Source organism: Callionymus lyra, chromosome 2 (assembly GCF_982586985.1).
Source record: "Callionymus lyra chromosome 2, fCalLyr1.hap1.1, whole genome shotgun sequence".
NCBI classification, from domain to species: domain Eukaryota; kingdom Metazoa; phylum Chordata; class Actinopteri; order Syngnathiformes; family Callionymidae; genus Callionymus; species Callionymus lyra.
This window is the reverse complement of record NC_141819.1, coordinates 32134825-32279003: the sequence shown is the minus strand read 5'-3', so window position 1 is coordinate 32279003 and position 144179 is coordinate 32134825. Positions and strand designations below refer to the sequence as shown.

The window sequence follows — 144179 nt, the reverse complement described above, 5'->3', positions numbered from 1 at the left end:
ATTGTGGCTCACATGGAGGACGTTAAAGCAGAAATCGGTGCGACGGCTATAAACTTCCTGCTGCTTCCATGTGAGAGGATCAAAGTGTGTTTCAGGTGACTCCTCAGGTAAAGTCATCACTCCTCCTCCTTTATCTGTGAAGACATCACTCGTTCTGCTCGTGGACAACAGAACCATTTACCGGAGAAACCGTGGGGAACTTCCGACGTAAAGGCATCATGAGAGATGAAGGGGGGACGTCATGTGAATAAAACAATTATCACTTTGATTTCAGCAGCAACGGATTGAATCATCCTTTTATAACAGCAACTTTGAGATTTAAAATCAGAATAGCAATAAAACGATAATTATTTTTTATATTTTAAGAAAATGAGTACATTGTTTCAAACTGGTTTTTACAATCAGATTTTTAAATGTATGTATTTAACAATAATAAGTTGCAGGAAATCGAATCATTCCATGTAAATAAATAATTGTAAATTGCAGATGCAACCACCTACTGTCAGATAAACACAATTACGTACTTACTTACTTACAACAGAGGACATTTTTATTGCAAGTCTGGTTTGGAAAACGTCAAGAGTTTCACTGCAGGATCTTTGTTGACGCTAGCATTAGCATTGGTGCTAGCATTGTTGTTCTGTGGTGGAGGGCCAGATTACTGAAACAACTTGACAAAACCTAGAAATCTTGTATTAATCGTGCCGTTCAACAAATAATATCTGACAACACACAACACACATCACACAGAGCTATTACACATCACACGGAGCTAGCTATTTATCCGTGCTGTGCTAGCATAACTATTTTAGCGTCATGAAAAGACTATTTCTTTGCATTAGGAAAATAATGAAAGATTTGTTTCATTTAATACAATTTATGCTGACCTACTCATGTATAATCCAAACCTTTAGAAAGACTTTCTTTTATTGTATTTTATAGTAACATAAATAAATAAAAATAATGTTGTCATCATCAACAGCAATGAAGGACATATTACATGTGTTAAATCAACGCATTTTTATTTACACATTTAAAATACATTTTTGGTTATGTGACATGTTACAATATTAATGATATGTAATATTTCAATGTCATTTCAATAATTATACTATAGACTAAATCATGCTAAAGATCAAATAATTCCTTTGGTCATTTTGTTCTCCAACTCTTCATCTCAGGTCGCGATCAGATAACGTCGGTTCTGATTCTGCTGAAAGTCGACTTCCGAGCCTCAGACGTGAATACGAATGAAGGAAACGAGATTGTAAAAGTAAACACAGCTGAAGTGCCAATGTCAGGCAGTCAGGTGATAATGTGATGCTAATGCTAGCCGCGGCCCCCGCAGTGAGACTAATGTCTTTACAACACACACACACTCACACACACACTCACACACACAACAATAATAACTCTCCGTGATCAACCTCAGCGTTTACGCACGTCACCAATTCTTCATTATCCACGGATTGAAGGAATTCTTTGAGCTCATCGACGTCACGTGACGAGGTATCTTAGTGTTTCATTCATTGTTGATACAGTTGAACACTTGCTGGAGAGCTTTCTGAGCTTTTATCTTGAAAACCTCGACGATTATTATTGTTACTTTTATTGACCATTCAAAATAGATGTTTAGGGGAGGTTTTAAATACCGCTAACCATTAATAAATAATAATAATTTTAATTTATTAATTGTATTGTTGCTTGTTTTATTACATTCCTTTGATAAAAAGCTTTATTCATAGAATTTGAGAATCTTTGTCGGTAACTTTGTTCTTCACTCATTGTGGCTCACATGGAGGACGTTAAAGCAGAAATCGGTGTGACGGCTATAAACTTCCTGCTGCTTCCATGTGAGAGGATCAAAGTGTGTTTCAGGTGACTCCTCAGGTAAAGTCGTCACTCCTCCTCCTTTATCTGTGAAGACATCACTCGTTCTGCTCGTGGACAACAAACCCATTTACCGGAGAAACCGTGGGGAACTTCCGACGTAAAGGCATCATGAGAGATGAAGGGGGGACGTCATGTGAATAAAACAATTATCACTTTGATTCCAGCAGCAACGATTGAATCATCCTTTAATAACAGCAACTTTGAGATTTAAAATCAGAATAGCAATAAAACGATAATCTTTTTTTATTTTAAGAAAATTAGTGCTTGTTTCAAACTGTAAAAACAGTTTGATACAATGTAATAATTAATAATAGCAAATTTGACTTTGTTTTTTAAAATATGCGATATACATTTTTCTTATTCTTATTAATACCATTTATATATATATATATATATATATATATATATATTTTAATTTATAGGATTTTTGTAGGATTTTATAGGATTTTTGTAACTTCAGCGTTTGAAAATCAACAACAACACTAAAAGATAACATGAAGAACAAAAGTAAGAGAAGCAAGAAGTGTTTATTCCAGCAGTTTGATAGTTTTGACTATTGTACTAAACCCAGTGTTCAGGTTTGCAACAACCTCTTCTGTTGCTTCTTCTTCATGCACATGAAACGGTCCGGGCAGGTCTACCTCTGTCATTTGTGGTCTCTGTGTTTTTTTGCGGGGGTTGGAGGGAGAAGGGGGGTGTGATCGCGTGGCAGGAGTCACATGTAGTGGTTGGATCCCGCCACAATAAAAGCCTGATGTGTAGCCTTTCATCACGGCTGCTGCTGAGTCACGGTTAGACTCGTCGCACCTCGACGGTTGGTGAGTAACTCTGGAGGAGACCCTCCTCTTCTGCGCCGCCTCCCCCTCTCCTCGGCTGCAGAGACGGTTAGGAAACGATGAGGTGGAAACTCTTGCCTCAACGTTCAACCCTCACAACAAGAAAACCAGTGACTTGATGATTTTCAAATGATTTTTAAAGACAGATGATGCATTTAAAAATAAACAATTTATAGTTGTAGCTAGCTGCGAATTTGAGCATGCTAACCAGATTTATTTTAAAATTGCTAATATCTATTATTAATTAACCAATATTAGGCTGTGTTCGGCTAAAAAACGAATCTTATAGTGTGTTGACTTTTATTAACTTGTTTCCACGATCACTTAATTTAATAAGAAATAAAGTCGTAAACCAAACAGTAGCTGATCAACTCAGATAATAGATCTGAGTCACCTTTTCTGAGATTATACTTCAGATTGAGGCACAATTAAATTGAACGTTGGAGCAAATATGGGCCCAAAATTAAGATTTTCCGCCACGACTTGAGCTAAATGCTAATTGTAGGGAGTTTCGTCTTTCATAGTTCAGCAGCTGTTTGGTGTAGCTCCTCCATACTGGCTGACATTGAGCTCCTTCTCTGACATGTGGAGCGTCTGCTGCTGCAGAGTTGTTTGTGCAGATGTTTTTCTGGAGCCGAGAGAGAGTCGACGTGTGCGTGATCAGTCTCAGACCAGAGCAGGAGACGCTCCTCAAACACAGCAAGATTCCTGTTGTGTCTGAGTCTGGTTTTCCCCGTCATGACTCACCATTGTTCCTGAGATCCCAGTTTTTTTCTCTCTCAGGAAATTACTATTAGAGTGTAGTTCTACATCTTCGAGCCAGGCTGGCCAACAAAACAATACTTTATGTGAAAAGGAAAAAAAAAAAATTATTGCACAAAAAGCTAAACATAATCAAGAAAAAAGTGTATTCTTGAACACACTTTGAGATTAACCTAGTAAGAAAAACAAACAAAATAAGAAATAAATAAATGATTGTAAATCTAACAAAAATATTAGAAAAACATTAGGTTAACAAATGATTGTGTGCAAAAGTAATTTGCAAAGTTGAAATTACAAACGAAAATTTGCAGGGAAACGTTAAAAGAAAATAAATTTAAACAAAGCAGTAAAACTTCGTCTTAAACACCCCTAACTGCTAATGAAACGCTGTGTGAGCTATGTGAGCTCACGTAATGAGATAATCTCTGTGACGTTCAGGGCCCGTTCGTACTTTCCAGATTCCTTTCAATAATCCTGCTGACGATAAGACGAAAGTTGCATTTTGTCATTTGCCTGAAATGACCTTGATTCATGATTGACGGACACACACACACGCCTGTGCGCACACACACACAAACACATATTTATACAAACACTTTCACAAGAAAATAATCTTTTGATGCCAAATAATTTATTCAACGTCCAAACAGGGAAAACCTGATCAAAGTGAAACTGGGTTAATTAACTAAACCAGGTTAAACCTCAAACAAGAATTCTTCTGGTAAAAGCGATTAACTTCATAATTATCGAATATCGCATGTTAATTAATGTTGCGGCACTAAAATACTTTTGATGTATTTAATTCTGTTCAGAAACATCATTAAAAGCTCTGTTTTTCAGTGGTTGGTGTTTTGTTTTGTGTACCAAAAGTGTGTTCTTTTGTTTGTTATCTTGCATCAAAACATCATCTTTGATGGTGGAACGAGCCACAACAACGAGCCGGTCTTATCAGCAGATGACAGTGAAAGCAGCAGAGATGTTGCAGCTCCAGCAGCTTCAGATTCACTAGATGTCTCCTCTTCATGCAAACCACATGAAAATGTCATGCAAATGAGTGCTAGCTGCAGGTCATGAGATCCATTGACTGGAGTCGCACGAGTCTCAACCTGCTGTGGTCAAGTCCAGCTCTGCAGGTGAGTCCAGACATGCTGGAGATGAACCTGAGAACAACGTCAGGCGTTTGTTGTTATGAAGAAAATACATGTCATTTTTTACCAAGCTTTAAAATAAATGTTTTCGTGATAATAATAGTTAAAGAACGTCTTAAAAAGAAGACATTTTGAATAGATTTAATGGTTTCATTTGATCTAAAATATATAAAATGCAAATATGTTGTGTATTAGGAGACTTTTTTGTTTGTGTTAAATTGTAAATCATGATCAAACTTTTCAAAAATTTGTGCGACCGAGTTTTGAGTCTGCATCAGTTTTGAGTCTGCATCAGTTGTGAGTCTGCTTCAGTTGAGAGTCTGGATCAGTTGTGAGTCTGGATCAGTTGTGAGTCTGGATCAGTTGTGAGTCTGCATCAGTTGTGAGTCTGGATCAGTTGTGAGTCTGGATCAGTTGTGGGTCTGCATCAGTTGTGAGTCTGGATCAGTTGTGAGTCTGGATCAGTTGTGGGTCTGCATCAGTTGTGAGTCTGCATCAGTTGTGAGTCTGGATCAGTTGTGAGTCTGCATCAGTTGTGAGTCTGCATCAGTTGTGAGTCTGGATCAGTTGTGGGTCTGCATCAGTTGTGAGTCTGCATCAGTTGTGAGTCTGGATCAGTTGTGAGTCTGGATCAGTTGTGGGTCTGCATCAGTTGTGGGTCTGCATCAGTTGTGAGTCTGCATCAGTTGTGAGTCTGCATCAGTTGTGAGTCTGGATCAGTTGTGGGTCTGCATCAGTTGTGGGTCTGCATCAGTTGTGAGTCGTGATTAGTTGTAGGTCTGCATCAGTTGTGGGTCTGCATCAGTTGTGGGTCTGCATCAGTTGTGGGTCTGCATCAGTTGTGAGTCTTGATTAGTTGTAGGTCTGCATGAGTTGTGGGTCTGGATCAGTTGTGAGTCTGCATTAGTTGTGAGTCTGGATCAGTTGTGAGTCTGCATCAGTTGTGAGTCTGCATCAGTTGTGAGTCTGGATCAGTTGTGAGTCTGCATCAGTTGTGGGTCTGGATCAGTTGTGGGTCTGCATCAGTTGCGAGTCTGCATCAGTTGTGAGTCTGCATCATTTGTGAGTCTGGATCAGTTGTGAGTCTGCATGAATTGTGGGTCTGCATCAGTTGTGAGTCTTGATTAGTCGTAGGTCTGCATCAGTTGTGAGTCTAGATCAGTTGTGGGTCTGGATCAGTTGTGGGTCTGCATCAGTTGTGAGTCTGGATCAGTTGTGAGTCTGCATCAGTTGTGGGTCTGCATCAGTTGTGGGTCTGCATCATTTGTGAGTCTGGATCAGTTGTGAGTCTGCATGAATTGTGGGTCTGCATCAGTTGTGAGTCTTGATTAGTCGTAGGTCTGCATCAGTTGTGAGTCTAGATCAGTTGTGGGTCTGGATCAGTTGTGGGTCTGCATCAGTTGTGAGTCTGGATCAGTTGTGAGTCTGCATCAGTTGTGGGTCTGCATCAGTTGTGGGTCTGGATCAGTTGTGGGTCTGGATCAGTTGTGAGTCTGGATCAGTTGTGAGTCTGGATCAGTTGTGAGTATGCATCAGTTGTGAGTCTGGATCAGTTGTGAGTCTGGATCAGTTGTGAGTCTAGATCAGTTGTGAGTATGCATCAGTTGTGAGTCTGGATCAGTTGTGAGTCTGGATCAGTTGTGAGTCTGCATCAGTTGTGGGTCTGGATCAGTTGTGAGTCTGGATCAGTTGTGTGGCCACAGATGAAGGTTCTCAGACGGAGGTTCTCCAGACTGTGGACTCTGGCTGCAGACGTGTGGTCACCAAGCCTCCTCAGCAGCAGTGAAGGACCACACAGACGAGCGGCTCCTCCTGCACATGTGCAGACAATGACTCAAGTCTCAGATCAGTGACTCGTCTCTTCTGGCCTTAAAAGGTTTTTCCTCCAGATTTGGAGTCAGAGCTGCAGGACGAGCAGAGCCACTGCATGCCTGTCAGGGTGTTCCTGCATTCCTTCCTGCTGAGCACCCAGAGAGGAATGTGAGGAATGTTGGCATGTGACAACACACACACACACACACACACACGCTCAGCGGCTTCACTGTATCAGTCACATGACATGAACTAATCTTCCAGAGAAAAACAGATTCCTGTCAGTGAGTGAACTTGTCCGTTATGTCAGGTCACATGACCATGAAGGTTTGGACAGACTCACTCCGGCTCCAGAAACCCCCTCCGCCCCCATACCTCCAGTCTCAGGACCTTCAAGTCGACAGATAACTGCAGCTTCAGATCTCGTGTCTGGAGCCCTCTGGACTAGAACACATCCAGACCTTGACCCTTCCATTGACACACTCCTGCAGCCCCAGGACCCTCATGTCTTCGACCTTCTAGTCTTCAACTCCTCTAGTCCCAGACCTTCTAGACTTTGAGACACTGGTCTCAAACTCTCGAGTCTCCGGCCTTCTAGTCTTGGGCTCCTCCAGTCTTAGACCATCTAGTGTCTGGCCTTCTTGTCTTCAACCCCTTTTAGTCTCGGTCTCTCTAGTCCCGGATCTTCCAGTCTCACATCTTCCAGTCTCAGACTCTCTAGTCTCCGTCCTTCTACTTTAAGACCTTCAAGTCTCAGACCCTCGAGTCTCAGACCTTCCGGTCTTGTCTCCTCTACTTTTAGACTTTTCTTGTTTCAGGCTCTCTAGTTTCAGACCTTCAAGTCTCAGACCCTCGAGTTGAAGACCCTGTAGTTTTAGACCCTTCTGGACTCACACCCTCTATTCTTAGACCTTAAAATCTTGAACTCCTCTAGTTTTAGACCTGTCTAATCTCAGAGACTCTAGTCTCAGACCTTCAAGTGTCCGATCCTCTAGTCTAAGCCCCTAGTCACGCAAACTTATCTCAGACCTTCTAGTCTTGAAACCCTCTAGTTTTTATACCTCCTAGTCCTTGACCCTTTAGTATCTGACTTACTTAAACCCTCTAGTGCATTTGTAATTCAGGGGTGACTCTTGACTTGCACATCTCTCTGCTCTTGGAGGACCTGATCTGCTCCTCTGTTGCAGAACCTGTAGGTCTTTAAGGGACAGTTGAAGTGCCCTCATCAGTCTCCGCACTTTCACACCTCAGCGTTGCAGATTCCCGAGGGCAGGAGTGCAGAAGGTGTCGCCTTAGCTGCAGTTGTTGACCCACTCGGGTCGGGGGTCACAGGGGGTCACCGGGTTATTCCGCAGACTTCCACTAATGACTTATTTCTTGGAACATGAGAGAAGATGCAGCTTCAGACATGAGATCAGGTGGACAGACGAGTCCGCAGGAGGTTCATCGTAGATCACAGAAATACTTGAGAAATACTCGAGAAATATTTGAGAAATATTCGAGAAGTATTTGAGAATATTTGAGAAATATTTGAGAAATATTTGAGAAATATTTAGAGAAATATTTGAGAAATACTTGAGAATGTGGGTTTGAGGTCATCTTTGACGCTCTCTGAAGCGACTCTCCATGTGTTTAACAACAACAGGTGTCTGCTCAGCTAGTCGGGGTCGAGGGGGAGGGAGGATCCGGGGGTCTCGACCCTGCCGTACCCTCGTGGCTGTTTCACACCTCGGCTAACTGACGACAGGTGCTAGTCCGGGAATCGGCGCTGACCCAGTTCAACTCAATAAACCGTGGAATGTATAGTAATGGAGAGAGAGACGCTGCGACCCCTCGGTACCATCAGGCAAGGCATCATGGGAAGTGGAGTCCCTTGAGTTAAAGAAGCAGATTTAAACAACTAAAAACAAATTGCATAAGTTTAAATAAAAGAAGAAACAAAGGTGAATCCTTAATATCAATGACCTCACCTCTAAGGTGGTTGCTTATGTGACTGAAATCAATGGAAGGTAAAAGTTCATCCCGGGTGAACTTCCTCCGCCCTGACATTAACACGCTCCTCATCCACCGCAGCTCTGACTATTAATGCAACACGAGTGTCGACTCCATGATGGCGGTTCCACTCTCAAGAGGTGTGTGACCCACGGTTCAGTGGAGGACATGCTAGCTGCAGGTCATGAGATCCACGACGACTTTCACACGTTCAAGCACAATTCATCTTTTTTTGTTGACCTTATTATGTATTCATTTATTTTTACTTACAGCGATTCCATGATGAAAAAAATACTGGCAATGTAAATTATTGATAGAAATATAATCTATTTTTTTTTGGTTTAAAAATGAATTAAGGTAAGGCAAGGTAAGGTAGAACTTTTTTGATCCCTTTATCCAATAGCCACAGCAAATACAGCAATTTTTCACAAAAAATAAATCAAAATAAAATAAGAACAAGAGAATAAAGAGATTAAGAGATTAGTGATAATATAATATAATATATATATATATATATATATATGTATAATATTATATATAATTATAAGAAAGTCATTACGACAAATGAATGTCACAACATAATATAATTTGCATAAATAAAATATTTAAAAGTTAATAAAAAGCTTAGAAGTAAATAGTATAACTAATGTCTGCAGCTTTATTATGCATTTAAATAACCTTTATTGAGTCTGAATCAAAGGTTTTGATCAGAATTATAATCAACTCTTGACCAACTATAGTCTTAGTTAAAGCTGGAACCAAAGTGACTGATCAGGCTTCTAATTTTAAAAAGAGCACGTCGAGGGGTTTTGCTCGACACTTGTCGAGGTAACGACAGACGAGTTGATCACATGTCCAGATGCATGATGGGAAACGTTCAACTATGTACTTCTGTATTTCGGGCTGTATTTCGTGACCCGACCTCATCTCCCTGATGTCACCGAAACTGAATGTGAGTCATGAGTACGACCCGACACCCCGAGACATTCTCTCAAGGCGGGCCCAGGCGGTTCTGGTCGGTCTGAGTCAGCAGACGTCGGTCCGCCTGTCTGTGTGCGTCTGTGTGCGGCTGCAGGGCGATGCCTTGTCTTGTGTGCGACGCTGCAGCAGAGACCCGGGTGTGAGTCAGTGTGTGCGTATTGTTCGTCAGGGGACATATTTTATGTTCCTCACACCGGTCGCACATGTTTCCGCCTTCCACGCCTTTGGCTTTGTAGTGTGATCCGGCGCGAACAAAACACACACACAAACACGCACACACACACCTTGCCGTGCATCATGGATATGTTGCAAAATTCATAAAGGAGCTGCTGCAATTTTCGAGGCGGAGGATTGTTTGGAATGTTCTCACTTCTGTCTGACAGACGATCCAACGTGTTCGGGATTCACACCCACAACCCTGCCCATAACCAGAGCTCTTACACAACCCTTTAACACAACCTGGGCAGGAAGTCTGTCCCAGCTACACAGGGCAGGAGGCAGCCATGCAGAGGGTCTCACACACACACACACAACCACAAGGGAATTCTGCTGATTTGTTCTTTTTTAAATGTCAGGAATAGACAATAATAGACCCCCGACAACCGCCGAGGACCCCTCCCATTCCAGCACACACCCTCCGGCCCACCACCAAACCACACCACAGGCCCCCACCCTGCTCACAAGACTCCAAATAGAATATAATCACACACTCTGTGATCAATGGAAGTTATCAGGAGTTCTGCATGTTAATATAACGTTACAAAAAAACTCAGTCTACTCTTTTAAATATAATAAAACAGGACAAATAACTGTTTTTTTTAAAATCTGGAAACTGCAAGAAAAAGTCTGCAAAAAGTCACACAAGAAAAGTGAGAAAATATAGTCATCACTAATATTGAAGTCTCCAGAACTGTATTCGATTGCACAGAAAAATATTTTGATTGATCATTCAAAAGCCACGAAAAACTAAACAAAATAATGATTTCTAGAGGTTGACTTACTGAGAAAAATAAGGTCTAAGGTAGAAAAAAGAGACAAAGATGATGCAATGATGACAACAAAAGTTTTAAAATCGTGGGGGAAAAAAGACTTGAGACAAAGTAACCTTTAAAAAGTCAAACTTTTTCAGAATCACAAAAAGTAAAAAGTTCTCAGGGAAAGTTTTTTTTTCATTAAACCCAAGATGAAATTCTAATGAAGAAAATTGGCAATAATATGAAGGTTAAAGCTATTTAAATAAAAAGGATAACGTCTTGAAAATCATGACACATAAATAAAGACATAAAGAAAACGCAGATTCAGACCAAGAAATATGTTTTAGGAGAAGAATGCAACACAAAAAAAAATGTGTGGTTGAAAAAAATGTGTCAGAATCCAATAAATACAACTAGATTAAGAACAGTTTTTAGGTTTAAACTTGGGAGCAGGAGTGCTTTAACAAACATGAGTCACTCTTTCTCTGTCGGCTTATTAAAGACATTCAAATATATAAATAAAGAAGAGACGTGTGAGTCATGTTACACACACAGACACACAGAAGTTAAAGTTTAAATTAGTCAGCATAAAGTCAAATCTCATTTGAGATGAACAGGTGTGTGCATGTGTGTGTGTGTGTGTGTGTGTGTGTGTGTGTGTGTGTGTGTGTGTGTGTGTGTGTGTGTGTGTGAGCACCGGTGAGTCAATGTGGATGTTCGCTCTGCTAATGTGACTCTGTAAATATTGATGGTTCTGAAAGGCACACACACACAGAAATATCACGACACAAGCGCGAGGAAGCTGTCTCACCCTTGACCCCTGAGTCTGAAGCTCTTCAGGACAGGAAGCAGCCGAGGTCACATGACTAAACAATGCAGCGGGGAAGCGGGTCTCGGGTGTGTCACATAAAGGTTTGGAGTTCAAAGATCAGGAAGGAGGTTCTCGCTCATTTGCTGGACTAATAAGCAAACACAACAAACACACACACAAATACACCAACACAGCTAGTTCAAAACTGCAGAAAACTGAACACAAACTGTTTCCTTCAACTGAGAAAAATCTCTAAACTTAGGAAAATGATGTCACAACACGACCTGGAGCTTGTAATCCATGTGTTTGTTTCTTCTCGCCTGGACTATTGCAACAGTTTGTTTTCATGTCTAAACAAGAAGGTTCTGTGTCGTCTGCAGTTACAAAACTCTGCAGCGAGAATTCTGACCTGCTCTAGTAGAAGAACTTACATTTCTCCGATCCTTAAAACTCTTCACTGGCCGCCAGTTTCTTTCAGGATCAACTTCACATTTCTGGTTCTTACTTTCAGAGGTATTCCAGAAAGATGCTTTAGAAATAACCTTTACTTACTTACAGCTGTTGCTTGAATGAACATCTTCACCTCCTCCATCACCATCTGGTACTCTACTGCAACTGAGCGATAAAACATACCGTGGGTCATCCTGTATATGTACTAAAAATTGATATATTTTTCAGAAAACTAACATGAAAAGTATTTAGAAATGTCATATAAAGGATAATAAATGTTCACTTATGAGAGGCGACAAGACAAGATAAGGTTTATGTGTTGGCAGTAGAAAGAAACAGGAAGTAACGTCAAAGCAACAGGAAGGAAAATGTTGAACTTTATACAAATGAACTGAGCAGTTGAAATGCATTAGCTCTGTTAGCATATTAGCTTGTACGTCACCGACGCACTTTGGTCGTTATTGCAACCGTCCTTAATATGGACTACAATTATGACTAAAATTATGACTAGTATTAGTTCTGTTGTCATGGTAACATGTAGTGGTGTTCCTCTAAAATGAACATTTCATTACAAAACAGCTTAAGACATAGATAGTTGATAACAGTAGCTAAATGCAGAGCCTACAAACTAGCATCACTTTTACAAACGTGTACATCAGAAAAGACAGTGGGGTTATAATGCACCAACGTGCCTTTGAGCCTGACGACCGTTAGCTAGCGTGTCTGAGTGTTAAATGAAATAAACAAGATAGTTTCATCTTTAAATATATATCAGTGGAACAAAAGCGCGGGTCAATGACCGCTAATGAATAAATGAAGCTATATTAAGTAACTCTTAGGTGCGTGTCTATCGTAAAGCCTGTGTGTGCTCAGGGAGGAGGCTAATGCTAGCCTGTGCACACACACACACCTCCTGTAATAAAAAAAACACACACTAAGGAACAAAACCTCTCCCAGCATTAGCATGTAAGCTAAGCCTCCGGGGGGCGGCGTCTCTTACTCACCGACGTACAAACACACGGCGTTGACGTTCAAAGCTGAGAATGATGACTATTGTTCTATTTTTACCTTCATCGCGCACCGCGTCGAACCGGTTGAGTTAACTAGAGGTTATCTTTAGGTGTTTACAAATGTAGCACCGAGACGCTACTTGGAATTCCACAATAGTGTGTGAATCTATTGTAGCGACGCTCGGGTTCTACTGGAGGAAAGTTCACGATGTTGAAGATCAGTCGTTGCTTTCAGTCGGTTTATTTTTAGCTGGAATGACAACAAATGTGGTCGATGCAGTTTTCTTTATTATTATCTTATTATTATGTTCCAGACTTCTTTTTTTTCACCGTTTTGTGGAGGTTTTTTGATAATGTTAAGATCATTATATGGAAGTATATTACTGCCAAAAACCATTGAATTCTATTTCAATGTTGTTTAATGATGAAACCTTTTGTTATTGAAATGTTTTAAAGCATTTTCTTTTATTTAAATAAATAAATAAAATAATTTCTATATTGAAAGGTTACATTTGTTTTGTTTTTTGAAACTTAATTTCAATATTTTTTAATGCATAGCCTTTTAAATTCAATATAAAAATGTAGTTATAATAGTGTAATAATTGAATTTAAAAGGCTTAGGCTATAAATAATTAATTTAAAATGTTACGTTGTGATGGCGCAGATGTACACTTCTATGGTTCAAATAAAGTCAATAGAGTGAACGGACTAAGAAAGATCTCTTTTGGGTGATTGTTGTGTTGCATGAGTGCGAACGAACACAAGAGACGGAATGTTGTTGACGTAACAAACCTATAATAAAGTTAAGCATCATATTGTTGCGTTCACACCGCATGTCATATTTCAGGCGTGCCCATGTGACTCACGGTCTTTCATTTTTCACCACATCACGTCAAGGTGTTAATAACAAAGTGGCTCTGGAACATTTACCAAGGGTTCTTGCTCGTGTGAGGGATTGATCTCCGCAACACTGGAGTTGTCAAGGAAACGGCAGATACAGAGAAACTATAGTGACAGTGAATTTTGGAGTGAGGATGGGGATCAGCACCTCTCACTTTGAGAGATGGAATGTTCTTATCATTGAAAATGTTCGACCAAGAGTCACCCAAAAGTTGGAATATAATACTATTTTGAATATTTTATTTAAATTAAAAATAATGTAATTGAAAAAAAAGCAATTATTTTGGAAAATATTCAATGAAAATACATTTTTTTAAATTCAATAAAACAATAACATATATGGAACATTTCAATTTAAAAATATTTGAAAACAAAAAAACATATATATATATATACTGTGTATATATATATATATATATATATATATATATATATATATATATATATATATATATATATATATATACTGTATATATATATATATATATGTGTTTTTATTATTAAATTATTTATTGAATAATTGATTGTTTATTTTAACTTTATATATATATATAAAATTTAAAATAAAAGATTTTGATGGTTATGATAAACTTCCATTCGCTGCATCTGAGAACAACAGAAGAACCTCAAACATCTATTCATGAGGACCACGAGCTTCGTACACATTTTTTAAAGGTTGTTTCTACAGAAGCTCAGTTTCTAAAAATTTCACCATTAGCAAAGAATATTCATGTTATTAAAATTATCATGTTTTTTTTTTAGTTGCAGCTCATTTAAAACATACATATGACAAACATGTCAAGGTTCCCATCACTGACTTCCACACACATCATGCTGCAGATCCTTGTCTGCCTCCACCCTTCCACTCCAGCCTTCTTCAGGAATGTTCCCCTGCAGGATCAGGGCTGGTGCACCATGGAAGTGTCGGCTGGTGGAGCAGCAGAGAGGAGGGTAGACCAGGACGCCTGTTTTCGCAGGTTTCGCGGGTCACTCGAGGTCTCCTGTCTGCTGCATCGCTACGGCAACAAGGATGTGACCTAAATAATTCCTACATACAACACTGATGGCTTTCATGTATCCAAGCGTGGAAAACGTTCGCTCACATCCGAGGATACAAGTGAGGACGGGAGGAGGCGAGGTAACAGCAGAGCCTGCTCTGAACTCAAAACAAATCAAAAAGTTGAAAAAAACCCTCTAATATTAACTTCTCAAAAAATTGAAAAGAATGAACACAAAGAAATGTTACCAAGATTTTGAAAATGATTTTGAAAATTCAGAAAAAAAAAAAAATTTAATCAGAAAAGTTGAATAAATGGAATTTTTCAAAAGTGATTTTCTGAAGCCTCAAAATACCTTATTTTCTTGCCTGACGAAAAAGTTGGAAAAAAGCAAAAAAAAAAAAAAAGTAAGTGTCTACAAGTGTAAAAAAACAAAACAAGTTCAGCAAAACCAAAGTTCAGGTTTCTAAAAGGTTGAAAGGAATTTTAAAAAAATAACGTCTCTAAAAATAAAATAAAGAGAATGAATAATCCAAAAATGTCACTGTAACTTGATTTTCTGAAGCCTGAAAATACCTCCGAAAAACAGTTGTTTTTTTAAAGGGAAAAGTTGGAAAAAAGCTTAAAAAAAAAGTACGTCTCTAAAAATAAAAAACAACAAAAAATATAGCAAAACATTCAGGTTTGGGCAAACCAAAAATAAACGTTTCCAGAATAAATAAAAAAAAAAACGTTATTGCAACATAAAAAATGTTGTAATAAATGCTCAAAAATAACTTTATTAAAATAAAATAAAAATGCAGCAAATGATGTGATTTTCTAAAATCTCAAAGATCCCAAAAATGACATCTATATTTCAACCTTAAAAGTAAGAAAAAATGAAAAGAAAGATTGCAGCCTAACCAAAGCAGATAAACAACAACACATGACACACATGCAGGTGACCTCAGACACCTGGTCATGTGACGACAACAAACCTGCTGCTCGATGCCAGCATTAGTCTCTGAGCTGCGGTCAGTAAACAGCTGGTTTGGGGTCAGATACCTGGAGGCACGGTTTCTTAGAAAGTCCACTTGAACACACAGAGCAGCGAGGCAGCCTTACATGGTCAGCATGTGTGTGTGTGTGTTTGTGTGTGTTTGTGTTATGCAACACACTTGCTGCTCTGCACAGACTTGCTGGAGAATCGTCTCCTCTTTCAGAACGTTGTGGTCTGGAGATGAATATAGAGTGTGATGACCTCTTAAGTCCTGTGACTTCTATGTTTCCATCTGTCCTTCTGTCTCCTCTCCTTCATGCAAAACAAGGTTTTGCAACAAATGTTGCACAAAGTTCAGACCAGGTTTGTTTGTTGTTTTGAATCTTAATTTTACCTTCAGACTCATGTGCAGAAAATCTGATCAAGATCCTCCACTGACCCCCGGAACCTTTAGTTTTCACACTTTGTGTGCAAATTAGGTTGTATTGCAGAGCGGTTTTGCATTGTGTTGTGTGGCATAGTAATATGTTGCATAGCATCTTTTTGCATTTTGTTGTCTTGGATAGCAATGTGTTCTTTGTGTTGTGTTGCAATGCGTTGTGTTCTATAGGTTTGCATTACTTGGTATTTTCTGTCGCCTAGTTTTTTGTACTATGTTGCATAGCATTTTGTTGCATTGTGTTGTCTTGGATAGCAATGTGTTGCATGTTATGTTATGTTACATTGCGCTGAGTTGCATTGCGTTGTGTTGCATTGAGTTATGTTGCAATGTGTTGTGTTGTCTAGGGTCGCATTACTTTCTGTTTTCTGTTGCCTATCTTTTTTTTGCTTTTAGTTGTGCTGTAGTGTTGTGTTGCATAGCATTGTGCTGCATAGTGTTGTGTTGCAAAGTTTTGTGTTGCACAGCATTGTGTTGCATTTTGTTTTGTTTCACAGCATTATTTTGCAAGTGTTGTACTGCATAGTGTTTCGTTGCATACTGTTTTTGTGTTGGTTGTGTTGTCTTGTTGTAATGAATTTGAACTAATGATGCGCTGGGTGTGTTAATGTTTTGTTTGCATTTCCTTTGTGTCTGCATTTCATTGTGTTGTGTTGCCTTGAATTGTACTTGTGTTGCATTTGCACTTATCGGTTATTTTGCACTTTGTTCAGGACGTCGAGCAGCATGCTAGCAATTTATAACTGATGCAAAGGATCATGGGATTGATGATAAAAACATTTCTGACACACAACATGAAAAACTTCACGTCATCTGCTCAGTTTAGAATTTAGAGAATCTTTGGACTCAAAGATTCTCTAAATTCTTGGGTAAGTCATATAAGATAGAGCTGGAGACACAGCAAATTTGCAAAGCATTGTGGGAATTGTTGGGGATTAAATACATTTAAAATGTTGTTCGCAAGCGAAGAAAATACATCAAATATTTTGTTGACGTGTTCGAGTCCAGCTGCAGAGAGCAGATCCCGGTCAGCCGGGATCACGTGCAGCCGGAGTAAGTGGATGTTACACAAGTGAAGCAGAGAAGTCGCTCTAGCGCCCCCTATGGAAAACCCAAGATGGAGTCGTTGCAGGGGAACGTGTACAACACGGCTCCAGCATGAGCATCTTGAGATTGCACAAGCTGTTACAAGACGAGTGTGTTATGACGAGCGCGAGGACAGATTTCATAAAGTCATAATTGCTCTCTGAAGCTCTTCGCTCTCAACAAGACAAACACAGATGTTGTGCAACGGAGATGCAAGAGTGGAAACACATGTTCACACACCTGTGGTTACAGCACAGACGTGGTCGAGGGTCGAAGCCCAACTGTGGCGTTGAGTAAGAGACGGACAGAGACCTTGTGATGTGATGTTTAACTGTGAGGACAGTGAGTTTAACCATTTTTCAACTATAGTTTAACATCTTTTTTATAATCGATGAAATCTATCTATAACGATATTTATTATTGTGCAGGTGTTCGCAGTAGCTTTGTGTTTGTGTTTGTGTTTGTGTTTGTGTTTGTGTTTGTGTTTGTGTTGCTCTGTGCTCACATTATAGGTTTTCTTTCCCTTTTTCTTGAGTGAATTTAATTTTTTAATCTTTTAATCAATGATTTTTATTATTTTTATTTAACACTTTTAGATTGTGTGCACAGCGTTGTGTTGCATAGTGTTGTGTTGAATTGCTTTGTGTTACATAGTGTTGCACAGCGTTGTGTTGCATAGTGTTGTGTTGAATTGCTTTGTGTTACATAGTGTTGCACAGCGTTGTGTTGCATAGTGTTGTGTTGCATAGTGTTGTGTTGCATAGTGTTGTGTTGAATTGCTTTGTGTTACATAGTGTTGCACAGCGTTGTGTTGCATAGTGTTGTGTTGAATTGCTTTGTGTTACATAGTGTTGCACAGCGTTGTGTTGCATAGTGTTGTGTTGCATAGTGTTGTGTTGCATAGTGTTGTGTTGAATTGCTTTGTGTTACATAGTGTTGCACAGCGTTGTGTTGCATAGTGTTGTGTTGCATAGTGTTATGTTGCATAGTGTTGTGTTGCACAGCGTTGTGTTGCATAGTGTTGTGTTGAATTGCTTTGTGTTACATAGTGTTGCACAGCGTTGTGTTGCATAGTGTTGTGTTGCATAGTGTTGTGTTGCATAGTGTTGTGTTGAATTGCTTTGTGTTACATAGTGCTGCACAGCGTTGTGTTGCATAGTGTTGTGTTGCATAGTGTTGTGTTGCATAGTGTTGTGTTGCATTGCTTTGTGTTGCATACCGTTGTGTTGAATTGCTTTGTGTTACATAGTGTTGCACAGCGTTGTGTTGCATAGTGTTGTGTTGAATTGCTTTGTGTTACATAGTGTTGCACAGCGTTGTGTTGCATAGTGTTGTGTTGCACAGCGTTGTGTTGCATAGTGTTGTGTTGAATTGCTTTGTGTTACATAGTGTTGCACAGCGTTGTGTTGCATAGTGTTGTGTTGCATAGTGTTGTGTTGCATAGTGTTGTGTTGCATTGCTTTGTGTTGCATACCGTTGTGTTGAATTGCTTTGTGTTACATAGTGTTGCACAGCGTTGTGTTGCATAGTGTTGTGTTGCATTGCTTTTTGTTGCATACCATTGTGTTGAATTGCTTTGTGTTACATAGTGTTGCACAGCGTAGTGTTGCATAGTGTTGTGTTGCATTGCTTTGTGTTGCATACCGTTGTGTTGAATTGCTTTGTGTTACATAGTGTTGCACAGTGTTGTGTTGCATAGTGTTGTGTTGAATTGCTTTGTGTTACATAGTGTTGCACAGTGTTGTGTTGCATAGTGTTGTGTTGCATTGCTTTGTGTTACATAGTGTTGCACAGCGTAGTGTTGCATAGTGTTGTGTTGCATTGCTTTGTGTTGCATACCGTTGTGTTGAATTGCTTTGTGTTACATAGTGTTGCACAGCGTAGTGTTGCATAGTGTTGTGTTGCATTGCTTTGTGTTGCATACCGTTGTGTTGAATTGCTTTGTGTTACATAGTGTTGCACAGTGTTGTGTTGCATAGTGTTGTGTTGCATTGCTTTGTGTTACATAGTGTTGCACAGCGTAGTGTTGCATAGTGTTGTGTTGCATTGCTTTGTGTTGCATACCGTTGTGTTGCATTGGTTTGTGTTGCATAGTGTTGCACAGCGTAGTGTTGCATAGTGTTGTGTTGCATTGCTTTGTGTTGCATACCGTTGTGTTGCATTGCTTTGTGTTACATAGTGTTGCACAGCGTTGTGTTGCATAGTGTTGTGTTGAATTGCTTTGTGTTACATAGTGTTGCACAGCGTTGTGTTGCATAGTGTTGTGTTGCATAGTGTTGTGTTGCATAGTGTTGTGTTGCATTGCTTTGTGTTGCATACCATTGTGTTGAATTGCTTTGTGTTACATAGTGTTGCACAGCATAGTGTTGCATAGTGTTGTGTTGCATTGCTTTGTGTTGCATAGTGTTGTGTTGCATTGCTTTGTGTTGCATACCATTGTGTTGAATTGCTTTGTGTTACATAGTGTTGCACAGTGTTGTGTTGCATAGTGTTGTGTTGCATTGCTTTGTGTTACATAGTGTTGCACAGCGTAGTGTTGCATAGTGTTGTGTTGCATTGCTTTGTGTTGCATACCGTTGTGTTTCATTGCTTTGTGTTACATAGTGTTGCACAGCGTAGTGTTGCATAGTGTTGTGTTGCATTGCTTTGTGTTGCATACCGTTGTGTTGAATTGCTTTGTGTTGCATAGTGTTGCACAGCGTTGTGTGCATAGCATTGTGTTGCACAGCGTTGTGTGCATAGCGTTGTGTTGCACAGCGTTGTGTGCATAGCTTTGTGACGCATAGTTTTGTGCATTGCTTTGTGTTGCATAGCGTTGTGTTGCATAGCAGCATGTTGCATAAAGTTGTGTTGGATAAAGTTGTGTTGGATAAAGTTGTGTTGCATAATGTTGTGTTGGATAAAGTTGTGTTGCATAGTGTTGTGTTGCATAATTTTGTGTTACATAGCAGCATGTTGCATAAAGTTTTGTTGGATAAAGTTGTATTGCATAATGTTGTGTTGGATAAAGTTGTGTTGCATAATACTGTATTGCATAGTGTTGTCTTACATAGCAGCATGTTGCATAAAGTTGTGTTGCATAATGTTTTGTTGGATAAAGTTGCGTTGCATAGTGCTGTGTTACATAGCAGCATGTTGCATAAAGTTGTGTTGGATAAAGTTGCGTTGCATAGTGCTGTGTTACATAGCAGCATGTTGCATAAAGTTGTGTTGGATAAAGTTGCGTTGCATAGTGCTGTGTTACATAGCAGCATGTTGCATAAAGTTGTGTTGGATAAAGTTGCGTTGCATAGTGCTGTGTTGCATACTGTTGTGTTGCATAGCAGCATGTTGCATAAAGTTGTGTTGCATAATGTTGTGTTGCATAGTGTTGTGTAGCAGTTGTAGTCATTTTTAAATCTCCAGATATTTTCTCACATGTATTTCTTCTATCACTTCCTGACAGTCAACTCCAAAGAGCAGACATTTTTATTTATTCTCTCTTTCTCTTCTTTGTCTGCAGCACTTTCCAGGAAGTGTTCCCCAGACAAAGAGTATTGTCCCCCCACCACCTTCTGGACGTTCACATCATTCACGACGAGTCTCCCGACGCTCCAGAGTCTCACCCGAGGCGGAGGCAGGTGAGTCTGAGCACGCTCAGTCGGCGTCAGGACAAAGACAGGAAGTTCTGTCACCAACGTCCTCCACACATCTGGACCTCAACTTCTAACAGAGACATGCATGAACATACCTGGAACAATGCTTGTGTCAAGGGTACTTATGAAAGATAAATCAATGTTTTACATGCACACAACACAACTTCAAGCTTTGTGTAGCAGCCAGACTGATGCCAGTGATATAAAGAAACAGACTTTATCTGTAGAACCCTTTGAAGCGAAGCTGAGGTGGTGTCAGTTCACACCAAAGAAACTCGACCATTTGAGGATCTGCAGACAAAGACTCCTCTGTAGGTCTTTTAATCCTGTTTAAAAATAGTCTGCAGCCTAGACTTTTCTCAGCAGCCACTGAGTCTATGGGCTCCATAGGAGGAGGTGAATCCGGGACAACTTCCTCTCTCATCTCACCAACCGCCGGCCCCGTTCCTCCCCCCTCGACTCACCTCCTCCCCCTCCTGCAGACGAAACAGACTCACCCTGAGTGGAGTCAGATGTGACTCGAGGTGAAGCAGGAGAGTCGGAACAACACACTTGTGTTGCTTCTTCTCGTGATAACAAAGTCAGACTTCCTCTCACACGCTTTACATGCAGCCTCCTCTTCAAGCTCTCGTGACATTTTACACAATCTTGTCTCTGCAGTCACGCTGAAGTCTGCAGCTGGAGTGTCCTTAAATCTTCACTACTGTCCTCGCTCAACTCCTTAATACTGTCCTCGTTCAACTCCTCACCGCTGTCCTCGCTTACCTCCTACTTACTGTCCTCATTCAGCTCCTAACTACTGTCCTCAACTCCTCACTACTGTCCTTGTTCACCTCCTAACTACTGTCCTCAACTCCTCACTACTGTCCTCATTCACCTCCTCACTACTGTCCTCATTCACCTCCTAACTACTGTCCTCAACTCCTCACTACTGTCCTTGTTCAACTCCTCACTACTGTCTTCATTCACCTCCTAACTACTGTCCTCAACTCCTCACTACTGTCCTCATTCACCTCCTCACTACTGTCCTCATTCACCTCCTAACTACTGTCCTCATTCACCTCCTCACTACTGTCCTCAACTCCTCACTACTGTCCTTGTTCAACTCCTCACTACTGTCTTCATTCACCTCCTAACTACTGTCCTCAACTCCTCACTACTGTCCTCATTCACCTCCTCACTACTGTCCTCATTCACCTCCTAACTACTGTCCTCATTCACCTCCTCACTACTGTCCTCATTCACCTCCTAACTACTGTCCTCATTCACCTCCTAACTACTGTCCTCATTCACCTCCTAACTACTGTCCTCAACTCCTCACTACTGTCCTCATTCACCTCCTAACTACTGTCCTCAACTCCTCACTACTGACCTCATTCACCTCCTCACTACTGTCCTCATTCACCTCCTCACTACTGTCCTCATTCACCTCCTAACTACTGTCCTCAACTCTTAACTACTGTCCTCATTCACCTCCTAACTACTGTCCTCAACTCCTCACTACTGACCACATTCACCTCCTCACTACTGTCCTCATTCACCTCCTAACTACTGTCCTCATTCACCTCCTAACTACTGTCCTCATTCACCTCCTAACTACTGTCCTCAACTCCTCGCTACTGTCCTCATTCACCTCCTAACTACTGTCCTCAACTCCTCACTACTGTCCTCATTCACCTCCTAACTACTGTCCTCAACTCCTCACTACTGACCTCATTCACCTCCTCACTACTGTCCTCATTCACCTCCTCACTACTGTCCTCATTCACCTCCTCACTACTGTCCTCATTCACCTCCTAACTACTGTCCTCAACTCCTCACTACTGTCCTCATTCACCTCCTAACTACTGTCCTCAACTCCTCACTACTGACCTCATTCACCTCCTCACTACTGTCCTCATTCACCTCCTCACTACTGTCCTCATTCACCTCCTCACTACTGTCCTCATTCACCTCCTAACTACTGTCCTCAACTCTTAACTACTGTCCTCATTCACCTCCTAACTACTGTCCTCAACTCCTCACTACTGACCACATTCACCTCCTCACTACTGTCCTCATTCACCTCCTAACTACTGTCCTCATTCACCTCCTAACTACTGTCCTCATTCACCTCCTAACTACTGTCCTCAACTCCTCGCTACTGTCCTCATTCACCTCCTAACTACTGTCCTCAACTCCTCACTACTGACCTCATTCACCTCCTCACTACTGTCCTCATTCACCTCCTCACTACTGTCCTCATTCACCTCCTCACTACTGTCCTCATTCACCTCCTAACTACTGTCCTCAACTCCTAACTACTGTCCTCATTCACCTCCTAACTACTGTCCTCAACTCCTAACTACTGTCCTCATTCACCTCCTCACTACTGTCCTCATTCACCTCCTCACTACTGTCCTCATTCACCTCCTCACTACTGTCCTCATTCACCTCCTCACTACTGTCCTCATTCACCTCCTAACTACTGTCCTCAACTCTTAACTACTGTCCTCATTCACCTCCTAACTACTGTCCTCAACTCCTCACTACTGACCACATTCACCTCCTCACTACTGTCCTCATTCACCTCCTAACTACTGTCCTCATTCACCTCCTAACTACTGTCCTCATTCACCTCCTAACTACTGTCCTCAACTCCTCGCTACTGTCCTCATTCACCTCCTAACTACTGTCCTCAACTCCTCACTACTGACCTCATTCACCTCCTCACTACTGTCCTCATTCACCTCCTCACTACTGTCCTCATTCACCTCCTCACTACTGTCCTCATTCACCTCCTAACTACTGTTCTCAACTCCTAACTACTGTCCTCATTCACCTCCTAACTACTGTCCTCAACTCCTAACTACTGTCCTCATTCACCTCCTAACTACTGTCCTCAACTCCTCACTACTGACCTCATTCACCTCCTCACTACTGTCCTCATTCACCTCCTCACTACTGTCCTCATTCACCTCCTCACTACTGTCCTCATTCACCTCCTCACTACTGTCCTCATTCACCTCCTCACTACTGTCATCATTCACCTCCTCACTACTGTCATCATTCACCTCCTCACTACTGTCCTCAACTCCTCACTACTGTCCTCATTCACCTCCTCACTACTGTCCTCATTCACCTCCTCACTACTGTCCTCATTCACCTCCTCACTACTGTCCTCATTCACCTCCTCACTACTGTCCTCATTCACCTCCTCACTACTGTCATCATTCACCTCCTCACTACTGTCATCATTCACCTCCTCACTACTGTCCTCAACTCCTCACTACTGTCCTCATTCACCTCCTCACTACTGTCATCATTCACCTCCTCACTACTGTTATCATTCACCTCCTCACTCCTGTCATAGTTCGACACCTTACTTCTTTCCTTGTTCACTTCGTCACTCACACTCTTTCAATTTTATTTCTTTTAATTTTGGTGCAGAAGATTGTATTTATGTCTTCCCCGTCCTCCTCTGTCATGACCTTGGTCTTTTGCTGACTTATGTGCTTCTTTCTTCCTCCTTTCTTCACTTCATCTCGTCCTCAGTTACATCTGTGTTGTGTATTTTTTTTAAGTTCTTGACAACTCGATCTCTTTTCCTTCATTTCTTTTTAAAAATGAACCTTTTTCCAAATATAACAGTTTTCTGACCCTGAAATATTTCAGTTCATCAATCTCTTCTGAGTGCACTTTCTTGACTTCCCTCCTTCTCTGCGGCAGCGTCTAACCACACACCTTCTCTCTGTCCGTCCATCACGTCTCTATTGTCCACTCGTGATGTCACCGGTGCGCTCTGATGAGGCTTCATTAAGGAGACAATTGACCTCTAATTGGGGTCTTTTTGTCCCTCCTCACCCCCCTTACACTCCCCTTGCAAGCTTGGTCTCATCGGACCAGCTGCTGCGTGTCTGGGATTCGCACCGACACACAGATGGAAGATGCCGGACACGACAGCAGGACGTTTTCCCCAGAGAGCCGGCACTGTCGCTGCTGGTCACCTTTCCTCTTAGCTTCTCAATTATGTGGACAAATAATCACGAAGTACCTGAGAACGCTTTGGGTCATTTGTCTCAGAGCTTTAGCATCTGTTCGCTCATCCATAGCATCGCTAACTAAGTAGTTAACAGGCAATTAGCTTGTTAGCTATTGGGATGGTGGCTACTTGTTAATTGATCTGATCTCCCTTCTTTAGAAAGTACTAAAAAAAAGATTTAAACTAATAATGACACGTTAATATGTTTTTGTATATTTAAATGTAAAAGTTTAGTATGTTACATTACTTATTTATTGTTCCATTTAGGTTGACTTTTAAAAACAGCGTTATAAGTTTGTGGTTAATTTTATTAATTTAATTTTTTAACATATTGGGTATTATCTTTAGCAAATAAATGGAGGTGGATAAATACATTTTTTTTTTAAAAATCAATTTTTATTTATGAGCTACAGGGAGCTATTAATCAACGAAATTGGAAAATGACAAGATGTAAAGTTATTTAAATAAAAATAGATTCAAACAATAAAAAGTAAAAAAAAAGAGCTTAAATCAAGTTACTTTAAAAAAAAGAAGTTATTTGTGACAAGAAGTCTAACATATGTGCAAAAACTAAACAAATACATTTATATATACGTATGTATATATATATATATATATATATATATATATATATATACTAGTGGGTTGGATTACTGAAAATTTAAATGGAATTCATGAAATGAGATAAAAACAGCGTTAAAATGTATGTAAACAAAACAAAAAGACAATAAAACAAATCATTTTTATATATGAATCATGAGATACTAATCATTGAAAGAACAGTTTTACTTGTGTATTGTCTACACAGTAAATAAAGCGTGTTTGTAGAGTAGCATAAGTACTGCTAGATAAAGTCTGAATTGATCCTCCAGTGCGGCCGTCGTGACGTGACATTTAATCAGTAGAAAGATAAACGTCTCCTCATCTATTTGTCTTTTTCTGGTCGTCCTTTGTTTCTTGTTGTTAATTTTCACTGCCCACTGTTTGAGTAAATAATCTTTTTAAGCTGCTGCTGAAGAAAAATGTTTGTTTCAGTTCGCAAACACAATTAAAGCTTAAATATTTGAATATTAGATTTAACGCAGATATTTCAGTTTAAGCTACATGTCTGACGTTTGCTGCCCCCGGCCTTATTGACGACTTGAGAAAGCTGTCATTAACCGGTTTATAACTGTATATATGTCTCCCAGATGTATTGAGGTAATAATGACACTTAAAAATGTGTTTATTACCTAAAATATTATGAGCTTATACTTAAACACGTTTAACTTACAGTTATCATATGCATTACTACTTCATTTGGTTTGCAGTTGTTTGAATAGTTAAACAACTGTAGTTTATTTTTATTTAGATTTTGTTTAATTTGATTTAAATGCAGACATACTGACTAAAACCTTTTTCAAAACAAATATTTTTTACATGGTGTTTTGCATTCTCTGTCGCTGCTTAATGTTATGGACTTTTTTCTTAGCTCAACATTTTTTTTGTTGATTATTGATTAAAATTCTTATTAATAAACCAAGAAAATTGCATTAATATATATAAAAACAATGAATAATTGGAATGTTATTCTTTCTTTACTCTTTATTGGCTTGCACTAATCTGAAGCGTCATAACCTCTACCTGTTCCACCCTGTCTGCACTCTCTTCTTCACCTGTGTCCATCATTCTTGATGGACTATTATTATGAATTTATCTATTGCATATTCTGAATTTCTTTTTTCTGACACCAGCATATTTATTTGACAGAAAGACTTAACTTGTGATTAGAAATTTTGCTTCGGGTTTAAATTGAATTAATTAATATTTAATTCAAAGCATAATTACATGAGATTTAAGTTCTACATATGATATTGTTGTTGGCTCAGGATTTTATGAAAATCGATCAAACAAATAATACAATTAAAATTAAAATCCGAAAACATGCATAAATCTGTAAAAGTCTGATTACAAACTCTGTGAGCAATTTTTTATGGTTTTCTTGAATTTAAAACCAATACGGCTCATATTATAAAGAGGAAGGATCAGGATTGTGATTTAATAATGAAAACAAACAGTCTTTAAAAAATGTCTCGTAATATCAGGGCTTTAGAAATGTGATTTAATTTTAGTAATAAATGCATTTTGAGTGAATAAAAGCTGATAGGTTGAAATTCTTATGTATTTACAAGCAGCAATAATAATCCCTCCTTGTGACCACCTGAGGTCAAAGGTGAGAGATGCCTAGCTGCTGCCGACCGTTGCATCAAGCCAGTTTCAACCGCCCGACATTCTTCACCTCCATCATGGCGTCCAACTCTCTCCTGGTATTTTCCAGCCGGTACGAGGAAATGCTCTGAGCCCTGCAGCAGTGAGATATGAGCACAGAGCCTCCTGTGAGGGTCCAGAGGTTCACTCTGAGGAGGTCCCCGGGGACATAAAGGGGCCCAACAGAACCGGCCACAAGCGTTCGACCTCAGGTCAAAGTGACTTGAGCTGACATCAGAGCTCTTTTGTCAAGAGATAAGATGCTCTGCAGGTTGATGCCGACGACACAGGAATTAATTTGCCATAAATATGAGTTCAAGAACTGATCTCTGTTTTATTTGAAAATGTAGCCAAATTTATTTAAAAAAAACCGTTAATATATTAGTAAATAAGAAATTATAAATAAAGAAGAATATTTGAATATAGAAAAATATATATCTTCTAAAAATCTACTTTTAATAGTATAAAACTAAAAATAATATGTTAAAATTACACTTTTTAGAATCCTAACACTTGTGTTATCTTAGGGTCAATGTGACCCGAAGGCCCTGGAGACAGCACAAGGGATACCAAAATCACATTAGGGTCACCTTGACCTTGAGATTAAAAAAAAAGTTCTTTAGATGTGAATAAATTCACCTTAGAATTACTATAATGATTATTATTATTATTTGATGTGGGTAAAATCTGGAAAAGTTATATATAGTTACAATTACGATGAAGTTACATTAGTTTGAAAAAGGTTTAGAAAAAGTAATAATTATGGTGAATGATGTAAGATCAACTCAAAAAAAAGGGGATGAAAATTATGAATCTAATCTTTGATATAAAAGGTGAAAAGTGTATTGTTACTGAAAAGCAGTGGGTAAAATGAAAGCTAGTGTTGAGAGATCAAACACTTAAAGTGTAAAATTGAAGTCAACCGATTTAAAGATTTCATGAAAAGATTTTGAGATAAGAAGTCAGAATTATGAGTGAAAGTGTTTCATGGAGTTAAGTCGCTGCGTTCAAGTTGTGACTGAAGGATCTTCACAAACATGCAGCTACAGATACAATCATTTATCCTCGACACCAGCGATCCAGGCTGAAAGTGTGAGATAGAAAAACCTTTATTTCTTGGAGTGACTCTTTTGGATATCACTTTATCCTGGCTGACAGTTTGTCAGTTAGCCGGAACAGTGTGTCCTTGACGGGGGGGTCGACGACACACACAGTTGACTTCAGTTTGATGTTATCACAGCGAGAGGTGACGTGATGTTCTGGCTGCAGGACGCACTGATGATGATGAACAACTAAAACAAACAAGCGTTACGTTTTGATTTCTGATAAAACTCTCTTCTCTGAGTTTGTCTCTAGAATAAAATATAATGTTCTGTACTTCGCTCACACTCTTTACAGATGAAATCATGTTAAAGCTCAGACTCCTGTCAAATGAACAGTAGTTGGTGACCTTTTGACCTTCACACAAGCCTCTCTGGTGACTTTGACATGGTTGGAGGGCATATTTGAACACATCATGCTTGTTTAACAGAGCGACACGTTCAAAGTCAAGTCAAGGAAGGACAGACGGGCGGATGGGTGGACAGACACACTAATAGAGGGACAGACAGATTGATGAAAAGACAGATACACCGACAGATTGAAAGAGAGACAAATGGACAGACACACCCATAGACAGTCAGACACTTGACAGTTGGATGGACATGAAGTCAGACAGTAAGACTGATTGACGGACAGACAGACGGGCAAACGGATGGACAGACAGACGGACGGACGGACAGACAGACAGAAGGACACGCGGACATACAGACAGACGGACAGACGGACAGACAGACAGACAGAAAAACAGACAGACAGAGAGACAGACAGACAGACGGACAGAAAAACAGACAGACAGACAGACAGACAGACAGACAGACAGACAGACAGACAGACAGACAGACAGACATAAAGACAGACAGACAGACAAACAGACAGACAGACAGACAGACAGACAGACAGACAGACAGACAGACAGACAGACAGACAGACGGACAGACAGACAGACAGACAGACAGGCGGACAGACGGTCAGACGGACAGACAGACAGACAGGCGGACAGACAGACAGATGGATGAACTGACAGACAGACAGGTGGACAGACCGACAGATGGACAGACGGACAGACGGTCAGACAGACAGACAGACAGACAGACAGACAGACAGACAGACAGACAGACAGACGGGCAGATGGACAGACGGACAGACAGACAGACAGACAGACAGACAGACAGACAGACAGACAGACAGACAGACAGACAGACAGACAAACAGACAGACAGACAGACAGACAGACAGACAGAGGTTGTGGAAGTGGAATTCCAAATATCCAGTTGTATGATAACACTGAGAAAGTTTGACTCTGAAAGTCGTGACATTAAAAGTCAAACACGGGAGTTCTGGACCTGATGAGTTGATGAACTACTTCTCAGTCCAACTCACAGAGTTCTAGGCAGTCCAGAGGACATAGCGCCCCCTAGTTGGGCTCAGAAGGGTCTGTGGTCACGTCATGGATGGAAACTCGTCAGCAGGGCCGGGAGTGGATCCTTCATTCCTCTCATTCCCGGCGAGCCTGACCTCCTCGGCCGACTCCCTTTGTCTCCGACTCCCTCCGGTCCGCAGCCTTCCAGTCACGCCGGCTGCCGGGGAAGTGGAACGTCGGCGAGCCAAAGCTACGCAGCCTTATTTGGAGAGATCAACACTTCCTGAGCGAAAGTCCAGGAATTCTTTTCATGTTCCTGATTGGAAGACAACGTCAGTCGGAAAGCATCTACACAGGCATGTTTACCGTGGAAACACCAGGAATGTTGGAAGAGTTGCTCAATATTTCCTCCGAGCTGTTGAAAAATGATGATAAGATGATAACACTTGCATCACTGGCTGCTGGAACATTTGAGCTTTTAGCAAATAAATATCAATGATTTCAAATAATGCAAGCAAAGAAATGGAGAATAATTGACCAACAAAAAATGTAATAGGAGGAAAAACATAAATAAAACATACAATATTTTCAAACAAATGTTGGTATTTAATTGAAGAAAATGCAGATAGTTAAGGATTAAATAAAAAATTATAAATGAAAGAAATACACACAAATTGAAATCATGAAGAAAAAAAAAATACAAATAAAGTTAAACTTAAAAATGAAAGTAAGTAAGTACATGTTATCCATATAAATTGGATTAAAATAAATAAATGGACAATAATGAGCGGGCAGATTTTAATTTACAGATAAATAAATAAATTAATCATAATTAACTTCATAGTTAATAGTCAAATATGTGACACAGTAGTAGCGGAGCTTTTTAAGCATTTGAAATGAAAAGATTTACAATTGATGTTAAGGATTCATTAAGCTTTTGAAACCCTCAGCCTGCATTATAAAGTGAGACAGAGTCGCACATTTAAAAGAAAAGCTTCAACCGTTTCTGGCGGTTTGTTCCTAATCTGGAGTTTTCTGAGTCGGAAAAGTTATTTATAGTCCGGCGAGTCACGTCTGGTGTGATTCCTATTCCTGCATCCAGTTTATGTCATTGAAACGACAGCCCAGAATGATTCCCGTCTGGTTCCGACCCGCAGAAGCACGAGACACAGGAGTGCGTCCACGGTCTGAGACGTTTCCGCGGCAACGCTCCGTCGTTTGGGAATCCCCTTTTGGCCTCCTCGGATGGAAGGAGGTCGTCACGTCGGGGAGACCCACAACTGTAAAAGCTTTAAGAAGGTCTTTCCACACACGTGGCCCCGTCACTGAACCAACCGCCCCCGGAACTCCTGCAAACGTTTCTCGTAAAGTCAGTCGTGTGGCTGACACACTTCCTGGAATGAAGGTCCTGACTTGGTCAAACTAGCACTCACCGCTGGGCCAATACATTATGACCACCTGGCTGACACCACAACAGTAAACATGGCAACATGGATTCTCTAATGTAGCCATCAGCACATCAATTATTATTACCTGAAATGCTCGTTAAACAGAAACATGAGCTCTTGTGAACCAGGATTAGTGTCATATTGACACAGTAATGTGATGATCATCACATTAAATTAATTGTTGACGGTCTCGTGCAGACGAACATGAGAAACTAGTTTCTTAGAAATAAAAGTCAAATGTTTGTGACAAATACAGGAAACATATGATACCAATATAAAGTTACTATTAAAAGTTGTATTTAATTTGTTCCAATTTAGAAATGTTGCATTGTGTTAAATCTTCGCACCATAGACCTGAGACAATAATGTTCATATTCAAATATATAACTAATAATATTTAAAACAACTATTTTCTTCTGCGTCTCCCTGGACTCGCCCGTGAGGTTGATCCTCTTGAATAAATGTAATTATAGCTCACACTGTGCAATTGTTTGTTTGACGAGTCGGCGAATCCTCGTTTAAATATGTGAGGAGTTTGTGTTCTTAGAGTCTGGATTGGACAGGAATCTAGAACAGTGACTAATTCAATTTGTTATGTTGTTGACCAGATGTACCTGGTAAGGCTTCGGGGGCCACCATTGGCTCCAAGGCTTTCTGTTAGAGACCCCTGCTCCAAACTGAAGTGGAGATAGAATTAATGCAATAAAACACAAACTGTCTGTTTGTTGGTGCCAAAGATGACATGGTGTGTTGTGTGTAGTGGGTCGGACATTTGTCTTAATTATTAATCTAAAAAAAAAGTAGCTTGAATCAATGTACGTATTTATATATATATATATACTATTAGTTTTACAGAATTTTTAATTGAAATGAAAACGTTTGAAGTTGCTGGCTTTTATAGATTCTTCTGGCATTTTCAAGTAATTTTTTCTTCATTGAAGAAAGTAAAGTTTTGAAATCGTCAGTTTTTTATTGAGTTGAAAAAAATATTAGAAAAAATAATATATTTTTGATTGATTGATTGAATAATATAGAAATAAATCCACCTACAAACTCTTTTGTTTGTTTTATTGAAGTGAACAATGCATTTCCTTCGTTTCTTTTCCATTTTTAAAATTTAAATGAAAGTTGATTGACGTTGATTCTTTCTTTACAAAACAACAAGAAGTTTTGAAGTCGTTGGTTTAAAATATATATATATATATATTTAAGATTGGGTGCGACTTTATTTCCAGGGTGTCCCGCGCCTCGAGCCCGATAAAAATGGTACAGGTTCCAGCCCCGGCGACCTTCATAGGGGAACAAATGGCATCTAAAACAAATGAATGAATCAATCAATCAAATTATATGAAATTAAATATGTTTGTTTTCATTGAAGTGGACATCATTTTTTTCTTTTAATTTATATGAAAATGATTTGAAGATGTTTCTTTCTTTATCGAAGGAACAGTTTTTTAGTTTTTTATTGAATTTAACGGACCTTATTGGTGAACAACCTCCATTTTATTTTTTGTCATGGCAACTTATTTGATTGAATCATTAGATAATAAAGAAATGGACATAATCCTGAAATGAAGACAGTGAAAAGTCACCGTCTGCTGGTCTGTCTGCTGGTTCTGGTGTCACGACAGTGAAGCGTCCTCATGCTCGCTAATCCTTTTTTTTTCCAGGAGAAGAAGCCGAGCCAGCAGATGTCCGAGCGGATTAACTCTCCCAGCGACGCTGACAGACCCTGGTTAAGACCCTGGTTATCAGTCTGCAATTAACAGAGAGTGACGACCAGGAATTAGGATCAATTTAACGAGACGCCTCCATCGAACTTTCTGTTTTCTCTGACCGACAAATGTCTCCACCAGTCGTGACGCCTCCTAAGAAACTTTACTTGAGCTTTGCTCATTATTTATCAGCATTATTTAACAACTACAATATTGACGGTGATCAATAAAAATACTAAATTAACACCATATTGAAATTAAAACGTTAATTCTATTATTGATATAAGAATTCAATGATTTGTATATAAAAGGTTTGAATTGTTTTTGTTTACAATTCAATTTAAAATATTTATTTTCGAATGAACGAAATTACCACATAGAGTTTGATGTTGTAATTCCAATAAGTCCAAAACAAGTCAACATTTTTTTTTTAATTCACAGCCTTTAAAATTCAATATAAAAATGTTGTTATAATAGTACCAGACCAATACAATCGAGCACAGAGCTGCTCAGCCCAACTTTAAAGTTTATATAAAGCTGTAAAACTTTAAGATTTACTTTTACATAAACCATTATTTGCAAATAACTAAAAATCTTACTATTACCTCTTTAGAATCTGCCATGATGTAAAAACACTCAAGCACTTCTATGTCATCATGTGATCTTCTGCACGTCGCACGATTGGCTAAAAGTTCAATCAAGTAGCTCGGTACTCTTTTGGTATTGTCTGGTGGCACTATTATACCTACATTTTTATATTGAATATAAAAGGCTACAAATAAAAAAATATTTAATTTAGTACAATTATTTTTAAATTATATATAAATATCAATCTGTAAAATAAAGACAATAATTTCTTATATATATTTAATTATATAAAAAATATAATTTCAACATTTAAAAATACAATTTAACGAATACCGCAAAAACATATCAACAATACAATTCAAAGTTAATACATTTGAAATGTTAAAATAATCGAATTGTAAGTTCAAAGTTCAAATTCAAGTATTGGAAAAGGTATATCAACCTTTGTGTTTAAAATATGTTTTATTCTTTTGGAGTATTTTCATTAAATTATTTTAAAAAAAAGAAGAAAATAATCCCAAATTCCATCTTTTAATATATAAATGATTGAAGAAAAATAAAAAAAAATTGAAATATTTAATTAAACCAATCAATACTCTGATGAAACTGATATACTTCCATAGATCATGTGAATGAAAGTAAAGTAAAAAAAGAAAAATGATCGCAAACTACTTCAAACCCTGTCATTTTAACTGTGTATTGTTTGTGATTGTTAAAGCGCTTTGTGACCCTGGTCTTGAAAGGCTTTAGAAGTAACCACTACTTACTTACTATAAATAGAGCGTCAGAATGCAGGATCACAAACACGGGTTATTCGAAGACACCTCAGGACTAACTGTTGACCGTTTGTGTCCAGCATCGTTCTAACTCTGGATCAACAGCCCTGAGGCAGGTCCTAGATTTGAACCCATGCCAGACGGCTGCAGGCCACAAACTGCTCATCAGCTCTTACAGCCTTTTGTCTGCTCGCACCCTCGCTCACAAAGACCCGCATTGACCCTGCAGCATGTGATGCTGTGACTAACCAATCACACGTGTTGCATAACGCCGGCGTCACCTCGACGGTCCACAGAGCAGGCTCTGACCCTCCGATCGTCTGAACCTTCAACAGAAGTGGGATTCATCCCCGACCATCTCATGACACTTTCTGATCTCTTCTCCTGACTTAACTGGTTTGCATGCAGGGCTCATTTTAGAGGGTCAAAGGTCAATATGGGGGTTGTTGTTGTTGTCCATCTTGTCTGATCTGAAGTTGTGGTCAATGCTAGGCTAGCTCTGCGGAGAGACTGTGAAGAGTCATAGAGAACAGAGTTTAGTATATCAGTGCCATCAGGATATTAATAGATGTAAATTCACATTTTGAATGTTTACATTTTTTATTTAAATGTTTATTTTTAAGCTTTTTAAAAAAAAAAACCTTTTCATAATTTTATTTATTTTTTATTGTGTTTGATATTCTAATTCCATTCATTCAAAAAATACATTTTTAAAATTAATTTTATTTTTTAGCCTTTGAAAAATTCAATATACAAATATTGGTATAATGGCAAAAATCCTTTGAATATTTTAATTCAGGTATTAAACAAAAACAAGTTCAACCTTTAACTACAGAAATTATTTAATTCAAATACTCAAAATAAAATATACAATGCTTACAAAAACATTTTAATTGAAAAAAAGGTTTTTACATTTCAAATTTTAAAGTCAATCATTCAATAATCTATGTTGAAAATGCAAACTCACTTTTCTCTACAAAATGACTTTTAGCTTCCCATCCAACAGCCTCATTCAATGACTAGGTTAGATTTGGCCCCCGGGGTCCTTATTTTGAGACTTTAACAAGGGGTGTTTCACGGCAACAATACGATACGTATCACTATTCAGGGGCAACGATACGATATATTGCAATACTTTAGGAGCAAGGATATATTTGAAGTATTGTCCGAGTACTTTGCAGAATTTACAGACCCCACGATTCTTGACAAGTCTTTAACTGCCCTTTTTATTTTTGAAACCAAAATATTTACAAACATCAACTTTAAAAGCTGATGAGGTCCACTGTATCCTCTTGTCCTCAGTCATCACTGGGATCTCGTGGGATTTCATTGTTCCTTTAGCTACGAAGGATGTTATAACTGGGGAAGTTTAATTGCAACAGAAAAATTAACATACTCAGTGAATATTTGCATGTTCATTTGTTATTGAGAAAAATTAATAAAATAATTATTGCATTTTAAATACACTTTATGACATGTAAACTACAACAGAACTTAACAAAATAAGAAAAAAAATATATATAAAAAAAATAATCCATCAGCGCTATCGAATATTAAAACAGTCTTGTGTTAAAAAATACTGCCATATATCACCACTGATGATAAGTAAATTCACTCAGCAGCGCCACCTAGCTCTACTGACCTCTGGGCAGGACATGAAGAGCCTTGAATTCTCCACTTCTGATTTGATTTAACATTACATTACAGAGAGAGAGTAAATATTATTTAAAAATGCAAATATAAACAGGGATAGTGCATGCCGAAAATCAAAACAAATTCAACATGAAAATTCAGTGAAACAAAAACGTTTTTTTAGTTAATTACATATAACTTGAAAAACATATTGCATGTTTAACTTAAGTTGCTCATGCTTGGTCTTTGTGTCATGTGGACCAGGGTCAGTTTGAGACCCCTACATGTCCAACACTAGTGGTTAAAAGAGCTGAATCACACTGACAAGTAAGTGAGTGATCAAAAAGAGAAGTGCAGCCAAAAAACAAGTGAGTCAGACCCTGAAGAAAAATAGATGATCCATCAGCAAAAACAGGCCCGGGGTCACGAGTGGACACGCTAACCTGGTTACAGTAACACTGAGTGTCATGTGTGCTTGACATCACATGACCGCTCCGACCGTGTTGTCGTGCCCGACAGTCGGCCAGTGTTCGACCCCCTCAATAAAGCACTTGAGTGTGACAGCCCGCCACACGATCCCCTCGGCGGCGACAATGCGTCCTCTATCCTGCCGCCGAGCCCATGAGCCAGGCCTGCAGGCGCTGACGCTCGGCCCGCCGCTGCCTTTACAACTGCTCCCAGGTCAGCGGTAATGAGATCCAGCTCGGAGGTGTTTCCCTGCACAAACAAACACACGGTGACCGGGGAGATCCGGGGCAGGGAGTCCCGTCGCCTAGCAACAGCAACACAAGGTCGATGCGCTCTGATATTTCAGACCATCATCAATAATACACCAGCTTTGCCGGGAATCCACGTTAGAGGCCCGGGGGTCACATGCACACACTCTGCCGGTACTTTTGTGGCCCTCAGTGAAACTGATGATGCAATGAAATGCAATGTTTGTATGTGAAACCTTTTACCTAAGCTACCGTTTTTTTTTACAACTGTTGTGTGCATATACATCCATATATTTAAATAAGATAGAAAGTAAAGATCTACACATATTTATCTGAAATCAAAAGTATATCAAATAACATAAATATAAGATTTTTAAGCTTCAATTCATAACGTGGCAACATTGAACTTCTGTTCAAATCTGTTTCTTCATGTTAAGAGGTACAATAGGAGCCTACTGTATAGAAGTAGATCTTTTTAATTCAAATGTTTTTGTAAGCATGGAATTATTTCTGTGAAATATTGAATTAAATAATGTTTATAGTGACAGGTTGCTTTTGTTTGTTCTTTTAATAATTTAATAAAACTAATTTCAAAATTTTCAAAACTGTATTTTTACACATTGAGTTCAGTATTTTAATACCAATTATTAAAAATGAAATGTTTTGAATTCATTTTTTTTATACCATAAACTTTTAGATTCAATATGTAAATATAAACCAGACAATACCATAATAGCACCGAGCTGCTTGATCAAGGTTTCGGCCAATCATATCCAACTCGCAGACGGTCATGTGACGACATAAAACATTTATGGAAAACGTATCTACAGTATACTTTGCAATTAACGTTATTTGGGTTCGATCGCAAATCTTGGTTCTAGTGCGTCCTGAAGTAGTACTTTCACAGAACTATGTTCTCTCACAAACAAAACCAATCTGTTATTCTTATCAGTCAAACATACAACAAGAAAAGTCTTTCTTGCTGGGTCTCACGTCGTGCACTTCTTTCAGTGCACTTCTTTGCAGTAAACTGTAAGACAGTGCGCTTACTTGCGCAGTGCTCAAATTTGGACAGGGTAGTACTGTCTCAAATCCAACACAGTTGCTACACAAAAAACAACCTGTCCGGAGTCACTTTGCAAAGCACAGTAGAGGCTTCAAAATATCTAGAAACAACAACGTTTAGGGTTTATTTCTTTACTTTTATTTACTTTTATATTTCGGCTAATCGGGGCCATTTTTGTTTGGCTGTAAATCGTACTGGATGCTTTCTGACTCATATTTTAGGGATTCTAGATGTTCATAAGATCTTAGCTTTTAGCAGCGGAATCTTCCAAGTAGGACTGTAGGTCCTCACTTTTGGTCTTATTGTTGTCAGAAACCTGTCCATTAGCTCAGAAGCTATAGCTACAAGCTACATTGTAAGGGGCGCAAACATGCATGTTGACACATAAGAGCTTGAGAATCCAAAGATTTATGTTCACGGCAAATGTTTCAAATGTATTTTACATTATATTCAATTATATTATTCCCTTCGCTGGAATTTTCTAAGGCCCCCCTGGCAGCCCCCACCTGCAGAACCACTGGTTCAAACCCCAGCGATACTCTGACATCATACACTGCTTGTTAGTACGTAACCTAGTAAAAACAACCGCGGTGTCGTGCCTCAATAAAAGTCGTAAAAACCCGAAAACAGGTCACATTCTGGATCACCTTCACTCCTGATTCCAGATGTTCCAGATGATGTCATCGTTGCAGGGCTTTCTCCAAACTGAGTCATCGCACAAACACACTCCATTGTTAGGTTGTGTAACACAACACTGCAGCAGTCATCACAACATGTTGCCAAAATATATCGAGGTGACGTCTAACACGACTTTAGTGGTAATAAAAGTTGACCGGGAGTCAAATACTACAGGGTCAACAGGGGGGGGCTCATATGTGGGTCAAAGAAGAATTACCAAAAAAAGAAAAGCATTGGAGAGAACCTGGGGGGGACACAGGAAATTACAAAATATCTTCGCAGCTGTGACGGCGTGACATGATCACAGCTTGGTTATCGACGACTCTTCCCATGATAGTTCTAAACCAAGACTGACTCAGGTGACTCGTCTCATATTTCAACCATCGTTTGAGTATTTGCTGAGATGTTTTTACTGCGGTGAAAAGTTATAGCTGCAACATTCTTGTCATGTCTTCCATGTAGGAGCGTATGCAGGTGCAGATCCAAGAGAAGTGTGTCAAAAGAAAGACCATCAAACGGGGGTCAGTCTACCACTGTGCCCAGGTCTGGCCTCGGGTGTCAGTTGAGAGTCAATAGCGTCATCAGTACCGCGGGTGTTTTCTCAATGTCCCGTAGGAGCCGGTTTAATAGTGTAGGGTCGATGGGATGTTGCACATTCACAGGATTCCGACGTGCCAACCATTTCGATGCGTAGCCTTCAAAGAACAAACCATCAGTTTCGGAGAGGACGTCTGGATCAGTTGGTCCGGCACGAACAGGAATTCTGCACAAGTATCAAAGCAAGCCTTCAACCGAGGGAACGCTGCGCTCACATTTTCACACGAGCGCCAGGAATGCTGGTGAACAAGCTGTGATTTGACCTGGAATTTCCTTCGACCGTACCTCCAGGAGGGAAGTGAGGAGTGGGTCGATGCGAGCGAGGACGGCGACGAAACTTACGGACTTGTCTCTGTGTCACTGAACTGTATCACTGAACTTGTTTTGCACGTCTTCGTGTCGTCTGATGGGATCTAAGCGAGCCCAGACCAGACGGTTTGGATTTCAGGAGAAAAGACGTCAATAGAATGATGAAAGTGCTGCAGAGAAGACGATTTCACAATCAGCTGCAATGTCGTGTCGGTCTCCGAGAAGCTGCAGGACTTTTCCTAGTATTCCCCTGAAAGAAATACACAAACCTGCACACACACACACACACACACACACACACCCCTCCTCCTGCAGCATGAACAGAGCTGAATGCCTGCACTTTGTCCTGCATCAGCTGGCCCACCCAGGATCCAGAACTTCTAGGAATTTCACCTGAACTCTGACTCCTTAGGTGTGTGTTTGTGTGTCGAAGTTGTGAAGCGCTTCGTGTCTTGTGTTTGAATACTTCACTCTAGAGTCCATGGACGTGTCCAAGGTATGGAAGTGTGTTCGGCGTCAGAAGACAGTGAGCAGTGGACAAACAAAAGACTCTTCTTGACTCGGACCAAGATGTTCTGCTCAAGGGAACATCAACACACGGGAGGATCAGTCCTGACACTGAAGGATTGTTCAGAGAAAACAAACATACAAGAAGCACAGAGACTCATGCTGACGTCACAGAGTTGAACCAACAACTGTTTTCACCCAAATCTTCTTTTATTGTTTCTGGTTTTTGATACAGACGTCACTCTTCATGTATTCCTCCACACATTACTTCATCCATCCGTTCATCCATCCATTCCTCCAAATTAATCATGCCAGCATTCATCCGTCTATAGTATAGCATCCAACCAAGATATTTTCTGATGCATTCATTAATCTATCATCCGTTCATCTATCATTCTGTGTCTTATTATTCTATCCATTCCTCCTGTTTTCTACCCTTTCATCTGTCTTCTGTGATTACATAATGCATCTGTCCACCAATCCATTAGTCCATCAATTCCTGCATTCATCCATTCATCAATTCATCCATTCCTCAGTGCTTCAATCCATCCATCCATTCAACCATTCATTCATCACACATCAGTTCATCCATCCATTCCTTATTCCTTCTATCAGTTGATCAATCTATCCATCATTCATAAGTACATCCGTCCATTCAACAATCAATTCATCATACATCAATTCATCCATCCATTCCTCGTTCCTTCTATCCATTCATCCATCCATTCAACCATCAATCCATCATACATCAGTTCATCCATCCATTCCTCATTCCTTCTATCAGTTGATCAATCCATCCACAATTCAAAAGTAAATCCATCAATTCCTCCATCAATCTTTCTATCCATCCGATCCTCATCATCTATCCATCCATCATCAATCCATCTATCTTTAATCAGTTAATCCATTCCTCAACAGATCCTGCATCCATCAGTCAACCCATCAATGGATAATACATCAGTTTATCCATCCATCCATCCATTCCTCCATTCATCATCCATCCATCCATTTATCAGTCCATCCATCCATCCATCCGTCTGTTAGTCCATCAATCCATCCATATGTTCCTTCTTTCATCCATTTCACAACATCCAGCCATGCATTTTTTCAGTCACTCATCCTCATCTCTGTACTTCCTAAAAATTGATCCCCCCCATTTACCCGTCTCTCTTTCTACGGATGCATCCACTCATCCATCCAGTACTCATCCAGGTAGATCTAAAGTCAAGCGTCGTATGAAGACTTTCTTGCACAAATCATTCGTAAAGTCTTGATTCAAGAGATTGTTGGAGCACCTTGACTGAACCCATGTCTGCCACACCCCACCTTCCATGGTGGGCCGAGACCAAAGTTTTCTCCACACCGAGGGCTGAAGCTAAAAGTGGCTCTTGCTAAGATAACACACACACACACAGACACACACACACACACACACAGTCGTTCAGCTGTGTGCTACTGTTCAAAAATAGAGGCGGGGCATCACAGGAAAAAGGTTGGCGCCACAAATTAGGGTCTTGATCTCTTGAGAAAAGCTGCGGTCGGATTTTCCTCGAAGATAATTGAGGTGTTCAAACCCCCCTGGTGACACACACACTCTATAGGTTCTTAAAAACACTTCCCCACCCCGACCCACTCGCACAACACACACTGTCAGCTGACGTTACAGAAGTGACAACTGTTTCTTTCACCCTCACATGGCTGTCACGCAGATTCCATCGCCTTCCTGTGTGTGTGTGTGTGTGTGTCTGAGGGGGAGGGGAGGTCTTAGCAGCTGACTGAGGGGTCAGAGGTCAGTGCTGCTTCCTTGGATTGCAGAAGAAGAAGTGTTGCATTCAAAGTCACAGGGTAGAGTAGGAACTGACTGTAGTGTCAGTGTTGCATGTGAGACTCTGTGGTGCAGCTTCAGTCGCTGACACACAAACTTAAACACACAACCATCAGTTCACTCACGTCTGCTTTCATCTCAAGCTAGTCCTGATTCTTACGACACATCGATAACATCCGTCACATCTGGCCTGAGTTTTATTACCCAGCAATCCTTGCTGCACATTAATGTTGGCATTCAAATATCATTTATTCACTTACAACACAACATCCATCCTTGAAATACTCATATTCCTCCATTTATCCATTTATCTATCCATCTAAGGTAAGGTAAGGTAAGGTAAAACGTTATTGATCCCTCAGGAGGTCTCCTTCAGGAAATTGTTTTTTTCCAATAGCCAGCAATTTTTCATAAACAATAAAAAATAATAAATAAATAAAATAAATAAGAAGAAGAACATAAAGAGAAAGAACAAGATGACACAATCTAAGTCTAAAGATAAAGACAAAGAACATAGGTCAAAGAAAAACAACACAGACAAAGGATACAAAGACTAACATAGAACAGAACATCCTGATACTTTCACTCCACTCCTGCCCCCGAACTCAGAATTGAACAATTTAATAGCCCGAGGGATGAATGAGTCCCTGAGTCTATTTGTTTTGCACCTGGGTAGGAGCATTCATGCTCCATCTGCTCTCTGCTCACTGATGACAGTGTTCAGAGGATGACTGTCATCATCCATGATGGACAGTAGTTTGTTCAATGATCTCCTCTCAGCAACTGTCACCAGTGAGTCCAGCTTCATTCCAACCACAGAGCCAGCCCTCCTGATCAACCTGTCCAACCTGTTGACACTCCTCTTGGACACATTTCCACCCCAACACACCACAGCATAAAACATGACACTGGCCACCACAGACTGGTAGAACATGCAGAGGAGCTTCCTGCAGATGTTAAATGATCGAAGCCTCCTCAGAAAGTACAGTCTACTCTGAACCTTCTTATATACATGGTCTGTGTTGCAGGACCAGTTTACTGTCCAGCCACACACCGAGGTACTTATAGTTATGAACTATCTCCACCTCGTCGCCTCTGATGGACACTGGATGTGGCTTTGTCCTGGACCTCCCGAAGTCCAAGACCAGCTCCTTGGTCTTTGAGGTGTTCAGCTGCAAGTGGTTCCTCTCACTCCAGTCCACAAAGTCACGTATCAGACTCCTATACTCATCTTCGCTGTTGTCCCTGATGCATCCAACAATGGCAGTGTCGTCAGCATACTTCTGGACGAGACTCAGCTCTGAGTTGTAGCAGAAGTCTGAAGTGTAGATGGGGAAGAGGAGAGGGGCCAGTACTGTCCCCTGAGGTGCTCCTGTACTGCACACCACAGTGTCAGACTTGATATCCTTCAGCCTGACATACTGTGGTCGATCAGTAAGATAGTCCGTAATCCAGGGGACCAGACCAGGGTCCACATGCATTTTAGTCAGTTTGTCCTGCAGCAGAGTGGGTTGGATAGTGTTGAAGGCACTAGAAAAGTCCAGGAACAGGATTCTCACTGAACCGCTTCCTTTATCGAAGTGGGAGTAGGTCCGATGCAGGAGGTGAAGGATGGCATCTTCCACACCAACTGCTGGCTGGTAGGCAAACTGCAGGGGGCCTTGCGCGTGCTGGACTTGTGGCCTGAGATGTTTGAGGACCAGCCGCTCCAGTGTCTTCATCAGCTGCAAAGTCAGTGCCACCGGTCTGTAATCGTTCAGCACACTCGGTCCATCCATCCATCCATCCATCCATCCATCCATCCATCCATCCATCCATCCATCCATCCATCCATCCATCCATCCATCCATCCATCCATCCATCCATCCATCCATCCATCCATCCATCCATCCATCCATCCATCCATCCATCCATCCATCCATCCATCCATCCATCCATCCATCCATCCATCCATCCATCCATCCATCCATTCATCCATCCATCCATCCATCTATCCATCCATCCATCCATTAATCCATCCATTCATCAATCCATCCATCATCCATCCACCCATCGATCTATTCATTTAATATAGCCATTTATGCATCCATCCATCCAAAATATTATAACAAAATATATATTAAAAAATGCTTCATTGTTGTTGTGTCAATGTAAAAGAGCACATTACCCATAAACCTCTACTTCTTCTGAACACACAGTTGAGCATAATTTGAACAGGGTGTACATTAGTGGTAACACATTTATGACTTCAGTATTTGGGATGTAACTTCCTCTTTTTCAATGAAAACACCATTAAACAATCATTTGTTGACACGATTGTTAGATTCAAGCAGCACCTTTTAGCTCACAGCACTATTGTAAGAAACTATTGTGAAAACAATGTTCTGTTCCTCAACCCTGCTGGTTTGTTGTAGTTGCTAAAGCGACCACCACCACACCCGGCTGCTGAACAAGTGCTTCTTGTCGCTTACAGAAGTAAAAAAAAAAAACAGAGAGCTGAATCCAACGCCTGTTTCCCCGGGAACCTGAAGGCACCACCGGCCTCCACTCACAGTTTCCTGGCCGATGACGTCCACTCTCCCAACCATGTGAGCCAGGTCAGCGAGAGGCAACGTGTCCCCCCTCTCACCCACATTTCCCACCCCACACACACACTCATACGCACACTTACACACACTTGCACACACACTGTCCCATAGAAGGAGCATTCTCCCTCTCGCCTGAATCCGTTCCATTTCCTGACTCACTGCCGACATCATCATGAGCTCCAGCAAACAGAAGGCCAAGGCTGCTGTTGTTCTGCGGGGAATCTCCCCCTCCTCTTACTCACGGTGACTGCTGCCCTTGTGTTCCACTGCCGCTCGGCCCATATAAGGAGAGAGTGACGGCTCATTTACATGATTTCCAGTGTAAGTTATTTTTAGCTGCACACACACACAAACACAGTCCCGTGTGCAGTCATGGAGAACCTGGAATACTGTCAGACAGTAACTTCATTTTGCTACTACAACAAGTACTACTTTTAACCACAACAATGCTGCAGCCCCAAATACTACTGAATCAGTTGTAGTACAACTACTCACACTTACTCAAAGGACTACCATTGCTACTGCTGCTCCTACTACAACTCATACTATTAGTACTGCAGCCAGAGCTCAAACTACTGATACTACTGCTGTAAGTGGCAGTATTACTACTAGTTCTTTTAATACCACTGCTACTACTGCTAATAATACAGCTTCTTCAATTACTAATACGACAACTAATAGTACTACCACTACGACAACTACTACTTCTACTACTAGTACTAGTACAAATTATAATATTATTGTTACTACTACTAATTATGCTACTAATAATACTACACCTATAACTTCTACTACTAATTCTAAAATATTACTGCAGTAGTATTACTAACTAATATATTATAATACAATTACTTATAACACTACTTCCACTAAAACTACTACTTGAAACGATTTCTTCTTATACTTCTCATACACTTATATGTGTAGTACAACTACTATTACTGCTTGTGTTACTTAAATAATAAGTAATTCTAATTCTTTTTTACCACTACTACTACTAAGACTACTACTTCTTGTACTTCTTCTAATACTACAACTACTACTACCACCATTTCTTATATTATTTTACTACTACTATTACTTCATATTACTACTTCTTATTGTTCAATCACCTCTTTTGATAGTTCTATTACTACTGTACCACAGCAGGTACTGCAGTACTGGTACTAGAGTGAAGCTGCAGCATCAAGTTCAAGTGGTGACTAATGTGCTGTGATTGTTTTCAGCGAGAGGTGAAAGTGGCATCATGTGATGTTCCTCTCACTCCATCCTCAGCCTCGCCCTCTGATTGGTGGCTCGCTCACTCCCCACTCCTTGACTCACCCAATCTTGGTCATGAGCGAGGGGAGGCGCTGATGTCACCGGCTGCTGACTCACCAATCACATGAGATCAGCTCCGCCGGCTTCCCGTAAACACATCAGCTGATGCAGATGGAGGTCGTGTGTGCGTGCATGACATCATGCTGCCGTGAGCTTATGTCAGACTACATTACGGCAGGATGACATCATAGCGCACACCTGAGCATCCACCTGCAGCACCGACGTGCACAAGAACGTGTCAGGACACTGCAGCAACTGTGGAGTGATGTCATTACAGCATCTACGTGATAAACTAGCACGTATGAAGCAGACTTGGTAGACAAGAAGGTCTAAAATACACATGGTTAACTAGGAAATCTGAAATATACATGGTTAACTAGGAAGTCTGAAATATACATGGTTAACTAGGAAGTCTGAAATATACTTGGTTAACTAAGAAGTCTGAATTAGACTAGGTTAACTAGAAAGCCTGAAATAGACTTGGCTAACAAGGAAGTCTGAAATAGACTTGGCTAACAAGGAAGTCTGAAATAGACTTGGCTAACAAGGAAGTCTGAAATATACTTGGTTAACTAAGAAGTCTGAATTAGACTAGGTTAACTAGAAAGCCTGAAATAGACTTGGCTAACAAGGAAGTCTGAAATAGACTTGGCTAACAAGGAAGTCTGAAATAGACTTGGCTAACAAGGAAGTCTGAAATATACTTGGTTAACTAAGAAGTCTGAATTAGACTAGGTTAACTAGAAAGCCTGAAATAGACTTGGCTAACAAGGAAGTCTGATATAGACTTGGCTAACAAGGAAGTCTGAAATAGACTTGGCTAACAAGGAAGTCTGAAATATACTTGGTTAACTAAGAAGTCTGAATTAGACTAGGTTAACTAGAAAGCCTGAAATAGACTTGGCTAACAAGGAAGTCTGAAATAGACTTGGCTAACAAGGAAGTCTGAAATAGACTTGGCTAACTAAGAAGTCTGAATTAGACTAGGTTAACTAAGAAGCCTGAAATAGACTTGGAAACTAGGAAGTCTGAAATACACTTGGCTAACAAGGAAGTCTGAAATAGACTAGGTTAACTAAGAAGTCTGAAATTGACTTGGTTAACTAGGAAGTGAAGTTTTAGTTCTAAAGGAGACTTGATAGGCTAGGAAGATTAAAAAGGTTACATGAACTAGAAAGTTGGACACTGACTTGGAAAAACAGACTTTCTTAAATAGAACTACTGCTATAGACTGTGAACTAGGAAGTCTTTATCAGACCTGTAAACTAGTAAGTTTTAAAGACACTTTGTAAACTAGGAAGTTGGAAAAACAGTCTTTATTAACAAGCTATTGTGATCATCTCTAGTTGTTCAAGTCAAGCTCTAGCAAAATGCTGACTCTGCAGGGCAAGTCTCACCTGAGTGGTTTGTTGTGGAGGAGCTGCTGAGCCAGAGCACAACAAACGGATCAGCGTGTTGACATCATCACACGGAAGGTACACATGCAGCTGTTCCCAGGAGGAGCTGCTGGTGTACAGTTGCTGCTCCCATCGATCCAGCATGAGCACTTCACTTCTTCATCATCATCATCTTCATTTTCATCATCTTAATCATTATCTTCAACCTAATCTTAAATATTATTATCATCTTTATCTCCTTCATTATCCTCATCATCTTCATCTTCATCATCATTATCTTCAACCCAATCTTAAATATTATTATCATCTTTATCTCCTTTATTATCCTCATCATCTTCATCTTCATCATCATTATCTTCAACCTAATCTTAAATATTAGTATCATCTTTATCTCCTTCATTATCCTCATCATCTTCATCTTCATCATCATCTTCATCATTATCTTTAACATAATCTTAAATATTAGTATCATCTTTTTCTCCTTCATTATCCTCATACTCATCATCTTCATCTTCATCATCATTATCTTCAACATAATCTTAAATATTAGTATCATCTTTATCTCCTTCATTATCCTCATACTCATCATCTTCATCATCATCATCTTCATCATTAGCTTCAACATAATCTTAAATATTAGTATCATCTTTATCTCCTTCATTATCCTCATACTCATCATCTTCATCATCTTCATCATAATCTTCACAATAATCTTAAATTTTCCTATCATCTTCATCTTCATCTTCATCTTCATCTTCATCTTCATCTTCGTCTTCGTCTTCGTCTTCATCTTCATCTTCATCTTCATCTTCATCTTTATCTTCATAATCTTTATCTTCTTAATCATCATCTTCATTTTATTCATATGCACATCTTCCTGTTCACCATCTTCATCTTCATCTTCATCTTCATCTTCATCTTCATCTTCATCTTCATCTTCATCTTCATCTTCATCTTCATCTTCATCTTTATCTTCATCTTCATCTTCAACTTCATCATGTCTGTTCGTCAATGATCATAATTCCTCGATGACTGACTGTCATAGAAATGTGTTTCTACTAATTCGTCCTGCTTGTAAATATTTCACTGACGCTCCTATTTCCCCTCAACGGCCGACTCTAGCCTTCTCATCATATTGCGGTTGTTTTGTTGTGGGCGTCAGGTTTCAGCAGTAATTCTGCTCACAGACTCGACGTGTGACTTATTTACGACTCAGGGAGTTTCTGCTCCTGGTTCCCAGACCTCTCTCTCCCCCTCTTCTCCATCAGCCTCGCTCGCCCGGCCTCTCACTTTCCCCGGCGTTCTTTCTCATAGCTTCTTCGTCATGTGATACTGGGCATCCTGCCGACTCCCACACACACACACACACACACACACACCCACACACACACACACACACACTGTTTGCTTTTCCCAGTCAGTGTTGGGTTTCCTGCCACAGCGGCTTTGTGATTGTTGCTGGGAAAGTCTTCACGCTGAGAGCAGGAGTTCTCGTCGGAGCTCAGCAGATGTGAGATACCTGGCTGAGATTGAAGCCCCCGCAGGCGTCAAGAAAACCTGCAGCGCACAAGATCTTATCAGGGGCACCACAAACAAAAGAAGTGATATTGTAACTGTCAGATCCTGCAGAAGATTCCTGAGCTCCACCTGAGTCTGCAACATCTGATTTCCATGTGTGTCACACTCAGGGTTTCTGAGCCTAATCTGATCCATTAAGTTACTATAATACTAACATTTTTATATTGAAGTAAAAAAGGCTATGAATAATTTAATATTGAATTTAAAAACATTTAAAAAATTGTCAGTATTCTGATGGCACTGATGTACTGCCATAGAGTCGGCTATTTGTATTTACTGTATTATCTTTCTGTATACTTTATACATTATCCTTATCTATGACCATTTTTGTCCAGATTATGTAATTCCAGTTTAATTTTTGAGTCATTAAAAAATTCCCACTTTTACTTTAATAATGTTTATTCAAATTCTATTTCCACTGTTTTTTCACAATTTTTTTAAAATCCTGATATCTCACTTTTATTTTTATTTAGAAAATTTCCTTTCCTTTTTTCTTCATGCCGTTACGATTAAGTGATGTGCCGTTTTTTTCTACGTTAAGAATCATTTTCTTATTCAATTGAAAATATATTTTGATTTATTTAAGACTGAGCTGATGCTGAGAATTAGTTTTATTTAACAATACAGGTTATTTTTTACATTTTTAAGCGTCTAGTTATTTGTTTGTAACACTTTGTTTGACTGAATTAAACAAACTATTGATTTAGCATCAAGAGCTCCATTCTCTGCCACTGAATAGAACAATATGAATCTTGAGCTGCATGGTTTGTAGTCTGAGCTTGATATTCAAGTCCAGATGTGTCTCACAGTCGCTCCGGGTCAGAACCAACGTCTCACACATTGAGTCATTATCCTGTGAGTCACTTCATGTTGAAGGTTTGAGTGACTCACTTCATGAGCAGCATCTTCTTGTGCAGACGGAACTTTAGTCTACTTGTGCTGAAGATAAGAGGATGGGAGGTGAAAGATGGAGGGTTGAGGTGTGGAGGGTCAGGAGGAGAGAGTCAGAGCCGAGGCCTCAGGCTGTAACAGACTCTTCAAGGTTAGCATCAGTACAGAAAGCCGAGTAAGGATTTATTCCATATCCTTGTTATCGCAGGTCAAAAACACACATTCGTTAACTAGTGGGTTGCAAAACCTCTGACATCTAAAGAAGTAAAAAATGAATAAAGCTCAATAGTGAACTAGATGTAATGTTTTACTTTACTAGTTTGCTAGTGAAAAAGTAAAAAAAAAAAAATCTGTACTCGTGAACTAGTTTTAGTCTCTTTAGCCTTACCAGTGATTTAGCTGGTCCCAACATTTTGACTAGTGACAGTAAGGCAGTAACTATGTTCACTAGTAATACCATTTTTTGTTGAACTAGTCAACTAGATAACTAGTAATAAATGACCGATCTACAGTTTTATTTGTACTTGGTGTTCTGACCTCACTAGTTAACAACACGTGTACAGTAAATACTCTCAAGTTAATATATTGCATTTTATGAGTCAACTAGTTCACTAGTCATCCTCGGTTAATACTCTTCCAATGTGTTTTGAATTGGTATGTAGTGAACTAGTGACAGTAAGACATTTACTAGTTCACTAGTGATCACATTTTTAGTTGAAGTAGTCAACTAAATAGTCAACTAGTAATAGATGACCGATTTACATGTTTGAGTGTACTTGAGTGTTCTGATCTCACTAGTTAACACTTGGTTTGTTTTCTTTACTTAATATATATTCCTTTTTTTGAGTAAACGTGTTAACTAGTAATCCTGCGTTCATGCTCCTCCAATGTGTTTTGAATTTGTAACTAGTGAATTTGTGGTCATTATGCTTAGTTAACTAGTGAAGTGAACACCACTAACCAACTAGTTTACCAATGCTGCTGCAAATGGGTTTATGACTGACTAGGGAAGTTTAAATATTGAATTAGTTGACTAGTAATGGCAAAAGGAGATTGAACTAGTTACTAGTGAGCATTCTGGACTTTGCTAGTTAACTGAGTGTTTTACCCATCACTAGTGAACTAGTCGTTTTTTGGGGGTTTTTTGCACTTTTTCACTAGTTAGCTTGATTCAGATTGAACTAGTTTACCGGAGGTGAGGCTGCAGCCGTATAGCAAGCAGGTTGCAGATTTGGATCCCGGTTCTGTTCCACTGCAGGGACCCTCCTAGTGGTAAGAATACACACCGAGTGCTGAGTTGTTGCATCAACAAATCAACACGCATTGAAAGATTAGTAAAATGATGATCAATAACATGTCATTTAAATAAAGTAAAATATCTTTCATTGTCAAAAAGTGCATCATTGTTTTAGCAAACATAGACAGCATTGAGAGGTTGTTGTAGCTCAAACAATGCTGCAGATGTTGTAATTAGAGTGTGAGTGACTCTATCAGCGCCAGCTTCACTTCCTTCTCGTCATGTCGTCTCTGTAAATGCAAAACAGCGACCTGTATGCAAATCCTGCGATCTTCCCTCAGGACTCTCTGGCTCATGAGCACAAAGGTCAGATTTGCATGTGGAGTTCTCTGACTTCTCTGTTGGGATAGAAGGAGGGGTGCTGGAAAATCTTACCGATCGGACGTGATCCTCACGTTGCGTTGGTTGAACGTGAACTTTGTGGATCCGTGATCTTAGTTTGAAGTCGGTAGAGAATAAATACACCTATGGAGTGACTCACGTTTGCACAACCGATCGTGAACTTTAAGGTTTGGACTGAGTCACTCGATCAACAGGTCTGACCTTCAGTGGCTCTACTGGTCAGAGCGACTGAGGTTAGACATGTTCAACTTATTTCAACGTATTAACTTACTTTATTGTTAGTCCACCCACACCACTGTATTCATGGAAGTCAGGGAGGTCGTTCACCTTGACCCAGAGACAACACAAGGGATACCACAAAAGCGTTTGCTTTCAGGCCTCCGTGTCACCTTGACCCAGAGATAAGACTAGGGCCAAATACATTTTCTATTTAGACGTTCATCTTGTCTAGTCACATGACCACATCCACACGCTTTGATCGGATATATGTTGAAAAAAATGATGAATTTTTTAAAAGTTTATTTAATTTGATTTTTGTTAACTTTACGTGCCGTAACTTACATCATGTGCGTGTGTGAGTGTGTAGGTGTATGTGTTGTTGACCACATCTTCAAAGACGTCACTTGATTCCCAACATTCCGTCTATTTTGGGAAAAGTTCGGCTCTTGTAGTCAATGGGCCACATGACCACCCGAGGTCACATGACCAGACAGAACTGAGCTTTGTCTCCTGTGAGATAAAGAAATAGCTAAAGTACCGCAGTCTTGATGTGGGTCACAAAAGAGTTTGGTGACGCCCCTGAGTAGCATGTACCGCGTGTTTGTGCTTTTAAATGCTGACTATACCGTTCACTGTTTTGTCTTTATAACGGTGTAAGAAGTCGCCATGTTTGTATTAAAGACACACATGTCAGTTGAATCATATAAGATATGTTTGGAGCTTTTGCTTGAATTAGCTAAATGCTAGTTTTGTTAAATGTTAGCTGATGCTAATCTCTCTTACTGTTGCACACAAGCGTCACACAGGTCTGTTTTATTTGAGACATCTTTAATAGAATGAAATAATAGAATAAAATGTTGCATTTGTACTGGAGTCCTGTGTTTCAACTGCTGGGTCTTTTTTTTAGTTAAAATAGATGCAAGCTAACAATTAGCATGTTTTCAATGACATGCTAATCTACAGAAGCTAATAAACATGATTTAATATTAGATACTAGTGACAAACTAGTACTTTACCAGGACAGAGTATTGTGTTTAAAGAATAGAAAACAAGCTAGCTTGAATAAACCTGAAATAAAACTGGTCTATTTATTGTGATCTTGAATGTCGCAGGGTCTATGTGAGGTGAGTTCAGGTGAAGAGAGACGACATGTTTACAAATCATCAGCAGGAAGATGAACTAAAAATATCAACTCACTCTCTAACTTGTGTGGAACTAATGTGTTGGTAGTTATGAGAAACACTTTGGGCTCATCAAGGAAATAAGGTCACATTTATTGTGCATGTATTTGTGTTTTAGGTGTGAGACATTGACCCACATTTCATCTTTTAACCTGCTTTCTTGGATCATCAGTAAAAAATAGATTTGACCCCCTCAGTCCAAACCAAAAACCCTGTTCATATGATGATCCTTGTAGCCAACAGAAACACTTGTTTTATGTTTTCATGCATAACAATTTTATGCAATTTATGAAATATATTAGACATTTCTTCTATTTTTAAATGACTCTTAATTTTTTTTTAGTCATGATGTATTTCCCCTTCTCTCTCTCAAATATTGTGTGACCATATATGGACGTGGAACAAGGAAGTGGGGATTTTGCTGCACAGTCACATGACTTCCAGTTAAAGTGATGCTTTCAGTGAACACACACACACACACCCACACACACAAACACAAACAGGTTCAGTATGTACTATTCACTGCAGCTGAACCGAGAGTAACTCTAGCAGCTGTGCTGCCATGCAGCCAAAACATTATGACTAGTGTTCAGGTCTCTGATGATCAGCTGTTCAGCAGAGAGTCGCTCCAGGTCATGGTGGTCTTGGAAGTCCTGGTGAAACAGTCTTCATTGAGTCGTGAGAGAAAACCAAACGATTGTTGACCTCTCCTCTTCACAGCTGATGATCCTTCAGTCTGTGTCTACGTCTGACCTCATGAGGATGTTGACCTCTGAACTCTGTCTGATCCACCAGGTTCTCACAGTCCGAGGTGTCAAGTCCTCACACCTGCCTTATATCAGTCGGGCCCGGGACCCAAACCCCCACAGTCCTGCACTGAAGACCTCACTTTTGTTTGCATAAGCATCTCTTATGAAACTGCTCCAGTTTTAATTTTCATCTGATCATTTGTTTGTGGTCGTGTGTGTGTGTGCATGCATGTGTGTTTGTGTGCACGTGTGTGCATGCATTTGTGTTCATGTGTGTGTGTGCATGTATGTGTGTTTCTGTTAATGTGTATGCATGTGTGTTCATTTTGTGTGCACGTGTGTGCATGCATGTGTGTTTCTGTTAATGTGTGTGTGTGTGTGCATGCGTGTGCATTTTGTTTGCACATGTGTGAATGCATTTGTGTTCATGTGTGTGTGCATGCATGTGTGTTTCTGTTAATGTGTGTGCATGCATGTGTGTTTATGTGCACATGTGTGCATGCATTTGTGTTCATGTGTGTGTGTTTGCATGTATGTGTGTTTCTGTTAATGTCTGTTTGTGTGTGTGTGTGTGTGTATATGCATGTGCTTTGTGTTCAGATGCGTGTGTGCACACGTTTGTCTTTATGTTCATGTATGTGTGTGCATGCAAGTGTGTATGTGTTCATGTAAGTGTATATGCATGTATGTGTGTTTGTTTTGATGTGAGTGCGTGTGTGCATGCATGTGTGTCAAATAATATTCATTTTAAAACGAATATATGAATGAAATTCTAAACTTCTTTTTGATGTAGCTATTCTTCTCCTTCCTTATAAAAAAAAGTTGGTTAATCTATTTGAACTTGTATAAATATGTATGTATTTGAACTTTTCACTCTGGGAAGAGACATTTAATTGGAGGCGTGTCCAGCCTGCCTCTTCTGAAGTGCTAATGTATCAGGTAAGATCATTTACACATGTAGCAACATGCTAATGAAGCCAATTGAACCCTCAAATACACATGCACACACACACACCTATATACACACACACACACACACACACAATTGAATGTTCAAGTAAACCTACTTGGACTGTGGGTGCTAAGAGGAGCAGTGTTTCCCGCTAGCACAGCTGGATTTCAACCAAGGACCTTCTCAGAACAGCGTCCACGCTCTCGGACTCTCGGGCAGGGCCAGACTTGTGTGAGAGACGAGACCTTTCAGGACAAGTCTGTGGTTCTGCAGCTCCACAGTTGTGGTTCTGTCAGGGAGGAGAACCAAGACAGGTTTCCCAGAAGACTCATCAAGGCCGGGGAGAGCCGGCGGCAACTTTCTTCTGAGTCTGAGCGGACGGCGGATAATTAAAGAGAAGCTGGAGAGAGTAAACCCACTGACCCAGAGAGGAGGAAGAAAGAGACAAATCAATGAATCTCTCTGCAGAATGTGTATTTTTTGTGACTCTCTGGCATCGATGGTGCTCATGTGTGTTGCTTTAGATGTGTGTACTTTTGACTGCATGTGTGTTGTCATTTAAAGTGCATATCGCATGAGCATATATATTATTTGTATGTATGAATGTGTGTTTGTCTTGTAATAATCTCTGCATCCTCGATCCAAAATGCTCTGCTACTTTTTTATGGTTGTGTGTTTTTCAGTGTGCGTGCATTTATAAATTTGAATACTTTTGTTAACATGTATTGGTATGAAAGTGTGCAGCTCTAAATTAATCTATTTTTTTTTTTACTTGTGGGTGTGTTTTCATATACTTGTGTGTATGTCTATACGTGTTTAGGCTTTTGTGTGGTTCTGCCTGTGTGTTTGAAAAAAAGGGGTATATGAAGTCAGTGTGCGTGTGTGTTTGTGTGTACAATATGTCTATACGTGTGTCCATGAATGTGTGTGTACTTTATTGTGTGTAAGTGTGTTAGTGCATGCATGTGCGCCTGTGTGTGTGAGGTGTACTTTCATGTGTATGAGAGCGCATATGTGCATGCACGTGTGTGTGCTTTCATATGTGTGTAGTTGCACGTGTGTGTGTCTTAGTGTATTTTTGTGGATGTGTGTGTGTATGTGCATGCGTGCATGCAGGTGTGTGTGTGTTTGTGTTTAGGGCTGGTTTCCCAGGCTCCCCTCCCCATGGAGGTCGGGTCACTGAGGGGGGTGAGTCTGGGAGAGACTTTAACACCTGAGCAGCTGAAAGTGCAGAACCTTTCAGTCACATAATCATCGACATCTTCTTCTTCATCATCATCGTCATCATCATCCTCATTGTTTTCTTCTTCAGCATCATCAGAATCTTCTTATGAATCATCATAATCATCATAATCATCATTTATTTTCTTTGTCATCCTCGTTTTTTTTTTCTTTATTGTCATCATCATCATCATCATCATCATCATAATCATCATCATCATCATTTTCTTCTTCATCTTCATCTCATAACATCCTCCTGCAGCAGACAGAGTTGAGACGAAGATCTTCTCCTCAGGCTGATGAGAGTGTCAGACACAGCAGCTGCTTGTTTGTTGTTCCATAAAAGTCAGCGACTTGTAGAGTTCTCAGGACTTCTTGTGATTTATGGACAGAGATCATGTTGTTTTAATCTACCGAGGAGTTGCTGCGCCGTTAATCAAACATGCATGATTGTCAGCGGTTACACTGATGCAGGAGCTGCAGCTCTAGAGTCACAGTTGATAGTAGAAGTGGAATCAGCTGTTGATAAAAAGGAGATCATCATAACAGGAGTGATATGGATGTTGATTAGAACGAGTAGCACTTGTTGTATTAGTGCTAGTGTGTGGGTGTGTGTGCATGTGTGAGTGTTGGAGACTGTGTGTATTTGGCTAAACGAGGTTCACAATCAAAACGATCTTGTGTAACTTCTGACCCCTCGACTGATGAGGAGCAAGCCGAGCATGAAGTTCTCACACTGTCCCCCTGCAGATTCACACCTCTCACACACACACACACCTCACACACACACTAGCACGGTGCTAAATCTCGCGGCCGTGTTCAGCACCTGAACCCCCGGTGACGGGCGAAATTCACACGTCTTGGAGGAGTCGACCTCCTGCAGGACTCCTGACCGTCCCCGCCCTTGTTAAGAGTTTACTCGGGGTACTCCCACATCCTGCAAATCTGCTCCCCGATGATAATCCCTCGACAACAAACAAACTAAATACCATTAGCCGCTAATCAAGGGGTGTCACAGGAGCGACCCACACCCTTTTGCATCTCAACACACATGCCTTTGTTGAGACACAAACACACAGATACACACGGTTACACACACATTTACGTGTGGATATTTGTGGGTGGATTTAGAGTGTGTTTCTGAGATATGTGCGCTAGCATATGGATGGTAGACGTGTCTGTTGGTATAAAAATAATTATCCATTTACAGTTTGTATGTTTGTGTATTTCTGTCGGAGCTTATATAATAAGCATGTGTGTGCATGATTGTGTGTTTGTTACTGTGTATGGGCGTGCATGTGTTTGTGCCTGCATGATCAGGTTGTCGCCTACTTTGCAAAGGTTGTATGGTTTTTTTGTCAGTGTGTTCATTTGTAAATGTCAATATTTGTGTGTGTGTGTGTGTGTGTGAGTGTGTGTGCTGCAGAGAAATGTCACTCCTGACTAACAGTAATTCTCGTCTCTCTTTTCAGAGGTGGTGCTATTATGGGATGTTGGATAATCGTCCAAAATAAGAACGATCTCTCATTTCTCAGAAGGCTGTTGAGAAGTGTGAGAGTCCTCTGACAGGAAGCGACTCAGCAGATGTGAATTCAGGGTATTTTGTCCTTCTATTCACAATAAAAATGAATTCAGAGAAATAACCTAAAGTATGTTTTAGCATTTAACAGCTTTTCCTGTTACTTAACTAGCTGGTTAGCTCTTGCAAACACATAGAAACACAGATGAGGCAAAGAGTGAAAAACACACTTATTTGTTCCAGTTTACTGTGATGGACTTCATGTTCCGTCCACCAGTTCTCAGGAAATGTTTGTGTTGTGGGACCTGAGAGAGCGAAATGTTTACTCTGGAAGACTTCTGTGCTCGTGCTGGACTGATCTGCCAGCAGTTGTGATGTCACTTCCTGATCATGTCGCTCACTCGCTCGTCGCCCCCTCGGAGGACTCGCCGCAGACGTGTAATCTGACGCAGGAAAGTGACGCCAGCCCAGACCGGCATGACGTGGGGACCTTTGAATTCATGGGCACATCAATCTCACACTTATTTATATATTTACTTGTATCTGAGATGTTTTTGGATGTCGATGACACAGTTTTATAATGCTATAGCTAACTAGCTAACACTTGTGGACTCTGTTGAGAGACACAATAGTTACTTAGTCGTCTCACATAATGGAACTAGTTAACTGCAACATGGGGAGGAGTCAAAGAGGGGTAAGAACAGGGGTGTCAACTTGAAAAAAAACAGTTATCTTTTTAAACAACCAGACTTTTATAGATATTAGAACTTAACTATTATAACAAATGTAAAAAACAACACCCAATAGACTTGGAAGTTCTGCTACTCAAATAATTTCTGAAACAATATTTTGCAAAAAACTAAAAAATAAATCATTTCAACAGTATAAAGGGATTACTGTATGTTAACAAAAAAAATCTAACAGCATATATGAAAAATAAACAGGAAGAATGAGGCAGAATTCGAGAAAAGGAATGGAGGGAGAGCTGGAAGTTTTCATGGAAGTGACCAACAAGATTCTTCATTACTCCTAAAGAAAAAAGTTATTTTAAAAGGGGGAATAAAGACTATGGAATAATAATTCAACACTTATTATGAGTAATGAGTAGAATAATAGAAAGAAAACCAATACAAAACACTGGATGAAACACACCAGACAGAAGAATGAATCGTAATAATCAATAGTATATTTTAAATGTAAAAAATAAGATTTTCATCTCAATTATAATATTTTGGAAAATTTGGAAAAAAGTAAAAAGTTCATTATAGCAATCGCTCTTAATCTGTAAAGATTTTATTTTATTATTTTATTTATTTTTTAATATTTTAATTTTCTATTATTTTGTGGGTAGAAATGTTTTTTGTGTGATTCATTGTCAAATAAGGAAATGAAAAATATGTGTTCAGTATTTTAAACAGAAGAAAAAAGAAGAATTTAAATTTGTCAAATTGGAACACGTATATAAACAACATATTATATTTCATGTCTTAAACTTTTGAAAGAAAATCTGAAACTGAAGTAGAGGATAAAAAAGGAAGATAAAAATAATTGTCAGGTGAAAATTAAAATATATTTATAAGATAAGATACAATGTTAGGGTTCAGATTAAAGGTAAACATGGATTGATTGGGTGAACATTAAAATTAAGCAGCAACATAGGTTTCATGTAGCAATAAAATACCTCAATATATTTTTAATTGGTGAAAGATAAAAGCTGCTGGTTTCATAAACAAAGAGCTAATGGTACAGAATGGAGCACAGTTGGAATATAAGCTAGCAGGGATAAACATAAAACTCTTATTCAGTTGGACTCTGTCAGGTGAAGGTAAAGACCTTCTCATCTCAGTTGATAGTTCACTTCTCAGCATCTTTCTGCCGTGCAAACCAGGAAGCTCTGGGGAAAGAGGAAGTGTAGCTCAGGTGTGGGAGGTGTCGAGAACATTCCTCTGCTGCTGCCTCAGGTGACCTTCCTCTCTGTGTTGTAGATCTGGTTTCTCTGGGTCAGAAGTGTTTTTCGCACGAGAAGAATGTCATTTGCATCTAAGAAGAGAATTGTGGAGCCACTTTGAGTTATTAAGGCAACAGAGGAATGTTTGTCTGGAGTCACTCGTCTGATGTGTGGCACCAATGAAGTAGCACAACGATGTAGAACATCAGAGAGCATTGCTTGCATGGACCTACTTTTAAAATCCAGTTTTTGGATCAAGTTTGCATGTTACATTACATTATCAACTCTTTTGATTAAACCAACGATTAACTAAAAGCAGATGAGTAGATTTGGCTCCAAAAAGCTTGACTTAGTTCAGTAATAATTTGGTCGTTCTTACAATAAAATTTGATTTATGTGTAGTGTGTCGTGCTGTTGCGCTAAACCAGGGCAAGTTTCAAGAGTGAGATTTAAGTGTCATATAATGAAATAGTAGTCTAGAAGAGATCTATTGAAGTCATTGATTTTAACTCGGGGAAAAGTATTGATTTATTGTATCTTAAACCATTCATTTTTAATTAACTGAAACCTAATAACGGGGGAAAAGTCTAAATAATATTTAAGCGATCAATAGATATGCCACTTTATAATATACCGTACAATAAGCAAACTGTAATAATGAAAGATTACATGGCAAACAGAACGTTGTGCTAATGCACTGCTCTTCATCTAAGAGACGGAAGTTTATTCCCTCCTTTTGAATGACATTTGGGGATTTTTTTACCATGAAGTTGAGCAAGAAGATCTACATATTTCTCCAAACAGCGTCAGCTGTGTTGCTAACCAGGATTACCTGTGTTGCTAACTAACATTAGCTGTGTTGCTAACTAGCATTAGCTGTTTTGCTAACCAGGATTAGCTGTGTTGCCAACCAGGATTAGCTGCGTTGATAACCAGGATTAGCTGTGTTGCTAACCAGGATTAGCTGAGTTGCTAACTAGCATTAGCTGCGTTGCTTACCAGGATTAGCTGTGTTGCTAACTAGCATTAGCTGCGTTGCTAACCAGGATTAGCTGTGTTGCCAACCAACTAAAATGTAACAATGTATATATATATATATATATATATATAAATATATATATAATATAAACAATATAGCAATATAAAAGTGAGGATTTATTGTGAGTTACTCATTGTTCTATGAAACAACAAACACTGAATCTTCCAGATATGACAAGAATAATGAATCAAACACGTATTTACAGCAATGAAAACAACAATCAACAAGATGAACTTATACCCAAAGTCATCTAAACAAGTGGGAAGATAGGGCGGGATATGTTAGATCTTCTCTTAGTGTTGACAAAAGATTTATATTTTACTAAAATGTGCCTTTTCTTCAGACTACCCTGGTGTTAAAGGAAGGTCTTGAATCCTCTTGAAAAGATCACAACAATGTCCAGGTGCAGATCTTGCAGGACATGACTGGGATGGATTTCATTCCTATTCCTCCTCCTCAGTGGTTTTCACCTCCAACACTGCACCTTTCCCGCCCATCCGGCCTCTAAGTTGGTCTCCAAATAGATACTCAGAGCATCCTTATATAAAACTGAAGGTGGGTTCTCTGCAGGTTCTGGATCCGGTCCAACCTCCCCTCATTCCCTCCTTCCTCTCTGCTGCCGGTTATTTCAGTCAGACTTGGAAACACATTCCAGTGGAGTGACGGCGTCCTCTGGCTCGCAGCTTCAGACTCCTCAAGTGACGGTCCAGACCAGGAAACCACCGCGACGTTTACTTGCATGACCCAGTTACACCGCGGCCCGGCAGGAACGTGTCGTCCCGGCAGCAGGAGGAGGAGGAGAAAGAGGAGGAGGAGGAGGTCTGGGACGAAAACAGGAAGCTGCTGAATATTCCTCTAAATAGTCTTCTTGCAAAAGTGTTTGTTCTCAAGATGTTATCAACATGTTATTGTAGGCAGGATCCTTTTATTTTGATAATTATTTTCATGCTCCGAAATCCAATTTGTTTTGGAAAGATTTTTTCTATTTTTTCTAAAACTTTTCCTGACAGCTCAGTTGTTTTCCAACCTGTTGTTTTTGGTCCTTTTGTTGGTTGTTCTTTTTGAAGGCAATGTGTGTTTTTTGTTTTTTTTTGCGTAGTTTTGACAAGTATTTTAAATAAATTTCTCCTGTATTCTTAATGCATTTCAGTTTTTTCCCCAGAATTTTCTGTGAAGTCCTTTTGCTCTTTCTTTAATGATATAACAAGCCTTTTTTCTTAATGTCTTTGTTTTAATTGTTCAAGTTGTTTCCTGGTCTTTTTTGATTTGTGATTCCTGAAAGCTTTTAGTTCCTTCTATTTTCTTTTTTTCTGCTGATTCTGTTTGTGGTTTTTTTTCCGTCCACTTTTATCTTTTTACTGTTTTAACTTTGTTTTGCTCCACAGTCACATGACAATTTTAATTTTAATTTTCCAGGAAAACATTTTTTTTATTTTTTTTATTTTTTATTTCCGTGACACTGTCATTGTGTCACTGTCAATTTGATTTTTCATTTTTTTTACTTGTACATGCATCTTTATTTTGATTTAACATCAAATTAATGATCAATTACCTTTTTTCCTACCTATTTGTTTTCCTTTCACGTTTATGTTTTCATTTTTTATGTCAAAGTTTCTTTCATTTTTTGATTATCAGATGGAGTTTTCCCGCCACAAAGGCAGCTTTAACTTGCGTGTCTATTTTCAACATTTGTGAAGAAACATTTTGTTCCAGAACACAGATGGAGGAAATGAATGGACAATTATTTCTCAGGAAGGCTGGTGTCATTATTGGTCATCAGATGTATTTACATGTGTCATTAACTTCTGATAAGGAAGTGGATCACTGATAAAGCAAGGTTTATCTAAGTAAACATTATTCCAATTTTTTTATCCGGTCCTGCAACATGGTTCGAGCTGCGCTTCATTTTCACTTGATTCCATAAACCTACCTAAGGCGGGGCACATGCCGGCGCCACCGGATCAGAGTCCGACCTCAATTAACTCCATTAAAGTGGTGATTATTAAAAGGAACAAAGGGATCAAGGTCACGTTCTGACCCGGGACGACCTGCCGAAACAAACACACCTGACGTGACATAACACTCCAGTACCAAGTTTGGTTATTTGGGAAGAGACTGTGTCTCCAAAGCCAACTACATAAACTATTAGGATTCAGCTGTTTTTAAGGAAGAATAGGTATATTTTATAATTTATTTTAAGTGCATTTTAGAAACAAAACTAAGATAATGATTATTTTGATAAACTACGTCAGTCTCCTTTTAAAGAATTTGTGCAGTGTTAGATTTCAACACATTCATTTTTTTATTTAAAAGACAAACACTGAGGCAGGAATAAACCCTGGTCCACTGCTTCTCTTTCTCTAAAGCCTCTTATGAAAGTGTTTTTGTGTAACTGACATCTTTAGTATTTGGCACAAGGTTTAGACTATGGGAGCCAATTTCATTACGTCTTCAGAAAGTTTTATTTTTTAGAGGTTAGTCTTTACTTTTACATTTGAAGTACTTATTGTGAAATGTTAAGAGCATTTACTTTATTTATATTTTTAACGCAGTACCCATTTTTTGAGGGAACTTTGATGAGTTTCGTGTGAACCTTCTGTCTGCACATTTACTTTCACTTTTCGATGAGAGGTAAACGCAACTGGAACCAGTTCTAAGATGTTCCTGTTTTTGCTCTAAATATAACAAATATAAAACATCTGGGGAAACTTAAGATGACAATAAAAAAGTTTCACAAATGTCTTTTTTTAAATTATTTTAAGTGTATTTCTAATGAAACAAAACCTATTTAACGAAATAAAAAAGTATACCTTCAGTCCTTTGAAAACAAGAATACAAATTTGACTGGAGAATAAATAAAATAATAACAGTTCATCATGACTGGGTTCCTCCTACTTTGTCGGTCGGTGTGTAAACAAGCAGGTATTTTGAAAAAAAAGCCTCTATGTTGAGCGTTTGTTGCACGTCTTCTGTTCTGTTCTCAGAGAAGACGAAGGTGTTTGTGTGTCACCGTGTAGGAGTCGCTCTCTCATTCAGTCAAGAATGGATCTCTGCGGAGGAGGTGTGTGAGTGTGTGTGTGTGTGTGTGTGTGTGTGTGTGTGTGGGAGTGTTAAAGCAGTGAGGAGTAGGATCTGCTGAAAACACAACCACCATGTTGTCATCCTCTGACTCCTGCCACTGAGCCTGAGATATCCTCCTCCACTGACCCACCACAATGGTTCCCACACCAGATCGTGTTTTTTTTTAAATCCCACATGAACATGGAGTCTTAGCCATGGGACCAATAACGCTCTGGTGCAAGGATCCGCCATAACATTATGACCAAACTTATGTGATGTCATTTCAAGGTACATGTGTGGTGCCACACCCTTTCCACTGCAAGATATGCATTCCTGTACTGAGGGAAACTTAATTCTTCGTTTTTACCAGCTTTGTATTCCACATAGATATAGACGTGCTGATGCTAATCGTATCCACACCACTATGTCATCTGCAAATAGTAGAGATGAGACCCTGAGCCGACCACAATAACGAACACAATCGAAGCATCATCATGTGAAACATTTGCAGATTAGACAAGGGGCCACTTGAACTAGTTCATAAAGGGATTCCATCGCAACAGTCCAAGATGTTTACGTCTTATCTGCGTAGGAACTCAGCCCGTGACGGCACGAGAATAATTTCTTCATATTTTCTGCAGGACTTTGTGTGTTCGCTCTGTCATGTGTCTCCACAGCTTGTTTGTTATTCAAACGTCACACACACGATTGTGTCTCTTGGTGAGCCTTGAAGAACTGTAGAACAGTTGACTGTGTGTGCAGCGATCGTCTGAGGAAATGGGTCAGGGGCCCCAGCTCTTCATTTGCCCCCGGGATCATCTGTTAGGGCCTGCAGCAGTAGAGACGGGAACCATGGTGGTACTGGTTCTGACGTAAAGGGGACGGAGCTGATTAAACAGCAGTGCATGAGTTTAATACTCAATTTTGTCTTGATGAAATGTGTACTGAAGATCTGGAGACCCGGAGTAGAGTGGATGCCGATATAACTACCGGATAAATGGAAGAAGACAACCTTTCAAATGATCCAGAGTGGTGCTTCTAAACAGCAGCAGCGGACAGGGGTCTGCTCTGTTTGCACCTTCTATAACTAGGGATTGGTATTGGTTCGGTTTTATCCGGTAGTGGTGCAAAACGTGTAATCTTGACATTGTGCGAGGTCTAACGGTTAATGCCAGATATTGTGCGTGGAATAAAAAACACGCAAATATTGTCCAGTGATTTGCTGAACATTGACTGCTGTACAATTCTACTGTATTTTGTGTTTTCAGGATCGTCAAACAAAATAAAACACCAAGTACTATTTCAGTATTCTTAATATCTTTCATGTCAGAACTATCCTTCCCTATCTAACACCCATCACCTCGTCTTCATGTCGCCTCAACATCCTTGGAGTCTTCGGAAGTATCCATGTAATCATTGTGCCATTGGAGTGTCAGGAAGGTTTTCATCCTTTCTTCACGCAACAGAAAGATCTAGAAACCACAAGGACAACAATATGAATTGCTGCAGTGTCTGCCTCACTCTCACCTTGAATACATAGCATCAATGTGTACAATTGTTTTTGTGTAGCAACTGTCTCTCGCTGTGGGTTCAATCTTTCATCGGCTGTGTCGCTTGTTTGGTGTTTCTTACCCGTTTGTCTCGTTTCCATTTGCTCAAATTGGTGTTTGTGTCTTTCACTGTTGAGAAGGAAGATAAATAGTCACATTGTTTTACTGCTTCTAATCTCCCAGAAGAATATGTTTAAGAAATACAGAGTTCAGCCATATATATATATATATATATAGTATGTGTATGTATGATATATTGTGCATGTAGCATCAAAGTAACACTGATGAAACAAAAAGCAGAGGAAGTCATTTAGAATCGTAAAGAAAGAAATATACTTTTTAAATAGACAACGCTTTGGGCAAAGTGAATCCATCAGTGTCGGTTAAAACCTATAAGATAAACATTCCTACAAAGCTGCAGTGTCACTGCAGGAAGATTGAGATCCATCTGGGTTCAACTCCCCTGGGTTTGCAGTGAACCTGGGCCCCTTCCGTGTGGAGGTTGTTTGTTCTCTCTTGCTTGTGTAGGTCAAACTCTTTGGCTGGAGTGTCTCTTCTCCAGCATAACATTTCCCAGGAACAACTTGTTTTCAGCAGCAGACCCAGGGTGGAGTTCTTCTGCTTTCTCTTGAAATCAGAGATGAGTAGCTGCAGGGAAACTATCTGAAACTATTTGTTCTCCTTTTCTCCGTCAGCGGAGACTCCCAGGAGCTTGACTTTCTCTCACCCCTCCCTCGCGGTGGAGGTGAAACTGGGAAGTCCTCCAGCTGCAACGAAACATCGCTGACCATCATGGCTGCCGCACATGATAAGGATGAGAGTATTTAGATGATGATGATAAAACACACTGTGCTGGAGGGACTGCACCCTCGACTCCTCGAAAGTCGGGTCTGAATCTGCAACAGGTTTTTTTGAATCAAAGTTTCTCTGAGAAAATTCCAGAGGCAGCCGAGGACGATAACAAACCATCCGGTCTTACATCACTGCACACCAGAGCAAAACAAGAGGAGTGAAAGACGGGAAATGAAGATGTGCTGGACCAGATAAAACAATAGAATCATAGTCTTATTGCTTCAGGCTAATCATGTTTTAGCAGGTCCTTAAAAAAACAAACCATTTCTGTTACAAGTAAAATATTGTTTGAAGAAAACTCAAGAGCTTGGAAGCATAACAGATAAGGAATCACAGCTTCCAAGTCAACATATAAGTTTTGGGATCTGGGAGGAAACCAGAGTACCAAGAGGAGACCCATGCAAGTACAGCACATGAAGAAAACTTTGGTGTTTTTTAGAACTGACTGAAAAGATTTCAATTTTTGTGGATTTATTCTTTTCATTTTCTCCAAACCAGTTCTGGCTCCTCTCCTCTTCACCATCTACACTTCAGACTTCTGCTTCAACCCAGAGTCTCGTCCAGAAGTATGATGACGACACTGCCATTGTTGGATGCATCAGGGACAACAGCGAAGACGAGTACAGGAGTCTGATACGTGACTTTGTGGACTGGAGTGAGAGGAACCACTTGCAGCTGAACACCTCAAAGACCAAGGAGCTGATCTTGGACTTCGGGAGGTCCAGGACAAAGGCACGTCCAGTGTCCATCAGAGGCGACGAGGTGGAGATAGTTGACAACTATAAGTACCTCGGTGTGTGGCTGGACAGTAAACTGGTCCTGCAACACAGACCATGTGCATAAGAAAGTTCAGAGTAGACTGTACTTTCTGAGGAGGCTTCGATCATTTAACATCTGCAGGAAGATCCTCTGCATGTTCTACCAGTCTGTGGTGGCCAGTGTCCTGTTCTATGCTGTGAGAGTCAACAGGTTGGACAGGTTGATCAGGAGGGCTGGTTCTGTGGTTGGAATGAAGCTGGACTCACTGGTGACAGTTGCTGAGAGGAGATCATTGAACAAACTACTGTCCATCATGGATGATGACAGTCATCCTCTCAGCCCTTCATCAGTGAGCAGAGAAGCAGAATGAGTGCACGAATGCTCCTACCCAGGTGCAAAACAAATAGAATCAGGGACTCATTCATTCCTCGGGCTATTAAATTGTACAATTCTGAGTTCGGGGGCAGGAGTGGAGTGAGAGTATCTGGATGTTCTGTTCTATGTTAGTCTTTGTATCCTTTGTCTTTGTTATCTTTCTTTGATCTGTGTTCTTCATCTTTATCTTTAGTCTTAGATTGTATCATCTTCTTCTTTCTCTTTATTTCTCTTTGTTCTTGTTCTTATTTTATTTTGATGAAAAATTGCTGTATTTGCTGTGGATAATTTGGAAAAAACAAAACAATTTCCCGAAGGAGACCTCCTGAGGGATCAATAAAGTTCTACCTAACCTAACCTAAATTATCTTTTTTCATTATTGTTTTCTAAAATATGTTGATGTAATTTTACTGAATATATGTTTCTTTTGGGGCTTCTTATTTGAATACATGTCACTGGTAACTACATATTTTGTTGAGGCTTGAGAGGAGACTTAATCTGTTATTGGTCTGAAAACATATTGAAAAGTGTTGTGGTATATATGTGTGTGTGTGTGCATGTGTGCGGGTACATCCTGGTCATCTCTGCAACAAAAAATTCATTTTTGTTAAACTACAAAGCTCATTTTTCTTGAGTCAAACCTTGTTTTCTTCCAAACTTCCTGACCGACTGGAAATTTTTTCTCACATCTTGAAAAACAAACTGGGAACACTGGGAAGCCTGAATCAGTTTCACGTAAATCCCAGCAGGTTTTTCTGTCAGTCACAGCTCTGGACCAGCTGACATCAGCACTCCAACACACACACACACACACACACACACACACACACACACACACACACACACACACACACACACACGGTCGGAGAAGCTGCTGAGACCAAGAAACGGGAGAACAAAGAGATGACAACAGGCAGAAAAAATCTTGTGCAAGTGCAGAAATGATGAGACGATAAAAGCCCCGAAGATAAACATTTGTGATACAAGATGTGTTCCAGTAACAGGAGCATGCGGATCAGCATGACTCAGCACGCACACTCGCTTGTTTTCTCTCCTGCAGAATTGAATAACATCCACTGCTCAACACTTCTTAAAACGCTCCCTCACTTCTTCAACAGCTTCTTGTTTTTGGCTACTGATGCTAGCTTTTAGCAAATAACCTCACCTTGATTTTAAATGATTTAAGCTCTTTTTTAAATTTATTTTTGCTTGTTTTTGTTGTTCTTTTGAGCTAGTGGCAAACAAATACAATGTAAAATTACTGTTAAAAAACAAACATAAAACATTAAAAATTAAAGTCTGTGTCATGCTACTCGGCTGTGTTTCAAAGAGATGCTATCTATAAACAATCTTTATTGTTGTAATTGTTTTGTTTTTTTTAGGGGGAAAGAAAAAGAAAAAAAGATTATGTATCATAGAAAACTATTTCATGAACAAAAACTCCTTATCTGTTATGTATTTAAAAAATAATAACCAAAGAGCAACAACAGTCAATAAAACACTAAAAAAGTTACATTTATTGAAAGTTTTAAAAGTAGAATGATGAAATTAGTAGAGTAGATGAATGAAATGCTGAACAAAGAAAACAAATGATAGTCATTTAAAGAAGAAGAAAACAATCAGACAACAATGCTTGAACATTGTGATACACCCAGAACATACTGTGTTTTCCAGTCATTGAAAGACAAACAACAAATATACATTTGTTCTAAATTCTCAGGGAAAAAATCAGAGTGTCCTGTGTGTCTGTTTGTGGTGAAGGAGGACAACATATTTTTGGAACTCGATACCTAATGATTAGATAAATCAAATTGAATTGCTCTTAATTTATACTCACTAAAAATAAAAAAGTTCCAGATGTTTCCTACTATTTATATGATTGTGATTTTAATTCTAGTTTTCTCCTCCAACTCTTGATATTTGTTTGTGTTTGCACGTGTTCTGATGATTCCTGCAAAAGCAAATGTTGCTGAAGTGAATAAAACATTTTTAGTTTCGCACAGCTGCTGTTTAACTGTGTCTCTGAGCAAACGAGAGACTACTGCTCAGTCCAAGTTCATTTCTTTTCTAAAGTTCTCCCAGTCATCTGTGTGATCAAGTCGCTGAGCGTTGGCTTGGAAAGTGAAATTTACAGACGGTGAGAAGGTCAGTGAAGTAGACGTGACACTTGTGGTCTGTCTGTCTGTCTTTCTCCTTGTCTGTCTGCACAACTGACTCACCGTCTCTTTTGAGGCTTTGAGTCACGCTGCTGTCTGTCTGACTTTCTTCACAACAACGTCTGCCGAAACAGCGTATTTGTGATGTTACAGCGCCCTCTGCCGGTGGGTAGCATCACAGCGTCATCATAAATAAGTGACTTTATAAAACAGGTTATGAAATAGAAATTCTTGAACTTTTCTCAAACCAATATCTTTAACTTATTAAATATTGCATTTTTTATTGTTTTTGACGCTGTACAAACAAAACAGGACAAATAAAACAAAGGAAACAAACATGATGAAGAGGATCATAGAAGAAAAGGGAAGTTATGTCTAGTGAAATGTTAACTTGCACTGAGACTTTAAAGTAGTTGTAGCAGTATTCCAGAGTAAGTGGTATGAGAAGTGTCTATAGAACAAGTAGTAGTGGAACAGAAAAAAAATGTAAGCAGCTGTAGTATAAAAATGTTGCTATACTCGTACATTGGAAATTTAAAAAGTCTAAGCATTAGTGTCTAGAATGTAGCAGCTGTTTAGTGGCTAGTTTAGTAAAGCCATTGATGCTTATTTTATAACACTCAATAATTACTAATATACAAAAGCGGGTTTTGAAAGTTGTATTCACTGGTAAGCTGTACAGCTGCTCAGAACTAATAACACTTGACTTTATGAAACAGAGAATGCCACAAAGTCATTCAAATTATGTATTATTTATGTGAGTTTTTATAAAATGTCTTGAAAGAATCTTGACCACCATTACAGAAAGATGACATACATGCTGTTTTAAATCATGTGACACCTCGACCTTGACCTTCGATGCATTCAGGTACATGTTTTACTGCAGTCTTTATCGGACACAATAGAAAAAACGCTGGTCACGACTCCCACACACACACAATCCTCACACCTATTTCCGGGAAGCTGGGACACCGGGAAGGAAAGGGGGAGAGGAATCTCATCACTTCCCGGCAGTCAGGCACATCAGGAGATGCAGCGAGATGCTGAGGAGAGTCGTGATTGGCTGATGCCGAGCTAGAGTCTGGCCAATGAGAGAGCGGATGAGCAGAGCATCGACCATGGACACAGAAGAAGAGAAAGGTTTCCCGTTACTGATGCTCAGAAGTGCGGGAGGGAGATCAAGATGAGTTTAAGCACTTGAGCTGCTATAGCTCAACACAAACCCACATTTCCCGACAATATTTTAATCTACTTGTTTATGATGCATCTGTGCTGTGGGCATTTGTGTGTGTCTCTGTGTGTGTTCAGGGATGAGTGTCGCTATTGTGTTGAAATTGTTTGTCTGTGTATACAAGACTTGACTGTTGAGGAGTGTTTAATAAACAATGTGGACATTTTACATTTGTTTATTTATTTATTTATGTTGTGTGTGTTCAAAAGGAGTGTATGTGTGTGTGTGTGTGTGCTTGCCCAGGCTGTGTTGTGCCTATTTTTTGATTTGAAAGTGTGTTTTTGTCAAGTGGTCAATTGTGATGTGTAAGCTATGTGTGTATCTAAGTGGGGTTTAATTGTGCGTGAAATAATAGTTGTGTTGGCCTGCGTGACTATAAAGGTGTGCATTTACCTGTGGCTGAGGGGATAACATATGTATGTAGTGTGTATTTTTATTTGGAAATATGTCTTTTCACGTTTTACTTTTGTGTTGAAAAGATGTGCATGAGACTTGCATGAGTTTACATTTGTGTGTGGATATGTTTATTCACTATAAGATTTAGTATTTATATATTGTGTGTGTCTACATTTGTCTATATAAAGATGTATCTTTAAATTGTTTGTCACTTTTATAGTTGTGTTTCCGTGACTCATGTGCATGAGCATGTTGTGTTCATTTTGTATCATCAATGTAAGCCTGTGAGCACGAGAGTGTACGTATGGAACAAAGTTGGACTTTGTCCAGTTTATTCACCGTGTACATCCGTGTATCTATTATACCTACGCATATGTGTAGTACATTATTTTACCACTAGATGGTGACAGAGATGCATTTACCGAATAAATTCAATCGAACAGCAGATGGCAGTAGCATTACGGACCCCCCACAACACGTAATCATACGGAGCAGAGCAAGCTTTTTAATTTTAACTCGTACTTTTTTTTGACTTATTTTGTCTGTAATATATAGTGGTTATTATAATTTCGCACTTCAAGCTGATTTAAAGCCAACTACAGTGTAACAAGCCCTTCAGTTGTTCACTTGTACCATACAAACGGCACATAAATAGAAGTTCCCTGGGTTTAAGTTAAGTTAAGTTCTTCATGATTCTTCATGAGTCACAGAGAGAGTCAAAGCCACAGTCAAATTAGACAAAAACATTTTAATCTGTAAACATCGGTGAGTAAAGATGAACATCGACGATCAAGTTTGGAACATTTGCAACATTTGTGACTTCTGGCATGTGAAGATCAGTCCAGAATAGATACAAATATTCCACTGGTGGTTCTTGTTCTTCAGGCTCCAGTGTTTGTCCAGAGAGACGTTAAGTCTCAGAGTCCGAGTCTCAGGTCCGCGAGTCGTCCTGCTCTCTACATGATGCTGCACTTGCCCTTCAGCTTGTCGGCTCGGTTCTGTTTGCCCGAGCGTTTGCCGTCGATGCTCAGACTCATGTCCCTCTTCTTCTCCAGAGCCAGCAGCTCCTGGAACAGTTCCTTCACGTTGGTGTTCGTCTTGGCCGACGTCTCCATGAAGGCACATTTCCACGCCGTGGCCTGAGCTTGACCCTCCTTGGTGTCCACTTCGCGCTGGGCCGTCTCGTCGCTCTTGTTGCCCACCAGCATGACGGGGTTGGACTCCACGCTGCCTTTGATCCCCAGAACCTGAGGAGGAGAAAGTTTTATTTTAGATGTGATTCATGAAGATTTAGGATTTATTTGATCTGAATTTATGACACAAACTTCTGCCAGGTTTTGTCGAACTATAATTAAGCGGAAGTCACAGGAGGATTGAACGACGGACACACAAACCCATTTCAATTTAATTAAAGGTTTATTTTTTAATACAAATGTGCCTACAGGGTAGCTAAAAATGAAAAAGCAGTGCAAATGTTTCCTAGTATAGCCTTTGAACAATTCAAGGACGTCATAGATTTCTATTGGAGTACGACCCACAACAAAGTTACTGCATGTTTTTACAGATATAAAAGTTACTTTGTTAAGTTCTTCAAGGAGTTTCAATGTATTGAGTTTTAAGAGAAGTAGGAAGTTATTAAGTTTTAGCAACCCTGTCGCTATATATATTTTTACAGCTGCCAGTAGACCAAATCAATTTGATTTAATTTAAAGCATTCTGTCCATTTTTGTGGATAATATATGGTGTATAATCTTTATTTTGTCTGTAGTTTCACTTTTCTTCTGAAACTAAGGAGTATTATTAGATTTGTGATGAAGAACTTACTGTCATTTTGTTTGGAATTCTCTGGGAGAGAGACATTTTTAAAGGGTTGTGTAACTTATTAGGTCATCTTTGATATTGTTCATCCTTCATTTCCACTTCAACATCTCTCCTCTTATTCGAGTCACAATGAAGGTTGAAATATTGATTTCACATGTTATGTATCAAAAGTATCCGTATATCTGTCACAATAATATTGTGCTGTGAGTCATACAAGCAGCATCACATTTGTGTATTGAAATAAAGCACCAAAATGACATTTTGTGAAAGTAATGCAAAAATAATACAACAAAATATTACAATGAAATTAACTTAAATACTTTACTATTGTAATCGAACTAATAACTTTGAAATAAAAGTAATAGGTTATAAAGAATGCATTACTATTTTGAAGTAACTTGCCCAACACTGATGACCAACCAAGCATCAGGTACAGCTCAGAGGATCAAGTTTAGTGTCTGTGTAATTACATCTTTCCACCACTGGGTGGTGTCATATCCTCTGTTTTTTATTTTCGATATTATTATCTTCACAGTTGTGTTGTTGAACGGAGAGTTTATGAAGAGAAAGTGAATGACTAATAACATTTTAAAGAGGACATTCTTAAAGTTATAAATGCGAATATGTGTTGATATAGATTATAAAGTCTGTGTTATTACGTCCTCTCGCCGATAGAGGGAGGCAGAGAACTTTGCAGGAAATGCACCAGATCATGATTTTGTAAAACAAACAATTGAATAATGATGAAGCTGACATTATTGTGATTGCATTGAGGGTTTCTGGGTCGAACCTGCTGGTAGATGGGCTTGAGCTCCTCCAGACTCTGGCGGCTGGTGATGGAGTAGACCAGGATGAAGGCGTGACCTTTGGAGATGGAGAGACGCTGCATGGCAGGAAACTGGTGACTTCCTGTTGTGTCGGTGATCTGCAGCGTGCAGACGCTCTTGTCACAGCTAATCACCTGCAGGGGAGATCAATCACATGACTGAGAGGCTTTAACAAGCTGTATCTCTAAAATAACGCCATTTGTAGCGGAGCTGCGGGTTTGCATAATTGCATCTCACCCTGATTAGCTGGGATATCTGGGCACTCACCTGTCTGTAGGTGTCCTCCACTGTGGGGATGTAGGTGTCTCTGAAGGTCCCTTTGACGAAGCGCAGCACCAAAGAACTCTTCCCGACCCCACCAGCTCCGAACACCACCACCCGGTAGTCGTTACTCTGCTCCGGCATTCTGAAGATTCTCAGTCGATCAGCTGGAGTCTGAGGAAAGAATGCAGGGGTCAGCGATCAGATTTCTTCAGGGGCCACATATCATACTGTTGTCCCGTTAAAGGGGAAGTTTTTTAATATTAAATAAATAAAAGTACGTTCTTAATGTAAAGGTGTAAGGTCTCAGGGTGACTTGTAATTCCTATACACTAGCATGATTTTTAGAACGATTTTAGGGGACACTACATTTGAGTGACATTATGTGATGGTTCTACTCTGTTTTGATTAAAAGAAGAGCTGGTGTCGACTGTATCCTCTTGTCCTCAGTCATCATCATGATCTCGTGGATTTCATTGTACCTTTGGCTGCCAAGGACGTAATGACAGCTGCCATCTAGCGCCCGGAAGTTGAATGCTTGCTATGTTAATTGTAAATGAAAAAAATGTATCAAATTATTTATTATACACAGACTTTATTGAAAAATAAAGGTTAAAGTACTTAGATAAAAAACTAAAAGCTGCCCCAAACAGAAGAGTTTGAATAATAATAAATATTATTAATACATCAATGGAGTGCTGTGCAATTGTAATTGCATTTCTTTCTGTACTGTAAAATCATATTGACAAAAAAACATAATTTCAAAGGGAGATTCTGAAAATAAGCTTTGTCTTGCAATATTACATTTTCTTAATTCATTTTATGGAAATTAAATTTAAGATAGTGATAAAAAAAAAAAAGAAAACCCAAAGAATCCGATTTAAAGGACATAAAAAGAAAAAAAGACAAAGTTCAACTCATGTGTACAGTTCAACTAGTAATGAAATTGTTAGTCGGCCCATCAGAAACATTTCTATATGGTCAGTTTTATAGTATTATTCTGAGTCAGAAGTCTGAAATAAATACGTTTGATTGAATTTTATATTGTAGATTAAAAGTAATTCAATAAATAATGAAATTTAAGAACATATATAGCATTATTTCTTTTAAAAATTGATCATTCCAACACATAAAATGTGTTTTCTAATAATGCAGAGGCTGGTCTCGTCTCAAAATGAAATATAGAACTCTGACTTATCACTCTGAATGACACACCTGTCTCCTGTAACCATGGCAACTCCATCTACTACTCTGTGTGTGTGGTCAAGTTGTCATGGAAACCTGATGACCAAGAACGACGACGCAGATACACACACTACTGCAAACATGTCACCGTTGCATCACTGGCAGCCCCGTTGCTGTGACAACCAGACTGCCCACCTCATATGATGTCACTTCCTGTGCGGAGGCGGCAGGGAAATCACCACTGACTGCATCTTCACACACGCTCATCACTGAATATTAAAAATTGCTTCTCACACATGGAGGACATTTAAAACCTAAAATAGACTTCTGTCTTCTTCAGTAAAACACTAGGAACAATTTAACTTTTGGATTGTTAATAATCGTATTTGTTTCATCTATATTTTTAGTTTGTGTTACTAATTAGTTTGTTTTTTTTACCACAGTAGAATGTATGATGGAAGATAGAAAAAGTAAATACATCAGATGGAAATAATAATATGACAATACTTTTCTTGGAATATTATTTCATTATATCTTCTGCAGGCAAGAAAATAGCAAATTTCTGATTAGTCACAGACAGCCAAAGAAAATTATGTGTATATTGTCAAAGTATATTTGGTAAATAAAGCAGTTTCTGATTGGTATTATTTACAGTATTTTTCGATTTAGCTGATTCAGACCAAAGAGTTACAATAAAACAATTACATTTAAAATATATATTTCACAAATCTACATTCAAATGTTTATCTTTATACAGTATGTACTATAAAAGGTGCAATATACATCTGGAGGAGTATTTTAACAACGAATCATTTATTTTTATTAGAAATATAATATAAATGTTAAATACAAAACGCGAACACTAAATAGGTAATAGGCAGACATACGGATGATAAGGGTTTCTAACTTTAAGCTTAAATAATAATGAATGACTTACCCCGACAGACAATACAACGAAAATAATAAAATAAAAATATTGGTCTACACTAGTGAAGAAACAACTCTACTCTGAGATGTCTCTGCTGTAAAACCCCTGAAGGCATCATCTCAGACATGTATTGTACAGCGTGTACTTGTGGCACAGATCAAGTCAAAAGTTTGCCTGTGATTCCTCTGACAGTGAACGCACCTTCACATCACGTGTCCTCATCACGAAGCATCACCAGAACATCGTCGCTTCACTGAAGATCTAAACTTAAGACCAGGTCTCTGCTCAGAGGCACTTAAACCAATAACACCTTCTTTTCCACTTCTATCCCTGCAGGAATCTTCCCTCGCGCATGCGCACCCGCGACAGACGCGCTGCTTTGTCCCTCATCCTCAGATGTGTTAAATCCTCTCATCATGCTAATCGCTCTTGACTCCTGAGGACCAGAGCAGGGCTGTGATGGCGCGCGTTCGTGGACTCACCGCGTGTCCGTGGATCCTCTGGGCGAGCGTGCGAGGCTGGACTACTCTCGTGCGCCTGTGAGCGTCCTGGACCCTCCGCTATGTGACTCACAGCATCAGCATCATCACCGTCATCGTCAGACCTGCTGCTGATCAGCATCAGAACCTCCTCTTCCTCCGCCTCCTCCCTCCATCTTCATCGTCATCTTCATCATCACCTCCGTCCTCCTGCTCACTCGCTCCACTTCCGCTTTAGTGCGTGAGGGACGTTCTTGGTGTTTCACAATAAGAGACAGAGAACCCGGATTGTAAAATCATATCCTGAATAGATGTGTACTTGTGTGGAGTTCAATGTAATATTCAGGCTTCATGATGCATTTCATTGAACGAGTTTGCTGTGTTAGTTGACACAGTAGTACTAGTAGTCTTTGAAAGTGTCCCTAGCCCCTGATTGGACAGCATCAGTCACATGGTATGTGGAGTCAGGAATTGACAAATATGTATTTTATTTTGTTGTTATTTAATTATTTATAATTACAGTTAATAGTAAAGAGCAAAAGGATATAGATACACATATAGAGAACATTCATGAATATAAGTAAGTAAGCAAGTAAGCAAGCCTACCTTGGTACAGTTAGATCCACGATGAATAGCAACTTCTGAAAGGTTGAACACAGGTCTGGTCTGAGGTTAGCAGTAATGATCAACGGTCAACCTGCAGCCTCCAGTCCCAGGTAGTGTCTGAGAGTGTTGCTTCCGCCCTTGAAGATGGTCTTGATCATATAAGAGGAGTGTTGACACACCTAATATAATTTCCTCTCTCTCTGCGCTTGATGGATCTACTGACTCCTTCAAGAAACACCACATTTTTATTTGTGCAGGCTTTTCCTTGACCTTTAAAGTATATATTTTATTGAGTATTGTTTTGATTGTTTAAGCGCTTTGTGACCCTGGTCTGGAAAAGCGCTCTATAAATATAAATTACTTAACATTGTAGTTGGCTCTTATGATGAAGGTGATTTGGCTTCCTTCCATCTGCTAAAGATTATTTCACATAAGCTTTCAATACTCCAGTTCTTCTTCTGGTAGTTTCTCACCAGGTTTCTGATGTTTTTTTCAAATGTTGAATAAGTTGAAGGATGTACGGACAAGAGAATGTGGCGACATATTCCAAAGCATTATCAGGGTCAGGAAGAAGACGTGCAGGTCTTTCCCTTCTTTTTTAGCAGAACGAACTCTTATCATACTTGTGTGCTCAAAGAATCATGAAAAGCCTGGTATTCCATCTTTCTGCACAGATCAAGTTGTTTTGCTTGATTGACACACCTAACATAATTAGTTAATGTCCAAATATTTTTCAATTATTTATTATATATTATCTGGTTAACTTATGAACGTATTTATTTCATTTTCTTGACCACTTTTTTAGAGACTTTAACAAATATCCTAAAACAAGCAAAGCGTTTAACGCGCCCTCTAGTGGTTTGTACTAGGAAGCACATTTGACTGATTCTCTAAGAGCCAGCACCGGAAGGACCATTTCTGAGATCTTTGTTGCAGAGTAAAAATACATCTTTCCTTCGCACCTTCAGCCTCAGAAGATACGTCATCGCAGACGTCACCAGCAGAGAAATATTAATAGTACAGGGGGTTGAACTGTACAGTGACAAATGTGTCATCCTGAAATGTTTGTGGGTTATACAATTACAGTTATTGATACAAGATAGTAAGTAAGTAAGTAAGTAAGAAAGTGATACTTATATGTAAAGTACCTTTACAGACCAGGGTCACAAAGCGCCTTAACAATGAAAAACAATACATCGATAATTTAATAATCGTTTGTCACAAAACAATAACGTAGTTCACAAAATATATTACTTGAAATTCCAATTTTCAACCTCCATCTATTGGAAGGTGTGTGTCGCTTATAAACATGAGGTTAAAAAGGTTTAAAATTTAATTATTATACTCTTTTGTTTCGCTTATATAAATTGTCCTACTTTGTAATTCTCAACTATAAACACTAGAGGGCACTCTTCTAGCAGGGTTCATTTGTAGAGCACGGTGAGAGGACGAGTTAATGGACCGGTATCTGTGTCCTCATGTGTTTAAAAAATAAAATGTATTGAATATAATCCACGGGTTTCGATCTTGCTTTGACTTGAATCAGTGAAGTTGGTTATTTGTCATGTTGAGAATTGCTGAATGCTCTTTAATTCAGTAGTATTCCGAAAATAGAAATTAAAATCCCACAATCCCTTGTACCATCTTACATAAAACAAGATTTCAATTTAAATGATTTGATGAATTAAGATTGAATTTCTCAAATATTTAAAGCGATACAGTTCGCCTTCAAATATACTTTACATATCAGGTGTCAGGTATTGTACTTAAATTGGTAAATTTTGATCAAAATTTAAATGAATTAGAAAATATAATAAACCTTCACCCTTTCCCAATACAATGGGTAGAAAAAAGCCTCTGTTTGAGGCTGATTATTTTTAATTTATGATTTCATAGAAATAATCGGAAGAGCCATTGGCTTCATAGCTAATATATTAGACATAGCTGTGTGCTAGTATAAGAGCGGCAAATAGTGGTTATAGAATCATTTGCTTAACTATAGCCGTTTTAAAAAAAGGGAAAATTAAAAAAAATATTATTATTATAATATTTTTTAACATTTAGACTTGTTTCTTTATTAGGTTAATACCGCGTTGTAGATAATCCAATAATATTTTCTTTGAAATTAAAGATATAAAAAAAGGAAACACAATGAATGCAGTGATTCATCCAATTTGGAGAAAAAATGTTTCTCTTGAGTGAAAAAGTATAAACGTGTATTTGTTGCTGACACTGTTGGAGTGCTGTTCAACACACAAACACGCGCGCGCACAAACGCACACGCCCTCTTTCTCTCTCAGTGCACGCTCGCGCATCTTCGTCCCTCCTCGACACCATGAGCTAAAACAATAATTCCTCTCTTTTTCTCTCCAAAATCCTCACCTTCCTCGCGTGTGATCCCGACTGACCCGGACTAACTGCTCCACTGGACCGGTTCTGTGCCTGCAGCTGGCGCGGGTTCGGCCCGGTTCGGCCGTGAAAGCAGCCGGGCTCGGGGAGCAGCAGAGACGGAACCGAGGAGCTGGATCCCTGTGAAGGTTAGACCCATACATTTGTTTGGTCTCCTTTATTTTTAATTGTCTTGAAAGGGGGTTCGTTTCCATCCGTTCATCTTTGATGCGGTTTTGGGGGGATGGGAGGATGCGGGGTTCTTCTCCTCCAGCATGGAGGATGGATGGCAGAGGGATGGTGACTCACAGTCGTCGTCATGAGGAGAAATCACTAAAATCGATGATGATTCCGGAATGTATCTTTATTTTAAATACCAATCAATGCGATTCTCAATTTAATATTTCCGGGTCACCTTTTCATTATTCGGGGTGTTTTTGATGTGCAAGCTCAGAATCTGGGTTGGTGTGTTTGAAGGTGTTATTGTTCCGGCTGACTCTCCTGCAGGATCTTTAATTCTCTGCGTGAGAGCTGATGAATATTCTGCTCATTTCAGATCCCTCTCTCCTCTCATTAGAGATCTCCTCTCCATCTCCTCTCATGTGTCTCCATCACCACTTCTGACTTCTTCATATTCAGCAGCCATTTTGTGTGAACTCCTTAATGTGCTGCTTTCTAATCTGGGTCACAGCAGAGCTAATTTGAGGCGAATTAAATAATGCAAAGACTGTCCAAGAAACACATTCCAACGTTTATTAACAAACAACAATCCTCTTTAAACTGTAGTATTTTGATAATAAATCGATTTCCATCTTTATTTTTGCTCTCAGAAGTTTCCTTTATTTTGCATACAACCATTTTTGTTTTTACAGCTTTCTATTTTTTTTTCTTTATGAATTGACAGTTTAATATTTTAACATAATATGCCCAGATTGGAAAAAATGGCAATTCGCAAATACATTATTGTAGGCTCCAAATTCACCCTCACAGATGAACAACAAAGAGTGAAACACATCGGAAGAAAACCTCTGGCATCCTTTTAATTTTTAATAATGATAAGTTTTAATGACAAATTAGAATCGACTTATTAAAGGTTTGTACGCAAACAAGAAAATCGATAATATATCTTAAGTTGTAATGGGAAGTTGAATAATATCAGTAAACTATTATAAACAAATACAATAAAGTGTAAATTAATAGTAATAATGACGAGCTAAACTAAATTCTTAAATAATAGTCTTTAATGAAATTGAAACAAAACTTTTTTCTTCTGACTTCCGGTCACTTCTTTATCCAAACTTCCTGCACTGATCTGGAAGCAGCTATGAACGCCCGATTGTCCTTGAATCCATCACCAGGAAGTCAGCTTCCTAACCTGTCGAAAAGATTAAAATGCAGGATGTTTGTCCTCTTAAAAGACGACCAGCAGGTACGTGAGGCTACATGTGTAGTTTTTCAGAGACTCTAATATCTGTACTTATTTGAGTTAAAATAAAAATACTTCACAATTCAGACAAAGAATTAGCTTGTCTTAATATTATCGTACATAATATTGTCGGTATACTTCAACAAAATATAAAAAATATGAAGTTAAAAGCTAATTATTACAGTAGTATTTGGTTAAACATGTATCCTATCTAAAAAACTTGACTTTAATCAAAAAGCAATACAAAAAGTATCTCAAGAAATACAACATAAAGTCTTTATATAATGGAGCAAAACATTTTTAAATAAGTGATAGAAATGTGTATAAATTAGTTATTTCTACAGTAAATTGAATCATCACCAGCATGCACCTCAAATATCATTAATTATTCTAAAATATGGTTAAAAAATTTAATTGAAGTTGTAAATTCATAAATTAAAATATGTTAAAATATATGATTAACATTTAAAAAATATATGATTTAACTTAAGTTGCAAGTTTGAGATAAAAACATCATACTTTTCTACATCTGTGTGTTTTATTTCTATCTAATTAAAAAATCAGTGCTAATGTCGACGGTTGAAACTGTGCTCGACTGTAAAACTTCCCGAGGGATCATGTGACCTCTCGACCCTGTCAGGTCACATCAGAGGACGCCGTGGTGACGGAGACTCGGGCGATGAGTCAGTGAGTTGAGCAGGAAGTTCTCTGGGCTGGACAGAGCGATGTCAGGTCATGTTAGGGTGGATGTTGTTGTTCTGTGAGCAAGTAACGATCGAGCGAACGTTGATCCGTGTGTGGATCTTTCCATCACGGCGTCGGATCGATTTCTGCGAGCTGAACCGATGCTTGACAGAATGACGCGGTGAAATAGCTACTGTGGTCCGGCAGGGACACTCTGGAAAGCGGTCTAGAGAGTGAACAAGATGACCAATGATCGCTTATTAAAAATTAAATAAAAAATTAAAAAGTGTCTGTCAATGTCTTGGCATAGAACTAATGATTTAAAATGTTAACTTACTCCTCTGCTAGTTATAATTTCATTACTACTTTAAGTAGTAGTTCTTAACCTTATTTCTAGGTTAAAACATTTTAGAATTTTTTTTTCTTTTTTAAAAAGAGGTTAAAATTCTTCTTGCCGTCTTGTGTGTCTGTATTTCTATGCATACATTAGTTTAAATTATACGACTTAAACTTAAAGTAAATTTAATTTTTATTTCAGGTAAAATGATACCTTTATGACATATTAACATGTTTTTCCTAGATTTAAATTGACAACCTCAAAATAAAGCGTATATAATTATTACATATCATCAAAGCCTGAATCAAATGTTTGGATTACATTAACAATCTTGTGGCCTGATCTCACTTCAACATGTCGATGCTTCTGTGTTTACGTTTGTCTTTTGACATCACAGTATATAATGTTACTGTTGGCAGTTCATCGCTTTAGTGTCCGAGCCTCAGGAAGTGAAACAACAACTGATAGACTGGACAGTAACTGATCGACACACACAACAGTCTGGAAAGATCACAATATTTGTCACAAGTTCTGGGTGAAAGAAATTTGCTTTAAAGGTTCTCTGTTTTCTCCTTTTCATTATCAACATTTGATGAATTATTTTGTCGTATTATCGTACAAACACAATTTCTTTGCAGTGACGACATCACTGTACTTGACTTTTTTCCAAGCATTACATTTTTTTTTACTATTAATTGATGATTAAGTGAAGGTACCTAACTAGGTAGGTATCTGCACAAAGGCTACCGAGCCCCAAGTCATTTTAAGCTTGATCAAATAAATCGCCGTTCTTCAACGATAGATTTCTGGAGTGTGTTGCATTTGTGTTTATGACTCTTTGGATGCAAATATTTACAATATCTGGACACGTTGTTCATCTATAGTACAGGCCAAAAGTTTGGACACACCTTCTGAGCTCATTTAGAATTTTTGATCTTATTTTCTTAGAGTAACATTGTTTGTCTTTACTTAGCTGATCTAGTTCTTTCGTAAAATACATTATAAGGTTGTCTAACGGAGCTGTTTTAACCTGATTTCTGCAGAAGACGTGTGTGTAATGAATCTATATAATATATGGGTTTCACATTCTAAAATGAGTAAAAAAATATTGAACTTTTTCATGATATTGTAATTAAAAATTGACATTTATAAGAAAGAAATCGGGCCCAGTTGTTATAGATATATCAATATATATATAGATATATATAGATATATTTTCATTACCGGCTTGTATTCAATGTTTAAACACAACACATAAACAACATCGACAGGTTTTCGAGTTTCGAGGGAAAACGAACCAATAAATACTTTTAGCACTGCATTTAAACAAATAAACTAACCTAAAAATGTACAATTTACAATTTATTATGTTCATTCAACGAAACAATTACGCTACCAGTATTTATTAACAAATCAAAAGAAAATGGCGGTCACAGCAAGTTGTTACCGGAAACACGTGTACATTTTCAGGGCATTACAGCAAGTGTAAAGGGTGGTCACAGCAAGTGCTTTGTTTGTCGCGGTTAAATTTGAACCCTGTTTTTTGTTTAGTACATAATTCTAATAATAATGTGTTCATTCATAGTTTTGAAAGAAAAAACATGGAATGAGAAGCTGTGTCCAAACCTTTGGCCTGCACTGTAAATATCCTAAATTATTTATCATGCTTTGCGTGTATCTGTGGTCAACTAAATTAACGATGGAGAACAAAATAAATTGTCATTCCGTTAATATTATATATTGATCCGTTTACAAAGCTAATATGTCAAATAGAATGATATTAATATAATGCTTTTTTGCAAAGTCTCTCGCGTATCGATAAGAAATCATTTATTGAGTCAAACATGTTTTTAATGGAAATCACAAAAACAATATATACAACAAATATCAAAGACAAAACGCAACCTTTGCACATTTCTCATCCTCATTCAATGCAACACTGCCTCATTCCATAACCGCCATTTTCTGCCTCCTCTGCTGCACCACCTCCCTCTCTGCCCGCGAGATGCGGTTGCCGTGGTAACCAGACAGTCTCAGGAGGGAAGCCTGAGCAGGGGTGGGGGTGGAACTATAGATGGGTGTGATCACTCTTTGTTCAACGACGAGAAAAACCCATACAGAGATGGATGCAAAATAGTTTAGAGAAGTTTGAGACACAGATCCAGTTCAAGAAAAATCAATCTACTTAAAAAAAAGGTGTATTTAACCACTTACTTGTATAAATATTACAATACAATATTTTTGGATTTTGAGGACTGCTGGTGTTTTGACTGTACGAGAAAAATATTTCAAATTAAATATATGTCAACCCTAACCCACTATTTTATGTCAAATTATTGTCTTCAAAAAACAAACAAAAAAACAGCCTATTTTTATTTAATAATATTTTCTAATTTAAAAAAGTCTCAAATAAATAATTCATTAAATCTTGTAAGAAATCACTCATATCAACATATAACGTTTCTCACAACTGCAATTATAGTGTCATATATTCAAAATAACAATATATTTTATAACTCTAAAAAAACAACACTGACAATACTTTATGTATGCCTCAAAATATAAGAAAACTTTCCAGGTTTCTGAAAATAGTAACATAAAGGGCAAATTTCACACCTTTTTTTCCCCGCAAATTTTCTGAATGTCGCCTTAAGTGCTTGAATCCGTCGCTGTTTTGCCTAAACCTTAAAATGTGTAAAAACCTCTTCTGTTAAATTCATATGTCTTCTCACTAATGGTCCAGAAGTTTTTCAGATGTAGTAAAGTCAAAGTAAACTGCTTTGTGTTTTAAATATGTGACTCAATCATTTGCATATTGAAAGGTTTTTTTCTTTTTAAATAATTGAATTGGAAAATTCAGATGTTTTCAAGATTAATTTTTATTTGGTTGCATGTTTTGCTTGTTTATAGCACAAATCAATAACACATAAAGTAACTTTATTTTAATTATTTTAATTGTTAGCCTTTTAAATTCAATATACAAATGTTTTGGAGTAGTAAACGTTGGAACTATTGGAATTATAATATCAAACTCTATTTGTTAAAAGAAATGCATGCATTTATTAAACCTTAATGTATATGTTTTTGAATTCAAAGATTAAATAAAAACAAATGCAACCTTTCAATATCAAATTTTGATTCAATTATTAAAAAAACAAACATTTAATAATAAAAAAAAAATGAAAGTTTCAACATTTGGCATTTTTAAAAATACAACCATTCACTGATATACAGTACTTCTTTAGAAAACAGCTCAACGTTGTTATTTCACCTCTGACCTTTTCACCTACGACAATCGCTCTTATGGTTTTCCTAAAAGGAAACTTTGTTTGGTCATATTTGTTTTTATTTTTGAAACCAGTCCATGTGTTGAAAAATGGGAAAAGCAGCTTGAGCGTATATTTACAGACAAAACAAAACCGTTTCTTCTTGAAATTTTACCCTTTTTAAAAATGTATTGCTTTAACATGTATCATTTAATTGAAATAATATTGATTTAAACACAAATAATTCAAATTTTTCTACAAACAATATCTGTATCTAGATATATGATATATAATATCTTAAACATCTTGGAAGCTCAATCGTGAGGGTTTAAATGAATCGTCCTTTGTGTTCAAAGACACGCTGCCAGTGACCGTCGGGCAGAATAATAATACGACATTGTGAGACGACCTCCAGGCCACTGACTCAGCAAGATGCGGTTGTCAGAGAAGAGCTGGCGAGGAAAAGCTGGTCCTGGTTCTGGAGCGTTCACTCCTGCACTCTAAATAATTCAGTCTTTTCTCCAACATTCTTTTTATCCTCTTAAATTCAGCTTCTGTTTCATGTCTTCATGCAATATCGGGGTCACAGGCGTTTGATGGGTTGTTGTCATAGCAACCAGACTCTCTGTGCGGCATCTCAAAAGAGACATTACTCTCCAGGGAGCTTCGCATAGCGTCAGATGTCAGTGCAGGCACATGATGTACATGTGTCACCATGGCAACGCAGCACATCAATAACATGGATGTGTTCGATGGGCGACTACAGCTGAGCTCAGCGGATATAACAATAACTCATTTGTTGTCATGAGGGCGTTGTTGGTTCTCGTGCAGATGCTTTTGCATCGTGAAGTCGTTGAAACTGATGTTGTTTTCTTGCAAAAAATGATAAACACTGACAATCACAGAACCCTATGTAAGTGTACATGCTTAAATTATGATGGAAGAATGACTGAATAACACATTTAGAATAGAATAGAATAGAAAACGTTTATTCATCCCCAGAGGGGAAACACACTTTTACAACAGCAGCAGCAGGACAATGAAAATAAAGTGCATGGAAAAAAAGAAATAGTAAGGAGATAATAAAATAAAATAAAATAAAACGATCTTAAAAATATACAAATTATTTACAGTATTAGAAAATTAGCACTATTAACAGAATAAAATAAAGTTAAAAAAATAAATAAATAAATAAATAAATAAATAAATAAATAAAATAAAATAAAATAAAATAAAATAAAATAAAATAAAATAAAATAAAATAAAATAAAATAAAATAAAAATTAAATTAAATTAAAATAAGATAAAAACAAAAAATAAAAACACACGAGAAGAAAAACACACTACGGATTAGCATCAGGATATTTAAAGTAGAGAGTTAAATATCCTGACACCAGTTGGGATGAAGGACCTTCTATAACGCTCCGAATAAGGGTCAGGGATGTAGGTGATCTTCAGGCAACACTGGTTGTTAAGGGCTTTGTAGGTGGTGAGGTTTTTACAGGAAGCCAGTGAAGTGGATGGAGGGATGGACGTGATGTGTTCTCTAGAGAGGGTGTGGGTGCAGTCGGGCAGTAGAGTTCTGAACATACTGCAGTTTTTCAAGAACAATGGAGGGGACACTGTACATGCTATTGCAGGCGTAGAGTCTTGTGGTGATGGACTAGTGTTTCAGCAGCTGAGATGAATAGAGTGGGTCGAAGAGGTGGAAAAAGATGAGGGAGGAGTCTCAATGGATGATGATGTTTGTGGATAACAGGGTAGCATGTTGTAAATAATCTGGCGATACGATACGTATCACGATAAAAGGGCAACAAAAGAATATATTGCAATATATTGTAACACTGTAGGAATAAGGATGTTTTTGTAGTATTGTCCAATTACTTGACTGGATTTACAGACCACATGACTCTTGATAAAGTTGTAACTGCCTTCGTTTGTTTTGAAACCAAAATATGTCCAAACATCAGCTTTAAAAGCTGCTGAAGTCGCCTGTATCCTCTCGTCCTCATTGCTGGGTCTCGCAGGATTTCATTGTTCCTTTAGGCGCAGAGGCTGTAACTACTGCTGCCATCTTGTGCCCAGGATTGCAATGGCAACACAAAAATGAACAAACACTGTAAATGTTTGCATGTTAATTGTAATTTCAAAACAATTTTATTTTATTTATATGCACGTCTGTTTGAAATAGAAACCATAAAAAATGTATAGAAAATTTAATATGATTTTAAAGCCAAAAATATATAAAGTGTTAAACAAAGACATTTTTTAGGGAAAAAAAGGGATATATTTATCGAGAGTGTTGTGAAGCCCAGACGAGAATATTGAGAACAAACCAGAGCAACTGAAGCAGTTTCAGGGTGGATTTAGTCGTATGAACTGGTTTATATGTAGGACACATTCGTGGCTGCAATCCCATGGAGAGCTTCACCCTCCTCTTACCCACAATCCCTGAGGTCAGATGTGCACTCTGAGCTTCACTCGGCTGTGCTAACACTCACTGGCTTCAGACTCTGGAGGTGACTCAGCACATCAACCATTTACTGGTCTGCAGAAAACAATTGGATTAAATATGAAAAAATACATTCTTCTTAAAAGAAATGAGAAAGTATTTGATTTTCTACGTTACTTCTGCAACACCTTTTGTCATTTCCAAAGCCTGTAAATGAATTTGTAATATTGAAAAGTGACAATTAATATAACTTATTCTTGGTTAAATCATGTGACATTATTTAATTAAATTTCATTTTGATTTTGCTCTCTGTCCACCTCTAGGGGGCGCTTGACGATGGCCCACTTGGCGACCTATGACCAGCTGGCCCACCAGGTGGAGGCTCTTCGCAAGGAGAACTCTCACCTGAGGAGGGAGCTGGAGGACAACTCCAACCACTTGTGCAAGCTGGAGACAGAGACCTTCGGCATGAAGGTGAGTTCAGACGCTGAAGGGTTAGAGCGCAGTTGTTCGCTTCCTGTTGTCGGCCTTGACACAGAGATTGATTAATAATTGTTTGTAGGAATCAATAAATGAGTTCATCCATGCATAACAGCACTTTTCTCTTGATAACTACTTTCCATCACACCAACAATGTACAACAGAATGTACAACAATGTAGTAACAGTTGAACATAAAAGATGTTGAGGATCATTTGCCTCTTCAGCGCTCGAACTCTGGGGATTTAACAAGTCCGACAAATGCATATCCAGCAGAGAATTAAAGCCTGTCTGGTTACACACACACACACACGCACACACACACGCACACACACACACACATATACACACATACACACACAGACACACACACACAGAGACCCTGCTGAGTGCAGCTGTATTATCTGAGTTGGACGTTGATGGTCAGTTGAATCATTCAAGGCTTTTTCAATATCATTAGTAAAATCTGTTTCTTATGTCTGATGATAACAGCAACAATAGTAAGTAAGTCGTTTTTATTTGTAAAGTGCCTTTCAACAAATATATGAAAAGAATAATAATAATGTTAAAATGTTTAAACGCCCCAAATTAAACCTTTGTCCGCTGGTTTCAGACCCTATAAGTGTAACATTAGATATGCATTTATTTTTAATATTAAGAATTCAGGTAAAAAAGAGGGGATTTATTGGATGGCCAACAACTTTTACTTTGGGGTATTGATTTAACTAAAATGTTTATTATTTTTACAAAATGTTACACCTACGATCAGTTTTCGGAAAATTACTTACCCACATTTTATACAACGGCTGTTGTGAGGGGCCATCAAACCAAAGAAATGACAGAAAAACTTAAATTAAACAATAAAAAAACTAATCTAATACAATCTGGCTAAATAGGCTTAAATCATTATTTTATTTTATTAACGTTTACTAATAAAAATTGAATTCTGATTTAAAAGGACTTTACAAAATAATTCTTAAAATGAAAAAAGAAAAACGCAGATCAAAAGTCCTGAAGAAAAAAGCCCTAGAGTCATATTTGGTAGTCATACTAGTAGTGAATAATAATACAAATACAATTGTTATTTTACACATGATTTGTCTGATGAGTTTGCACATGTTTGATGCTCCAACCAAATATGTGAAAATGTTTTCAATATATGTTCCTGTTTTTTGAATATATTGAATGGGAGGATAAATAGAAACATGGATCAAAGATGAACATTAAAAAAAGATAAATTGATAAAATATTTAATAAGTTATCTCACTTCATTTTTATTGCTCATCAAGTGAGAGGAAATATGAGTTTAATATAATTTCTTGTTTTTGTGTCAAACAGGAAGTTCTGAAGCAGCTGCAGAGTAAGCTGGAGCAGGAGGCGGGAACGCTGGCGTCGTCCGGGCGCAGCGACGTGCTGCATCAACTCAAAGGTCGGCCATGATTGACATGACGCTTCCCACACGAGAAAACTTGTAGACGACAGAACATTAACCTTCGACTGTGTCTCCTCAGAGCTCCACATGGATCTCACAAACTACTACGAGCTCAAACACCAAACCCACAACCTGAGGATGATGGCCGGAGGCTTCGGAGGCCCGTCGGAGCTGGACGACCACCTGGCCCTCGCTCCCCCCGCCTGCTCCTCGGCGCCGATGGCCCGCGGCAGAAGTCCGCTCAGAGCGGCGTCCCGTCAGAGCCTGACCTCGGTCTCCGAATCCTCGCTCATGCTGCCGCACCACATCCTGGACGGAGCGCCGCCCAAGACGGCCGTGATCACGGCGGCGGACGGACGACTCAGCGACCACCATGTGGAGGAGCTCTACAAGGAGAGGTGACGTCACATGATGATGTTAGAAGGGTTCTTGGTTCATCTTGAGGGCATGTGACAGAAGGAAAGACAGATTTTTTTCAGACTGTGTGTCAAGATTTGACATCATCAAAGGACATCCATAAATCCAGTACAATCGATTTCCACAAGGCCTTAGATTTAGAGTAATAATACAATATAATGTGAGGAACAGCTTTGGTGTTTTATCTTGTACTATAAACACAAAATTGTGTATCTTAAGTAAACCTGAGCACAGCGGAAGTCAAGTTAACGACCATTTCAAATAAATCTTACTAGTGCGGGATTAGCGAAAGTCAAATTAGAAAGCAGAAGATAAAAGTCATGCTAGCGAAAAATTAGCATTAGTGAAGTTAGAAAGCAGACGATAGAAGTCATGCTAGCCAGAGATTAGCAGAAGTCAAGTTAGAAAGCAGACGATAAAAGTCATGCTAGCGAGAAATTAGCATTAGTGAAGTTAGAAAGCAGACGATAAAAGTCATGCTAGCCAGAGATTAGCAGAAGTCAAGTTAACAAGCATAAAATAAAATTAATGTTAGCCAGAGATTATCAGAAATAAAGTCAGCAGTCAGAAGATAAAATTCATGAAGACCAGAGTTTATCAGAAATAAAGTTAGCAATCAGAAGATAAATTGAATGCTAGCCGTAGATTATCAGAAATCAAGTTAGCAAGTAGTGGACAGAAGTTGTACTAGCAAGACATTAGCAGAAATAAAGTTAGCAAGCAGAAGACATAAATCATGCTAGCCATAGATTAGCTGTAACAAAGTAAGCAAGCAGAAGAAAAAGTCATGCAGAAGCATTAACAGAAATGATGTTAGAAAGTAGAAGATAATATTCATTATAGCCAGAGATTAGCAGTAATCAAGGTAACAAGCAGAAGACAGAAATCATGCTAGCCGTAGATTAGCGTTAATCAAGTTAGCATGTGATGGACCTTTATTTTGTGTTGTCAACGTCCAGCTAACTGGCACATCTGGTGTATATGTTTCTGTCACAATGATATAAACTGGCACCGAGAGAGATTCGAACCAAGAGACGTTGTGTCTTTGTCTCACTGTTCTGCTTCCACAGGAATCTTCTGCTCGGAGAAATCGATCGTGAAGAAAGGGAGCGCTGCTGGTACTTCAGCCAGTTGGAGGCGCTGTCTCAGAAACTAACCCACCTGCCTCGGATTGACACGGTGAGTCACAAAAATTCTATTCTCACAAAACATTTACAGTATAAAAATATAAAACAACGTGTCCTTTAAACAACTTTCAGGTTTAGCTTGTTATCACACATAATACGTTGTTTAATAAAGCTTTTAAAATAAATGTATCATATTAATAAAACATTTCTTATCTTAAATGAGAATGAAATCACAAATTACTCAAAGAACATGATAATGATGATCTTCAAAAATGTAGCTAAACTCACCATTCCCTGTAAAATGTTTTATTAGAAGATGATAGTGACAGAGGCTCCTTAGAAGATGGGTTAAAAGAAGTCCAGATGTTCCATTAGGGAGAATCCAAGAATATATGGAGTCAGCACTAGTACTGATTCACTCACATCGTTGCCTGGCCGACAGTTTTCCCTGCAGATGGATCTGATCCGACAGCAGCTGGAGTTCGAGGCCCAGCAGGTCCGATCTGTGATGGAGGAGCGTTTTGGATCCAGTGAGGAGATGGTCCAGAGGACGCAGGTGAGACAACAAGACTCTTTTAGTTTATTGTCATCATATTACACAGATGTAGTTACGATTACAATTCACATTATTCACATAATTATCATGAACAAAGCAGTGCAGAACATTAAGAAGAATATTAATAATACATTTAAATATTATTTAGCAGGAATCTCATGTTTACTAAAAGGTTCAGATATAAGAATAAATATGTTAAATCTGTTCATATGTGGATAATATGTGAACATTTCACATTCATAGTGTTTTCTTATAAAGTTTTGTATATGCTGTACCTTTTTTGTATATTTTTTCTTGACCTTGGTGTAGTAATTTTGCACAGTGACTTTGACTTTCATCTTGATATTCTAAATAGTTTTTTAATTTTATGTTTTTTTTAATTTGCAACATTGCTACAACACAACTACATTCAACTCAATCTAAAGATAGATTGCAGAGCTAACGGTGAATAAAGTTAATCATCGCTGCGTTAAATATCTGAGCCAGAAGGATGAACACAGACTGGTGGAAACATCTGGATGGTCATCTAACCGACTGCACATGTTTCAGATGCGTGTTGCACGTCTGGAGCAGCTGGAGAAGGAGCTGCACGAGGCTCGAGGGAGTCAGGAGAGTCAGCTGCAGGTGGGTCGCACATGTTCACACAAAGATGACAAACGAATGAGGAACACAACAGTTTCCTTTGTAATCAAGTCTTCTGATCCAGCTTCTACCTGAAATGAATCCAGCATGTAAACTCTTTAGCACCTTTTTTGCTCTTTATTGGGTCAGGTTCAGCAAGAGACCTTATCTAATCTGTAGCTTTTGTGGTTTGAAGTGTGTTAAATCCGGCATGGACACTTGCTGTTAAATAACAAACAAGCAAGTTAAACAAACCAGAGGAAGATCATAGATTTATTCCTAATAACTAGACTCATTTATACTTTCTTAAGGTTTTAAACCGTTTATGTTGTCGCCTAAAAACTCCTGGCTAGCTAGCGATGGACAGAATTTATGGATTGCCAGAGATTAGCGGCGGTCAAGTTAGCAAGCGGTGGATAGAGGTCGTGCCAGTCAGAGATTATCTGATGTCAAGCTAGTGATGAACAGAATTGTGGATATATTTAGAGTTTAGCGGAAGTAGAAGTAAGAAACGGGACAGACGTAGAGTTAGCCAGAAATAAAGTTGATAATAATAAATAATAAGTCTAATATAAATAAGACTAAAAATAAATAATAAGTAAGTCGTAATAGCAAGAGATTATTGGATATTAGGTAAGTAGAGAGATACATAGATACACTGTATTAAACCGTCTGGAGATCTCCTTCGGAAAATTGGGCAAACGATGGACAAAAGTCTAGCTAGCCAGAGATTGATGGAAGTCAAGTTAACAAGTTGTGCTAGCCAAAGATTAGTCAGGTTGGCATGTGATGGACTCTTGGTAAAGTTGAGGTGACGGCAGAAGTGTAAAACATGTGAAAACCTCAATTAAAAATGTACAGAATCAAAACAAAGTTACTCTTTTTTACTTTACGAACAGGTTGAATTTAGTAGAACATTTCAAAATCGTTGAAAAAAACGATATAGTAATAAATAAGAGATTAATTAGTAATGAGAGTGTTAATGTGGTCCAGGTCTTGTCTGGTCCTCACTGCAGTAGACGTTCCCAGTTCATCTCCACCTGACACAGGGTCACTGAGCCTTCGTACGCCCAAACCCAAAATCCCGGGTACACGGGTTCTGTGAAGGTGGCCTGGAAGGTGTGTATGTGGGTCATGGCATCAGGGGAGACGCAGTAGAAGGACAGGGACCCAGCTGTCCAGTTCAAAAACACCCCAACCCTGTGACTAAAGGGTTTAGGTGAGGAGGAGCCCAGGCGTCTATTGTTGTGGCTCGCCGTGTAACCCCCCTCCTGACACTCCAGACTCCAGGAGCGCTCGTTGTGTCCCAGCAGGCAGCTGGCCGTGCTGCCGCTCCGGGAGATGCTGTTGTAGGTGACCCCGATGTCGGCGCCGCCGCTCCACTCCACCTCCCAGTACATGTTGTCCAGCTGGCCCTCGCGGCACAGAACCTGCGGGCAGAGTCTGAACCGGTCCGGGTGTTCGCAGGGTCGAAGGTTTGACCAAACTCGGGTGGCTTTTCGGTTGCACTCGCTCAGCTCCAGCTCAGAGTTAGCCGTGTTCGGGTCCAACGTCAGATAACAGGCGACTGCAGACCAAACAAATCAAACTCAGAGCCTGTCTTTGATCGTTACAATTGTGATTTATTACAACATCAGATACACAGGACTTAGTGGGAGGCACCAATTACTGCAACCATCTTGCTTATGGTGCCTACAATAATAAGAATAATAATTATATTAATAATAATTATTAATAATAATAATAATCTTAAGACTTTTCTATTTGTTCAGGCTTTTCCTTGATTTTCCTTTATCTCCTGTGTTGTTCTCAGTATTATCTTGATCTTTAAAGTATATACTTTTTTGAGTATTGTTTTGATTGTTAAAGCGCTTTGTGACCCTGGTCTGGAAAAGCGCTATATAAATAAATATTACTTACTTACTTACAAAACTTTGAACTCCCATGATGCCTTTCTGCCACTGCTCGGTTTCGTGACAGCTGGTTGGGCGCCACAATACTGTAGATAAATTCTATGTTTATGAAGTTGTCAAAAGTGATGGTGATTGGTTGGCTAGGTGGCAAAGCAATATGGGAGCTGTAAGTAAGAAGGTTTTCTAGAGGGATGGCACCTTATATGCAATAGTGGGTTCTCAAGTTCAAATTAAGTTAAATAAATAACTAAAAATGGTGGCAACTTCGCAGATTTTGTTTATTGCGGGGGGTTGAGAACGTATACCTCGGGATAACCAAGCGAACACTTCGCTATCACTTCAACTATCTTTGAGTCAACAAAAGGAACTTACAGTTCTTCAAACCCCAGGGGTCGACCTCCAGCTGAGCCCTGTAGAACGACACTCAAGATTAAAATGTACGTTAGACTCTGGTGACGTCTCCGCTCACCTGGTGTCACACTTCTTAACATCTCTGGAAACCAGCAGGATATTCTCAGACAAAGACTCTGGAAAAGAAGCCCCCGGATCTTCTGGCTCATGAATTGTTGACCCGTCTTCAGTGGAGGAGCTGAGACTCGATCGGTCGCTGCCATCTGAGGGTTCGACTAGGAAAGTTGTTGTTATTCGAGAAGAAGGTTTAGATCTAGTTTGAAACTACTATAGCAGGAAAATGTAAAACCAATGTTAACTCACTGGTCTCTGTGGAACTCTCTTGTTGGTCGGCTTCTTGAACGCAGCTCGTCTCTAACTCGTCCTCTTCACTCACGGTCAGTTGATCTGAGTTTTCACTCGTCGACGACCCGTCTTCCTCATCTCCTCCACCGTCCTCCACTCCCTCAGTCTTGCTGTCCTCGTCTTCTTCACTGGAGACTTTTATTTTAGAGGCGTCCTCTCTGGACTGTCCCAGTTTGAAGACGCTGCTCACGTCCTCCCTGAGTTGACTCAGGTCTTCTCTCAGGAGAGTCAGTGCGCTGACGCTGCTCCTCTTGTCCTGTCCTGTCGCTCTGCTGTTCTTGTCCTTCAGGACATTCAGCAGGTTCTCCTTAAAGTAACTCAAGTCCTCTCTGAACAGCGACAGAGGCCGGACCTTCCTGACTTCCTTCGTGTTTGAGTCTGAGGCAGTCTGAGGTCCAGACGTTTCAGGCGGATCATCTTCAGGTTTATTCATCTTCACTTCAGAACCTACGGTGGAATTTTAGGATCTGAAAGAAAAATGTAAACCTTTATAGTGCAACAGGCCACTTTTATCTCATAAATCTGAATTTTAATTCTATGTATATTTACTTTCAAATGTATTGATCTCAACCAGGCTTTTTAACTCGTATATCTATTTTAAATCTTTATTTATGCCCTTTTTGCACAAAAGTTAACTTTTCAAAAATCTAAATTCTAATCTTCCAAATGTGTTCTTTATGGATCTCATTAATCTGACTATTCAACTAATTCACATTAATTCATTGTTCTAATACTTCTTTGCCATTTTTATAAATCTGAATGTGACTTTTTATTTTATTAGTTTGAACATTTATCCAACGTAATCGAAATGTGGCTTCCTTTTTTTTCTTCTAATGAAATTAAATAAATTACGAATTAAAATGTATATGGTCCTTTTTTGCTATTTTTCTTTTTTTAATCTGATTGTAATCACTTTTTCTTTTTGTATCACAAAAGCTTTTTGGCACCAAATTTCCAGATTTAATTTCTAAAAGCACCGCAACTTCTCATTTGTCTACTTTTTTAGAACCCTTTATCTAAAAAATATCACTTATTGTCACTTGGATTTGAATATGTCAAAAATCAGACCTTCTTTTGCTAAACCTGAGGTTGTTAGTGTGACGTTTAAACTATTATCACCGACTGACTCTCTTTAACCTGAGATGAAAAGAATACTTTTCTTCTGAGAAGATGATCACTAGAGATTCACTTTGTTCTGAGAGTTGACTGGGATCCATAACTGAGTCTTAGTTTGTTCCTGATTTATATCTAGAAGTAAGATTTATATCTGAAGTACAAGTTGTGAATCAAAGCTCGACAAAGGAACTAGCTCACCTGATCAAGGTCGGGCTGGTTCTGGTCATGTTTGGGTCGTCAACAGCAAACAGTGGTTCTGTTTTATTTCATCTGCCCGTCTCTGTTTCAAGAGAAACTTCAGTCTTGAAGCTGCTGCTTGTTTCTGGTTCAACCAGTTTCTCTCCATTTCTGGGCCGCAGCAGCTGATTGGCCAGAACATCTGGGAGTTCCCGCCACTCATGCAGGTGAGGTCAGAGTTCGTGGTTCAGCAATTTGCTCCAGCAGCAAGTCTGGACTGAGGTTGACATGTCCGTCATCTCCAGCGTCTCAGTTTTCTTGTCAGTTTAGGATCACTAAGGAGTTTTGAATGATTGTGAAATATTAACTTATACATATTATCTCACCTTAAAGAATATTTTATTTTATTATCCCACTATTTAAACAACTGGATCCTGCTTTAATGTAGGATTAACAAAAAAACTAAAAAAAAGACAAAAGATAATGTTTGTGGAAACAATGGAGAGGGGGAAAAGGGATTTATATTTAGCGGAAATATAACTTACAATAGTAATTGTAAAAATAAATATTTAACAATAATTTTGAAAAAATAATTAATTGTAATAATGTAATTTTGAATGAAAGTAAATCATGAAAAAAAAAGATGTTTAGAGGAACATTACAGTGACGATTTATGTAATACCAACAAAAAAGGACGACAAATTAAAAAAAGGTTAAATAAAAAAATAAACAAAATTTACTTTTTTACAGTTTACAGTTTTATCAAAGCACCAAGAGAGAGGTTTATGTGAGAAGCGTCTATTTTTATATGATCGATAATCTGACGTCCATCGGTAGGTAATCCCATCACGCTCTGTAACATCCTGGTGAAGAGATTAACACACGTGATGGAGAACTTTGAGGTCAAATCTGAGATTAGAGATTAATTCACCTTTCAGTTCAGATTCATGTCCTCCTTCTGTGAAAAGTGCTTCGATTGGCCAGTTGGTCATCCTCGTTTCATTTCACATTAATTACTCTTCACATCTGAGCTGATCAATAATTCAGTGGATGAACTTTGACCTGAAAACTAAAAGCTGCAGGTTGACAAACAAGTGAATAGTTCATGTTCAAGAAGGCTGTGTTTGTAGGTCACGCTGAATGTTCACCTGAATGGATCAGTTTTCACAATGAGTGAAGGATAGTGGATACAAAATTGTCATTATTTAAACAAATGTGGAGAATAAAAGTGAAGAAATGATTAGAAAACGATTATTATTAATGTTATTAATAAATAAATTGTTATAAATAAAGTCAAAAGGTTCATAAAAATGTAGTCCACTCTATGACAAAAAGAAATTAAAGGTCAAGTATGAAGATGTGCGAGTCTTCATCTAAGAACAATGTGATGAGACGAAGGAGTGTTTATGTGTTTTTTTATGAACGTTAGAAGCGACACTAAAGTGATGCTGAGGGTTCAGGAGTGACCCTTGTCCTTCAAAAGCGTTACCAATCCCTCCCAGCCTGCAGTACCCCCTGCGCCTCTTTATCTCTCTGCCACACCAGCTCGTTGCCATGCAGCCACGTCTGCTGAGCTGGGCTGTGATTGGCTGTTGCCGAGCTGCAGAGTTGGCACCGAGCACAGAGAGAGAAATGAAGACAGAGAAGCGACGGAAGCTTTCTGCTTCGCTTCCCCCCCAGAATACCAACGACTGGGTCCGGCTCAGTCGGGCGCCAAACCTTCTCTGATCTCATCCAAATTCCCAGCACTTGGTTCTGAACAGTTTTTTCATCGGCCTGGAGTGGGGAAAAACACACCTGATTTTGACGTAGCCATTAGCACAATGATGCTATCTCTATAAGCTTTTGCTAGTGCGACAGTGTGGTGACTATCACATCCTTTCATCTAGACCAATCGACTTTTTAAGATGCCCATTCAGATGATTTTGGAGGCTATTATGTTGGTTCTTGATCACTGCTTCCATCTTGTCAACTCAGTAACAACAAAGAGGTACAAATATGATCAAATTGAATAATTATAAAAATAAATTATTTTCCTGTTACTCTCAATGTAAAATTGTCGACATTCGATATATAAAGGGAAAGGGCTGACATGATGGTTAAAAAGAACCTTTTTGTGAATGTCTTTTAAAGCTGACCTGGACAACTTTGTGGCTCGGGAGCCACTTGAGGTCGTCTACCCATGTTTATCTGGCCCCTCATAAAATCAGGGTTTAACTGTGAATTTCACGCTGTATTTTGTTATGGTTATATTATATGAGAAGTATTTTTTCAACATTTTATTTGATTTTATATTCTTTTTTTTCCATCATGCGAATACTTTTTTAGATTGCATGTCTAATATTTTCAGTTTCTGTTTTCTCTCAATAACTAAAATTCATTGGATCTTTCACTTCTTCCAAAATAATCTTTCAAAATAATGATTGTAGGTTTTTTCTGAGATAATTTACATATGTTTTTTTGAACAATTATTTTATTCTTTTCAACCACATTTAACCATTTATAACCACAATATTTTAGCTATATATTGAATCAATGACGTTTTTTTTTATTCTCCTAATTATTATTTACTGGGTAGAACAAGTATATATACGTTCATGAGCTTATGTTCTTTACGATTCACATTTCTATGAATTTAAAAAAAAAATGCTCTGGAAGTTTTGTGAGGCCAAACCTCGGCACTGACTGTTGCGACGTTACTGAAGTGAATTTGTCCCTCTGTGCTCACGGCTCACTGGTGTGCAGACTGTCTGAGGGTTACTTGGATTGATGCATGTTGGTTTTCTTTGTTTTAAAAAGCAACATTCTTTGTCTGCTGAAAACACTTTGGCTCGCTTCCACATCACACCTCACACCCTGAAGCGTCACCATGGCGACGACATTGTGGAGGCGGCGGCGTCTCTGGTGCTCTCTTGGAGTTTCTGCATGTGATAAGAGAAAGAGGAGAAAAAACAAACACTGTTTAGATTAATTTGTGCTTGAATTGAGGGTAAATTAAACTAAGCTAAAACACAAAGTCAAGGATGGTTTCAACTCTCACCTAAGGTCATCTTGTTTCGCGACAGAACAATGAGAAAAGTTTTCCCTGAAGGGTTCTGGAGTCTCTCTTAGATCCGGGAGAGAGTCAGTGTTGAACCTGCTCCTCCAGCAGCAGATGAAATTAAATGTATATTATTATTATAAGTGAAAAGAATAATCCAGGATGTTTCTGAGCGTCTCTCCTGCTGGACACCAGGGATCGATTCTGCAGCTGAGGAACTGGGTCAAATGTTGTTTACCGCCCACTCGTCTGGAGCCGGGCCAGGATTTACACTCACCTGAGGCAGTGAAAGCACTATTACACCATAACGATGTGCGCTCTCTAGAGGTGGATGGATGAACTGTAACGTGTTGTACTAAAAAACAGGCAGTAATGCACTAAGAAATTCGAAGAATATTCGAAAAAAAATGGGAGTAAAATAAAACAAAAAACGGATAATAAAAGTAATTTTAATTTAACATTATAAGGAGTTTATATTTTTGTTTTGTTTTTGTGGAGCAATTGTAAATAGATACAATGGTTTAAAAGAAAAATACAAATCATTTTTATAAGTAACTTGCATCTTCATAAATCACATTTGTGCTCGCAGTTATCCGGAGCAGAGAAGCCACCCTCTGGTGAGCCCGAGAACAACACTTCAGTGGCAGGAACTGATGCAGTTGCAGACGGAGGCAGCAAGGTGAACACTGTTCTGGCTTCAGCTCTGAGACAATAGTCATGTCCCCTGACTGCCGTTACATTTTGACCACCTGCCTCTTTCACACACTAAACTGGACTTGTTCTGTCTCAGGTGGAGATGGTCTTTTGGCTGCTCTCCATGCTAGCAAACCGAGACAAGGAGGAGATGTCCCGGACTCTTCTCGCCATGTCTAGCTCACAGGACAGCTGCATCGCCATGAGGAAGTCTGGTTGCGTCCCCCTACTAGTTCAAATCCTGCACGATGTTCCAGGTGACAACACTGGAACGGGGGATGCCGTGACGACTTGCTGTAGCCGCGAGGCCAAGTCCAGGGCCAGCGCCGCACTGCACAACATCATCTACTCCCAGCAGGACGAGGGCCAGGCCCGCCGGGAGATGAGGGTGTTGCACATGTTGGAGCAAATCAGAACATACTGCGACAGTGGCTGGGACTGGATTGAGAGCCACACTGATATTCCTTCACCAGGAGGAACCAAAACAACAGGTTAGTCTGGAGTTTGGAACCTTGATCGAAAGAATCAGTCCTAATGTCCTATTCCGTAGATATTCCAGAACCTGTTGACCCTCAGATCTGTCAGGCCATGTGCGCCATCATGAAGCTCTCTTTCGAAGAGGAGTACCGGCGTGCCATGAATGAATTAGGTTTGTGAAAACGGATTCTTTGAAAAACAGAAAACAATAACGGTAGTCGGTTGACTATATCAATGCCTCACTTATCAGGTGGTCTACAAGTGGTGGCGGATCTGATTCACCTTGACCAGGCCATGTATGGGATGCAGAACGACCCCATCAACATGGCCCTGCGCCGCTATTCAGGGATGGCTGTCACAAACCTCACATTTGGAGATGTCGTGAACAAGGTACAGTTTACAATCTATATTTTACCCATCTGTTCTTCACCGTGAAAGTCTGTGCCAAACCAAGACCCAGACATGAATACATTACTAATTCAGATGCATATAATCAACAGTTTTCTGACTATGTGAGATCTGTTTGTTGGTGCAGTTTTTAATACTTCTTGTACCTTTAAACAGGCAACTCTGTGCTCCAAGAAGAGTTCCCTGCAGGCTCTTGTTGCCCAACTAGGTTCAGACAGTGAGGAGTTGCACCAGGTCGTCTCTAGCATTCTACGGAATTTGTCCTGGCGAGCCGATATCAGCAGTAAGAGGGTTTTGAGAGACATCGGCTGCGTGTCTGCGTTAATGACGTGTGCCTTGCAGGCCACAAAGGTAACAGTAAAGTGAACAAGCTTTTCTGAGATGCAAAACAGTGCTAACGAATGTCCTTGTTCCAGGAGTCAACACTGAAAAGTCTTCTGAGCGCTTTGTGGAACCTGTCAGCGCATAGCATTGAAAACAAAATGGCCATCTGTTCAGTGGAAAGTGCCCTTGGGTTCCTGGTCAGTACATTAACATACCGCTGTCAGACCAACTCGCTTGCCATCATTGAAAGTGGGGGAGGCATCCTGCGAAATGTTTCGAGCCTGGTTGCCACACGAGAGGATTACAGGTAGGAAGTAAAGTCTCTTGGTAAATCCTTGATATTAATAATCTGTGTTTTCTTTTAATGTAGGCAAGTCCTCAGAGACCACAACTGCCTGCAGACTCTGCTGCAGCACCTTCGCTCACACAGCCTGACCATAGTCAGCAACGCCTGTGGGACCCTTTGGAACCTTTCCGCCAGAAGTCCCAAAGACCAGGAGCTCCTATGGGATTTAGGAGCCGTTAGCATGCTGCGTAACCTCATCCACTCAAAACACAAGATGATAGCAATGGGCAGCGCTGCAGCTTTACGGAATCTTCTGACCAATCGGCCCCTTAAATATAAAGACATGGCCGTGGTATCCCCTGGTTCGTGTATGCCCTCGCTCTACATGAGGAAACAGAAGGCCCTGGAGGCAGAACTGGATGCAAAGCACCTCGCTGAGACATTTGATACCCTGGAGAAACAAAGCCCAAAACATGTGACCCTTCACAAACCACTAAGGCACATCGAGAGTCTAGCAAAAGATTATGCGTCTGATTCCGGCTGCTTTGATGATGAAGAAGCACCAAATGTCTCCAGCAGTCTTGACACTGGAAGCTTCTCAATGCTATCAATGTTCCTGTCTAATTCTAACCTCCTGCAAAGTCAGTCACGGAAAAGGGATATTGAACCAGAGAGAGACATGGATCCTCCCCAAATGGCTGAGAGAAGACTTGCCCCTACTGATGATGTTGTTTCAGCTGCGGCAGAGAAGCTAGCCAAAAAGATTACAAACACCGTTGCCAAAATTGACAGATTAGTGGATGACATCACCATGCACACTTCCTCCGAAGACAGTCTTAGCCTCAGCTCAGAGGACCACCTGGCCGACTGGTCGTACGGCCTTAATGAGCTCAACGAAGCAAGAGCAAACTCTTGCTCCCCATGCCGTCTCTCTGATACAAGCAGTTTGGCACACAGAGAGCGTCTCAGTAGAGCCCACGCTCTGTTACGTCTCAAAACTGCCCACACGAGTGTGTCCACAGACAGCCTCAACAGCGGCAGCACAAGTGATGGATACTGCGGAAGCAAAGAACAAGTTCCAACCACTCCTAAAGCTGTAACCCAAAAACAACGGCCCAACCAACTGGATATAAAAGTGGCTCATCAGGAGTTCCTGAGCGTTCGACACGCAGTGATGAATGAAACGAGCCAGCAAGACATTCCAGAAAGAGACTTCGTGGACCACAAAGATGCTAAACCTTTAGATTTGATTAATGCAGACACAGAGAAATACCCTGATACACAAGCACAAACACCCGTTAGTGTGTCCACAAAAATGTCCTCAGATGTTAGCATGGCTTCTATTAAACTCTCTCCCTCTTATCAGCAAGTTCCGTTGATCCAGAGTGTGGCAAAATTTGGAGGAGCCAAAACAACAATCAATGTTCAGGCAGCCCAAGCAATGAGAAGGCAAGCTTGGGTCCCAACTGTGATGACCGGGGATACCATCACCAAATTTACCCCAATGAACTCAGCAAGAAGCCCAACGATTGGACCCATGGAGACAGTACAGAAATACTCAGTGGAGAACACACCGATCTGCTTCTCCCGCTGTAGTTCCTTGTCTTCCCTGTCTTCTGGAGATGGAGCCCTAGATGGACAGAGTGAGAACGAGTTGGAGAGCGACTCATCCCTGGAGATAATTGAAGTGGAGGATGGTGAAGTTGTGACGAAGCCAGATGAGGATGAAACACTAGAGGATTTGAGTGACAGTCAGCTGCTAATGACAGACTCCAAAACATTCCCAGGTAAAGACGTGGTTCCCTTAGAAATCCCATGTCCTGCAAAAAAGGAAAAAGTCTTCCTTAGGCGAGCCTCTCCTGCTGTCCTTGAAGATGATCGGTCTCCATCAAGTTCCTCTGAAAACTATATCCATGATACTCCCCTTGTAATGAGTCGCTGCAGCTCTGTGAGTTCTTTGGGCAGTTTTGAGTCGCCCTCAATTGCTAGCTCAATCCAAAGTGACCCCTGCAGTGAAATGATTGATGGGACGATAAGCCCCAGTGACCTTCCTGATAGTCCAGGACAAACCATGCCCCCTAGCAGAAGTAAAACTCCTTGTTGCCTCGAGACAAATGGGGCAGATGTACAAGCAACAGGGACATCAGGTCAGTGGGAGAGCAGCCTACGGAAATTCATGGAAATTGCAGACTCCAAAGAAAGGTTTAATCTCCCCCCTGACCTAGACTCGATGATTTACTTCACAGTTGAAAAGCCGATTGAGAATTTCTCTTGCGCATCGAGCTTAAGCGCTCTCCCACTCCATGAACATTACATCCAAAAAGATGTGGAGCTGAAACTGACTCCGCTAATGCAACAAAGTGACAAAATTGAATATCAAGATGAGGACGACCAAGATCGGGGAGAGAGATACAGCGAGGGGAACTCAGATGATGACATTGAAATTCTTAAAGAATGTATAAACTCTGCTATGCCATCCAAGTTCAAGAAAATAAGACCATCATTGGTAACCACCATACCACAGCATATCCTCAACTCCCGAAAGCCAATACAGCTTCCTGTCTACATGATGCTGCCAAACGGGAAAACCCAAATGTATCCTGGAAGAAGAATAGTCATTCCACAACGAGACTTAAAATGTGATGATTCTTCATTCACGGATTCCGCAGAAGGGACAGCAGTCAACTACTCCAGCACAACTTCCCTCAGTGATGAAACCCTTCAGTATTCTGTCAAGGAAAGGGGGGCAAAGGAATGCACAGCAAAGGGTATGAAACAGGAACTTGACGATGACGCCAAGAGGATTGAAGATTTAAGGATCTTCTCACACTTCCACAGGCCAAATAAGACTAATTTTGCTCAGGACATTCAGCTGACCAGAACATCCAAACATGTTGTTCCCACACAGAAGATCCTGATGCAAAGCAAAGAGGTCGCGGACAGGGTCGCCAGCCAAAGACATCGTGAGCAGTCCCCCAATCAGCAGAGAAAGAGGCAAGGTCAACTGCCCATCATCAAACAAAGCAAAGATAGTTACCTCAATTCGGGAACTCTTAAAAAACAAGCCTTGCTTCAACAACTGTCGCAGTCGTCAGAGGAGAGCATCTACCTACAAGATATACAAAATGAAGAAGACAAAAGCAAACAATCGGTCCGAAAACAGACAAGGGAAGCTGGGAGAGACAATCTCTCCAGGAGCATGACCAATGTCGGGAAAACTGATAATTCCCAAACAAAGGCGAGGGGCTTCCAGAGAATCAAACAGAACATGATAAAAGATGAATCATTTGCATTCTCGCTTAGCTCTTCACTCAGTTCCCTGAGTGATGCCGATTTTGAGGAGTCTCAGTCTCAACAAATATCGTACAAAAACAGACACAACAAAACTCTCAATATGTTGCAACAAAGCAGGAGGTTAACAATCCAAAAACACTATGAAGACCAAAGCTCACCAAGTTCGGTCAGTATGGACTCTGAGGACGACCTCCTACATAAATGCATAACATCTGCAATGCCCAAACAAAGACGGAAGCCTGCAACTCGGAGGAAAAAGGACAGCAGCCAGAAACAGAAATATTCTGATGCATGGAAAATGGATGAGGAGCTGGACAGCGATGACACTGCGTGGGATAACGATTCCGATCTGAACAGTGTTGAATGGAGGGCCATACAGGAAGGGGCCAATTTTGTTGTCACTGGACTTCAAGCCACAAAGTCTCAGGAGCCATCCTCTGAAGAGACCGAGTCTGTCTTGTCATTCATGTCGACCTCTAGCTTCACACCCAAGGAAAAGAAATTTGCCAAAGACAAGAAGGCCAACAAACCACTTGACTTTGCAGTGCGTAAACCAGTGGCAAACCTGCCAGTAGTTTTCAGAGGCAGGACTGTAATTTACACACCACAAAAGGAGGCTGCACCTTCACAGATCCCGCCTCCCAGAAAAGCACCAACTACCAAGATTAATGCTCCGAAAAACCCAGAGCTTGCTCAACACAGATCCAAGAGCCTTCATCGATTAGGGAGACCACAAGACACAGAACTGTCTTTGCCAAAGAGGAGCTCTACCCCACCTCCAAGGATCCCTAAAAGCTCATCTTCTGGATCTTCACAAAGCTCGACACCAACTAAGCAATATCTAAAGAAGCCCACATCCCCGACCCAGACAAACAAGCCAATACAGAAAAAGTCCCCTGTCCAAAGTCCATGTGCAAAAAGCCCTCCTGAGAGAAAAGGACGGTCTCCAGTTGTCAACCGAAATGAAAAATCCCCTCCACCCAAAACTCAGAAATCTCCAGTAAGAATCCCTTTCATGCAGAACACAGTCAGACAAGCAAGACCCCTGTCGCCCCTGGTAACCAACCAAACAATTACCAGACAGCTATCACTCAATGGCAAACGAAGCCTCTCTGCCAATCGTTTTGACCTGGTGAGGATGGCGTCTGCTCATTCTAGTGGTGGAGACTCAGATGGTAATGGGTTCATGAGACAACTGACTTTCATTAAAGAGTCCAAGTCTATGGGCAAATGCGATGGGCCCGCACGCAACCGGGCAGATTCTCGGGGTGGATCACCTCTAAGGGCAGTTCCAGGTGCGACTGCTGTCTTTCTATGCTCTTCACGTTGTCAGGAACTTAAAGCAGTAGTTCAACCTCCAAGGAGGATGCAGAGAAATGATAATCAGCAATCTCAGAAACCGAACAATGGCATTCAGAAGCCTTCAACTGCACTCTCCAGGGCCACATCTAGTGAACGCAATCTGTCTGCGAGACGTCCAACCAGAAGAACCAGTTCTGAAAGCCCCTGTAGAGCAGCACAGAGAAGTGTGCCCTGCAGAATTGCTGCTGTACGACAGAAGCAGGACAGCGACACCTTCAAACGGCATGCGTCTTCACCAAGTATTAACATACTGAGCCGAGTGACCAGCCGCTCTTCCCTCAGATCTTCCTCCTCTGACTCAAGTGGGAGAGCTAAAAGTGAGGAAGATACCAAGAAGAAAGGGCAAAGATCAGCCTCTCGACTGAATGACAGAGTGACATGGAGGAGGATTAGGGATGAAGACGTACCTCAGATTCTAAAGAGCACGTTGCCTGCTAACGCATTGCCTCTAGCTTCTTCTCCTGAAGAGGAAAGGCCAAAATCAGCCCTGAAAAGTAAGCTGCCCACAATATTACTTGCATCACGCAAAACGAGTGATGCAACGGTCCAGACGGAAGATTTTGCCCAAAGCAAGATTAACTCAGGCACCTGTCCAATGCCAGACAACACAATTGTGCTCTCAGAGGACGCTGCAAGATTGGTACTGCTCAGAAAGCTCAGTGCAAATTCAGGAAGTCTCCCTCAAGAAGGAGATTCAGACGCCTCGCCAAGGAGCCACAGCAACCTCTCCACAGGAACATCAGACAGTTTCATAGGTGGAGCAGTCCATTTTCGCCAAGGTTCTCCAAGCAAAGCTGCTAGAGTCACCCCATTTAACTACACACCCAGTCCCATGTTGAGCTGCCAGCAAGAACACCAGAACCAAGCAATCAAGTCAGAAGGAAAAGGTGAATCATAATTCATGATTCAACAAAAGGTTGCAGGTCCATATACCTCGTCTGGTGACCGTTTTCCTTCATGTATACAAGTCACATTTTCCATCTTCCATTTGAACATGGTTGGACATTTTTTTGCCGAGGTCTATTCAGACCATCACAGACCTCAATTTGTTAGCGAGGAGGGGCATCTTTTTTACTTGTTTTGTATTTGTAGAGGACTCATTGCTCTGGATGAGACCCTTGAGAGCATTGTCCGGGCACACACCCCAGACCGTTTTCAGGACAGAATCTGAACTATATGCAAACCTTCGAACGATGTTGAACATGTAAATTATTTCGTACCGTCTTTGGCCTGCTATCCATTCAATCCTTCTTCCACACTCCGACCTTGCAAATATCTCATAACCGTCACTCTAAATAGGTTCCAGTTTGCCTCCACAGAATCCGCTACCGTCACAGCATACATACTCTCCACACAACAATGTTACTAGAAGTGTAAATAGTGCAATGCAGCCATACCAAATCTTCAACTCTTCCTGTTGGGTATCTTCTTGTTGCTCCCCGACAGCATGCTAATATATTGAGCGCCTAAATATAAATCTATATATACACACTCACCCGTCGACCTTATAAGTACTGACCGACTCTTTCCTAAAGAGATCCTAACATCATGGTGTTAGCTGTGAGTGTGATTGATCGAGTTTCATCAAGAACCGAAGCATCTATAAACAGACTTGTTTAATCACGTGGCTATTGAAGTAGTGGTAGCAAGAAGACTATGAATATTCTGTAATTTAACATCACTTTCTCGGGCTGAGATCAAACAAATGTGCACAACGTGGACTAGGATGGACAGGCTGCTTTGACTGTGGGAAAAAAAATCAACAGAGCAGTGTGGTTAGTTATTTTTGGCCTTTAAGCAAAGCTTTTCTGCAGAGAACAGGCTGAAATACAAGAGTGGATTCTCAACATGCTATATTGCTAAACAAGTTATCATAACCCACATCATGTAGGATCATGTCTCTTTACAAACATTGATCGTCCTAAACTGTTTTCCTCAATACAAGACAAGCTACAAGCATGCTATATTGGACAATCTGTTGCGCTACAATATGGGAGGTGAGATGTGTTACAATGACTTCAGTGACAAGTCACAGCATGTGAACCAATCAGAGCCCAGATTTTAAGGTTGAATTCACAAACAAGAAGTGGAATAAGAGCGGATTGATCCATCACCAGAAATGGTCACAAACAAGTGACACCTAATTGTGTTCAGTGTGAAATACTGTTGTATACTTAATTAACATAATTGATTCTGAACAGATGATGCCAATGGTTGTATCATGATCATGATGGTTTCCTGAAAAACCACCCTCTGGAAAATTGAACTAAAACAGAAGGGAAAATACATGAATCTATTACCACCTTCTTTAATTCTGCAAATGTAAAAGGAAGATATAGCATAAAAACATTCTTCATAGCTCATACAAAACTTTCTCTACTTCCTCAAATGTTTTTATTTTATTTGTTAATCATAAGTTCTAATCTCAGGAGTATTTCTCTGAATGTAGCCATTAGCACAATTATTTTGTCTAGCTAAATTAGATTGTTTCCCTTTACAATTTAGCATCACAATTCCAATCAAAATCTTGAGAAACATTGTTCACAAGCATCACCGAATCCAGTATTTGAGCCTTTGAAGTTGAATAAGAGGTATTTTGGTGAAGAAACAGTCGTCACTGATGGTTGAGGGATCAACAGTTGTGTCACGACTGAGGCCTAGTTTAGACATCTGAGAATATCCAAGACCTGAATTTGCAGCGTGTCGTAAAGCGTGAAGGGGTCCGTGGGGACGCGATGGTGCCGTGTGAAATAGGCATAGCAGCAGGTTTGTCATACTCAATGTTTTCATTCAATAAAAGTCGGTGTTTTACCACTTTCTGTTTCAACTGTGTTGAGTGTTTCAACATTTTATGTTTGAAAGAAGAACAATGGGCTTCATGATATAATGAGATTGTAATGAGGACAAAAGTGACCAGGTAGGACCTGTGGAGTGTTCACAACTGAAAGTCAGAAATGATCAACCACCTTCAACATTGTTTTATCTCTCACACAAAATAATGAATATACTTCTCGCTTGTCAACGGAAGCAAAAGTCTGTTTGCAGCAGAAATGAACGCTCATGTAAAACAAGATATTTTCAAATGATTACTTTCTCAACCTCATTTATTAAAAGTCAGCGTAGCATCACATATTAACAAACAAGCATCCTAGACTCCATGAGAAGTTTATAACTTAGACGTGATTGGAGGTTTGTAAGCTTGAGTTTTTTTTCCGTGTCGGTAGTTCTCTCGCAAAATTCATAAATGTCTTTGTGGGCAACGATCCTGGACTGCACGAGTCTCCTCGATTACTTGTCTCTTCATTACCTCGGCAGACGTCGTCTTTTTTCCAGGGTTTGTTCAGAAAACAGTTGATGAAAGCGTGTCATAGCGCTCGCCCTTTGACCTCGTTCACCTCCTTGTCCAGCTGCTGCCCGGCCGCTCGCAGCTCCTCCCTCTGCTGCAGCAGGCGCTCCTGGGCCGACTGCAGTCGCTGGTTCAACTCCAGGTAACGGCGACACTGCTGGAACTTCAGCTCGGTGTCGCTATCCGGTGAGGGACGCTGCGATTCTGAGGAGATGATGAGAGTACGTGCAACATCAGCAAAATTAAGTTATAATAGTTTAATAAATGACACTTTAATAATAAGTAAGTAAGTAATTTTTATTTGTATAGCGCTTTTCCAGACCAGGGTCACAAAGCACTTAAACAATCAAAACAATATTCAATAAAGTACATACTTTAAAGGTCAAGAAAAAACTGATAACACAACAGGAGTTCCAGAAAATCAAGGAAACAAATAAAAACATCTTAAGATGTTTCTTGAAGGAGACAGTAGATCCATCAAGCACAAAGAGAGAGGAAGATCGTTCCAAAGCGTAGGAGCAACAGCCTGAAAAGATTTCTCTCCTCTGGTCCTGAACCGTGTGTGTGGAACCATCAGTAGATTCTGATCCACAGACCTCAGAGCCCGAGCTGGTGTGTAAGGCTGGATCAGATCAGAGATGTAAGGAGGAGCCTGACCATGAATATTTTGAAAGTAAGAACCAGAATTTAAAAGTTGATCCTGAAATAAACTGGAAGCCAGTGAAGAGTTTTAAGGATCGGAGAAATGCGAGTTCTTCTACTTGAGAGGGTCAGAATTCTCGCTGCAGAGTTCTGAATCAACTGCAGACGAGACAGCTCCTTCTTGTAAAGACATGAAAATAAACTGTTACAATAGTCCAGACGAGAAGAAACAAACGCATGGATTATAAGATCCAGATCATGTTGTGACAACATTTTCCTAAGTTTAGAGATTTTTCTCAGTTGAAGGAAACAGTTTCTGGTCAGTTTTCTGCAGTTTTGAACAAGAGACATGTCTTTATCAAATACAACACCCAGGTTTCTCAGGCTCAGTTTGAGAGACAAACCTAAGTCACCCAAGTACTGACACAACCCTGGAACCTTATCATCAGGAGCAATCACCAGAGTTTTAGTTTTAAGTGAGGAAGACTGCAAGTAAAATACGTAGATAACAAACATCTTTTAAGCCACACGTAAAAAACACCTGCAAATGAAAAGACTTCTGCTGACCCACCTTGACCTGTCTGCACCAGGATGCTGAAGAGCGGGTCAGTGGGGTCAGAAGCCTCTATGTCTTCCAGGATCTGTTCCACGGTGGGCGGGTTCGGTCGGCTCGGCAGGACCACCCGTTTCTTACTCTTGGAGCCGAGATTCATCCTGACAGGACCTGTGTTCGGTTTAGGTAGTTGATGACGTCATTAGATAACTTTCGACTTGTAAAAAATAACATATAAAAGACTAACAATTACTTCTTAGAATAGAACTTTGGGAACATTTACTCGTGTTTTTGACTGGATTCAAACGCGTCCACGTTCCAACAAGGATGACGTGGTTGGAATAAATCACAAATAAACCGGTCACAATATGACCTAACAAATTGATTTTGTCACCCGAATTATTTGTGACGTCACCAAAAGCGAAATGAATGTATTTACATTTCAAACCACTAACGCTTGGATCTAAGATAAGCGGTTATTCTTTCATCGGGAATATCTCAAGGGGGGTTTCGTGGTCCGGGTCTACCTGGGTGTACTGGTCTTCTTAACGTCTGCACAGCAAGTCAGCTCTTTAGGTCGATCCCATCACAGCAGCTTTAGAGGAGAACTTTGCTAAAAGATTCAGTTGACATGACCGATCTGTTTACTTCTCCGGCCGACACGAACCGAACAGCCTCTGCGCTGCAGTGCCATCTAGCCGGGTGGCGTGGTAACGCACAACTCCAACAGTAATTTACTAAAGTGTGTTCTGTTTAAGCTATTTAACATCAATATACTTTATATTTATATATATATAAAGGTACTGAGAAGGAAACTATAGTGCAAATAATTTCATCGATACTTCTTCCGGTCCCAAGATGCGGTCCGATTATTTTGACAAGGTGTAACCGGAAATGATCCCATGTTGTGACGTGTGACTTGAGAAAAGGCGATGAACGGGTATAACAACGCTCGGCTACAATATGAAAGATAATTAAATAAATAAATCGCTGACAGGAAGAAGCTCCAAACCAACGAAGGAAAGGAGAATTGGTGCTAGTCGCACATTATATTCTTTTCAAGCTTTTTTACTGTTCATTAAAACCATGAATTGAAAAAACAAGTTCTGTTTAAACCAGCTTTATTGATTCTACTCTTAAGACTATCGTTACTAACACTAGCATGGAGATGACAATATGTCCTTGTGACAAAATTCAAGTTTACTTCTTGTTTTATGATGTTCTCCTAGAGTAACTGTGCGTCTAATCTTCAGACATGACACAAAATAAAATTCACTTTTGCAGACATCTCAATGCTGGCAGATGCTGAGAATAAAGTAGAAAATAAAAAAGCACAAAACTCAGATTTAACACATTCATATAAAATGAGAATAGAAAACTTTCTTCAGACGACGATCGAGTCACTGATGGTCCTCATCGACATTTTTAGCCTGAAAAAAACAGAGACACATCAGTGAATGATGAAGCAGGAGCAATGTGATCCAAAGATTAATCTAACCACACACCGAAAAGACAACAAGGAGGACAATAAAGTCAATTTCACGACACAGAGGTCACTGAGGAGCCACATCACCACTACACTAGAAACAACCTCCTACCGTCTGTTAGCCCAAAAACAGCTGCAACAAGAGTTGAGTTAGTGTGAGACAGTTATGATTGTAGTTCAAGGAGTGGCCAGCAGAGGCTGAGAGAATAACAAACCAAGACTATTTTATTCAGCAATGTCCTGCTCTTCATTCATTTTAACACAACTTGTGTATTACAAAATGGGTATTACAGCCTGTTTTACTTAAATATATACAATAGGAAATATCAACAACTCTACAAACTCTTCTGTGCAACTGTAGTGTAGATGACAAAGATGTGGGCAATTTAATGTATTCCTTCCTATCACAAGACTTTCTTAGACCAGAGTGTTGGTATTGCAATGGTACTTACAGGCTGCACTTCCTTTGATTGCTTTGAAGATCTTCTTTTCGTTGGAGGGGATTCTCCAGAAGTGCTCGGTAAACTTTTGATCTCAGATGGTGGAGCTGGATTCACCAAAGCTTTACTCTTCACCAGGGTGGTCAGAACTAAGACACATGTGAAGAAGAGTGTGGCTGATCAATTCACTGGTCTACACTGATGTATGGCTGGTCTTCACCTATGTACCACTGGTCTACACTGGTGTATCACTGGTCTACACTGATGTGTCACTGGTCTGCACTGATGTTACACTGGTCTACACTGATGTTACACTGGTCTACACTGATGTTACACTGGTCTACACTGATGTTACACTGGTCTACACTGATGTATCTCTGGTCTATAATGATGTATCTTTGGTCTATAATGATGTGTCACTGGTCTACACTGATGTGTCACTGGTCTGCACTGATGTGTCACTGGTCTACACTGGTGTATCACTGGTCTACACTGATGTGTCACTGGTCTGCACTGATGTATCACTGGTCTATACTGGTGTATCACTGGTCTACACTGATGTGTCACTGGTCTGCACTGATGTTACACTGGTCTACACTGATGTTACACTGGTCTACACTGATGTTACACTGGTCTACACTGATGTTACACTGGTCTACACTGATGTTACACTGGTCTACACTGATGTTACACTGGTCTACACTGATGTATCACTGGTCTACACTGGTGTATCACTGGTCTGCACTGATGTATCACTGGTCTACACCCACGTATCACTGGTCTGCACTGGTGTATCACTGGTCTGCACTGATGTACTACTTGTCTTCACCCAAGTATTACTGGTCTACACCCATGTACCACTGGTCTACACTGATGTATCACTGGTCTACACCCATGTGTCACTGGTCTTCACCCAAGTATCACTGGTCTAAACCCATGTATCACTGTTCTACACCCATGTATCACTGGTCTACGCTGATGTATCACTGGTCTACACCCATGTATCACTGGTCTACGCTGATGTATCACTGGTCTACACTGATGTATCACTGGTCTACACCCATGTATCACTGGTCTAAGTCCATGTATCACTGGACTAAACCCATGTATCACTGGTCTACACCCATGTATCACTGGTCTACGCTGATGTATCACTGGTCTACACTGATGTATCACTGGTCTAAACCCATGTATCACTGGTCTAAACCCATGTATCACTGGCCTTGTCCGCATGGGTGTGGCCTTGTCACACCCATGTTACACTGGTCTACACTGATGTTACACTGGTCTACACTGATGTTACACTGGTCTACACTGATGTTACACTGGTCTACACTGGTGTATCACTGGTCTGCACTGATGTATCACTGGTCTACACCCACGTATCACTGGTCTGCACTGGTGTATCACTGGTCTGCACTGATGTACTACTTGTCTTCACCCAAGTATTACTGGTCTACACCCATGTACCACTGGTCTACACTGATGTATCACTGGTCTACACCCATGTATCACTGGTCTACACTGATGTGCTACTGGTCTTCACCCAAGTATCACTGGTCTACACCCATGTATCACTGGTCTAAACTCATGTATCACTAGTCTACACCCATGTATCACTGGTCTACACCCATGTGTCACTGGTCTTCACCCAAGTATCACTGGTCTAAACCCATGTATCACTGGTCTACACTGATGTATCACTGGTCTACACTGATGTGCTACTGGTCTTCACCCAAGTATCACTGGTCTAAACCCATATATCACTGGTCTACACCCATGTATCACTGGTCTACGCTGATGTATCACTGGTCTACACTGATGTGCTACTGGTCTTCACCCAAGTATCACTGGTCTAAACCCATGTATCACTGGTCTACACCCATGTATCACTGGTCTACACCCATGTGTCACTGGTCTTCACCCAAGTATCACTGGTCTAAACCCATGTATCACTGGTCTACACCCATGTATCACTGGTCTACGCTGATGTATCACTGGTCTACACTGATGTATCACTGGTCTAAACCCATGTATCACTGGACTAAACCCATGTATCACTGGTCTACACCCATGTATCACTGGACTAAACCCATGTATCACTGGTCTACACCCATGTATCACTGGTCTACGCTGATGTATCACTGGTCTACGCTGATGTATCACTGGTCTAAACCCATGTATCACTGGTCTACACCCATGTATCACTGGTCTAAGCTGATGTATCACTGGTCTACACCCATGTATCACTGGTCTACGCTGATGTATCACTGGTCTACACTGATGTATCACTGGTCTTAACCCATGTATCACTGGACTAAACCCATGTATCACTGGTCTACACCCATGTATCACTGGACTAAACCCATGTATCACTGGTCTACACCCATGTATCACTGGTCTACGCTGATGTATCACTGGTCTACACTGATGTATCACTGGTCTAAACCCATGTATTACTGGTCTAAACCCATGTATCACTGGTCTAAACCCATGTATCACTGGACTAAACCCATGTATCACTGGTCTACACCCATGTATCACTGGACTAAACCCATGTATCACTGGTCTACACCCATGTATAACTGGTCTAAACCCATGTATCACTTGACTAAACCCATGTATCACTGGTCTAAACCCATGTATCACTGGTCTACACCCATGTATCACTGGTCTAAACCCATGTATCACTGGTCTACACCCATGTATCACTGGTCTAAACCCATGTATCACTGGTCTAAACCCATGTATCACTGGTCTACGCTGATGTATCATTGGTCTAAACCCATGTATCACTGGTCTACACTGATGTGCTACTGGTCTTCACCCAAGTATCACTGGTCTACACTGAGGTATAACTGGTCTGCACTGGTCACTAGCCACAGCCGGTACATAAGCTTGTTTTACTGGTTTATGCTGGTTTGTCATAGTCAGTACCTTCTCTGGTCAGATTCTCAGCGGCACTCATGGCTTTCCCGCTCAGGTCACTGACCATGTTGTCCACCGTGGCCTCGTGGCGAAGGAAAATGGGTCGAACAATTTTGGTGTAGATGATCTGAGAACCGTTCCAGGAGGTAGGAGCCATGCACCACAGCAGGAACAGACACTGCCACACATAGATGTGACCAGTGGGTGAAAAGGTATCTGTGTTCAGTTGGATCCTAAAGTTTTCAACTCACCTTGAAAGCATAATAAAAGGGAAACCAGTAAAGGAAAATGTCGGAAAAGAACTCGCCCAAGCTGAAGACTCCGTACACGACCCAATACGTCAGCCATTTGGTGTCATCTTCTTTGTTTAGACTTTCAATAGCTTTGATTCTGAAGGTTAAGGAGGGAGACATAAAAGAGGTGACCTTAAAGTTATAGTTCACCCAAAATTCTGAAGGGTTGGGATTATTTTCAGATAAATCTTTGTTTTAGCAGTTTAGTCTCTGCTAGAAACAATTGAACTTGAATTTAAAATGTAGATTTTCTTCTGAACTATTGCTCATATCACACCTTCATTAAAAGAGGGACTTGGATGTTTCTTAGTGCTTCTATTTGGATGAAGAGGACAAAGTAAATGAGCGCTGTTCCAGACCATCACGAGGACGTAGATTTTTGCCCACTCCAAAAATACATAGATAACTCTGAAAAGAATCCCAACCTTTAGTCAACTTGAGCGTGAGTAGAAACTAAGTGAAATTTTAACCTTAACTTGCATGACAATGAATATATTATAAGAAAACATTTTAGGCTCTGAGTGCTCAAAATGACATGGGAATCAGAACTAAATCAAGAGGAAGGGAATGTTACGGCTCAGGTGGATACTTACGAAAAGTACGCCGGGTAAACAAAACCAATCAGGTTGCAGAGGAGCGAGGCACCATATCCGTATATGAGGTAGAGTCCGGTCAACGAGACGGCACCTGAGAGGTCCAACATAATTTAGGTGAGGTAAAATAATTGCAAATATACTTCACTACTGTAGTTACAATACTTCAAATTATTATTAATGATACTATATATAGTACTGAACTACTTTCATATACCCTGCTCATATATCCTTGCTATACTACTACATGTGTTACACTGTATGGAAAAGCGTTTTATATAGCAATCTTTTAAACAGTGTTACCCAACCAATGGTCGTTACCTGGTACTGGTAGTCCATGAGGAATTTGTTATCAGGACAAACTTAACCATTTTGCCATTTTGGGATCATTATATACAGTACATACTATAATATTAGGTTAAACCTCATGGTGTGGCTTCGTACCAAAGTCATACTAAAACATGTTGATTTTTTAGCGCTTTGTACCAAAATTTTCATTTTAAGGTCTTCCACCTGCTTCCTCCAATAAAACCACAACTCTCCTGACACAGAGAAGCAGAAGTCAGCATGGCTTCCAAGTGAACAAGCACCTGCCAGTGAACGCGAACGTTTTTGGGGGTGCGGACAATGACAGATAATATTGCCTAACCGGAAAAGCTTATAAGCAAATGAGATTAGTTTAAGTTAAGGTTCCAAAAAGTTTAAGGACTGAATACCATACTGGTTTGTACAAGCTAACACGCTTACGTATCTAATGAAAACAAGTTACTAGACACACATTCGCACACTTTTATAGAGATACTTTTGTCTTTTTTCTTCTCAAAGCCTACTTAAACTCCTTCATTGATCACATCAGCCGAAATAATAAAAACAAAACCATATTGCTAGAGTGTCTGAGAAAATCTGATCGTAGTTATGAAGTTACTAAAATCAAGAGATATTCTCACCTCTGATAACCAAGTGTTCACATAGAGTTACATTTAAAACTTTGTTGTCACAGTGGTGGTAAAACAAGACGTTTTCAAGTTCAGGTTAAAACAGGATGTGAGAGAAACACAAAAGAAACTAAAAATGACTTTTTAAAATCTGATACACACATTATCGTGCCTCATATTTGATAATAAAATTGTTCTAGAAGTGTCCAGTGATGGCAACTTCACGACCAAATGCAAGATGATTTCTTTTGTCAATATACAGGAGGTGATGCAAACGCCATCCTACCTCTGATCAGCTTACGTGGCGGTTCACACATGGAGGCAGCTCTGCTCTCCCGCTCTGATAATCTGGTTTAGCTGCAGAGAGACAGTGTGCACCAGGCGCCGGTGACATCATGTCCTGCGTGAGCCATGATCAGCTGAGTCTACATGAGTCCGCGCTGTCATCCAAGGGCTCATTCATTCATGAACACACTACACTGATGGTGACTTTGTTCCATGACGGTAGAAGATATGATCAGTGGAACAATAGACAATGACTGGGTGTGTGTTTGACAACATCTGTCACAGTCGTGTTTGTCACAAACATTTTTAAAACTTCACAGGAACTTTAAAGCGAACTGACAATAGACGTGCTAGTCGTGACTTCGATACTATTGTCCACCAGGGGGCTACCTACTGACCTGACTCACTGGAGAGATGATGTCTCTCATAAATTGAAACCTTAGAACCTTTAAGTTGCTCATGTCATTGACCAGGTTTAACTTCAATATTAGTCACACGATAAATGTTTTTTGACATTTAATAAATGATAAATAACTTTTTACATTAAGACTCTTCATCTGAAATAGGTAAAGAGGAAATGTGAAGTAATGGCAGATGTTAAGTAGCTGTTTTGCTAGTTTAAGAGAGTCCATTAGAGTCAGCAAACACACTTTTGAATCAGGGTATTTACATGCTACAATCACACGACAACCGAAATAACTAAAACTGGTTCCAGTTACTGTATTACCTCAGTAATCTGTTTGTGTTAACAGCTGTTGACATGTGGCATCACCAGCTTACCTGATCCTAATCCAGGTCACATGCGACAACACACAAATGGCTGCAGGTGCTCCTTAAATTCTAAATAATAGCTAAAAAATTATAGATTTTCTTATCTGCACAGCACGTTTCTACTACTACTCCATTAAAGTTTAGTTTTTTTTTGTTTGTTTTTTTACACAAAACTGCTGCTTATATTTACAACAACGCTACAATGAGTCAGCAGTTTTTAACTCTTTGTTGCTATTTTCATTAGCAGATGTGTAATTTCAATGGCAAGTGAGAATTCCCAAAGCATCATTATTAAGCCAAATCTGAAAACACCACGTGTACATTCTACATAATGTTCCGTTCTGTTTTAAGGCTCAACCATTAAGTACATTTGAAAATCTCCTGATATTTTCAAATCTCGTTTAAGAGTAACATTTAACATAAAGAAAAATAGCGATTTATTTTATATTGTGACATATCAACTGATAAGAAATAAACATAGGATTGTTTTTCTTCTTGGCATCTTACATATTTCGCCAACAAACTAAAGGCACATACTGTGATTTAATGTCAAAAAAGAAAGAAGAACCAGTGAGTTAGGGGTGTACATATGTTTGCTTTGCTGCACCTCAACAAAGCATGTCTGATATTCTTGTTGCAAAAATGATACGCTTTTATAATTTTATTAAATCTGCTCAGCAAACTGTTGTTCTGTTGGGTTAATCACATAATCACAACCAGTTCTCACTCACCGAAGGCCAAGATCTTTTTCTTAATCCCGGTCTTCTCCTCCACCTTTCCCAGGAAATCTGTCACAATGTTCTTCTCATTCAGGAACTTCTCTGCTCGTTCCTTGATGGAGGAGAAGATATTCAGGAGGCCCATATCTTCGGACGGGTCCTGGAGTTCACGGAAGAGACGCAGGAAGACAGACGGCTCAGCGGAGAGTTCTCAGGAGTGAAGGGAATAATCCTCAAGCAACCATCTGTGCCGTGATGGAGGTGGGGGAACAGGTGAGGAGAGAAAATTAGGCGGTTTTAGAAAGTAAAAGGAGACTTCTACAATCAAAAGAAAAATTAGATGATCGGTTGTGGAGTTGTTTTTGTCTTACTGGTTCGGACTGGTCAGGTCGACTGATCCTAATCCCATTAAACGGGATACGTCCCTGCCTCAGTCCGGTAACCATAACAAAGATTATAATCCGGCAATTAGAGTTTTCAAGTACACAAAAGGAAAAAATATAGGTTGAACCCCCCTTCACCCAATAAACTAAATAATTCAGTTTCCGCTGCTTACCTGAGGTATCAGCTGCAGCTGCAACCTAGAGTTCATATGTTATACGACAGTCATTGTTCAGTTATATTCTGGATTAGCACATTTATACTAGGACCTCAGAGAATTTTCCATTCAATTAAAAAGTTGATCTCATATATTAGCATTGATTAATAAGATACATAAAACAATCTGAGTTCCATGGTAAAGCAACAATCTGTAAATTTGAAAGTGCAGTTTCTGGCGACCCCTTGTGTCAGAAAAGTTAAACTGCAATGCCTTATAATCTCTATCTTGTTTTTTGTCAGATGCAGTTGCAAAGCGAGAAAAAAGCTCCTGTTGTGTCAGTTTAATCTCCTAGTAACTAGATAGTTAAGATAGCAGTCGGGAGTCATGACTGATCAACATTAAATAATAAATACCAATTACAATAAAAACTCTTATCTTTTAATTGAAAAACACATGTTTTAATAATGAGAACTTTTGACATTAAATGTCAAGAGAAACAATTGAACATTGCGTGGTGTAAAAAACTTGATGACATTAAAACAGAGGTTGGTGTATTCAGTATTGATTTGAGAATAAAAACAAATAAATATTAAGTATAAAACGCCTTTTTCTCTGTGGCAAATGCAGGTTCTTTAACACGAATTATTTCAACATCTTTGGCCATTAATATTTGACAGCAACAAACGTGTGAATGAAAAGATTCCTCCAAAAAAGGCGACAACTCTGGCAGCAGGAATGCACCCAGCAGGCCTCCACATGCTTCCAGACCGTCAGGAGAAAACAGACCTGCAGCAGGAACATTGAAACAGACGTTGAACAGACATGAGAGGATACAGAGGCATCAAGTACTGTTTGTTCGTCTTCTGCTACGTCTTCTGGGTGAGTTCCTGCTACACAATCGCATTATTCCCTCGTTCATAATCGAGAACGGTTGACGGTTGACAAGATCTTCTCGTAGCTGAGGTCGATTCACTAGCATCAGCAAGTGTCGCTCGCTGATGGATATTTGAGTGAAGTTCACATGTGATCAACTCAACATTTGACCGGGACTTTATTTGGTTTGACCATTTACTTCGGTGATCCCCAAACTATTGCCCGCTGGCTGGATACAGACCGCCTCCACATTTGGCCCATCCCCCTGAACAATAGCTGATAGCGTTTAGATTTTTTTCATATACAATGCGTGACAAAAATATTGGACCAACCATTTTATTGGTTGTAGCTAAATAAGAATACAGATGTGTTGTTTTTTGTTGTTATATTCTACACATACCTACATGGTTTGCTCTCTAAGAAGATCTGGTTTGAAAGAAATATTTTAGGTCCTTTGGTTATCGGTTATAACATTTTTTCACAAATAGCTTTATTTATTTCCTGATTTTCTTTTTTTCTTTCATTTTTACATTTAGCCACTCCAGTGATCGTCACACTTTTTCTGAAAAGAGTCAAATATGTTTTTTTTATTTATTTTATTTTTTCTGAGTGTTATTTCTTACAGAGTCCCTTAAGAGTCTTACAAAAAAACGAAAAAGTAGAGCGTTTTCACATTACTTTCTCAAGAATTTTTCCCCTAGTGTGTTTATAACAAACATATCTTAATATTGTAAAATATATTTCAACCAAAACTTCTTGAGAATAGTTCTTTAATGTAAACAATAATGTAACTTCTCATAGTATATTATTATTAGAAATAATTTACCTGTTTGTCCATTTAAATAAAGTAGATAAAATGTGGTAATTTTCAAAATGGACATTTTTGACCAAATGGCAGGACTTAACTGTTGGTTTAAAATGATTTATTTGAATGCTGTCTTTTTTACAATTTGATGGCTCTTTTACTGAAGTAAATCTTTGAATCAGTTTACTTCTCAACAGTTTCCAGGAGAATAAGGAGTTTTAATCTAGCAACGTATCGAGGATGAAGTGTTGTCATCCTCTCCTGTATCTGACAGAACTTGTCTGCACAGCACTGACAGATGTGTCAACCCTCAGAGATGTTGGTGATTCAGACGTTGTAACATCAGTATCGGTGTGTGTCTCTACAGGTCGTGAGTGCCGCTCTCATTGCCGTAGGAATCTACGCCAAAATAGCCAAAGAGAAAGGTCAGTTGCCAAGTAGTGTCATCCTAATCTTTGGAACGATCTTCCTCTCCCTCTGTGTTTGATGGAGTCTCCTGACTCCTTCAAGAAACATCTTAAGATATTATTTTTTGTGCTTTTCCCTGATTTCCTAGGACTCCTGTGTTTGTCTTATGTGTCTTGACCTTTTATAGTTTATATTTTAATTATGAATTGTTTTTTAATGTTTAAGCGCTTTGTGATCCTGGTCTAGAAAGGCGCTTTACAAATAACCTTTTCTTACTTACTTATGAAGACTGGTGTCAGCAGGTGTCACTAGTGAGATCATTCCAAGGTTGTCCATGTTCTCGTGTAGATGTGGTGGACACTCTCACCATGGATCCGGCTCTGCTGCTGATCGTCGTAGGTTCCGTCATGTTCCTCGTCACCTTCTTCGGATGTTTCGGGGCCCTGCGCAACATCACCTGCCTGCTGAAGATGGTGGGAACCTGTGACGGGACCATGTTGGGAGAGCTAACGGTGGCTTCTCTGTTCAGTTCCTGGCGCTCCTGACGGTCATCCTGGTCCTGCAGATCGCCGCCGGAGTGGTGGGGTATCTCTTCTCCGACATGGTGAGTGTTGTGTCAGGTCAAAGGTTAACGTTGGAGATAACGCTGGGGCTGCTCTCAGGTGATGGAGAGGACGGAGAAGCTGATGATGAAGGCTGTTGTCCGGTACAGGGACGACCAGGATTTGGAGAACGCCATAAACTTCATCCAGAAGAAGGTGTGCGTCGACACTGTTGCAATAAAAACAGAAATGACACCACAAATTATTTTAAATGGTTTTAAGAGAGAATTTCGACTCACATACAATTCAGAGGAGCACACAGATTCATTTAACAAGGTCAATAACAATCTATAAAAAAAAATGTATCCAACAATAATATTGTCTACGTCCGTCTTCTATTACGATGCCATTCTTTTATTTGTTTTGCATCAATTACATTTTGAAACCAGCGTTATTAAATATAATATTTATTTTTCAATATTTTTTATATAAGTATATATATGTACCTTTTTTATTGCTTTAACATTCGGCTGTGAGAAGGCATTTCATTTCTAGAATTGTTTCATAAATCTTTCTCTGCCTCTGTACATGTTTTTCATGTTTCCACTACTGTAAAGTAAGTCTCATATTATTTAAATGTTCTTCTGTTCTTTTTTTAATTTGTTATTTCTCACCTTAAAAGCTTAATTTCTAAAAAAAAAAATTGTATTACTGTTCTTTTGATTACTTCTAATTGTTCTTTATAGGATGTGTGTTGATAAGGGCTAGAATAATATATACTGTACACACACACACACATTTTTATTTTATATTTATATATATGTATATAGAATAAAAAACTGATGTTTGTATCAGCATTTTATTTTTAAGTATGCTACCGCAGACTATATTAGAGGTGAGGCAATTAGAAAAAAAACCTTTTATATTTCAAATAAAGTATACAAATGTATGTATTTTACTTTAGATAAGATTCAATAGTTATTTGGATTGAGCAAATGGCAGTTTTGAGGGTTTTTTATTTTTTTTAAACTTCTCACCTAGAAAATGAAGTAAGTAATTTTCTAGACCAAAGCGATATATAAGTGGATGAAACTATTCGCATCATGAGCCAAACAATAACCTAATATTCCCTTCTATAAATAAATGATCGCTTACAAAGAGTTGAATTAAGACTTGAGTTCCTTAACGTCTTTATTTTCTTCTGCCAGTTCCAGTGCTGTGGAGTGGAGAACTACAATGACTGGTCTCGCAACGTTTACTTCGAGTGCTCGGACACCAACCCCAGCCTGGAGGCCTGCGGGGTTCCCTTCTCCTGCTGCACCGAGGCCCTCAACCAGGTGAGCCCAGACCTCCTGTGGGTTGGATCATAAAAAGTTGTCGCAGTTGTCGTTTCTTTTACATAAAACTCACAGTTCAACCTCATAGCTGAGCCTGGTTCTTTTAATAATCTCAATTCAGACTCAAAGATTGAAGAATCATTCGTTTAACTTAAAAAAGTTCACAATCGATTCAGGAAATATGCCTGGTTATAGAGCGATCCGCAATGATCTTATTTGACCACCAGATGTCAGTATTGAACATGGAATTGTCTGTGAAACGTTGGATTGACATCACGTGACTTACTAGAAACGACAACGCTGTGTAGGTGACGTCATCTCCATACTCCTTTCACTGAATTCTCACTTTCTCAAGTATTAATTGCAACAAGTACACACGGACATCTGTAACTAACGACAGTATTTATCACAAACTACATCAAACTATTATTTACAAACATGCAAACTGGGGACAAACTTTGATGCATTGTCTGGTTTCTTCACAATTAAACAATTAAAAAGTCCTCTTATGTTTTTGGATGGACGTGCCGAGTGAATTCAAAAGTAGTGTCATAAAGATTTCCTCTAAATAAGACTAGAAGATTCTTTCCCACTTTATTTTATAATGGTTAAAACTATTTTCGAAGCACAATTACTTTTTTTTACATTTGTGTCACATTCGATTCTGCTGCTGTCCCATTTAGTAAACATAAACTTTTTTTCATTTGTTATTAATAACCTAAAGGGCTTTCATTTATTATTCTGAATTATTTTTAATTGGTCTTGATGCATCATTCTTTCTTTTTTTTTCAAGTTTAAAAAAATAATTAAATGCATTTAATGTTTTGGAAAAGAAAAAACTGTTGATTTAGACTCTAGTTCCTGAAAGACACATGATTCGTTTCCTCTCTGTTGCCTTATTGAATTTACGACCTCCCTGCACCTCTCGGTGTTGCAACAACGGGGTGGAGTTGAAGGTGAAATCCCACCTCCTGCCAGGTCACATGACTTCCACACTCTGGTTTCCCTGAAAACGAAAGTAAGTCAGTCTTCAGTGAACAATAACATGGAGGAGAAGACAGTGGATCTGCAGAGAGAGTCCTTCTCCTGCGCCATCTGTCTGGACCTGCTGAAGGATCCAGTCACTCTTCCTTGTGGACACAACTACTGCCTGACGTGTATCAAGGGGATCTGGGACGGAGGAGCGGAGAAGAACGTCTACAGGTGTCCTCAGTGCACTCGGTCCTTCACGCCCAGGCCCCTCCTGCAGAAGAACACCATGCTGGCGGAGTTGGTGGAGCAGCTGGACCAGACGCCCGGAGCTGCTGCGACCGCAGCTGCCGTCTGCTGCTACGCTGGACCTGAAGACGTGACGTGTGACGTCTGCAGCGGCAGGAAGATGAAAGCCCACAAGTCCTGTCAGGTGTGCCTGGTGTCGTTCTGCGACCGACACCTGCGGCCCCACCTCACGGAGCCGGCCTTCAGGAGACACCGGCTGGTGGACCCGGCCGAGCGGCTGGAGGAGAACCTCTGCTCCCGTCACCACGAGGTGATGAAGATCTACTGCCGCACCGACCACCGGGTCATGTGTTACCTCTGCGCCGTGGACAGCCACAAGGACCACGACACGATCTCGGCGGCGTCGGCGAGAGGCGAGCAGGAGAAGGAGGCGGGACGGAGCCGCGGGGGGATCCAGCAGAGGGTCCGGGAGAGGGAGAAGGAGGTGAGGCGGCTCCAGCAGGAGGAGAAGAATATCACGGCCTCTGCTGAGAAAGCAGTGAAGGACAGCGACCAGATATTCGAGCAGATGACGACCCTCCTTCAGAGAAGAAAGTCTGGGGTGGAGCGGGAGATCAGATCCCAGCAGGAGGCCGACGTCGGTCGACTCCAGGAGCTCCAGGAAGGTCTGAGGAGGGAGATCACCGAGCTGAAGGACAAAGATGCTGAACTGGAGAAGCTGTCACACATGGAGGACGACAACAAATTCCTACTCAAGTTTGCGTCCCTCTCCGAGGCCTGTGAAGACGCTCCCGTGTCCAGGGCGGACGTGTCTCCTCACAGCTACTCCGGAGACGTGGCGGCAGCCGTGGCGGCGAGCAGAGACCAACTCCAGGACTTCCTGAGAGACACCTGGGCCAACATGCCGCTGACCCCGGAGGAGCGTCTGCTGTTGGAGGCTGAGCCCGAGACCAGAGCCCAGTTCCTCCGACATGCTCGAGATCTCACTCTGGATCCAAACACCGCTCACTACTGTTTGTCCTTGTCTAAAGCCAACAGGAAGGTCAGAGGAGGGAGCAAACAGAATCTCCGTCCTAAACACCCGGACAGATTCATGGGTGATTGGCAGGTCCTGAGCAAAGAGACTCTGACCGGTCGCTGCTACTGGGAGGTGAAGTGGACTCAGGGAGTCTCTGTAGCAGTCGCCTCCAGGATCAGAAGCCCAGGAGAATCCAGAGAATTTGGTCTCAACGCCACATCCTGGTCTTTCTGCTGGACCAACGCTTCCGGTTGTAGGTTCATCCACGGCGGCGTCACACAGGAGGTCCAGGTCCTCCCGTCCCCCAGAGTTGGGGTGTACCTGGATCACTCCACAGGTCTTCTGTCCTTTTACAGCGTCTCTGAGACCATGACCCTCCTCCACAGAGTCCAGACCAGGTTCTCGGAGCCTCTCTGTGCTGGAGTCAGAGTCGGGGTGAAGTCTTCCTGCGAGTTCCTGGATCTGAACTAAGAGTCTTTCTTGTTTCTTCTTCAGCTCCTTCACATCAAACATGGACAAAAAAAAAAAATCTGAGTTTTTAGTGGTGGTTGGACTTTGTATAAACTGCTCTTTATACAAACTTTTTAAAACCTTTCTCAACCTTTGAGAGTTTATTAAACATCTTCTGTGTTCGTCGCTGTTTCAAGATATTCTCATGATATGAACTCTTGGGCTGGTGTTTGAAAACAACAATTCTGTCACTTCCTTCAATAAACGGTTCAGTTACCAACAATCTAATGTTACGTGAATCATTTTTAGAAATTAAATTGGAGTATTTTCACTCCCAGAAAGAGAAATAATCGGAGAAAGTTATCAATCATTGACTTTGTTCCGGTGGGTACCAGGAAGTACATAGTTGCTATTGGAAGTCTTTCATATTTTTAAGCATTGATTTTCTTTTTTTAAAATATTTAATCCAATAATTTCTTTATTGAAGGGTTGATTTTTTAAAAATTATAATTAAGATATCTTGTAATTTTTATGGTGGAACTATTATACCAACACGTTTATATTGATGTTAAAATGCTACGAATAGGAAAATATTTATTTTAAAGTGATTTTGAAAAAATTGAAATAGAATAGAATACATAGAATATCAAACTCTATGTGTGAAAATAGTAAAAAAAAAATGTTATTTCATTTTATTTTAATATCTATATAAACAAACTTTATATATACAAATTATTGAATTAAATTATTAAATAAATAAAACAATTAAACCTTTCAATATAAAAATGGCTGAAATCAATTATTAAAAAAATAAATAAATAAAAACTTAAAATAAATAAAAGTAAATACATTCTAAATTGCATTTTATTTTATTATTTATACAAAAAACAACAACAGCAAATCATACCTTTCAATATCAACCTTTCAATATTAAATGGGTTTTAATTATTTATAATACAAAACAAAAAAGTCAAACCTATGAACAAAACATTTAAATAAAGAATAAATTGGTCTCACCTTTGTTTGTGTCACACAGACGGTACTCAACACCATGTGTGGTTATGGGATGCAGCAGCTCGGGGAGAGTCCGGCCAGTGAGGACATCTTCGTCACCGGTTGCCTGGAGAAGATCGTCTTGTGGTCCATGAACAACCTGCTGCTGGTGGCTGGACTGACCACCGGGCTGCTGATGCTGGAGGTAACATGACGTCTTCAGAGGTTTCTCTCAGCAGTCGGCAACATCCACGTGTCTCGTCAGGTGTGCATGATCGGCCTCGCTGCAGCTCAGGTCTCCAGGATCAACAAAGTGAGGACACAGAAGAAAGAAAACCAGGCCAAGGGTCGCCCGGAGAGGAAGGACAGCTACTGGTTTCCTGCTTTTGCCAACTTTGATGATGATTGATGTCACTAGGACACACATTAAACATTTATTTTGTGTCAAATTGTTATTTTTTAAGACACAGGCAGGAAAAGTGAACAATCATGGTGTCCATCAAAAAGTTTAAGATTGGAAGTTACATTACAGTAACAAATTAACACAAACCATTGATTTGTAACAATGACAGAACTTGATTGAACATTATGGGATACTTTTTTGTGTAAGTAATTGTTTTCCCTCAAAGTGTGACCAGGGGAGCATATGTGCTGTACAACTACCTCAAGTGGAACAGCAGAATATCTTCTCTTTCATTTGAAGCTGTTTTTTTTAAACATGTTAATAAAATTAAGTGTTGGTCTGCTCATGTGAGAGAGGACGATTTGTACACTTTGTTAACCTCAGTTACCAAAGGTTGTTGTATATGTTTTTATGAATAAACAATATCAATAATATCACATTTTATTTGTTATGTTTGCTCAATTATTTTGAAAAATACTTTTATTTTTCCAAAATAGGGAAGAGAAAATAGAATATAATCAATGTATTAAACTTTAGTGTTTAGCTTAAACTATGTAGATATTTACAAAAAAGTTACTTACACAGCAGAACCTGATTTTGGAGAGAATAAACAACATTAGCGAAAAAGGTAAATATATTACAAATAGACCTTAAAGAACAACTTTGGTCTCCTTATAAAGCGTCGGCAGGCACTGGATTCTCTGTCTCTCTCTCACCTCATGTTAACAAGTGGGCATTTCTGGTCGTAAATGTAACCCCTTCCTCCCTTTTTCATGGATTTTTCTGCCTTTTAAAACTTGGCGGAAAGCAACAAGTTCAACTTCCAGCTAAAGGTTTTCAAAAGCATTCAAAATCCTTGCATTGACAACTGTAGAAATGTTTTTTTGCTTTTGCTCAGAAAGATGGGAGACATTAAGAAACATCCACTGTGTTCTATGGCTTGTCAAATAGGATACATTATGATTTAATTGAAGTAGTTGGTGATGTGATCAGAAATCACCTCACTAGATGGTGATCAACCTCTGGCTCTCCGAACATCACAAGGGTCTTAGATGTGAACACACAACAAAGGTTTTTCATAATCACACACCAGAACTCTCTGCTGTCTTCCATTGAGATGTTAGTGATCACCAGGCTCTTAACGGAGAGAAAGATTCTGTGTTTTGGTCCTTGGTTTAATACATGTGATTGTCTTCCTTCAGTTCTGTTTGTCTTCATGAACCAGCAAATCTTTCCAGGCTGTTTCCAGTCGCCACATTGTAAAGTCATGTTTTCTCCTCCAGTGAAGAACTCAACAGCAGGCGGGTCAGACTCAGGACACACATACAGGTAGTACTTATGATAACAGTCGATCTACCTGTGTGGTTCAAGGTCAGTGATGGAAACATCAGAGTGTAGTTGTGAATCTCTTCTTTTTTTGTCACTGACTTAATCTTCCTCACGTGTGGTTTGTTTCCACTGATGTCAGAGCAGTTCAGCTCCAGACTCTCTCCCACCCAGCTGTGAATATACATTGGTTGTACAGCAACAGAAAACTCTTTCAGTACGTCACAGCTCTGATGGTTCTTCTCCAGGCAGTAATAATCCACCGAACCAGAACTTTCAACAACTGTTAGCAGAAGAGATGGTTTGTTCTTCAACTGCTGTGGTTTGTGCTTTGAAGATGTTTCATCATCGATTAAAGCTAATTCCATATTTCCTGTACTGTGGTTATAATGACGTAAAGCCCACTGGACACTCTGGTTTGGTCCCACACCGTCACAAGTCAGCTCCAGTGTCTGTCCAACATAAGGGAAAAAAGACTGAATGCTCATCTTCCGTGTGTCACAAACCAGGAGAGTGAAGTTCCTCTCGTGCGTCACGTTGTTCTGGGTCCAGCACTGTTCTTGGTACTGACCCGAGTCTGAAACCCTCAGAGGGAATATTTGATGAGAAGCTTCTCTCTGCAGACTGAAGTCATGATGATGTGAAGAGTTCCACAGAAGTTTCTTCTCCTCACCGCTCCATCTTGAGATCAGGCAGAAGTCATCAGCTGTTTTGTTCAGGATGAAGCGATAAGATGTTCTTTTCATCTTGAGGATTTCAGCTTGGATGTTGTTGGAGAAGAGCACCACCAGCAGCAGGATCTCTACAGCCATGTCTTCGTCTGTGAGTGTGAGTTAACTCTGCTGCTGTTTCATGATCTCAATCTCTTCACTATCAGAAGCTTCTCACCTACGATTGGTGGAACTGGACGATATCATCAGGAAGATGCTGTTCATGCTACTTCCTGGTGTGAAGCGTCAACGGAAACTATTAGGAATTCATATGATTCAAATTATTTTAATGCAATTCAGCTAAAAACATTATTATTATTATTGCTTTATTCAATTTACTTTTTCACTTTTATCAGTTAATTTTCGCAAAACCTGGCACTTTTAAAACTATTAACATCACATCGGCATAGTTTAAAAGTATACAATAGCAAAAAAGTCCTCCGATGGTTTTTAACCTCTTTTAAAAATGACCAGCAAGTCACTTTTGCTTCCTTGTCCACCATCAATGCTTGATGTCGGCAACACTCTGCTGGTGGTGAGCTCCACAGCTTCTCTGACTTGATTCTATTTTTAGCCAAAGCACAACTAAATAACCAGACAGACAAAAGACGATTAACCTTGTGACTGTAAACTATGACGTTCATTTTCTCGAACACTACAAATGTGTTTATGGGACGTTGGAATGACTGTGGAAAGAGTTTCAAATTTCTTGGCACACTCATCTCAGAGGATTTCTCCTGAACTACAAACACCACTACAATAGTCAAGAAGGCCCAGCAGAGACTTTACTTTCCTAGGATCCTCAGGAAAAACAACCTGGAGGAGAAGCTGCTGCTGTCCTTCTACTGCTGCTCCATCCAGAGTGTGTTGTCCTACTGTATAACCATAGGGTACAGGTCCCTCAAAACTGGCACAAACAGACTCAAGAACAGTTTCTAGCCCTCAGCTATACATGAACTGAATAAACAGAAATAAGGATCAATAAAGACATTTTTTCACAACACATCTCAGAGCACCTTAAAAAACAAAAAAAACATTGCACTTTTAATAACGAGACCATATTATAAAACCTCTTACTTCTTCCTTGTTTCTGACTTTTTTAATCCTTTTATTTTTTTCTTGAAATATGTTTTGTAATTCGCACCTTCTGGATGATGTACTTTAATTTGGTTGTACTATGTGCAATGACAATAAAGAGATTCTGATTCATTCAGTGTGCAGAAGATAGAAGAAACGATCAAACATAATTATGGTACACATCATTTATTTTCACACACAGACAACACAAGATGTGTTTCTTATATAAAAAAAACATTGATTCAAACATATTCATAAATTCAGCTTTAACTTGGCAGATGAACATCGAGGTTTTCAGATTCAACCAACGATTAGCAGTCAGAATAAGGCAGATCTATGAGAATCACGGTTACAAAGAGTAAATCGGCGAAAGTGATCAAAAATTGGGGCACTTTATCATTGGAAAGATGTTCAACTTCCACGATATTTAGTATTAAGATAACACCCTCTTGAAAAACAGTTTAGGAGAATGATTCCAGTAAACAGCGTGTAAACAACTTGAGGCAACAAAACTATTGGTGTCCGACACTAAAATATGTTCGTGTTCATAAAAACCGGAAGTATAAAAAAAAAAGCTACATATGTCTGGTGGATCAAAACAACGAGGAAACAGTAAAATTAAAGCACGTAGGCTTCACATGAAGCCGATAAGAACGCACGCCAGCATGCTTTTAGGTACGAAGAAGTTGATGAAGAGCACTTGGATTGTCTTTGTTGGGCCTCTTGAAGCTTTGTGATCCTGCCGTTTAGCTCATCTAATCTCTAACGGATATAAAGACCTGCATTATCCTCATTGGTCAGCATCAGTGATGTGGACGATGATAAACAGCGCGGCAGGAAAAACTCTGATATTTTTTTCTTTCTTTGAAATGTTACGCAATAATGGCTTTAACATATTCTTGGTATCAGACAGAACGTCTTATATTGGATTGGTTTGTTGTCGTGAAGACTTGTGGAGGAAAAACTAACTCATTGTTCCTCAGAAGCTTCAGCCATGGTTTACTTTCATAGAGTATGAAAAAAAAACGGGAAGAGGTGATGAAGCGTTTGTGAAGAGTAGGCGGGAAGAACATTTGCTTTGGCGGCCTGACGAGAGTCCAGACAGGTCAAGAAGAAGGCTTCAAATGAACAGTCAAAGCGTCTTTGCTCACCATGTACCCATGATCCTCTATGTGAAACGTTCATTTGGTATGTCTGACCGGTGGTCCCTCTCCTGAGAGAGATCTTTCGACTGCGTCCCTTCAGATGGCACATGTGATTGAGGGTCGTGAGGACATCGGGCGAGAGATCCGGTCACACCTGACAGATGTTGTAGTAGACCGTGTGCGCATGCCTTTCGCTCACAGAGTCGTCGAACATGCAGTCCTTGTGAGTGTGGATCTCTGTCAGTGGCACGTCCATGCCGTGGGAGTTGTTGCGAGGGTCCTGGGAGCCGTAGGACGGGACGGTCTGGAGGATGAGATCCAACGTTAGAACCACCTCCTTGTTATCCTAAATATATATGTAACTGAAGTGGTTACTACCTTTCCTGTCCCGCTCAGAGGAAAATCTTTCCGGCACAGGTGAGCGATGATTCCGGCGGCCAGGGCGTCGCCCAGAACGTTGATCATGGTCCTGAACCGGTCACTGAACACACAGAGAACATGTCACACACGCTCACCATCAAGGATCAACCAAACAATGCACATCAATACTATTAAGAAAATCATTATCATCTAATGTACCATCCATTGAGTTATCCTTTCATCCATCCATGATGGAAGGATGGAAGTTCCATCCGATTGTCCAGGAATTTAAATAGTCATTTATTCATCCCTCATTTGATCTATAAAGCTGTTTATTACGTCAAAAATCTAAATCTAACAGTTATTAAGTCCCACACACATCAGTAGCTTTTCCCTTTAATCAATCATTGACGTGAAACTATCTTAAATTCACTTTAGAGCAGGACGGCCACATCAAGGAATACCTAAATCACTTGCCTGGATGGATATAATCCAGATAAGATATGGTTGTATCTATGTATCCATGTATCTATATACCAATGTACTGTATATGTAACTATGTATGTATGAATGTAATCCATGTATATCTATCATCTACTTAATTTCTTTCTAATTCCATATCTATAATATTCGATATTCCCGCTCATCCTGTATGCAAAACGAGGCAGTCGTAAACACCACTTTTCCAGCCAAGCAAAAACCTCCTCTGCCGTTGATTGACAGTTGAAGCCAGCCAATGGCAAACACCCCGTTTGTGTGGTTCAGTCCTATTGCTAATCAAAGTCGGGTCAGAGGAAATCCAAAATTTTGCCAAAAAAACCCATACCAAGATCTCAAAACAAGAAAGGCGTAATGTCAACTTACAGTATCCAGTCGATCGCTACAATGAGTGTGATGTCATCAGCTGGCAGCCCCACAGACGTCAGTACGATCACCATAGTAACCAGACCAGCTTGTGGAATACCTGCTGCTCCGATACTGGCCGCTGTTGCTGTGATGCTGGAAAACAGTGTTCAACTATCAACACCTTTGTTAAACCCAATTGAAGTTTAACTTGAACGTCCTTCTTTAATCTCTCTGTAAATTATAATTGTCCAAGTATCGACCCCTGAGGGTTTCTTTACCTGATGGTGACCAACTGGCCAAAGTCTAATTCGTAGTCGTTGACCTGGGCTATGAAGATGGCTGCCACGGCCTCATACAGAGCGGTGCCGTCCATGTTGATGGTGGCGCCCACGGGCAGCACGAAGCGAGCGATCTGGCGGTCGACCTGACAGTTCTCCAGCAGACACTTCATGGTGATGGGCAGCGTGGCAGAGCTGAAGAGAGAGCGCGGCGTAAACACCGGAGCCGCTCGAGGAGGACGGTGAAGCCGGGCTCACCTGGAAGAGGTCGCCAGGGCGATGACCAAGGCCTGCAGGAGACCACGGATGTAGGTGAAGGGATTCTTCTTGGTGAGGATGAAGTAGAAGAGCGGCAGCAGGATGAGCCCGTGGACGAAGAGGCCGGCGATGACCGTGAGGCCGTACCAGCCCAGCTTCTTGCCCAGCGTGCTCGGGTCCTGCATTTCCAGGATCTTCCCGGCAACGAGGAAGACGATACCAAAGGGGAAGTACCTTTGGAGAGATCAGACATCAAGACACATGTAGTCAACCTGCTGTCGTGGATCAGAGAAACAGAAATGTTGCTCTTTAAGCTCTGACATTTAATTTTTTTTTTACTGGTCAAAATATAATTAAAAAAATGATACTGGTCAGTTAGTTTCTATTTACATCAAACATCAAGAAATAAGTAAATCATGGCAGGAGACGAATGAAAGATTGGCGACTCACCAACAAATTAAACACACATCAAAATGTGTCATTTAACTTTGGCCATGTTAATATAAAATATCAAAATTGAGATTTAAGATCTGTTTGATCAACAGAAAAGAGGTATTTAACACTATTAAAATATCAAATTTACTCAGTAAATTTCAATTATCCACTTTTAAAGAATTAAAAATTGTCAAACAGATGATAATCGATTGAGGGATATTTGACTTTGACTTGAGAATCATCGCTAATGTTGTGACTAAACAGCTGCTGTCAACAGTCAGAATGTTTTCACGCCTACAGGTAAATAATCCTCAGCCCCAGTTAATCTGCTCATGTGCCGGAGGCGGTCGGAGCTACGATGATGTCAGCACCCGCACGTTTTCTTCGCATGACTGGTCATCGGGTCAACCGTCTTTGAGTGCGAGCGTAATGACGTCCAACACGAGTAAAAATCTCACTTAACTTAAGTCTCTGTGGCAAGTCTGACTCGACCCAAGTGATTTTTTTTAACAGCAAATAAACCCATTTCTATGTTGCTATGTCAAAAGTGACAGCCAAATGTGATTGGTTTGCTGGGCGGCAAAGCATAATTGGAGCCATTCGGGTCACCCTCATTGAGGCTGCTGATACGGATAGCATCACATATGCAATGAACCCCCTCACACAGGTCTGTATTAACAATAGACATTTGTTATAAACAGTCAGTTTTCACTGCTGGATATTTCTCTCAATGCGACAGTAACAAAAGCGATGACGTTGAAGTTTCTCGCTCACCACACAGCGGCGTTTATGATCTTCATCACGCACTCGTTGATGCACTGGCAGACGTTGACCAGCGGAGCTCCTCGCTCGCCCATCCTGCCCAGCAACAGTCCTGCAAGAAGAGTCCTGTTAAAATAACTGACCAACACAAGCGCCCCCTAATGAGCGGAACAGTAGGGATGGACGTGATAGATATATTTTGTCAAATATTTGTTATAATTATATATAACAGTGTGACATCATCATTAGTGGTCTTTTTTTTAAGAACCTCTAGCAGTTCGAGTTCATCCATTCCCTGCACCACATCATCACACTAATACACACTCAATCCCCACATCTTCTTCCACCTCTTCACTTCCAACACTGTAGATCCTCTTCGTGTGAACACGACCTTCCCTTCCTGTCACTGTGATGGACTCGTTTGCTCCAAGCACTCACACCACTCGCTCCGGTTCTGCTCACCCATTGTGGCGGAGAAGATAACGATGCCGAGGACGTTCATCTGCTGACTCTTCCCGGGACTGGTTTTGTAAATGACCTCCGGAGGCGGGGTCAGCTCCAGGTACACCGTCTGACCTTTGGGGTCGCTGTCGTCTGGGACCACGTAGACAAAGTTGTGCTGAATGATTTTAGTCGGGACTTTGAGGATGGGGATCAGGTCTGTTTTGTACTGTGAGAAGAGAAGATTGATAAGGTTAGAAAAGTGGACATATTGTATAAATAGTTTATTTTTCAAGAAGAGAGGTTAAAGGAAAATCTGTGTCCATGTGTTCCTTGTAAACTCCAGGCATGTCCTTAGATCAATAAAACTTTCTTATATTATAAACAAAAGGCGATAGATTTTGACTTACACTCTATAAGAACATTTTATTTTGCTCTCAGATTAACTGAAATCTCATCACAAAAAGTCTGTTACAATTGAGCCTTTAACTAATAAATCAGCCGTCACAGTTATGGGTAGGAAAATTAGTCATTTGAGTGTGAAAAAATAGGGGCAGAATCATTAGTCATCAACATAAAATCAGAAAAACATGTTTCAAGACTAAAAAAAAAACATCCAGTATCTTATTATCCTTCTTTTCTCCGTAGCGTATCTCTAGTGACGGACCAAAGGTGGTTCATTTGGTTGCTGTTGTGGTGAAACTCACCTGCTGAAATGTGGCCTCTATCAGGTTGGAAGGAACCATGTTCCTGCAGAGACCAAGAAACCATTAGACCTTGAACAACAAGGAAGCGGGGGCGGGCATTGAAAGGACACAAGGGTCATGGAATGGAGTTGATCTGATCACCGGTGGAGTCAGATGTCAAGAGGATGATGCACACAACATGCTTGTGAGGGGGAGTGGCCTCAGATCAGCACGAGACCCAAGTCTGTAAACGTGCAGTGGCAGAAGCTGGCCTGCGTCCCACCGAAGCACGACGACTAATCTTTTCACTTAATCCCCCCGGATTACTAAAAATAAAACTAATCATCTCTGTTCTCTAATTGGATTCCTGAGAGTGGTTCTACGCCTTTATTGATCTAAGCGACGCACAGAGGACCGCGGAGGCGTCGCTCACATCACTCACATCCCTCGATGTCGTCAACACTAGAGTGGATTTATTATATATTCACTTTTGAATCGGACTTCAGTCACAATCATTTGTCTAGAGGACTCAGATATTCCTTCAGATATTTAGCCTTTTGATGCACTCCAGACTCTACACCAGCATCTTACCCAGACTAGCTGGGATGGACTCCCGGCTCCACTCAGGTTAATGAAGGTCCCTTATCTTAGCATTACTTTTTCAATCTTTGTTGCAGGTACAAAGAAAAGAAATCTTATTTCAGGCAATTATTGAAACCTGGGACCAATATAAATCCACCAGGATTTTGTCTTTTGGCTCAGCTTTCCCACGGAATGTCTCTGCCTGGAGAAGAATCTGTCCAAAAAAAATATCTTTGAAACTCCAATTATCCCCAATTGTTCACAGTATAGACTCTGCTATAGTCTGTATTTTAACATATATGTTTTATTTCATAAATGTGGAATCACTTAATAAATGGTGAGAATTTGGAGACGGCAGCGTAAAGAACTGACTATTGCAAAAATGACGCCAAAAGCTTTTCATTGGCAATAAGAACAGATAGCGGAACTCGACAATAGAGGTGGTTTATTATTTTATCAAGACATTGTTCTGGCAATTTATTAGAACTGATTGGAGAAATTATTTATTCTTTTATTTTTTTTTATCTGAATTTGAATGGCACAAAATGGTACAAAATGGAATTGGGACTTATAGACAAGTGCGTCTTATATACATGTACACATTTTTTCCTCGTTATAATGTAGTATAGATGCGGAATGTACTCTAGAAATAATGGTATTTTAATTAAAATGTAATTACCCTCAGATATCCCAGTTACTCTCTTGTTTATTCATTCTGTCTACTGAGACCAAATTATCTTACTATCAATTCAATGTGTGCATGTTACCAAACTAGACCATTCATCGATGCACAAGGTCTGCTATGATCAAGACAGCTACAAAACCACAACAAAAATGGCCCGCAAGCCTCAGACTTTTCTCCTGCAAGGCAATAAATATCTCCCTCTCACCTGATCAAGTCGAGGAGGGCGTCCGCGGACGTCATCACGGGGCCTCCACCGAGTCGGTTGCTCTCCACTTCCGTCCCGACGCCGGGTTTGATGATGATGACCAGAACAATGCCGACCACCACAGCAATAAATGTGGTCCAGAGGTAGTAGGTGACGGTCAGCACGCCCATGCGGCAGCAGGCTCTGGACTCCATGGACGACAAACCTGACATTAAACTGTGACACAAGTCGACAGTGGATGTTAAGTCAGCGCAGGAATTCAAATCAATCTATTTTTCCTCAACTAATGGTTAATTCAATTCTAAATGTGTTGTTGAATACATTTGCAATTTAGAATGCATTGATTGTTTTATAAAATCCATCAATAAATAATTAACAATATTTGATATACACAACTGCAAAAGGAAAGTAATTCATAATTTATTTATAATTGCTCAATTTCAAACTAGTAACTTGCCAGATAACTTGATTAATCGATGGATTTTTCAGTAGTTTACTTTATTACTAAAATATTTGAAAGATGCAGCCCATATGAGAAGTGATGCAATTTAAAGAAAAAAAAAAAAATGATCACAGATTAATGGGAAAATGTATTTATTTAAAGCATTTATTTCTATCTTGATTTATTTTTAATTATTCCAAAGCGTGGAAGTAGAAATGCAATTGGAAAGCAAACCAGACGTGAAATATCATAAAAAAGAGACTACCTAGTATAGATTATAGAGCTTACGTTTTTTATTTTTGTAATGGACGTGTTAAAAAGAAAGAGAATATGCCATTTGACTTTTCACTTCTCAAGTGAGTGAGATGTTTTTGTATTGTTATTTTTGTTTTTCGCGTTTTTTTTTTGTTTCACTAAGAAACAAGCAAACAAAAAAACTCCATGGGCACACATACAGACAAATATAATAATACAACAATAAAATAAATAATATACGAAAATTCATCAGTGACAACATATTACACAAATAACAGAGTGACAAAGGATTTCCTCTGGTCATCTCTTAGTCCGATTTCCAGTTTGTCAGGATTAGACGCTGCGCTAACAGGCTATCAAATGCTCTCGTTCATGGTAATCTGTTGTTGTGACTCAGGACTGGACAATGAAACCCAAACCCACATTGTGAAATAACCCTTAGAGACAGATTAATGACACATTCATCCACCAGCCTGTGCAGCTCCACACTGTGGTCAAATACTGGAATTTGAATTCCAAATATAGTTTTTTTGATAAGGCAGTTTTGGACTCACCTGGACGTGATGAGCGGCAGGATGAGCATCTTTAACATCCTCATCAACAATTCTCCAGGAAACGAGAAGTAGATCTTGGCCTAGATCCAAACAAAGACAAGTATTAGAGAGCAAATCAAAATCATCTTTGACAGTTTGGAGTAAGTAAGTAAGTAATTTATATTTATAGAGCGCTTTTCTAGACCAGGGTCCCAAAGCGCTTAGACAATCAAAATAATACTCAATAAAATATATACTTAAAAGATCAAGATAACTGCGGGAAAAACTGAGGAACATCACCTGCAAGTGTTTAGTCATGAATGACGCTAGGTCTACTCGCGACAGACAATGTGTTTTAACTTTCATTTTAATCATTAAAAAGAAAAAAGAAAAACACCAACATGAAATATGTCCTTATGTTTGTATTCTCTCACTAGAATCACAGCAGCCATGTTTTCACAAATACACATTCACTGTTAATGTGACCGTCATTGTCACCTCTAAGAGAACAACATGTGTGTTAACACACCTAATCGTGTAATCATCACTACGAGCAGAACACTGTGATATAAAACCATTTATTGATCAAATGCTTTGCATTATAAGTCACTAGTAGAATGTAGTAGTATGTCTCCAGTACAACACTGACCAGAAATAACTGACCAGAAATTGTTTCCTTCAACCGAGAAAAAAATCTCTAAACTTGGGAAAATGATGTTACGACATGATCTGGAGCTTGTAATCCATGCGTTTGTTTCTTCTCGCCTGGACTATTGCAACAGTTTTTATTCGTGTCTAAACAAGAAGGAGCTGTCTCGCCAGCAGTTAATAGAGAACCCTGCGGCTAGAATTCTGACCCGCTCTAGTAGAAGAACTCACATTTCTCCGATCCTTAAAACTCTTCACTGGCTTCCAGTTTCTTTCAGGATCAATTTTTAAATTTTGGTTCTTACTTTCAGATCTATTCATGGTCAGACTCCTCCTTACATCACTGATCTGATCCAGCCTTACACCCCAGCTCGGGCTCTGAGGTCTGTGGATCAGAATCTACTGATGGTTCCTCGCACACGGTTCAGGACCAGAGGAGAGAAATCCTTCCAGACTGTTGATCCTAAGCTTTGAAAACGATCGTCCTCTCCCTCTGTTTTTAATGGATCCACTGACTCCTTCTTTTCCCTGATTTTCTGGGACTCCTGTGTTTGTTTTGTGTGTCTTGGTCCTTTAAAGTATATATTTTAACTGTGTATTGTATTTGATCGTTAAAGGCGCTTTACAAAAAACCTTTACTTACTTACTAACTTACTAGTAGGAGACTCTTCAAAGAAATGTGCTGATTATTACACAGAAGAGTTGATCACTTTGGTCATTAATTAAGCATGTACAGTATTTATGAACCTTTTGTTCATCTGTAGCTCCAGGATCTACGAACAACACAAGGAAGTGTACTCTTCGTGATCCTTAAATCCTTTTGAAATGAATGTTCTCCGGGACTAATCTAGGGAGGATAGACACCAACGCTTTGTACAACTGAAGGAGGTCAAAGAAACATGTGATGGAGAAGAAAGAAGGCTGGCAAAGAAAAAGACGAGAAGCGACATGGATGTTTTGGAAAAGTGGACCGGAGAGAGCAGAAGAGGACATGAATGCAGTAAATAAAGACTTGTAATAGCTGTGAATCAGTGGTTGAGGTGTATGATTGAGGACTTGCTGTGATGACAGATGCAGGACGAGAAGAAGGAAGAAGCGTGAAGAGAAAGAGGAGGAGAAGGTCATGGAAGAATGAAGGGAGAAGAGCAGAAGAGGACAAGGAGGAACAGGGAAAGAGGGGAACAAAGGAGTCAAAAGAAGAAAGGAGAAGAAGACAAGGATAAAACAGGAGGAATGAGAAGCAGGAGGAAAAGGAACAGGAGAAAAAGAAGCAAAGATGGGCTGAGAAAAAAAGAGTAGTAGAAGGATGAGTAATGGAGGGAAAAAAAAGGGTAAAGGAAGAGCAAAGAACATGTTGAGTTAAAAGTTAAATGTCAGACAAAAAAAATCAAGAACACGACGATAAAAAAAAGAAGTAGAAACAAAGGAGGACACAGAAAAAAAGGAGGGTGAAGAAACAGAAGGAAGAAATAGGAGCAAAAGGAGTGAAGAAGACAAGAGTCTACTTGGAATACATCAAATTAATGTTTTTAGAATAAAAAAAAATGGATTTATCAAACAAATATGAACCGTCAACGCCTCAAATGTAGAAGATGCTAAATCAAAATGCCATCATTTTCATTGTTATTTACTGCGTTGCTGACAGTTTTGTCTTCACATGTGCTCGGGAGAAGCGAGAAGAAAGAAAAAAAAATGTTTCCGTCATCTTTCCTTAAATTAGAATGAATACAGATTTATGACGATTAATTATCAGGTATGTTTCTAATTTTCAGTGTTTCAAGAGGCCAAAGGTTTCCCTGTGTTTGTGAGGCGATAAACTGAGATTTTGTCTCTTTGGTCGCTGACCAGAGTGAGCAGGGTGACCAGAGTGACCAGAGTGAGCAGGGTGACCAGAGTGACCAGAGTGAGCAGAGTGACCAGGGTGACCAGGGTGACCAGAGTGAGCAGGGTGACCAGAGTGAGCAGAGTGAGCAGAGTGACCAGGGTGACCAGAGTGACCAGAGTGACCAGGGTGACCAGAGTGACCAGAGTGAGCAGTGTGAGCAGAGTGAGCAGAGTGAGCAGGGTGACCAGAGTGACCAGAGTGACCAGTGTGAGCAGTGTGACCAGAGTGAGCAGTGTGACCAGAGTGAGCAGAGTGAGCAGAGTGACCAGGGTGACCAGAGTGACCAGAGTGACCAGGGTGACCAGAGTGACCAGAGTGCACGTGAACACATCGGCCACTGTCATCCACTTATCGCTGACATCAAGAGACCTTTTAAGTCCAGCCTGCGACCTGCATTTTCTCCACCTCGACAGCAGCTAGTCAGTCTGCAAATGACAGACCTGGAAACATAATTCCGTGAGATTATTGAAAAAAAGGATTTACCCACCAGCCCCAAGTTTGTGTTTAAACGGACTCAACAACAGACAAAGATTAGCTGTTGCTTTTTTGCGACTAACGACTTCCTGTTGGCCCATCTATTTAAGTAGGTCAATCTACTGGGGGGGTCTAATGTTAGCAGAATCTCAAATTGGCAGATTTGTAGCTATTGATGTAAAGAGTTGATCAGTGCCATCAAAATATAGAATGGCTGAATTAAATAATTTGTACATTGAAAGGTTGAATTATTTTTATTAAAAGGGTTTCGCTTTTGTACAACTTCATTTAAAATCAAATATTTTCTAAATTAATACATTTTTTCACACAGACTTTGATATTCTAATTCCAATAACTAAAATATATATATTTTTAATTTAATATTTATTAATTAGTATCCTTTTAAATTCAATATAAAAAAAGGCCTGTTTAACAGTTCCACCAGACAATACCAAAAAAGTAACAAGCTTCTTGAACTTTTAGCCAATCATGCGACTCATAGTTGATCACGTGACAAAATAGACGCACTGGTGTGTCAATAAAGTCGTTTTCCTGACAATGTGTCAATACTTTGTTTCGACGTCTGGGGTCTCAAACATCTTATATCACATCTCATGGTTTCTAAGGATTTAGGCAGGAACGATGTTAAAATGTGATGATCGGATAAAGACTGTGTTGCCACTGTAACAATTTAGAGAAGTGCCTTTATTTTATTTTCTTAATGTAAAAAACATTTCAGTATTCGAATTATTTAATGTAATTATTCAAAAATACAGCATTTCAAAAAAGTTCAGTGGACGTCCGTTGTAGCTTCATATCTACAGTAGATAAAGTGTCGTGTGTGACTATAAACAGGAAGTGCCTCAGCTTTCATGTCACTTGTGAAAGACTGTGAAACTTCCAAACTGGTCAAGAACTCTGCTGATCAATATACCGACTCAGAGGATCTGTGTGACTTGTGAACAAGAGTCACTAGTGATTTAATTTCAAGTTTGTTTTCAGTTTGAGTTTTAAAATCTGACGTCATCAGCAAAGTCATTAATTAGTTGAGGTTTAGATTTGCACACGTCGCTCCAGTTTTTAGGCCTGACGCAGAAGAAACAATCACCCTGTTAACCAGAGACAGATTAATTATGTTAGATCTTTGTCAGTAGAAGCATGATCTCTGGAGCACAGGGAAGCAGCCAGATCTACGTCTCAAAATAATCATCAGCTTCGCTTGGAACAGAACAAACATTGAAGAAATGTCCAGATCAGACATTAAAACTGAGTCAGATTGTTTGCTCAGAGCTATATGCTGTGTCCACCATTAATATAAAATATTAGTGTAATATTACTAAAGATGTTCTTTCTAAACCGTTCAAACTGTCTCAGACATTATTTACATTTATAATATCAGGTAAAGTTAACAATGAAGTTGAAAAAGCAGTTCTGATACATGAATACTTTTGAAGTTTTTACTTGTTTATGTTGGACTAAAATCACTCAAGGTTCTGCTCATATTTAAACCTTAATGTTCCTTTTTTTTCATCCGGATATGGAAAGTGTTTTCATTCACTTTGATGGCTTCCTACTGATGCTGCTAATTTGTCAGGCCAGTTCATATATAGCAAAAATAAAGCCATAATTTGACTTCATAGCAAAAAAAAAAAAATGGGACTGTGTTTACAAAATGTGTCTTAAGGCATCTCAATATGATGCAAAAGATTTAACGTCATGCTGCTGAGCTCACAAGACCAGTGGACCGGGCTGGAGTCCCAGTCAGGAGAATTCAAAATGCTGTGACAGAATTCTCAAAATCTGAGAAGTTGTGTAAATGATTTTATTGTACATCAGGCTGCTTCAAATCAAGTGTGAAATTAGGTCCTTGGCAGAGGTATGTTATTTATTGACGGTCATCTGGTATTAATTGTAGTTAATGTTTCCACAGTTTTTACTTTTCTTTCTTTTGTTTAGAATCTTTGGGACCATCAGTTATTTCATATAAAATACTTTATACATTTCTTCCTTTTGACGACTAGAAATTACTTTGCAATTGGTTTTCTTATCATTTTCATCCCATTTTAGTGGATCTTTTAATAATAATTTAATAATAGTTTATTCATTTGTGGTCATTATAATTTATTATTATGTGTGTAAAACTTCAAGTACATCTGATGCTTCCTAAAAGCTACAGACTTGAGCTGCCTCCAACTATTTGATCTTCTTTTCTGGCACGTATATTGTTTACTGGAACGGTCCGTCATCTGACTTTGGGACTTGTCCGGTTTTCTCAGACCAAGTTAGTACTTTTGTCTTAGTATTATCAGGATCACTGTCCAGAACTACAAGTGGACTGGGAACATCTCCTTGAGAACATTTAAGAGTAAAAGTCTGACACTGAAAACTAAAGATCTCATTGTGAACGGTGATGATTTACAGAAGAAACGAAGCATCGGTGAAAAGGTCACGGACGATCAAGAAATAAATCCCAAACACTCAGAGTTTAGGAGTTTGATAAAGTGGAGGCCAGAAGTGAACCCTAAAACTAATAATCTCTATCTCCTATCTCTCATCTAAGTGTTTCAAATCATCTACAAAAGCCCCTCCAGTTGAGCCAGTACCTGTGTGGACAGCTGCGTCCCCCTCAGCATGAATCCCAGGGTGCAGCCGGTCACCACGGCGACGACCGACAGAGTCAGGAGCCCGTTCCTCTTGCAAAAGTCCCTGATGTTTTTCTTCAGCTCCCTGCCAGGCTTCACCTGCAGGAAAGACTTCAGCCGGTCCCCCATGGTCTTTTTCCCCGCCGGGCCCGGTGCATAAGAACTGTTGTCGGATCGAGCCTCCTCCTCAGCGCCTGGTAACAGCAGCTCGTCCATTTCCTCCGGATCTCCTCAGCTCCGTCCTTTTCGGTCTTTCTGGCAGCGTGTCAAGCCTGTGACATTGGGGCAACAAGCACTTCCAGGGAAGGATTAAGTCATCAGGGTCCATCAGAGCGGCTGCTGGCTGCAGACTTACCTGCACTAAGAGGCTTAGAGGGAAGCAAACACTTGACACGCCTTTTGTGTGGATCCTACTGGTCCGGCTTTTTTACCATGCTTGAAAATTGTAAAAATAAACACAGAGTTCAAAACAATTAAAAATGACTAATCATTTAGAGTTAAGAAGGATTAAACAGTAGATATAAAGCATTGAATAAATAAAGTCTTGTAATGTGTCTGGACCTCAGACATTTTTTTCCTCACAGTTTTTTTTTTTGTAAATATAATTAACTCTTAACAACAAATATTGCCAAAGGATAAGTTTGTGTAAGATTGCAATAACGTTTCAACATATTAAACGAATTTACTCAATGGATATTAAATACATCTAATAAGTATATTTTAGGGGTTCAAGTTGTATAAAACTATTTCATGCCATTTTCTTCGGTAAATACTTCAACAGAAGTCCGTCAGTAATATATAGCTGCAGCCCCGTTGATCTCCACTAGGAGTCGCTCTAGCAAAAGCCACAAGAGAAAAATACAGGTGATAGTTTG

General features: G+C 39.7%; 8 protein-coding genes across 13 annotated transcripts; 3 read left to right on the top strand and 5 right to left on the bottom strand.

Annotated features, from left to right (window-relative positions):
* Window positions 1–70640: 70640 nt before the first annotated feature.
* Window positions 70641–75538, bottom strand: diras1a (DIRAS family, GTP-binding RAS-like 1a). Of its 2 annotated transcripts, none has more exons than XM_087784745.1 (4): window positions 75417–75538; window positions 72828–72988; window positions 72524–72694; window positions 70641–71159 (listed from the first exon to the last, which is right to left on the bottom strand). In XM_087784745.1, exons 2-4 carry the CDS (start codon window positions 72963–72965, stop codon window positions 70869–70871), a joined length of 600 nt encoding a protein of 199 aa, XP_087640871.1. In that variant the 5' UTR covers window positions 72966–72988; window positions 75417–75538; the 3' UTR covers window positions 70641–70868. The 2 variants fall into 2 exon arrangements, with proteins under 2 accessions (XP_087640871.1, XP_087640872.1); XM_087784746.1 differs by having other exon boundaries at window positions 72828–72995; window positions 75417–75514.
* Window positions 75539–78357: 2819 nt separating this feature from the next.
* Window positions 78358–107865, top strand: apc2 (APC regulator of WNT signaling pathway 2). Of its 2 annotated transcripts, XM_087784713.1 has the most exons (14): window positions 78358–78556; window positions 86896–87046; window positions 88390–88480; window positions 88563–88881; window positions 89971–90079; window positions 90470–90583; window positions 91133–91207; window positions 98796–98885; window positions 98997–99390; window positions 99450–99548; window positions 99627–99766; window positions 99941–100135; window positions 100201–100415; window positions 100479–107865. In XM_087784713.1, the coding sequence occupies exons 2-14, from the start codon at window positions 86909–86911 to the stop codon at window positions 105946–105948; spliced, it is 7449 nt and encodes a 2482-aa protein (XP_087640839.1). In that variant the 5' UTR covers window positions 78358–78556; window positions 86896–86908; the 3' UTR covers window positions 105949–107865. The 2 variants fall into 2 exon arrangements, with proteins under 2 accessions (XP_087640839.1, XP_087640838.1); XM_087784712.1 differs by lacking the exon at window positions 78358–78556 and having other exon boundaries at window positions 86884–87046.
* LOC148086575 (neoverrucotoxin subunit beta-like) lies at window positions 92074–95331 on the bottom strand. Its single transcript, XM_087784737.1, has 5 exons — window positions 95188–95331; window positions 93832–94340; window positions 93587–93743; window positions 93490–93527; window positions 92074–92771 (listed from the first exon to the last, which is right to left on the bottom strand). Exons 2-5 carry the CDS (start codon window positions 94304–94306, stop codon window positions 92212–92214), a joined length of 1230 nt encoding a protein of 409 aa, XP_087640863.1. The 5' UTR covers window positions 94307–94340; window positions 95188–95331; the 3' UTR covers window positions 92074–92211.
* A 271-nt stretch (window positions 107866–108136) lies between the features above and the next one.
* On the bottom strand, window positions 108137–110255 carry c2h19orf25 (chromosome 2 C19orf25 homolog). Of its 2 annotated transcripts, none has more exons than XM_087784757.1 (3): window positions 110119–110255; window positions 109610–109762; window positions 108137–108600 (listed from the first exon to the last, which is right to left on the bottom strand). In XM_087784757.1, exons 2-3 carry the CDS (start codon window positions 109749–109751, stop codon window positions 108416–108418), a joined length of 327 nt encoding a protein of 108 aa, XP_087640883.1. In that variant the 5' UTR covers window positions 109752–109762; window positions 110119–110255; the 3' UTR covers window positions 108137–108415. The 2 variants fall into 2 exon arrangements, with proteins under 2 accessions (XP_087640883.1, XP_087640884.1); XM_087784758.1 differs by having other exon boundaries at window positions 109610–109763; window positions 110142–110243.
* A 506-nt stretch (window positions 110256–110761) lies between these two features.
* Window positions 110762–118242, bottom strand: reep6 (receptor accessory protein 6). Of its 2 annotated transcripts, none has more exons than XM_087784750.1 (6): window positions 116553–116697; window positions 115332–115425; window positions 114697–114835; window positions 114455–114623; window positions 111530–111666; window positions 110762–111021 (listed from the first exon to the last, which is right to left on the bottom strand). In XM_087784750.1, the coding sequence occupies exons 1-6, from the start codon at window positions 116581–116583 to the stop codon at window positions 110992–110994; spliced, it is 600 nt and encodes a 199-aa protein (XP_087640876.1). In that variant the 5' UTR covers window positions 116584–116697; the 3' UTR covers window positions 110762–110991. The 2 variants fall into 2 exon arrangements, with proteins under 2 accessions (XP_087640876.1, XP_087640875.1); XM_087784749.1 differs by lacking the exon at window positions 116553–116697 and adding an exon at window positions 118054–118242 and having other exon boundaries at window positions 110770–111021.
* An 864-nt stretch (window positions 118243–119106) lies between these two features.
* On the top strand, window positions 119107–127012 carry LOC148086570 (tetraspanin-33). The gene is made up of 8 exons (XM_087784742.1): window positions 119107–119461; window positions 120628–120685; window positions 121017–121141; window positions 121198–121272; window positions 121331–121426; window positions 122419–122547; window positions 126270–126431; window positions 126492–127012. The coding sequence occupies exons 1-8, from the start codon at window positions 119405–119407 to the stop codon at window positions 126633–126635; spliced, it is 846 nt and encodes a 281-aa protein (XP_087640868.1). The 5' UTR covers window positions 119107–119404; the 3' UTR covers window positions 126636–127012.
* LOC148086571 (E3 ubiquitin-protein ligase TRIM47-like) lies at window positions 123059–125516 on the top strand. Its single transcript, XM_087784734.1, has one exon. The coding sequence runs from the start codon at window positions 123593–123595 to the stop codon at window positions 125252–125254; it is 1662 nt and encodes a 553-aa protein (XP_087640860.1). The 5' UTR covers window positions 123059–123592; the 3' UTR covers window positions 125255–125516.
* A 3009-nt stretch (window positions 127013–130021) lies between the features above and the next one.
* LOC148086569 (excitatory amino acid transporter 5-like) lies at window positions 130022–143908 on the bottom strand. Of its 2 annotated transcripts, XM_087784726.1 has the most exons (12): window positions 143656–143908; window positions 143266–143599; window positions 137677–137756; window positions 136426–136641; window positions 134975–135017; window positions 134289–134496; window positions 133839–133938; window positions 132630–132863; window positions 132372–132566; window positions 132112–132246; window positions 131266–131368; window positions 130022–131191 (listed from the first exon to the last, which is right to left on the bottom strand). In XM_087784726.1, exons 2-12 carry the CDS (start codon window positions 143518–143520, stop codon window positions 131036–131038), a joined length of 1725 nt encoding a protein of 574 aa, XP_087640852.1. In that variant the 5' UTR covers window positions 143521–143599; window positions 143656–143908; the 3' UTR covers window positions 130022–131035. The 2 variants fall into 2 exon arrangements, with proteins under 2 accessions (XP_087640852.1, XP_087640851.1); XM_087784725.1 differs by having other exon boundaries at window positions 143266–143908.
* Window positions 143909–144179: the final 271 nt, after the last annotated feature.

Bases quoted from the DNA above. Each gene is read 5' to 3' on its own strand.
- LOC148086575 (XM_087784737.1), bottom strand. From the start codon at position 94,306: ATGAATAAACCTGAAGATGATCCGCCTGAAACGTCTGGACCTCAGACT. The intron at 93,528-93,586 runs GTGAGCGGAGAC...GTCGTTCTACAG, and splicing joins GTTAAGAAGTGTGACACCAG to GGCTCAGCTGGAGGTCGACC. The intron at 92,772-93,489 runs GTAAGTTCCTTT...TTTGGTCTGCAG, and splicing joins CCCCTGGGGTTTGAAGAACT to TCGCCTGTTATCTGACGTTG.
- reep6 (XM_087784749.1), bottom strand. From the start codon at position 118,186: ATGGGCCTCCTGAATATCTTCTCCTCCATCAAGGAACGAGCAGAGAAG. The intron at 115,426-118,053 runs GTGAGTGAGAAC...TGGACCTCTCAG, and splicing joins GAAAAAGATCTTGGCCTTCG to GTGCCGTCTCGTTGACCGGA. The intron at 114,836-115,331 runs GTAAGTATCCAC...CTTAACCTTCAG, and splicing joins GTTTACCCGGCGTACTTTTC to AATCAAAGCTATTGAAAGTC.
- diras1a (XM_087784745.1), bottom strand. From the start codon at position 72,965: ATGCCGGAGCAGAGTAACGACTACCGGGTGGTGGTGTTCGGAGCTGGT. The intron at 72,695-72,827 runs GTGAGTGCCCAG...TCTCCCCTGCAG, and splicing joins TGGAGGACACCTACAGACAG to GTGATTAGCTGTGACAAGAG. The intron at 71,160-72,523 runs GTTCGACCCAGA...TCTCCTCCTCAG, and splicing joins TCAAGCCCATCTACCAGCAG to GTTCTGGGGATCAAAGGCAG.
- apc2 (XM_087784713.1), top strand. From the start codon at position 86,909: ATGGCCCACTTGGCGACCTATGACCAGCTGGCCCACCAGGTGGAGGCT. The intron at 99,767-99,940 runs GTACAGTTTACA...ACCTTTAAACAG, and splicing joins TTGGAGATGTCGTGAACAAG to GCAACTCTGTGCTCCAAGAA. The intron at 100,136-100,200 runs GTAACAGTAAAG...TCCTTGTTCCAG, and splicing joins GTGCCTTGCAGGCCACAAAG to GAGTCAACACTGAAAAGTCT.
- LOC148086570 (XM_087784742.1), top strand. From the start codon at position 119,405: ATGAGAGGATACAGAGGCATCAAGTACTGTTTGTTCGTCTTCTGCTAC. The intron at 119,462-120,627 runs GTGAGTTCCTGC...GTGTCTCTACAG, and splicing joins TCTTCTGCTACGTCTTCTGG to GTCGTGAGTGCCGCTCTCAT. The intron at 122,548-126,269 runs GTGAGCCCAGAC...TGTGTCACACAG, and splicing joins GCACCGAGGCCCTCAACCAG to ACGGTACTCAACACCATGTG.
- LOC148086569 (XM_087784725.1), bottom strand. From the start codon at position 143,520: ATGGACGAGCTGCTGTTACCAGGCGCTGAGGAGGAGGCTCGATCCGAC. The intron at 133,939-134,288 runs GTGAGCAGAACC...CTCTTCTTGCAG, and splicing joins TATCTTCTCCGCCACAATGG to GACTGTTGCTGGGCAGGATG. The intron at 132,864-133,838 runs GTGAGCGAGAAA...ATCTCTCCAAAG, and splicing joins ATCATAAACGCCGCTGTGTG to GTACTTCCCCTTTGGTATCG.
- c2h19orf25 (XM_087784757.1), bottom strand. From the start codon at position 109,751: ATGAATCTCGGCTCCAAGAGTAAGAAACGGGTGGTCCTGCCGAGCCGA. The intron at 108,601-109,609 runs GTGGGTCAGCAG...TCATCTCCTCAG, and splicing joins CCTGGTGCAGACAGGTCAAG to AATCGCAGCGTCCCTCACCG.
- LOC148086571 (XM_087784734.1), top strand. From the start codon at position 123,593: ATGGAGGAGAAGACAGTGGATCTGCAGAGAGAGTCCTTCTCCTGCGCC.